Genomic DNA, 144,179 nt, shown 5'->3' on the forward strand with positions numbered 1-144,179 from the left:
GCTCAGTGGTAAGTTTTGGATAAAAGCTCCTTCTGCTTTAAGACAGAAGTGTATGAAGTGTAGTGTATATTTCTGTAAAGCTAAATTGTGATTCTTATTGGTCTGGCAAAGAAGTGCTGTGGCAGAAATATTGAATCGAATTTTGAGCAAAATATGAAACGCTACAGATCAATTGTTCTGAGAAATAGAATTAAATAATGCGGAGAAACAAACATGTAAGGATGTTATAAAATATTTCAGTAATTATCCTTCAATAATATCTTATGCATATTCAAACAGCACGTTATTTTTACTGTACATTCAAGGCACATAGTGTACAGGGTGTGTATTTGTGTGGCAGCTGAAGGGTATTTGGTTTTCAGCATTCTGGCACACAATCCTGCAGCCTTGGCTGTCCTATAAAATGTCATCTCTAAAGAGCTTAAACTCCTCTAATAATTTTTTTCTGTATTAGGGACACACTCAAAAAGTCTTTCCAGCATGACGTAAGCTCTCCTTAAACCCCTGTCAGTGGACACAAAATGAAAAGAATAGTAAGAGTAAGATTATTTGAATAATTGAAGGCAATATTTAAAAAAAAAAATTAATATTAATATTATCAGTATTAAAGACAATATTAAAAATATTTTAAAATGTTTATAAAACATTTCTTAATAATAATTACGAAAAAATAGTTTAGAGCAATTCAGGCTGCACACAATATAGTTTTGTAGAGACACTAGTCACTTGATTAGGAGCACATTTATTACAGAAGCAACAAAAGATGATGCACAGAATTGCAGTGTAAAAAGTTCCTGTGAGAAGCAGGACCAGATTTTACACAACTGCAGTGTTTCTTTTAGTTTCGTATCACTTAAAGCACATATCAGTGACAGGTAGACATGCTAAGCACATGCCTGACACACTTACCTTATAGAGCTGTAGTTCTCAGTGTTTCAAGCTTTTTAGGAGTTTTTATATTTCTGTAAAGCTCCTTGGTGACAATGTCTATTGTTAAAACTGCTATATAAATAAAATTGAATTGAACTGAATTTGATGAAATGATTTTAGACATAAAAGTCATTAAAAAAAACATCTGTGTGTGTGTGTGTGTGTGAGAGAGAGAGAGAGAGAGAGAGAGAGAGAGAGAGAGAGAATCCTACCTGGAGTGTTTACTAGCCTTACATCCAGTGTTGGGATAGGCTCAGGATCCACCATGACCCTGACCAGGATAAAGCTCTTACTGAATGTCATATAGCTCTGAATCTTTTCTAATAGGTAAATGAGGCCGATTCAACAAAAGGGGTGGGTTGGCGGGGAGTAAGGTTGCTACTGATAACCTACTTGAAAGGTTGGGCTTGAAAAATAAATTTCAGACCTTTCCTTTAACCTTTATGTTCTGTTTATGTGAACCCTGTTTTCAATACAATTATGTTTTCAACAGTGGGTAAATACACAAGAAAATAAATTTAGACCCCATATTCACATAACATTTACATTAAAATCAAAGTAATTGATCAGAGTTGAAATAATAGAAATAAAAGGTTTTGAGCAAGTCAAGAGATGGCTTGCATCTTTTACTGCTGGACAATTTTAAAAGGTGGATATAATCTTAATTTGCATGAAAACCAAACCCCCTTGTTTATGTGTATGCTTCTGAAATAAAATAAAAATATAAACAGCTTTTTTACAGTTAAATAAAATGACAAATATTATACCTTTCTGTTTGGTGGACAGCAAATAAGACACCTTCATTCTTTATGTCACACAGTGGAGGCAAGAGGAGGAAAGGCCAAGCCTCTAATGGATAACTCAATTCAGCAGACAAACTGTAGTCAGTATTCAGACAAGGGTCAATTGATCACAAAGTAGTGAACCACAATCAACAAAAATGGCCAGAAGCAAGAATTACACACGGTGTCACAGCTCATAGAAATGCACACAGGAATTCGCAAACCTTGCAAAGCAGCTTAGTATGAGAATGGTTATGTGTATAATGAACTGAAGGAGGGATTAATATGTAACAGATGCAATAAATAACCAGGTGAGTGGGAGTGATAGTGATAATGTCCGATCTGAATTCCGGCATGGCACTAAAACACATTTTACTCCCTAATCTGCCCTAAACACTGATTCAACGTTTAAAAAGTATAATAATAATAATAATAATAATAATAATAATAATAATAATAATAATAATAATAGTAGTTTTCGGAGTAGTAATAGTAATAATAGTAGTGCCAACCATGTTACATGCATATTATCAGGGTCACTGTGGACCTAGAGCCCATCCTTATAAACACAGTTGGGAGAATACCCCCAACCTCCACCCCTGAATGGGATGCTAGTTCATTACTGGGTACCAGACTGAATGGCATTTCTATGGGGCATAGTCTGTTTCTGTGTGTGTGTGTGTGTGTGTGTGTGTGCATGATTATGCCCTGCCATGGATGGGCATCTTGTCCAGAGTGTCCCCTGCCCGAGTCCCCTAGGACAGACTCTAGGTTGCCCGCAACCCTATGCAGGATAAGTTGCTACAGTAAATAGATAAATAAAGTATTCTTTATTATTCAATATTCTACCTGATCACTGACCACAGCTTTTCATTCTTCATTATCTGAATAAACCAATTTTTAAGTATTACTTGAGTCTCACACACACATCCCTAGCCAACTGCTGCTGATAGTATGATCTGTAATATGAGACAACCTGTACCCATTACTCATCACGTCGGCCTATTTTTATCTTTAATTTTGGTAATTATACGAGCAAAAATGAATCATGTTATCATTCTCTTAGTAAACATGAGTCATGTAGGGCAAAATGTTAATCTAATCCACCCTATTTTGCTAGGAGAATTTTTTAGGAGAAATATTGGGGAATCTAATCTTAGTCTGCCCTCTAATGTACACCGGGGGGTTGTCTCACCAGGAAATCCTTTCTGTTATATTGCAAATCCTCTTGTGATTCAGAACCAAAGAGTAAAGTTAACTGTATCTGCAGAACTGCTAAGAGATGTTACAAAGAATTAAATGTGCCTAATGTTGTAATTTAAAAAATGTAGAAAAATTTGGTCAAAAATATCAGTAAATGGCTTCAATCTCTCTCTGTTCTCTCTCTCTCTCTCTCTCTCTCTCTATATGTATATATATATATATATATATATACAGATACACACTACACACTATACTACACACTACACACAGAACTTTATTGACATCCCATTCTTAATCTATAGGGTTTAATAAGGAGTTTTCCCACCCTTTGCAGCTATAACAGCCTAGACTCTTCTGGAAGGCTTTCCACAAGGTTTAGGAGTGTGTTAATGGGAATTTTTGACCATTCCTCTAAAAGCACATTTGTGAGGTCAGGTACTGATGTTGGACAAGAAGGTCTCGCTCACAGTCTCCGCTCTAATTCATCCCAAAGGTGTCCTTTGGGTTGAGGTCAGGACTCTGTGCAGGCCAGTCAAGTTCCTCCACACCAAACTCTCTCATCGATCATCCATGTCTTTATGGACCTTGCTTTGTGCACTGGTGCGCAGTCATGTTGGAACAGGAAGGGACTATCCCCAACTGGAACTGAGAACAGCAAATGGAACTAATGATTTGGAGGTGTCCCAAAACTTTTGGCAATATAGTGTGTGTGTGTGCGTGTGTGTGTGTATATATATATATATATATATATATATATAAATATATATATATATAAATATATATATATAAATATATATATATATACAGTATGTAAATGGATACAAATGGCAAGGGTAATTCTGAAGGAGCAGGAGGAATCCATAGAGATACATCTGATGGGAGAAGCCGTTCACAGCTTGTACCCTCAACAAAACTGAGCGGTAGTGAGTCATAAGAAATCCCATCTGTAATGACCATGTTCGAGAGTCTGCAAACATGTGGAAGAAGAGTCTGAGGTCTGATTAATCCAAAATGGTCTTTGCAAAAAAGAGGCTTTATTTCCAGTGTGTGGTGGTAGCATCATGACGAGCATTTCCCTTAGCCTACTGGTGGCTTCTCTGACTAATGCCCTCCTTCCATAGTCACAGACTTTAGTCAATGACCTCCTAAGCACTTGCAGTTGTGGCAGTTTTATTATTATTATTTATTTATTTATTTATTTTACTTTGTAGTAATGAATTTAATGGCGCTTCATAGGCTCTTCGTCGTTTAGGATTTTGTAAAAACAATAAACAAACCCTGATTAGTAGTTAGCCTTAGACTTATTCTGAGACCTCGTGGGCTTGGTGACGCTGTTTGTTAATCATTTCCTTTATCGAATTTCAAAGGAAAAGATGCATTTATAAAGAGGTTATTATTCATCTATTTATGTGACTTCTGATGGAAACTGATTACACAGAAGTTGTTATGGGGTAAACACGCTATCGTAACTTCAGTTGATATATAATTTAACAAACTATATTGATTTCCAGCCATTTTAAAATGATGGTAGATTTTGTGTAGATTGATGACATGAAATTTAAAAAAAAAAAAAGTCCACCTCTGTTGCTGTTTGCAACACTACAGTATTGTGGAAAAGTCTTTCGTGAGTGCTCTTGACCAAAATGAAGGTAGTGTGGTGAGAACATGGCATCATCTATATAGTTATTTCACTATCAAATGTAAGATATCAGATCTGGAGGAGCAGCGAGTGTGTTTCCTTTAATGAAATACCATGAGTCATTACCGCTATGTCGCTTACAGGATATCACGTGGTGCGCCATGTAGCGCGTCTAAATTCAGATAGCTGCCCTCCTCTCTCTATATAGTGTGCCTAAATAGTGACCGAGCCGGATTAGAGCCAGAACCTTCAGCCTTCGTATAATACACAAAATACGTGGTATGCGAGTGTCCATGTCAGAAATATTTAAGCACAACAACAGACTCTTTCTCTATGTCATAGATAAGCTTTGTTATTTCTTCTGGATGACGATTATAGTTTAGGAAATGTCTTTTTAATAAGAGGTTGTACACAAAAAAAAAAAAAAAGACTCAGGGAAGGGTTCCGGGAATAAGAGTGTAATAAGATGTGTAATGCCCGGTCCTACAGCTGCTTGAGCATTGGCAGGTTTACGTCACCGCTCAGGGGGCGTGGTTTGCGCCGAAGCGTGCTTTTCGGTCTTCCTTATTCGTATCTCAAAGAATAAACTATGCGCGCTTATGAACTTGAAGAGCCATGCGTTATATCGCCGTCATCGTTTGCTGCCTGTGTGACTGGGGTGAGTGAATAATTTACTATGTCAGGGAAGGGAATCATGTCTTTATAGCACTTTAGAAAGGAAAGATTTAAGAGTGATAGCAAGCAACTCGAATATAATGTTATGGTACTGGTGGAGAGGTACAGAGGGATCCGGATAAAGAGGAACAGGGATAAGATGCGTTTTGACTATTATCAGTGTCCAAGGTTCGACTTGAGAGTCTTGTAACATTAGAATGAGAAAACATTTTGAGGGAGATTTAGGTGTAGAGCTGCGGTGTGGGGTATACATAATTGTTTGCTTGCATGCATGTTATTATTTACTTTCTTATCTCTCTCTCTCTCTCTCTCTCTCTCTCTCTCTATCTATCAAAGTGCTTTGAGACACTGTTTGTTGTAATGAAGCACTTATTTGTTTTAGTCATGCTGTAGATTATAGAGTTTACATTTTGCACTGGTTCTTCCATTTAATGTTTCCTTTTCCTTTCCTTTTTTTTAACTTAATGTTGAGTTTTGCAGACTAGTTATCAAGCACATGCCCTGTATATTTTTGCACTGGTTCACTCACTAATGTACAGTTAATGTTTCATCTGCATGTAATGCGTTTGTAATAAAGTGTTTGTACTGGTTGACTTTTATACACTAATATGCTGCACTGTTATACAGGTAAAGTTTCATTGTGTTTCAATTTCTTAGATTATCTTTTAGATTTTTATGTTTATTCTTTCAGTTTTTCATAGGTTCTTTATGTTTATGTTTTTTTGCATTACACTACTATGCACCAATGCACCAAGGCATAGTCACGTAAATGGGGGTGTGATAGCTTAGTGATTAAGGCGTTGGACTACAGCTTAGAAGCTTGTGAGTTCAAGTCCCAGGTCCACCAAGCTGCCCCTGCTGGGCCTTTGAGTGAGACCCTCAATGCTCAGTTGTACTAAACGAGATAAAATGTAAGTTGCTCTAGATAAGGGTGTCTGCCAAATGCCAGAAATGTAAGGTAACCAAGGCAAATTCCTTGTACATGTAAAACTCACTGTACTTGGGCAATAAAGCTGATTTCTGTTTTTTTCACACTCATCACACAAACTGTACTTGCACATTATGTACTGTTCTGCTGCATTATTATTCTACACCAGGGCGCTGAGGAAATGGGTGTAGTTATATCAAGGAATGACAGTAAAACCTGACTTGAAACTATGAGTGCAAGCAGCACAGAATGAATATAAATATATATATTATATTTATATAAATGTTTTACTAAACTTAAAAAATCTGTGTTTTTGTGAACAATCTGGGCTTTTGTTAACAGGAAGCTTTACCAAGATCCCTTCAATGAGTCATGTAGAGCGGTATGATGTAGTGAGACCTCAGCGACTCAGTGAGAGCAAGAAGAGCACGAAACAGGTCAGTAATGAAGTCATGGTTTTAAGTGGAATTGGGGTTTACATAGAAATGGACAAACTGTACTATGCATGACCTGTGTTTTGTGTCACTCAGAGATTTAATTTGAAACATGAGCTGCCACACATCTGCTCTCTATCCATGTTTCTACAATCTTATATATAAATGAAAAATATTTGATCTCCTAGGCTTTGGAATCAAACAATCATGAAAAGCATCCAGAGAAACTTCTTTTTCAGCTGTTCTTTAATGGAAAAAATCATACAGTTCACTTGCAAAAGAACAGGTAAAACAAACAAACAAACAAACATGATGCATTATGCATTATTAATGCTCTAGGTATTCCAGTTATATAACCTTAAACTCCTAGTACAAAGCAAACATAAATTTATGAAGTAGTCTTGTAACTACTTATAACCTTTCATATTAGTTTCATCAGTCACTGAATGATTTATTGAATGAATTGCTTTCAGATTAGTAATGTGGACATTTATGGGATTAAACAATAAATACATAAATAGTACATAATAGTATTTAAATAAAATGTCAAATGTATTGAAATGGTTTTAAATTATTCATAGACTTCTCATTGGACGTAATTACACTGAAATACACTATGAACCAGATGGATCGACTGTGATCACATCTCCAAAGCTTGAGGTTGGTTTAATTCTTTCTATTGAACCTAAATCTGATCTAAGGCATATTAATGCTACAATTCTATACATTCCTGTGCAATCATCTGAATGTGGAATATTTTTTGTGGATTATTTTGCAGGATCACTGTTATTATCACGGCCATATTGATGGAATGGAGGATTCATCAGTGAGTGTTGGAGTCTGCTCTGGCATAAGGTATGGTAGCTTTATAGCCAATACATGAGAAAGGGGATATGTTAGACATAAAGACATAAATATGACATTTGACTATTTTTTATCTGTCTAATTTTTCCTCTGTAGAGGTTTTGTGAGGGCTAAGGAGCAGATGTATCTGATCGAGCCCTTAAGTAATAGCACCGAAGGAGACCACGCCTTCTATAAGCAGGAATACCTGAGGAGGAAGAGGAGTGCTTATGGAGACTCTGGTATCATAGAACACCGAACAGGAGCCATATTCAAACGCAGCAATTGGGTATGTGTTTATAAATTTACTCCTAACATCACATGGATTATATTATGCACAAAAATCCGACAGTAATACCACAATGTCTAAAGCTTCTACTCATCATTTTAGAAGATGAAGACGGTATTTAAGACTCAGAGATATGTGGAGCTGTTCCTTGTAGCTGACAATACTGAAGTAAGAGCTTTATTGAGACACATAAAAAGGCTCTTTTCTTTGGAATTAGTCAGTCACATTTGATGATTTATATCTGCCTCTTGCAGTACAAAAGATTCAAGTCAAATGTACGAGCAAGGATGTTGGAAGCCATTAATCATGTTGATAAGGTATTATTCTTTTACTGTTTATGTCTGATGTAATGGTGGAACGCAATGCTGCTATCTGTCACTATCAGTACCTGTATCTGTATGCGGTTATACAACAAAAGTGGGTATTGTTTAGGCCAGAGGACCTGACCACGATGCCCACAGAATCGGTAAAAAACACTGAAATAAACCACAGGCATGCAGAGAAAAGAAGTAACTTTGTAACCAAAGTAAATTGCAGAACATAACTTCCCCAAACTGGCCTGAGCTGTATGGAGCAGTAGCTCTAAAAATAAAACCATATTTCTTTTAGGATTGGTTTGAACAGAAATAGGAGAGAGATATGGTTTTATCTTTTTGAGCCCAGCAAGACAGTTTGTAGATGGAACCACAGGAGCAAAGCACTGAATAAAAGACCAGAAAACACACAATATGGAGCTTCCCATACATTAGAAGAAGAAGAAGACAAAAGAAAGAAAGAAAGAAAGAAAGAAAGAAAGAAAGAAAGAAAGAAAGAAAGAAAGAAAGAAAGGAGTGAAATAACACTACTCATATCCTCATCTGTATTTGTATCCATTTAGAACACATTATCAGTCTTGAAGAAAATCTTCATATACATTTCCCTTCCTTACTAACATTTCTCCTGCAAGCTTCAAATGAAAACAAAAGACTCCTATTCACACACTTTTTTGTGACCCGGTTCCGGGCCCCCATTCCCGACACCACATTTGCGTTTATAGTATTTGCAGATGATTTAAATTTATCTCATTTATTGCAGCTGTTTAGCGTTTTGCTCAAAGGCTCAGCAGTGGCAGGTTGGCAGCGCTGCCATTTAAACTCATGACATCCAATCAGTTGTCCACTGAGCTACCACTGCCCTCAGGTTTAATGTCTCAACCTGTTTAAATAAAAGCCCACAAAAACGCACAGATCCTTTTCTTATTCTGTAAATGTATTTGTCTTATCTGTAAATGTATTTGTTTAAACCACATCATCAGTTCAGTCATTTATTTGCATGTAAAAACCATTTGCTTAAATCCAGCATGTTTTTTGATGCATATTTCATATCTCATAACTAAGAATATCCCTTTCTCAGTTCTATCATCGACACAATATCCGTGTGCTGCTGGTAGGTTTGGAGGTGTGGAATGTAGAAGATCAGATCCTGGTCAGTGCGAATGATAGCATCACGCTCACAAGATTTATTCAGTGGCGTCAGAAGCGACTTCCCAATATGGTCAAGCACGACAATGCACAACTTGTAACGTAAGTATGACACCAAGGAGTCTGGTCCATAGTAATGATTGTAATACATAAGTCCTGTTTATTCATTGCTTGTCTACATTTGTTTTATGCAGCGGTATTGATTTTTTTGACAAGACAGTGGGGCTGGCAAACAAATTTGCAATGTGCACTAAAGCCTCTGGAGGAGTAAATCAGGTACTCCCAGGCCAGTTAGGTCTCCACTATTAAATTAATTTTATTATATATATATATATATATATATATATATATATATATATATATATATATATATATATATATATATATATATATATATATATAATAGAATAAGGATGAATAGAAATAGATAATAGAAAATAGATAATAGAAAAGGATGAATTCTGTACTCTGTTGTTCCTCAGGATCATAGCATGAGTCTGCTGGGCTTGGCTGCGACCATCGCACACGAGATGGGCCACAACATGGGTATGTCGCATGATGAGAGGGGCTGCACTTGTGGCCTTTCTGACTGCATCATGACAGAAGTTGTGAAGTAAGTGGTGATCTTTCATTCATGCCAATCCATAATGAGCTGCTTAAATGATGAAGAACAGTTCTGCTCTCTAAGTGTTATCTTGTGTGTGTGTGTACATTCTTGCATGCAAACTTGTCTCTGTTTTGTTTATCACAGCTCAGATGCCTCAGTCTTCCCAGAGCTGTTCAGTGATTGCAGTCTGGATCAGCTGAGTAAATTTCTGGAGAATGTCAACCCCAGCTGCCTGCTGGACCGCCCCAGCTCAGACAAAATTTATGGTGGACCTGTCTGTGGCAACGCTTTCCTCGACCCTGGGGAGGAATGTGACTGCGGGACAGTAGAAGTGAGCTGACTCTTTTTATTTTCATTCCAGTGTATATAAAACCCGCAGCATATGAGTCAGCTGATATGGTCCAATATGGCTGAATTCTGTTTACATTCTTGTGCTAGTTTTGTATATATAATGCATTCTTGCGATAAAAACAATTCTTGATGACTCACATTGTGTAATATCTTGTTCCTCTTGTAGGAGTGTAACAACGCATGCTGCAATGCCAAAACCTGCAAATTTACAGAAGGATCTCGGTGTGCACAGGGAGAGTGCTGTGAAAACTGTCAGGTACTCTACAGTGTGATCTGCATCTCACATGAAAATGAGCCAAAATTCACTCACATGCTGAAGTGCATCCAGAGTCTATACCAGAGGGAAACCTGGGCATGAGGTGTGAATATATCCTGGATGGGAAGCCAGATTATCAAACACACACACACACACATATAAGTGCAATTTATCTTTGTCATTCAACCTACTGGCATGTTTTTGGTAGGTTGAAGGAAACCGAAAAAAAAAAAAAACTGTGCAGCTGTGTGTTTTTCTGGACATTAGGAGGTATTGTATTGAGTTAATCGATAGCTATTCTGTCAACCCCTTCTACTTCCTTATCTTAAACACCTACTGTGTTTGTAGATTTGAAAAAAAGGAAATTGTATTTTATGACATATCAGTGAAGCAATGTTTGTCGTTTGTCAGTGACAAAAAACAGGAAACACGGGGTGGGACGACTATTAAAAGACTAACAGGATTGTCAAAAATGCAGAAATTACACAAGCAATAAGTAGTAATCATCCAAATGATGTCTTCTTTACTACAAAAATGACATCACACAGTGTGACAGAAAGCACAGATGTATAAATGTTTAGCTATTGGTTCTGTTTCCTTATAACATGTCCTCTGATGATTTGTTTCCTCTCTAGATAAAAGCAGCTGGCAGTGTGTGTAGAGCATCTGTGAATGAGTGTGATCTGGATGAGTACTGCACAGGAAGGTCAGAAAAGTGTCCAGATGACAGCTTTAAAATGAATGGGATACCTTGCAGTTATGGAGACAGTTACTGTTACAACGGGCAGTGTCCAACTCTTCTCCAGCACTGCCAGAGGCTGTGGGGAAAAGGTACTTATCCATATAACTTCTTATACTTGTTTACTGGTTGCCCTTGGACGCAAATGCTACTTGAAATTAATTCTTTATTAAAGAATTCTTTATTGAAATAAACCATATAAAACCATAGTTTGAACCCTAGTCCAATCTTTTTGCCCTGTATGGAAAATATGACTCTTAATTACCCCTGACTGTGAATACACATGTTCTATATGCCCTGCAATGAACTGCCATCCCATCCAGGATGTACTCTTACCTCACACCCAGTGTGTTCCTGCACCACCCTGAGCAGTATAAAGCAGATACTGAAGATGAATCAGTGATGAATAAATAAATAAAATAGAGAATGGTCAGAAGCATTTCTCACAAATTGACCCCTTCCTGAAAAAGTCAGAGGATGTGGAACATGTTTATATGCTTGCATTACAATATGGCAGTATATAAAGTTTGGACTGTGCAAAATACCATAATTCTGACATTTTACACAAAGTTTGCAGATTAGATATGCAAATGAGCAGCATTGTGAATCTTGTTCATCTGAATAAAAGCTTGAAAGCTATACATGCATATTGCCTGCACATGTAGCTTCCCAGTTTCAAGACTATTTTGTGAAGTACACATTTGTAACTTTCCTGATTTAATCTTTATAATCTTTTCTTTTTGTAGATGCCAAAGTGGCTGAAGGTGTGTGCTTTTTTAGGAATACATTTGGGGAATATGATTCCAACTGCGGAAAGAGCAAAGATGGATACAAACGCTGTGCAGAACAGTAGGTTGAGACTACCTCTATCAGCTTTAGATCTAAATAAAGATCTATTAGCTTTAGATTTAAAATTTTGTAAAAATGTAGTTGAGATGCAGTCAATATTTTATTTGAGACAAACCTGTAGTTTTTAAAACTGTATATAGTAAAAATGTCAACATTTCACTGTGTGAAAGGTTTTCCCAGGTTGCCACACATGTTAGAAATCTCTGCGTTCTTTCACTGCTTTCCATCGTGAAGCGTGTAAACTTTTCTTCCTTACAGAGATATGTACTGTGGAAATATATTTTGCACTGGGGGTAATAACTCTCCCATTACTGGACTCAAAGCTCGATTGATGACGAAGACTGGAGCCATATGCAACTTAGCCGGGGAAAGATCTGAGGAAGAGAACCTAAGCATGGTGCCTACAGGAACAAAATGTGGCCAGAACAAAGTAAATGTTCCGTAATGTTGTGTCTCTGCTACATTTTCTGTTTCTGGTATCACGTTTGTAATAGTTTTGTCCTGCTTTTCTTCAGGTCTGCTTTGACAACATGTGCCAGGATGTGAAAGTGTATGGTGTGAGTGAAGACTGCTCACAGAAATGTAGCGGACATGGGGTGAGAGTTTTAACTCTTAGGCCAAAAAATGGAATTTGCCCCTGTTTTGTTGTCTCCATGTTCGGCATTGAACGTCTTTGTCATGACACACTCCACAGTGGTGGTTAATATGAAGCTCAAATGACAGTACACATTTGGATTCCAGGATTTGTAGTTTTTCATGAGTATTTCTGTTTTTATCTAGCCTTGTAAGGGCTATTTACATAAAAGTTATGGGAAAAAAATTTGAAGGCATTATCTTCCACCACTAAAATTTTGTTTAAGGTTATCCATAAAGAGATAAAGGCAACAGTGTCCTAACTAATTTTATATCAGACTTGTGGTCATAATTTAGTTGAAAATGTCCCATAAGTCGATTTTGAACACTGGTGTACTGTAGAAAGTCTTATTGTGTTTGCAGACGTGTGATTAAAAGCAGAATGTGATTGTTGGGTTAAATAAATAAAACTCTGTACACACTGATAGGTTTGTGATCATCGACAACAGTGTCACTGTGAGCCTGGATGGGCTCCACCACACTGCAATGTCAAATATGCAGACCTGCCTTCAGGTAAACCAACTTAGGATTAATTTTCTCTTATCCAATTTGCGCATCAAATTGTCTTACTGAATACTGCTTATATTTGGATGACAGTAAACAATACGACAATCATCAGCATCTCAGTTGTAGCTGGAGTCTTACTACTGCTGGCAGCTGGATTTGGAAGCTGGATTTATTGTAAAAAGAAAAAGGGCACTGTCTCCAGGCGTAAAAGGTGAGTTTTTTTCTTATCAGTGCACAGTGAAGTGCTTGTGATTGCAGTTAGTTAGTTAACACATGACACATCTGTATAATTGTTTGCTTTTTCTTTCTAGAAAAGCTGACCCAGAACACTCAAATCCTCTTTTTGAGAATCGTGGAGCAAAACCAGTGCTTTTAAAGGATCGTCTTGAAATCAGCGAGCCTACTTTTATAAGTACGACCATGACCAAGTCTGGTGTCTTACACACAGTCATGCCGGTGCGGACAGCACCACAAGTGAGTTCTTGACCAGTCAGTTTGCTTCAGCTGCACCATGCAATTACAGTGTATATAGTGTTCAATACCTGATGCCAAACTTAAGAACAATTCATTTTTATTAACAGCCTCCTCATAAAAATTCGGACCCAGGGCCACCTCAGACAGCTTCACCCAGTTTACCCACACAGATGAAGCCTGTGCCCCTTTTAAAGCCTCAACGTCCTGCTGATGTGAAACAGGTGAGCTGTCATATGGTGCACTATAGTGAACATACACATGGGTAAACCATCCCTTAATGGCTTCTCAAGCACTCAAGGATTGCCCAGGGTGGCAATACTTTAACAATACAGGTATATTTTTTGAAAAATTAAAAATAAAAACGTCTCAATGTCTTAAGTGCTGTAAGAAGAAAGGGATTAATATGTTGTCCAAAGACTGCAAATTTGAATTCCAAGCAATTCCACATACACACAGGGCTGAGGCAGGAATCAAACCCTCAACCCTGAAGCTGCAGGCTAAATGCACTAACCACTAAGCCAAAGAGAACAAAACCCTTAGCCTTGTTCTGTGAGTGGGAGACATAACTCTCTCCCCATCAATCACAACAACACTAGTTCACCTCTGAACTCCTTTATCAGGAAGATGGTAGATAGAATTTTCAAGTATGTTACACTGCTTTGAAAAGTTACTACACATGTCTCAGCTAAAGCATGTATTATAGCCTTAACTTTTCTAGTTGGTGATGTAGTTGTATGATATGGGCTGAGAGCCGAGACCTGGCTTGGATGGGAATTACCTAAAAAAACCCCAAAATGCATTGTAGTTGAATCTTAAATACGAATTTGCACTTTGCATAAGGAAAATATCCTCTTGCAATACGCATGAGGGCATTCAGCTCTGAGCATCAACTTACAGAAACATAATATAATGCAAAATTTTGTAAATCATTACTGTTTGAACTCGCTGAAATAAGTAAGGAATTCACAGTTACAGTTGCCACAATAGCCCACAATATGAATGAATTGATGGTTTTTATTTATTATATTGTTCAGTTTCTAATGAACGTTCTATATTCTGTGTTACAGGTGAGCAGACCGCCCCGTCCTCCTGTGGCTCCAACCCTAGGCTCTGTATCCTAGAAAAAATAAATCTATAATGACATCTGCAATACCGAGAGAATTACTACTGTCTGGTTTAAAAAGCATTCCGAATGTAGACATAATTTAATGTCATGGGAAACAAATGACCCATGTTGTACATCCTAATGTGAATTATAGACTGTGCATTATTCCTGAATGCTTTTATACTGTCTTTTGGTCATCAGTTCTTTAAACTGACTGTTGAATTAAAAGCAGTATGTTTTAAAGACTGAAAGAAAGGAAGTGAACAATGCACAGAAGCCTCTGACCGCTTCAAGGTGATGACTAGGAAAGGAATCATCACGTAGATAAATAATGGATTTTCAGTCTGTTGGGTGAACTGTATGCGTGACTAAGTACACATCTGCACAGTGGTGACACATCAGAACTGTGTCTCTCTGCGGTCGTGTCCATTTTCTGTGCTTGTCCTTCAGTGTGCACAGGAACGTAACCCTGTATTACGCTGGGCATAAGTTTGTCATACTCAAGTGAACTTAAATTTTATGTATATTACAAATATGCTTTTAAAAATCCGTCCTCCATATTGTAATGGAATGACTGTCTTTATAGCCAGGGATCCACTGTCAAGACCAAACGTGTACTTTTATTTTTAAGTATTAAGTATTTAGACACAGGAGTATAAAACATACAGTATTTTTATATTTATATAAAGCACTGAAAGCGTTTCTATGATTGCAAAGTCCTGGAGGGACTGATTCTTTTGTTTTAGTCTGGATTTTGGACACTCTAGAGTGAATGGAAGTTTTGTATAATCTTAGACATTATTATCTTATATAAATCGTTCTTATGTTATTTATTATTTCTAAGCATTTCATTCTTAGAATAAAAAATACCCTTCTTCACATGGAGTGTCCAGTATATATAGTTTCTACTGTATATTTTTGTTTACATTGTAATTATCTTTATAATTGTTTATAGTAAACAGAGTCTGCTGACTCTAAAATACTGCTTCAAGGATCTTTATTTGTCACATATATATTACATCAAATGTTTTTCTTCTTTTTTTTTGCCCCACAACAAACAATAGAAAAAATAGTATACAATAAAATATAGAAAAAGTATACAGTATAATAAATTGTGATAGGCATAGACATACCGTATAATAATGTATTTACATTTATGGTGTTTGGCAAAGTCAATTAATAAAATTAATAAGAATACCACAAATACAGTACAACATATGTCAAAATATAGTTATGTATTGAGGATGTAAGCAGGATAAATAGAATTTAATGGAATGTATGCGATGTAAACAGAATGATGTGAAAATGTAGTCCTTCATATATGAATTCTTATATCTTCATCTGTAACTTCATTCATTCATTACTAATTATCTTGGTAGAGTCATGATCTTTTTCTTGGTTAGATCTTATCCAGGAGGGATATTGGGAACACACTATTAAGGTTCAAGGTTCATTCAAGTTTTTTCCCCTTAGTTCCTCATCCTACAGTCCAACAACAGACAGAAAATATACATGCATAATAAAAATAGAATACAACAAACATAGAATAAAATGTAGTATACTATTAGTGTACACTTTGGTCTATTCGCTGAACATACACTGTATGATGATGGTATTCTTTCTTTAAATACATTTTTCTTTTACTGCAAACCGTGTGAATCTGTGTGTAAGGTAAGAAAAGGCAGAATCTCTCTAAAATGGCTTTGTTCTGCTTGCCTGAGTGTAGAAACTCCTCCTAAATCTCTCCGAAATCCTAGCTGTGCACTGGCCATGAAGTTAATACAGTAAAATGTATACAGCATCTTCATCAAAAATGAGATCTGATGAAAAAAGATTAAACAGATAGAGATAACATTTTAAAACTAAAGATGAAAAATAGATTAAATCAGAACAATGTTTCTAAGAGCATTAGTTTCGACTTGTCATTTAATCACATAATAACTCCTAATGGTATTAGTAATGCATGCAGGAACAATCTGTCAGAGCTTGTCAAGCATGTTTAGGAGAATAATGGGAGGACAACCTACGGCTAACAAACAATAAAGGTACAGTCCATATCAGTGTGTGAGTGATTTGGGATATAAATAACTTCATATAATCAGACGTGAATGCTCATTTGGGTATATGAACAACACCAAAATCTGACACAGTCTGCTCTAATAGAAAAAGAGATGAGTATGCTCCTATTAATATAACAGCAAACACAGTATTTCACAGTTCACGGGTTTGGGAGCTGAACACAAGTTCATTGTTCTGTTGAACATGATTCATGTTGATTCAGATAAAATAACATGATTCACCGGAGTGAAGGAAAGAATTACCCCTAAAGGAACTCAAACACAATGTGAAACGACTGCTCCTGTTAAACTACCGAGTTTATCATTATATGTTTATGACATACTTTTTAAAAATGACTAACACGAGAGCAGTCATGCAGGCACTCGAACCGTCTGCAGGATCAAAGGAGATGGGAATGATTAAATGCAATCATGTAAATGGTGGAAACCTTTGGAGCAATTCAGAGGAAAATTAGAGATATCCATTATGTGATTTAATGCAAAAATAATGGTAACAAATGAAAGGGAAAAAAACCTGCTTTGGTTAGGTGTTTGGGCCATTTTCAGCTAATAATAGCTTCAGTGTGCCCTTTTACAGGTCTCTGGAGATGTACTGAAGGGATGAGCACATTCTTATGAAAGATTTTGTTTTGGCGATTAGCAAAAAAATTTCACCAAAAACAAATACAAATGTGAGATACAGTATAAACATCTTTTGGTTATAGTAAAGCCTCACTACAAAGCATAAAACAATGGTCAGGGTTACATGGAATTGGCAGTGGACTACATGACCCCTGAATATCATGGCGTTTGTTTGATTTTGCTGTCCATAGCCTAGTTTATAGTCTATAGGCTTTTGCTATTTCCATTAGTTCACTGTTTGGTTGGGGTTTTTTTTTTTTTTTGGACCTTATAAATAAATATCTGCATCCATTTCTGCTCCAACCATGACAACAATTAAGACAAAGTCTAAAGTATTTTATTTTGTAATGAATGAATGAAACCAAAGGGGTAGTACAAAGTCTATCAAAAAACATTTTTTGAAACAAATAATTTCACAAAAATGGTTAACTATTATATTATTAGCCTTATAAAAGGCCCAGTAAAAATGATTTTAAAATAAATAAATAAATAAAATAAAAAACAGCTTGATGAATGAAAAATTGTGCTAGTACCAGGTGCCGAACAGGTCACTCTGTCCTGCCAGGTTTTTGCTTCCATCTGGTGGCCACATGAATGATGCGGTGAGACTTAGAGACAATAATCAAAAATATAAAGTTTAACCAACACACTATGATTTTCTTTGATTTCTCTTCCCTAATTGCAGCCCACACACTGTTTTTGCGTGTTCATTGCAGTATTGCAGTTAACACACACACGAACATATAGTATATATACACACCGATCATAACATAATGACCACTTGCCTAATATTTTGTTGGTTCCCCTTTTGTATGGCGTCAAACCCGAATGTATAGCTGAAATGTATAGCTTTAAAGTAATGTAATTCACTTTTTTTATTTTTGGAAAACGTCCTGTTTAAAACAACGTTTTTCACTGCTCACAAATCCCCCATGGAGTGATAAGGTGGCTAAGTTAGCTGACATGTGACTAACGGATGAAAATGTCCGTCAAACACTGAACATGTTTCACTGCACACAAACAGCCCATGGGGAAATAAAAGTAGCTAAATTATCTTACAGGTGTGTGTCTGTTTTCTGTTTTCTGTTGTCTCTTTGTGCAATCTTTGTGTGCAGGTCTGATTCCTATGCAGATTTTCTAGCCTGCCCTGTTTCCACCTCGATGGCATCACCACCCAGTGCTCCTATTTAAGGAAGAAGAAGGGCCGCATTTCTTTTTATATATGTTCATATGCAAATAAAAGTAAATAAATAAAATAAAAACATTTTTTAAGGAAAAAGAAGAAGAAGAAGCGCAGTGTTGGAAGTGGTGTGGGGTTCTAGTAGATTTGTTGTAATAGTGATTATTGTGTTGAGTTCTGTTCTGGTTTTGACTTGTGTCTGTTTTCCCCTGACTCTGAGCTTGGCTTTTCCCATTTGGACTTTCCCATTTAGCTGTGTGTGTTCACTCTCTGTATATATTGTTCACTGTATATTCTGTTCACTTGTTCATTGGCTGTAGGGGTGTGGCTGGCATTTTATTTCGGAGTAGGTTATTTACCTCTGTTTGTGTGTAGGGAGTTAGGTAAGCCACTGTATTTTTCTTTTGCTTTAATTTCAGGTAAGGAAGTTGTAAACTATCAGATTCTTTTGTTTATTATTTTGGCCTCGGTCCACCATGATGATGAAGCCATTGTACAGCTGTGTATATATGTGTGTATATATATAGTACTTATTCACAATATACCAGCACTTCTTGTGGCAATCCTCTGTGTGTCTGTCTTCCCTACCCCTCCAGTAAAAGTATCACTTCACTGAATCCTGAGCTGTGTGGCCTAACCTAGACTTGGTAGTAACAGCTGACTAACATAAAAATGTCTGTGAAATTGGTTAAAAGATGTTGCACTTCTCAAACACAGCCATGGAGTGATAAGGTAGTTAAGTTAGCTAACGGGAAGCTAAAGTTAAATGCACACAGGTCGCTGCTTCTCACCAGATTCAGTACAACAGTCATACCCTCTCTCTTCCAAAGAGGCGTGGTCATAACAAAAATTTACTATTTTTAAGCCAATTAACTTCTTTACAAATTGCATTACTATCAAATGCAATTATATTGTACAAATATTGTACAGATTAGTAAAATATACTTAGATTTGATAATACTACAATCAAATCTTTGTGTACATTGTGATCAGAGTTTGAAATAAATTACTTTTCATAAATTAGAACCACTTGTAGACAATGGCACCATCTTTGAGCTGTTGTTGCAGCGGTCAGTTTTGCTCTTGAGTCTCCATCATTGAACATTTGAAGGCTTCGGCAGGAAGGAATTAGTGTTATATCGATAACGAATTTAGAAATTATGCTGACCTATAAGTTACTCCTGGTTACACAACTCCACTTGACTATACAAAGCTGTAGAGGAGACATTGTTTATAATCCCACTCTAAGGTGTTTATAATGATTTATAATCCCACTCTCTGGTGTTGATAATGATTTATAATCCCATTCTCTGGTGTTGATAATGATTTATAATCCCACTCTAAGGTGTTTATAATGATTTATAATCCCACTGTAAGGTGTTGATAATGATTTATAATCCCACTCTCTGGTGTTGATAATGATTTATAATCCCACTCTCTGGTGTTGATAATGATTTATAATCCCACTCTCTGGTGTTGATAATGATTTATAATCCCACTCTCTGGTGTTGATAATGATTTATAATCCCACTCTCTGGTGTTGATAATGATTTATAATCCCACTCTCTGGTGTTGATAATGATTTATAATCCCACTCTCTGGTGTTGATAATGATTTATAATCCCACTCTCTGGTGTTGATAATGATTTATAATCCCACTCTCTGGTGTTGATAATGATTTATAATCCCATTCTCTGGTGTTGATAATGATTTATAATCCCATTCTCTGGTGTTGATAATGATTTATAATCCCACTCTCTGGTGTTGATAATGATTTATAATCCCACTCTCTGGTGTTGATAATGATTTATAATCCCACTCTCTGGTGTTGATAATGATTTATAATCCCACTCTCTGGTGTTGATAATGATTTATAATCCCACTCTCTGGTGTTGATAATGATTTATAATCCCACTCTCTGGTGTTGATAATGATTTATAATCCCACTCTCTGGTGTTGATAATGATTTATAATCCCATTCTCTGGTGTTGATAAAGATTTATAATCCCATTCTCTGGTGTTGATAATGATTTATAATCCCACTCTCTGGTGTTGATAATGATTTATAATCCCACTCTCTGGTGTTGATAATGATTTATAATCCCACTCTCTGGTGTTGATAATGATTTATAATCCCATTCTCTGGTGTTGATAATGATTTATAATCCCACTCTAAGGTGTTTATAATGATTTATAATCCCACTCTCTGGTGTTGATAATGATTTATAATCCCACTCTAAAGTGTTTATAATGATTTATAATCCCACTCTCTGGTGTTGATAATGATTTATAATCCCATTCTCTGGTGTTGATAATGATTTATAATCCCACTCTAAGGTGTTTATAATGATTTATAATCCCACTCTAAGGTGTTTATAATGATTTATAATCCCACTCTCTGGTGTTTATAATGATTTATAATCCCATTCTCTGGTGTTGATAATGATTTATAGTCCCACTCTCTGGTGTTTATAATGATTTATAATCCCATTCTCTGGTGTTGATAATGATTTATAATCCCACTCTAAGGTGTTTATAATGATTTATAATCCCACTCTCTGGTGTTTATAATGATTTATAATCCCATTCTCTGGTGTTGATAATGATTTATAATCCCACTCTAAGGTGTTTATAATGATTTATAATCCCACTCTCTGGTGTTTATAATGATTTATAATCCCATTCTCTGGTGTTGATAATGATTTATAATCCCACTCTAAGGTGTTTATAATGATTTATAATCCCACTCTCTGGTGTTGATAATGATTTATAATCCCATTCTCTGGTGTTGATAATGATTTATAATCCCACTCTAAGGTGTTTATAATGATTTATAATCCCACTCCTGGTGTTTTTCATTATTTATATTCCCACTCTCTGGTGTTTATAATGATTTATAATCCCATTCTCTGGTGTTGATAATGATTTATAATCCCACTCTAAGGTGTTTATAATGATTTATAATCCCACTCTAAGGTGTTTATAATGATTTATAATCCCACTCTAAGGTGTTTTTCATTATTTATAATCCCATTCTCTGGTGTTGATAATGATTTATAATCCCACTCTCTGGTGTTTATAATGATTTATAATCCCATTCTCTGGTGTTGATAATGATTTATAATCCCACTCTAAGGTGTTTATAATGATTTATAATCCCACTCCTGGTGTTTTTCATTATTTATATTCCCACTCTCTGGTGTTTATAATTATTTATAAGCCCACTCCTGGTGTTTAATGTATAATGATTTATAAGCCCACTTTCTGGTGTCACTCAAATGAGGATGAGTTTCTTCACATTTCTTCCTCACATTGTTTCAGGGAGTTTTTCCTTGCCACTGTCACCTCAGGCTTGCTCATTAGGGATAAATGTTAGAGATGAAGAATGACTTCATTTTAAACTTTAACATTTTAATTCTGTTTCTGAACTTCTGGAAAGCAGCTTTGAGACATTGTCCATTGTTTAAAGTGCTTTACAAATAAATTAAATTGAAGTAAAACTGGAGAAATTAACCCTGGTTTCTTGGGTTTCGGGTAGAGGAGTAACGTTTCACATGTGTAATGTAGAGGTTATGAAATCCTCTGTTGAAGCTTTTGCAGTGTTAAACACCGTACAGTGTAAAATGTGTGGGGCTGAATGTTATGGCTGGTTGCTTAGCAAAAGACACCCATTAGTTAGATATCAACGAAACCTGATCAAATACATGACTACCTTAAAAGATGAAAAAAATATTACAAAGCTGTGAAAGATTTGAAAGATGTGAAAGATAATACCTGCTCTAGTGCAGAACAAAAGATCTGAATTTTTTTCCTCACTCATGTAAAAGCACGAGAAAAGCTGTTATTTAATGTGCTTTATTACAATGAGGGCATTGCATTGTGCTGCTGCTATGTGATTGGCTGATTAGATTACTGTATAAATGAGCAGGAGAACACATTTTCATAATAAAGTAGAATAAAGTTTCATAATAAAGGTGACTCTATATACACACTTTATAAATATTCACAATAAATACACAATAAATACACGGTTCTGTTTTATTCATTTATTTGTTTCTTTGTTTGTTTTTAGTGTATTGTTGGGTGTGGATGGAGGTATTTTTGTTTCTTTCTTTTTCTGTTGTAACACCAGATTATGGGGTGGTTTTAGGGTTGATGCAGCTGGTGAAGGTCTTGGAGATGTTGGAGAAGAACCTGCCCAGCGTCCTGCGAGCGCTCTTGAAGACCGACCGTAAGGTCTTTGATTCAATCTCTGAAGCTGAAAATGAGAAGAAGCAGAGTTACAGCAAAACAACAAAACCTGCTGTAGGTCCTGCAGGACCAGATAAAACCTAAAACTCCTACACATGATCATCACGCTCTTTAAAAATCATCAAATAATATCATAATATCTAATATCACCGTTAGCATCATTTGTTCCTACTTAAAGTACAAGATACAGAGTAATGATAAAGGATAAAAGTAGTGTAATACACTAAAAAGATAAGTAGTGTAAACATGGTAAATTATTGCAGATTCCTTTTGTTTTATAGACTTACTCTCATGGAGATTTGCGGAGGTGGAGATGCTTGGCTGGTCAGCCTGTGGCAGAGGAACCCTGCGCTGCCTTTTCTGCTTCCTGGGACGCTAAAAATGAAGGTAAAATAGACAAATCAGGAAGCAGAACTGGACATGTAAGATAACTAATAACCATAAAGAACGTAATTAATGCTGTAAATGGAGTGACTGATGTTTAATAAACCGTGCAATTATCACTAATTACAAATAAAATCTCAGAGCCAGGAGAAAACATTCAGGGGAAGAAGTCCTGCATACCTTAACGACGATGCACCTTTGAGTTTTCACAATGAAGCGAACTCTAGGCCTCTTTTTCTTCTGCTGATCCTCAGCTGTGTGAGTAGAGCACCCTTCGCTTTCCTCACTGGACCTGGCGTTTAGAATGTTCTGCAATAAAGCCTTACTAGCCTCCTGTACAAATGTGTAAATGAGCTCAGAAGGAAACTGCATGGAGAGTAACACGCTGTTCCTTCTCTCCAGAACAGAGTCTGATATACTCCGGCCAACTTCCAGCTCATGAACCGAGCCATCCCTACTGATGTGGATGGGAACGACACGATCCTCAACGCTCTCTGAGTGTACTGACATGTCTATACCTTTCTCATCATCAGCAGCACTTTTAGAGAAGGACTTGAAGAAAGACCTCAACTGATCATGGATCACAGTGAAAAGGTGCAGTGGAACGTACAGACTGTTCTGGCTTGAGGGCAGAGGATTATTCTCTTCATCTATAACACTTTCTGAGGGTCCAGAAGGACTTGAGGAAAATTCTGAGGAGCTCTCTCTGAGGAGCTCTGATCTGTTTTCCACATCAGATATTCCAGTCTCCAAAGGTACGTCACTGATCACCTTTTCTACGCTACCAGAAGCGGCTTGATCCGGATATACTGCTGTGCTGAAACCCGAGCCTGTCATGCTGATTAATCCTGTGGAAATATGTGAACTTAACCTACTTACCAGGATCTCGCTTGTAACCTGGGTAGCTTTATCTAGGACCTCTACAGCAGAGACAGATTTCTGGACGCCGTCTGAGCTGATGTCGAGCTCAGCATCAGTTTCAGTACAGGCGTCCAAGAGCGTCTTGCTTTTATCTGAAGCGGCTTGCTGCTGTTCACATACGAATGTTAACACCTGCTTGTGGATGTCTGTGTGGATCTTTTGAGCAAATGAGAGGAACTTCTCGTGCTCTGGTATAGACTGGTCAGCATCGCTACAATGGTGAAGCAAATAATATAATCTGTGCAGAATTTCCGTGGCTGTGCTTTTGGCCAGCTCCTTCAGTTCTGTCTCCCTGGAGGCGGGGACGGAGGTTTGGGACGACACTGAGGTTTGCGCCGTCTTCAAAAGCACTTCAGTGATCAGTTGTGTAGCTGTGCTCAAAAACTGATCACTGAAAGGGCTCTCAGCTTGAGGAGGTGATGAAACACTATCAGGACTTATCACCTCAGTCTTTGTGGAGACCAAGTCAGGGGTTGTAGATTCAGTAATCCACGAAGAGGACCTGCTGACAGAGACAACTTCTTCCAAGCCCATCATTATATTATGGACCTTCAGGAGGGATGTTAGGGACATTACTAAACCCCCTTCTTCTGAAAGTCTATTGAACTCTTCAGAGTGATACAGGTCCAAGATCTTATCACAGATCTCATTGGTGCATGCCCTGCTGAGATCATCGAGCTTTGTGATCGGATCTTCAGCAGGTGAGGAAGCACTTGCTTCCGATGCCATACTCCGAATTGCCACCAACATCGCACCTTTAATCTCTGTGACAACTTTTTGAGCGAGATGACAGATGAAATCAGACACCTCCATAGGGGATCTTTATACACACACAGGAAAGAGAGAACATAAGCAAGAATAAATACCCACTTGACCTAAAATAAATAAATGCATGTAAAATAGGACAATAAGTGTTAAATTCATGATCTCTTTTTAAACAGCCAATTGTTAAAAGACAGAAAACCCATGTAATTGGTCATTCAACTACTGTGCTGCTGAATCCTGGATTCTGACTGGTCAGGAGGTGTTGATTAAACTGCAGTAAAGTTGATCATCGGGAATATTAGGACTGAAATCCGAGCAATAGGTCTGTAAAATTTACCTTTGAGCTGAGGCGTCTGAGGCAGAGCACTTGCCCGATTCTGACTCCATTTTCTTCAGTTTCTCATTTGCCTCGTGAATCACTTTGATCCCAAAGCTTCTGCTGAGAGGCTTCAGTAAACGGCGAACGATAGCAGACGACACCTCTGCCACGATTTTAGTGCACACAGCCACAAACTCCACCCTCGTGACCTTATGAAATAAAAGAAAGAAAGTCAGCTTGTTGATTACGAAACATGATCAGTGACATTACAACATGTTCCACCAAATGAAACCAGTTGCTGAATTCTGCTGTGGTTCAAACCCAGTTTTAAACCATCCATGAGCCACATGATGTGATGATTACATCAGCATCAGTTAACTCTTCACATAACAGTGAATAACACTAATTATAAATAACTGTACAGATCTACAAATATGACTGAATCTAGCTGACATCAATAAAGTGAATAGAATATTACAGAACATACTGATTTATCTCTTCATTAACCAGAACAATTACCTGAAATATTTACATCTTATTCATTATTTGTTATTCTCACACTCTTACCTCCTTCTTCATGCCCCTGCTCACAGCCTTCCATTCCCTTTAAACACAGCGAGAGAGAGAGAGAGAGAGAGAGAGAGAGAGAGAGAGAGAGAGAGTAAATCAGCATCTAATCATTTATTCAGGTGTAAATGAATTGAATAAAATGTTAGTGAAAGTCAAAGGTCGAGCATACTCATCGCTCAGATGAAGAACGAGGTCCATAATATCCCTGAAACACTTCGGTCTCTGGTCAGATGCGGTGCTCCGAGTGGACACTCCAAATTTTCCACCCTGGCTCCTTCTCTGCTTCTCAATCATCTGGAGAGAGACAAAGAGTTCAGCAGATGCAGTGCTTTAACTGAGAGTCTTTAATAACTACAATAGCTAGGATAAATATTAGCACTCGTGCTGTTTCAGAATCAAATGAAAGTCCTGTTTACGCTGAAACTGATTCACATGGACCTGACTCACCTTTAAATCACGTGTGTAGAAATTCTCCATTTCTTTTCAGATTGCTTTATCTACAAAAACACAAACAAATCGCTGTTAAAGTAGAATCTCTTTAAAAAATCAGCTGTAAGAAATGATAAGAGGCAGAATAACTAACAGCACTGTGTAAAATGAACAGTGGGTGGATTTGTGTTCAGAACTGATTCATCAGTGACTCTTTTCAACATAGTGAACTAAAAGACTCGAGTCAGTGGTGTAAAGTTTAGTCTTTAGGCCTACAGGAATGTGATGAGAATAAAATCAGGGTTTGAGATCGGCTTCATTAACGAGCCATGTTTAAAGTCAGACCTGAACTCGTCTCATCTCATCATTTACATCTTTCACACCAACAAGTGTGGCTTCTTAATAACCACAATTTCGCATCTTTTGATCAAATAAAAAGAAAACATTGCCATCTGATGGATAGCTTCCTTATAATAATAATAATTATAATAATAATAACAATAATAATAATAATAATAAGGAGGAGGAGGAGGATTTTAGGAGCTTACCTTTCAAGTGATCTGTAAAATGCAGTAACTGATCTGGTAGAAGTAGACGTCAGAATTAGAATTAGAAATGGAATTAGACGTCACTTCCCCCGTGACGTCACTGTACCCTACGCTTACAGGTCTACTCTCCCAAACCTGCCTGGGCACGTCGGAGGCGGGCACAGTGTCAATCATTTGTCGCGGGAGCCAATCGCGTCACGGCCAGTCAGCCAATCACCTAACAGCTCCAGGTTGTTCTCTGTAGCTCAGTGCTGCTGGAGAGAGAGAGAGAGAGACGGTTTATCGTCATGATGCTCTGAGGTGAAGCTGCAGGAACCCTGTTAGCACCGCACTATGTTCACTTTCGATTAAAATCACTTCACAAAACCTCACTTTCATAGACTTTTACAGTAAAAATCAATCATGGCGTCAAGGGGTAAGACTAGTCAGGGTTTGCTAATTAATGTTGCTGGTTTGAAGGAAGTCCGTAGCAAGGATCCTGTTTTGTTTTGTTTTTTAAGGAAGGGTAAAATTTGAGGAAAATGAATTAGCACGTAAATATTATTTCAGCGCTGTTGTGTAAAGACACCAGAATGTATGAAAGTGTGTTAGTTGGATGTTTTTTAATTGCCATTTCTCTCAGATTTTTCCTAAAAGAACACTGGCCATCAGTACATAAACTACTGACTATCAATAATAAAATACTATTAAAATGAGTCTCTGGAATGATGGTTACGGTTCACTGCCGCAGCACAGTGTATACAATCCTGCAGATACAGACCAAAAGCTTCAGTTAATGTTCACATCAGACTGAAGAAAAACTCTCTGACTTTAACCAGGACATGATTGTTGGTGTCAGATGGGCTGGTTTGAGTATTTCTATAACTGCTGATCTCCCCTATAGCGTCAAACCCGCGCCATAACTATCGTGCTCGTAAAATAAAAATAAAACACGTGAATCACAAGGATGCTAGCTTGTTGTTTCCAGCATGCTAGTGTTTGTTATTCCAAAAATCACGCGTAGAGTTTTATGCAGATTAGGGGGCGGGATAAAAGTCCCCATTGGTCCACTGCTTCTCAACCTATTATCCTTCTCTAGCCAATCAGTAAAGTGACGTCACTGACGCGCGACCTTGCCGGTTAGCGCTTGAACCTGTCTTAAGCACGTGAGAAAATGGGCGATTACACACTACTACATGTAATCGATATCAGTGTATACGTTAGTTAGATGCCTTAATTGTTCAAGGAATCAGGTGTAATATGTCTAAAATGGTTCTTAAATGTTCCAGTTTGTGTAGGTGTGGAGGACATTGCTTTCTTCCTAGAGGAGCAGAGTACTGGGGTTGTGCTTACAGAGACTGAGTGGATGCTGTGACCACAGGCACAGTTTAGGACACACACCGACCCAAACTCCCCATCCTGAGACTTTGGAGGACATCTGTATTTATTAGATTTAAACTATGTGCAGCAAATTGTGGAATAAACGTGTTTTAATTACATTTGTAGCATCATTTTGCAATGCATTTAACCTTAAATCCTTCTGCAGCTTTTATGGTGGCGTGCACCTCCATAATGGTCAACACACAGACATAAAGAGTCTAGAAATAAATTCTAATTTAAAGACTTATTTTGAGCTTGACTCTCAATTTTGACATCTCGCTCTCTGGCCTTAATATAAAACAGTAACAGTAACACTCACTGCTTTAATAAAACTTTATTTTGTTTCTTTCTTTTTTTTTTTCTCAACATAGGACAGAACTAGCAGTAACAGCCCTTGACACAGAAGTGCAGAGTCAAATACTTTAAAAATATTATACCAAAAAAAAAACAACAATTGTATTTTATATATCAAACAAGTACATCTTGTATAAGCAAGAACACTACTGTAACGGCAGCCCTGAACATTTAAACTAAAGCTTTTGTTATCTTTCCTGGTTTCCAGAACAGTGTTTATTCTTCTTTTTCCACAGGCAGGCTGCCTCCTGAAAATATCGGGGAAAGAGCAAAAAATGTGATAAAGAGAAATGCAGCAGACTTTCATATCCTCATATAAAACTGAATATCTAGCTTTTCTTAACGGTCATCTTGAAAACATTGCATGGGGAATCTATGCTTCATTACAGCACCAGCATGGACTTGGCCATTTCCTGATCAGTGCATGTGTCCGACTCTGATCCTGCTGACCCTGACCCTTTATCTGTCTGACCTGAGCCTAGTATCTGACCCTGTATCTGACTGACCTGAGTCTAGTATCTGACCCTGTATCTGACCCTGTATCTGACTGACCTGAGCCTGTATCTGACCCTGTATCTGACTGACCTGGGCCTGTGAACGCGGTGATACAGGACTCTGATTAAGAGTGTGGGTTAATACAGAGATAAGAGTAAACACAAAGTGAATTACTTTAAACATTATACATATACATAATACTTAAACTATACATTTCATCATGATGAAACTGAACACATGAGCTTAGCACTGTTAGCGCACTACTCTACTGTTTCAGCAACAATAACGCTATGTTATAATGCTAATGATTGTACAATGATACACTTGTCCAGTTCATTAAAATACTCTTTAGCATAATAACAGGAGGTTTGACACGATACTACAATAGACACACATTTAAGAAACCTTAAACGTATTAATTACATCATCACACTTTCTTAAGACAGGTTCAAACACTAACCGTCGCGCGTCAGTGACGTCACTTTACTGATTGGCTAGAGAAGGGCAGCAGGTTGAGAAGCAGTGGACCAATGGGCATACGCGTAATTTTTGGAATAACAAACACTAGCATGCTGGAAACAACAAACTAGCATCCTTGTGATTCACGTGTTTTATTTATTTTTATGAGGACGATATTTTATTACGAGTACGATACTTATGGTGCGGATTTGATGCCATAATCTCCTGCTGGGATTTTTTACACACAGCAGTCTTTAGAGTTTACACAGAATGGTGCAATAAATGAAAATCATCCATAAACAGCAGTCCAGTAGAGAACGCTTTCTATGCACGTTGTGGGCCTTTATATTTATATGTGGACCTTTCTATGCACTTTAATGCCTCAGCCTGTTTCAGTATCATTACTGAGCATGTGCATGCCTTCATGGCTACTTCCAGCATTATAATGCACCGTATTACAAAACAAAGCCACCTCAAAAATTGGTGTTATGAACATGATAAGTTCAGTGTTCTTCCCAGTCACTGGTTCTGAATCTGTAGAACAGCTTTGGGATGCAGTAGAACAGGAGATTCACAGTGTGAAAGTGTTACAAATAATCTGCAGGGATTGCACAATGCGATCATCTCAACAAGGATCCCAAAGGAATGTTTCTAACATCTTGTGTATATTTATATTTTTTATATTAAAAATGTGCAGTCTGAGCTGAAATACACTCGGGTGTGTGTCGAGGGACTGAAGGTGAAGTCTGGTCATGTTCTAGTATATTTCATTTATTTACTTAAATATTTATTTATTACATCTTCTTTATTTGATTGCATGAAATTAATGGTATCATTATGAGTTACCAATTAATAATTAAGTTACATTTCTACAATTATAATTTTATCAAAACCTAGGGTTTATTTAATCTTTATACTGATGTATTGAGTACTTTTTTTAGCCAGGCAGTGGTGTATAGAAGCATAGTGCTGACGTTATAAATAAAGCGTGTTGATGTTCTGCTCTGTGCAGGTGGATGCGGTTCCCAGCCATCCTTACAGTCCTACAGCTCGTGTGGTGTGAACAGTAGCAGCAGTCAGTCTCTTCAGGAAGCAGTATACAGTCAGCAGTCCTCCTCCTACTCGGTTATACATCAGCAGCAGTCGCCTCTGGGCGCAGCTTCAAGGTGTTTAAAAATAAGTCACATCATATTCAATGCTGTATCTTGTGGCCATGGCTCTTTAAACTTTCCCTGATCTCACTCCTGATCAGAGCAGAAATCTGATTTTGAATCTTATTATTTTTCATTTGGAATTGAGTTTTATGATCCTGTAACCCCTAGAGAAATAAAGGCTACCAATATACTTTAATTTCACGTCCCATTAAAGGGGGTGCTTTGAGTCTAAATAGAGTAGAATCTCTAATTGCCAGCACTTTCCTCTACTTGCAATTATCTTCCTGTGAATGTCAGCGTATACACGCTTTTGAAAGTCGGTATGAAACTATGAAATAGACATAAAATCCCTTAAATTTACATTTCTATTAAGTTGTCTTTTATGAGAACACCAGCTGAAAGGGAGGAACTGAGGTACGTTTTATATTACTCTAACCCAGAGTTTGGTGCTAGCCGTCATGTTATGTCCACATCGAGCCGTCCACAGCAGCAGTGAGCACCACCAGGAGACAAGACTCCAACCAAAGATAAGGCATCAGGATGGATTAGGCAGGTCCAGAGAGAAGAAGTGGTCATGCTGTGGACTGCGCAGAGAGAGAGAGAGAGAGAGAGAGAGAAACTAGAATATTAGGTCTGCTTATTGTTATGTAATGGTACCTACATTGTGTGCAGAGGGTTCATGGGTACAGAATGTTTGGTGAACTGGGATGTAATTACCTTCAATAAAACTATTAATGTGCTAACATTTATAACCCTATAAATAAATAGAGAATGAAATGAAGTGGTTTGAAATCTATTTAAAATTTGACAGCACTTTTCTGTCAATGACATGACATAATTTATATTGGTATATATAATGGCATATATTTGTTTAAATATGGACATAGAGTATGTAGATCTCATCTAAAAAAAAATGTATTCTACAAAATATAACCATTCACAGAAACATCTGAAATATATAACATCCTAGCATTACGTTTTTATTTGCTGAGATTCATTCTGTTCCAGGACTTTGTTGTCTGACAGACACGATGATAAGAAGTTAAACAAATATCAGCCGCTTTGTGTAGCCTAAAAGCTAGCAGAGATGCCTTCAGGCTGAAATGAAAGCACCATGTTTAAAATTCAATTTAAAGGGAGAAGATGCATCAATTTCATAATCATTTGGCTTGTGCTCTTTATTTAATAAAGGTTTTTATAGTAATACACACTTAGTTTTTTTAACCCCCAGTGTATCTTGTTCCTATCTCCATAATAATCGATTTTAAGCAATGGAAATGGAAATTAAAATCAGAAGCTATTCACATGCTCAGATTCTCCTGTATGTGCAGGTAAAATATAGGATTTAAATTGGGACAGTGACATTATTTGACTTAATTTACTTTTTTGCACTTTTATTAACTATTTTAATTTGTTTTTCATGGAACAGAAGTGTGGAATATGTAAAGCTAATGGCCTAAACCCTTTTCTCTGTCTGAACTGAGACACACCCCGAGGTTAAACAAAAGCACAGTAAAAGTCCTCGATGCCATCAGTGCCCCTGGTCATTGAGGCTCTCAGGTAAAACAGAGGATCCAATTTCTCTTCCTTTGGAAATAAACAGATAAAGAGGTGGATAGAGTGCAGCTGGCCATGGGCAAAGATCAGCAGATGAATAAAGGCTTGTTTAAGTGAATTTTTCCAGTGAGGACCAAATATAAATACAGCTGTGTAGAGAAAGAGAAGAGGAAAGGATGGAGAGAGAGAACATACAAGAGAAAGCAGTAGCTGCAATGGCTGCTTTTTACCAAGGGTTCGATCCTGAAGCGTACCTGAAGTACAATTACACACCACCACGAGCGGACTTCAGCCGAAGTGACAGCATCGTACCATGGAAGCTAAACTGCCTTCATAAAGCTTTCAGTGAGGGTAAGATGTTGTCTTCTACTAACATTAAATATTTGATATCTGAAAGGATCATGATTTTTTCTTCTTCTATAAATTCATTACTGTATTGCTAAAAAATCATCTTAAGTCATCTTAAGTATTTTACTTATATTATAGACACTGACAGCTCTTTCCTCAGTATGAAATGAGACTTGCCAAAGCTAGATATGATGTAAAGCTGTGTAAAATAATAGTTTGTGTATTCCACACTCCACAGATGCCATTAAAGGTGACATTCTGGTGGACGTTGGTTCTGGTCCAACTCTTTATCAGGTGATGAGCGGTTGTGAGCATTTTAATCGAGTCATATTATCTGATTTTTTGGAAGTGAATCGGAACGAATTAAACAAATGGCTCAAGGATGGACAGAGCAACTTTGATTGGACCCCTTACCTGAAACATGTGTGTGAGCTGGAGGGACGCAGGTGAGACATTCACATCATCTGTGTGTTTTATTCACGTCTGCAGGTTCTTTTACACTGTCTCATCATTTCTACTTCTGGCATGTTCAGTAAGCTTAACTGTCTCATATTGATCGTCACTATTCAAAAAAAACCCCAGAATTTAAAATTGTCTTTATATTGTTTGAAAATTAGAAGTTGACAAAAATATATATTTTGTATGAATCAATTATATACATGTCACAGTAAATACAGTGTATTTTTTTGTGATCTTAACTGAATTTGGATTACGGAGAAGAATTTTCTTTTAAAAACATCTATAAAACACATAAAAACATCATACATATTTTTATTTTTATGTAAATTCAGTCAAAAGTGACATGACTGGGATTCCCAGAAAATCGTTTTTATTTTATGTTCTACTGAAAACTTTGTATTTCTACAGTGATGTTAAAAACCACACGATTCCCAGTCTCTCTAATTTTATATCTATTTAGTCTTTCTAGTTGTTCTGTTATTTTAACACCGATGCACATTACTTATATTATTAATTTCATAGACACGAGAGGGAGAGATGACAGTGATCTGAAAAAGCTTGAGTTTGGCCACTCAATAAGAACTTAATGTTTATCATTCAAACATATGGAATTCATATTCAAATATTTCAGAAAACCATCCATCCAAATGTTTAGCTGCTTTTTGTCCCTAAAACATACAGGGGCTGGACAATGAAATAGAAAAACTTGGATTTAGACCACAATAATGTATTTGTAGGGTGTAGGGCCTATGTCCCATGGTTTTTAACCTCCTCTATGTAGTCTGGCTCATCATTATCAGAGATCAGGCCCATCACAAGAGTGTTGTCAGAAATCTTGAAAATAGTGATGGAGCTGGAATCGGCCACACAGTTGTAGGTGCACAGTCATCAGGGGCTCAAAACACAACCTGTCCTCTTTTGAACTCTCCAATTATGTTGTGTGGATTGCTGTATTTTATGTATAACTGTGTGATTAGTCTGCTAATTCAACCTTCACACTCTGCTCTTACATATGGAATGTGAAATCGGTGAAGATTGGCCACCAGGCTGCACAGATATAGGCGTGAAAGCTCTAACACTATACTTACCAGTGTTTACGTTTGTTTGTCCAACCCCTGTGAAGACTGTAAAGGCTTTATGAGTGAATATTTCAAAATGTACACTAACATGAATGAACCTAATGTTTTAACACAGTTCCTCAGCATGGCGGGAGAAAGCAAAGAGGCTTCGTTCAGTGGTGACTGACATTTTTCCTGTTAACGTTCACCACCTGTTCCCATTTCCACCTGGATCTTTGCCTGCTTCCGGCGCTGACTGCATCGTGTCCTGTTTCTGCCTTGAAAGTGTCAGCCCTGACGTTTCCTCGTTCACTCAAGCACTACACAATCTGTCCAGCCTCCTGCGTAACGGCGGTCACCTTCTGCTCATTGGAGCTTTGGGGGAGAGCTTTTACATGGCAGCTCCAGATGTTCGGATCCCTGTGGTGCCGCTGGATGAGGCTCAAGTCTGTGCGAGTCTGAGTGCCAGTGGCTTCGAGCTCCTGCAGCTCAGTGTGTATCGATTAACAGCAGACATGCTGGTTGGAGTGGATGATGTTAAAGGTGTGTTCTTTGCAAAAGCTAGAAAACTATAAAATCAGTATCTATAACTAAGCGTTGACTAGCGAAACAAGATATTTTATATAAAGTTCCTGTTTAATAAATAAACCTAAGCTTTTATTTGAATTGTCTGACCAAAACAAAAGCTGCATTCAGTAAGGCAGGTTTGATCAGAGAAGCTAGTTTCTGTACATTGGGTTTTTTTCTGTGACCGTGAATAAATGTAACCTTTTGCCAAAAATGTTGTTGTGCATGTAGTCTTTGCCTCCTTTTCCTTTTAAGCTGATCCTATATCATACCTTTATTTATATATACTCCGATCAGGCATAACATTTTAAGCACTGACAGGTGACGTGAATAACACTGATGATCTCCTCATCATGGCACCGGTTAGTGGGTAACACATCAACTTTGAGGACAAAATGTTCACTTGCTGCCTAATATATCCCACCCACTAACAGGTGCCATGATGAGGAGATCATCAGTGTTATTCACTTCACCTCTCAGTGATCATAATAAGGTGGCCTTATTATTTTTTAGGAAAGAGCTGTGTGGTATTTCATAAAATGTGCATGCAAACTTTTCTAGTGTCTACATCTTACATCTCAACTAAACATAGGAATGGCAGTGAACAGCAATCTGAGGGGTCCAAATACTCCTCACTAATTGAACACCCAGTGGCAAGTTCTTGCCAAGAAACATACAGTTAATTAACATACACATGAAGTTATCTGTTATATCTTTAGCACCACATCTTATGACCACACCTAAACCATCCTCAGTACATTGTACTGAACTATCTTTCAAGTTAAATCTGCACACATTTGATCATAACTTACAGCTGCTTGTTGTCTAACACCACAAAAAAAACAGATCCATAGGACTAGTATTATGCAAATGCTTGCAAATTTAATTGGGCATGTAACCAATGGCACTTTTTTTAAGAGTTTGAGCAAACAAATTCACCTGCAAGGAATCTTTGTCACTGTACACCTCAGTTCCCAAGATATATGCTTGTTTTTGTGTGCATAAACATGAAATGCTCCAGTAGGTAAGTGTCCCTGTACACGGTGTGTTGGAGTGTCCTGCTTATGGGGTTTCCACCAGTGGTGGGCCTTTGCTGGTGGAAACGAAATATATAAGTATATATATAAATATATAAGTGGCAATGAAATTGTTACATTAACCAATCAGATTTCGAGTTGGCATCACTGGGCCATCTAGCAGGCATACGATTATGTCAGCAATTTCCCGTCCTTTGATTGGATAATTGGAGTAGTCAGAGGCAGCGAACCGCACAAACTAAATAATATATATATATTAATTCACAATGGCTGACAGAGGAGAAGAAATCGATTTGGTCTCAGACATCCTTATAAATTAAAATTGACTATTCCTTGTGAGGTGTGAAATACTGTAGCCTAATTTCTTTTTTACTTTGCTGTTTAACGATTTGCTATTTTGATTAGTATCTATTGCCATGGCGTCATAATGATGGTAGGTGGATTAATTCAGGAAGGACACCAATGAAGGCCTAGGTGTGAAATGCACGACCCGCCACTGGTTTCCACCACATGAGATTCACTCAGTAAAGTTGGGAAGAGTTTAGAAAACTATTGTTTATTATTGTCTTACTTCAAAGTGTTTAGGCAAACCCTGTACGAACCTTCAGTTACATTTTGTTAATCTATTTTATACGTTTCGTGTGAATCTATGCAAGAACCCATTAGTTACAACAGGCTCTATTTAAACCTGATGGACTCTTATTAATTAATGAATTAATTTACTTTAATCATTATTGAGGTCTACACACTGCTGTAAGTACTGTGACACCAAATATGTCAATATAATACCACAATATTTGAAAGAACCCAAGGAATCCGTGGGGGAAAAAAGAATTTTGTTAGTAGGACTCATGGTACATGAAACCAAATTTCATATCTTTAGGATTTACTGTTTGATCTCAGATTGAGAAAGTGTGCTTTCATCATTTCGATCGATTTCTGTAGTAAATATTTAGATTTTTTTTTTTAAATATAAAGCTAAAACCATTTTTAAACATTCGAAACTTTTATTTTGAAGGGAATAAACCGGATCTGAAAGGTCACACGAGACTGTACTTCCACTAAGGGTTGCGATTGTTTCCAGAAGTATTTTTTTTGCAAGCTCGTTAGAAAAGTATTTTCTCTATACTGTTTCCCCTTTCATGGAAAATAGTGTTTATTTGAGTGTCTTCAGAGAAAACTGTAGTTAAAAAGTGTAGGTCATGTCGCAGTGTGTTGCGTTACAGGCGCGCTTAGCCTCGGTGTTGCAGGCTTTAATTCACACAGTCGTGGCGGAAATGTGCAAACTGCTCCAGGAAAGATCCGAGTTTATTTTAAACCTCCGGCTTTCTCAGGAACAGAGTGAAAAAGTGAAGTTAAAAGAACTGATCCAGACGGAAACCGAGCAGAAGATGGTATGTTCACGTTTTGCTTGTGATGACGCATGTGGATGTTAAGTTAAGCAGCCCAAAAAAAATGGCTGCTTATCGGATGAACCGATTCATTGAACCGACTCGCATGCACGTGCGTAGACAGTATCGATTCTCCAAATGCTTCGGTACCAAAACTCTTTGGTACAAATCATCTTAGCTGTGAATTGTGGCACGTTTTACTTTATAAATAGTGGAATAAGGATGACTATAAGTCATATTCTATAAACAAATTAAAAATATCTAACATCGTAAACTGTTTATATAAAAAAATATAATAATTTCATATATTTTTAAACTGCTTCTGTCATTTCGGATTAATAGTGTGACACAGTCCATTGTGTATCAGGTAATAATCGATATTTGATCAATAGTTTACCGATGAATCCACTATGATACGATGCATCTGCTTGTTCTCTAATCATGACAGGTTTTGAACGGAATCTGGGGGGAAGTCTATAGTTTATTCATGAATGATGATGTAGAGGTGGACTATTAAGAAAAGCAATTAAAAATAATTTACTCATCAGTCCTTTTCTGATAATAATATGATTGTTTCATCAATACCTTTCAGTTAAACTGTTACACCCCTAATGTGACCACCGCCCATGTCAGTACTGGATTGTTCATAAAACCAGCATTCTGTGAGACTGAGTGTTTTTAACAGAATTGCCTATTCTTTTTTTTCTTCGAAGAAACAGTTTGCGTCAGTCATGGAAGTGCTAGGGAACGAGGCTCTGGGTAAAATCATCAAGGCTGTAGATGAGAAGAAGTTATTGTTGGACCTGGAGTGCAAAACCTTCTCAGGGGATAAAACCGAACATCCAGGAAGCATTCTGAACATTCTCTCAGCCGGAGGCCCGGGTATGTATTTACTGCTGCACATATTACATTACACACACACTGCGTTTCACACACATGCTGGGCTTTACTCTGCATACAGCACTGTGGAGAAAGACTTGAAGACTGGAAGACCTTCAGAGTTCATGGTTTTCAGCCCAGGTCTTGGCTATTTAGTTCTGTTCAGAGTTTCTTAAACACAGACTCCTTTAACTTTAAAATATATTCCCCTGACTCCTTCAGGACCAATTTATTTTATAAACATTGTCAAAGTTTAAGTTCTCCCATTCTAAAAAGCAATAAATTATATATTTTGATTAGCTGCTACTGGTAATCAGAAGAATAAGGATATTCTGTAAATATTTATGTAAATTTATGAATTGTTGTGTAGGTCAAAAAGGAAAAAAATCCTATAGAAGTAATAAACAGTTTAAAACAAAAACAATCATTGCATCACAGTTGTATTGCGTGCACAGCATAAATACTTGTTCATTTGTGTTTATGACAGGGACAGGGACGTCCAACGGGCCGGATGTGGCCCGCGGGCTGTAAAATGCCCAGGTCTGCCTTAGAACAAAGTTACTGTTATTTATTGAGATAGTCCAAATAACAACAAACCAGCTAATGATAACTGAGCAACTAATTATGTAGGTGTATTTTATTTTATTTTTTGCGTAGTTTATTGCAAATAGCTGTCATGAAAGTGGAACCTTTCACTATATAATCTCCATTTCGTTCAGAGTGAGTGTTCTAGCACATGTTCGGTTTCCTCTAGGGGGAAAAAAGGTTAAATTCTAATTTATGTCCCATTTTGTATGTATTTATTTAACTGGTGTAAGATTTTCGATGATGTACATTATCATTATTATAGTATATTATTACCCTTTTAAAATCTGAGCCATGCTCCCCATTACAGACACACACACACACACACACACACACCTGTGACTATTTCACAATAACATTCTGAATTAATAAAACCTTCACACTCCAGCTGCTGTCCTGTTCATAAACTGCTCTCATCTGTGTTTATGTTGCTTAGCTTAGAAGGCTGACTTGGAAGACTGGGTGGTGGAATAGTTGTCGATAATCAGTGTTTATCATATTTTTTTTCTGGAAAAGTAATAATTATGATAAAATCGCAGTGGCTAATTAGCTTTATTTCATATTTTAAGTCCCCTTGATATGGATTCCTTGCTGTGATTCGATTCGGTATGTTGAACAAACAGGAAGTCACAGTGACAGCTTGTTTACACAGCAGCCGATAGCGGTGGACTTGTGCTCTGTCAGTCCCCTGCCCAGTATAAACAAAGTGCCCCAGTTAATTCAGAGAACAGCGACGAGTTTAACGAGTCTGTTACCGACTCTTACTGATGGAGACAATGTATAAAGATGGAATTCCTCATCAGTATGAGGTAGGGTCAGTTCTACCATTGAACAGAGTTCAGGTAAAACGTTCTAAAACTGACGACTCACTCAAACCCAGAATAAATGGGCAGGGGTTCCACATGAATAAACTCCGCCCATTTATTCTACACTAAGCGATGGAAAAGGGAATAGTGTGTGAAGACACATGAACTGCTATTGTAGAGCAACTACATTATAGAGAGCATTTCATTGGAGGAACACAAAGTCTAGATGTTTTAATCTAGATAAGGGATGCACCTTTTGCCAAAAATGTGGTTGTATGCATGTAGTCTTTGTCTCCTTTTCCTCCTTTTCCTTTTAAGCTGATCCTATATCATACCTTTTATTTATATATAAACCGATCAGGCATAACATTATGAGCAGTGACAAGTGAAGTGAATAACTCTGATGATCTCCTCATCATGGCACCTGTTAGTGGGTGGGATATATTTGGCAGCAAGTGAACATTTTGTCCTCAAAGTTGATGTGTTAGAAGCAGGACAAATGGGCAAGAGTAAGGATTTCAGTGAGTTTGACGAAGGGCCAAATTGTGATGGCTAGACCACTGGATCAGTGTGTCTCCAAAACTGCAGCTCTTGTGGGGTGTTCCCGGTCAGCAAGTGGTCAGTATCTATCAAAAGTGGTCCAAGGAAGGAACAGTGATGAACCGGTGACAGGGTCATGGATGGCCAAGTCTCACTGTTTCACGTGGGGACCGAAGGCTGGCCCGTGTGATCCGATCCAACAGACGAGCTACTGTTGCTCAAATGCAAAAGGAATGCAAAGAAACTGTGAAACAATTAATTTATTTCAGTGGCTCTTTAAAGATGGTGGACTGTGACTGAGTATCAGGCTGTAGGACTTAAAAAGCAAAAACCCAAGAGAGTTCAACAGGAATGATCCCTGACTCATTATTCCCTGCTCAAATGCATTATGGGTAATCTGTACCTACTGTAGAGCACTTCATTGTTCAGATTTGAGCTCAGTTTCCCTCTGGTCCATATTTCTGATCAGCATCATTTAATTTCATCAAAATAATTAAAAAAAATATTTCTGTTGTCTGAATTTCAGAAGAGGAACATTCTTACGATGGCTGTGGGAGAAACTCTGAGGCACGAGCAAGACATGAGGTAGGCGACATTTTAAGCAGATATGAAGACATTTCTTCTGGTGTGTAAATGGTTGTGTAAGCCAAAGGGAACTAATGTCTTCCTGCAGATTTAAAAACGCTGATTTTCTTCATACTTTTGTGCAGATGTTGGTTTTGTAAAGTGCAGCGCGTAATCCTGACACGTGCATTCAGTAAGGCCCTCAGAATAAGAGATCAGGGTAAAGGCTGAAAGACAAAAGTGGGAATATAAAACTGTTTAATAATCTTAATACGCCCTCTGAGGTGTTTGTTTACAGCTTAGAATCTGCAGAGACAGACAGACAGACACTGTCAGATTATGATTTTAATCATAACTGAATGATTGTTTTATTTCTCGTAATTTATGGTTATGTGTCAATTTGTTTTCTTTATTTTCATATTCTTTAATGAAAGCCAATAAAATAAAGCGACTGGTTTTCGCTAAATGTTTTGGACAAGTCTCTTATTCTAGGGGGAGGTTGTAGCTCGGTGGTAAAGGTGTTGGATTGCTGATCGGAAGGTTGTGAGTTTGAATCCCAGGTCCACCAAGCTGCTGCTGTTGGCACCTTGAGCAAGGCCTTTAACGCTCAGTTGCTCAGTGTATGTTATTCCCTGACTGAGTGAACCAGCAAAGTGTTTCTGATTGAGACTCTACAGTTCTTCTGTATGTTTCTCTGACCTAAACGCTGCATCAAAACATAAACAACTCAAACTCCACAGTATCTTCCTAATATAGCAGTGCAGTAATCCATGCAGTTTCTATGATCTGAATTCCATCAGGTCGAAGTTTGACTGCTATATGACTGACTCTCTTTATCTGGGAATTAGGTGTGTATTTGACTGTAATTATTTGTCTCAGGCTGCAGAAACGGTGGAATTTCAGAGTCCCGAATCTCCTCTCACGCTTGCTGTGACGATTAAAGACGAACTCGGAAACATCGACCTGAGATCCCTTATCGCAGGTGAGACTTCTGTCTGAGTTTATCACCCAAATTATAGCTAATTTTCTCACTCCTCGAGAACAATAAATCACTAATGGGTCTTTTATGCCTATACAATTATTTTAATTGTAATGATAATAAGAAGAAGAAGAAGAATGGAAAAAATACTAATAATTTATGCTGTACTTTTTTATTCTTTTAGTAGCTCAAAATGCTGTAGAGTTAAGTTCAAAACAAGCGCAAGGAGAAAAAAAATCACAAATATAGAATTTAATTAAAAAAATTATTTAAAAAATTGACAAACATAATAGACAGAGATAATGAAAAATAAATTAAAAGAAACTATAACTGCTAAAACAAGTATTTTCAATTAAATACCATTATTAAAAAAAGATCTATTTTAAAAGCATTGGTTCATTGAGCTATCAGAGGATTTTGGTGAATTTTCATAGCTGAGCATCTTTTTTGACCACTCACTTTTTTTTCTCATTACAGATCACCTGTACGTGCCGTCAGAGGAAGTGAGGACACAAGCGGAGGACAGTGAGAGTCATCAGGAAGATGTTAGCTTTGGGGGAAATTCTTTTATTTGTTCTGAGTGTGGGAGGACGTTTTTGTCTGTGATCGGCCTCAGGTCACATCAACAGATTCACAGTGGAGAGAAAGCGTTCAGCTGCACACTCTGTGGAAAAGCCTTCGCTCACAAGCAGAGCCTCGTAGATCACCATCGTGTTCACACAGCCGAAAAATCCTTCAGCTGCAAAGACTGTGGCAAATGCTTCGGGAAGGCCGCGCACCTCAGGACACACGCGGCTGTCCACAGCGGAGAGAAGCCCTTCGTCTGTGATGTGTGTGGCAAAAAGTTCAGCATCTCGCAGAACCTGACGCGGCACCAACACACCCACACCGGCCAGAAAAACTTCCCGTGTTCCGTCTGCGGCAAGAGCTTCACCCGAGCGAAGACGCTGATCACGCACCAGCTCATCCACACAGGACAGAAACCGCACTCCTGCATGGAATGCGGACGGGCCTTCAGACACCTAGTGAACCTGCGCAACCACGAGCGCATCCACACCGACTTACGGCCATACTCCTGCGACCTGTGCGGGAAGACGTTCCGCCACACCGTGAACCTGAAGATCCATAAACGCATTCACACCGGGGAAAAGCCGTTCACGTGCAAAGAGTGTGGCAAGAGCTTCAGCCAGCAGAGCAGCCTCGTCTCTCACAGCCGCACGCATTCGGACCTGAAACCCTTTGGTTGTAGCTACTGCAGCAAGCGCTTCAACAACACCAACAGCCTGAAGCTGCACGAGCGCACTCACACGGGCGAGAAGCCATATGGCTGCGAGTTCTGTGGCAAATGCTTCAGTCAGGGCAGTCACCTCCGCACGCACAAACGCCACATCCACGGAGGAGGCAAACAGTACATATGTGACAAGTGTGGAAAACGCTACTCAGACCCACGCAATCTCAAAATGCACAAGTGTGTGTACGCCTCAGCATAGTGCCACAGATTCAACTTTTTTTGTTAAATATCACCAAGTTAGATAAATGTTAAATAAAATTCATTGTTTATTAAACAGGTATGAAAATAAAAATGCCATTGTGTTTTACAAAACCTTGTAAAGAATCTGGAGATGCTGATTTATATTTGTGGCATTTTCACACACATACTGTTTTTTTTTAGAATACATAAATAAGTAAATAAATGAGAAGATTGTCTAAAATGGTGTTTTTGTGTAACCGGTACAGCATGTGATTATCAACACTGATATTCACCTGAAACACCAGATTATTAGATTAGATCAGATTTGAAGGTCTTTTTCCCCAATCCCTTGAACGGACATGTGAAAGTGTGAGTATTTCAGCAGACTGATAAAAGATCTTAATAAATACTGTAGAGCTAATGAACTCGAATACATTTCTTACCTTCTTATAGGCCAGCAGCTGACGTGCCGCTTATGCTGCTTAACATGAACACAAATTAAATAAGGTACAAATCAGGACAAAATTCAGCTCTGTGATTCACGTGTTCTGCACTCACCAGAGACACCAGCGATGATATCTGCTAATTCCATCCAAACTTTATTTTTTATTTGTAATGTCTCTAGTCACTGATCACCATCATTCCCAAACACTACACACTCTTGCTCAAGGGCCCAAAGGCGGCAGCTAGGCAGGGCTGGGGCCTGAGCCCCAGAGCCTTAACTACTTGAGCTACTATCGTCCCCAAAAGCATTAGGTATCTCCCCGTCGGGGAATCAAACCCCGGTCTTCCGCGTGACAGGCGGAGATACTGTCCACTATACTAACAAGGAGGACAGAGAATGGAGGAGCCTGATGGCCAAACTCTGATCACCATCATTCCCAAACACCAATCACTGATCTCCATCATTCCCAAAGACTTGTCGCTGATCACCAAACACCAATTACAGATCACCAACATTCCCAAACACCAATCACTGTTCTCCATCATTCCCAAACACTTGTCACTGATCACCAGACACCAATTACAGATCACCACTGTTTCCAAACACCAATCACTGATCACCATCATTCCCAAACGCTAATCAATGATCACCATCATTCCCAAACACTAACCACTGATCACCAAAAACCAATTACAGATCACCAACATTCCCGAACACCAATCACTGATCACCATCATTTCCCAAACACCAATCACTGATCTCCATCATTCCCAAACACTTGTCACTGATCACCAGACACCAATTACAGATCACCATTGTTTCCAAACACCAATCACTTATCACCATCATTCCTAAACGCTAATCACTGATCACCATCATTCCCAAACACTAACCACTGATCAGCATCATTCCCAAACATTTGTCACTGATCACCAAACACCAATTACAGATCACCACCGTTTCCAAACACCAATTACTGAATGCCATCATTCCCAAACCCCAATCACTGATCTCCATAATTCCCAAACACTTTTCACTGATCACCAAACACCAATTACAGATCACCAACATTCCCAAACAACAATCCCTGATCACCATCATTTCTGAAACACCAATCACTGATCTCCATCATTCCCAAACACTAACCACTGATCAGCATCATTCCCAAACACTTGTCACTGATCACCATCATTCCCAAACGCTAATCACTGATCAACATCATTCCCAAACACTTGTCACTGATCACCAAACACCAATTAAAGATCACCAACATTCCCAAACACCAATGTGTGGAGCCCCAGCCGGAGAGTGACGGGTGTCTTGCTCAAGGGCCCAAAGGTGGTGCTGGAGCCTGAGCCCCAGAGCCTTAACTACTTGAGCTACTATCGTCCCCAAAAGTATCAGGCGTCTCCCCGTCGGGGAATCGAACCCCGGTCTTCCGCGTGACAGGCGGAGATACTGTCCACTATACTAACGAGGAGGACAGTGAACCAAGGTGCCTGATGGCCAATCTCTGATCACCATCATTTCCAAACACTGATCACTGATCTCCATCATTCCCAAACACTTGTCACTGATCACCAGACACCAATTACAGATCACCATCATTCCCAAACACTAACCACTGATCAGCATCATCCCCAAACACTTGTCACTGATCACCAAACACCAATTACAGATCACCACCGTTTCCAAACACCAATTTCTGAATGCCATCATTCCCAAACACCAATCACTGATCTCCATCATTCCCAAACACTTGTCACTGATCACCAGACACCAATTACAGATCACCATTGTTTCCAAACCCCAATCACTGATCTCCATCATTCCCAAAGACTTGTTACTGATCACCAATCACCATCATTCCCAAACACCAATCACTGATCACCATCATTCCCAAACACCAATCACTGATCACCATCATTCCCAAACACCAATCACTGTTCTCCATCATTCCCAAACACTTGTCACTGATCACCAGACACCAATTACAGATCACCACTGTTTCCAAACACTAACCACTTATCAGCATCATTCCCAAACACCAATTACAGATCACCATTGTTTCCAAACCCCAATCACTGATCACCATCATTTCCCAAACAGCAATCACTGATCACTGATGTGAGTCCACCTGTGTTCTGGATTTTAAACTCTTCTTGGTAAAATTTACAGTAATAAAACTGAGTCTTTTCCTTCTGTAAGCATTGTCTCTGTGTTTGTTTCCCAGATCCTTTTCTTGTATGTTAAACATCACTACTTTGCAACAAATATGCAAGCTACAGTCACACACACGTCAACCCACAGGGTCAAAGCAAGCAGAGATCGTTCGTTTTCAGCGAGAGCTGGCAACTTCTGGCATGACATGAGCAAAAGTTTAACTTTATTCAAATATAGAGCAACTTCATGCAGTGTCTATCAATTAGGGTGAAGAGAGTAGAGCACACACTGCTTCTCCTTCATCTTGTATGACATGGTGCAGATATACAACTAACTTTAGAATTGTTTACACAAACGCCAAATCTCCCTCCAGAATATTTCATTTTTAAGGAAACTTATTGAGAGCATATCAATTTGTAACAGGACTAAAGAGTCACAGTACAAATTCTTACATCGTCTTCAAATTACTCCATCGCGTAGACACAAATTTAACCCAAATAACTGTCCGTTGTGTATGAAATGTAAGATAGAGAAGGGTGACTTTGTTCATTGCACATGGAAATGTATACACATGTATACAAGCTTACTGGGCACAAATTCATAGGAGATTAAATTTAATATCTAATACAGAATGTGACTTCAATCCACTTTATTTCTTGCTGGGTACTGTTGATAACAGTATAAAAAGTGCCTCAAACAGAAAGTTATTTAATCTACTTACTTATGCTGCCCGTAAGAGTATTCTCCTTAAATGGATTTCTGATAAACCACCGACAGTCTTAGAGTGGCATAAAGTGACATTTGATTTTCTCTCACTGGAAAATATTACTTATTGGTCAAAAGGGAAAATAGATATGTTTTTATCAGATATGGACTCCTTTTTTTGAGTATATAGGTCCCAGGATTTCACACATTTTTTTTGCAAATCTTGGTAGGTCAGCATGAACCTTAGTCTGTCTAATTGTGGCTGTATATTTCATTTTTGTATCTGTGGCCTATGTTGTGGTCTGCTTGATTTGTGATCTGTGGTCATTGTTCTATTGTTCTAAAATAAAAAAAAATAATGAAAAAAAAAACTTATTGAGAGTAAGTGTAATGATAGCTTAATTATAAATATACTTAATTATAATAATAACTAGTTGCGCCACCCACTAGTTACACTATATTGCCAAAAGTGTTCGCTCACCTGCCTTGACTCGCATATGAACTTAAGTGACATCCCATTCCTAATCCATAGGGTTCAATATGACGTCGGTCCACCCTTTGCAGCTATAACAGCTTCAACTCTTCTGGGAAGGCTGTCCACAAGGTTTAGGAGTGTGTTTATGGGAATTTTTGACCATTCTTCCAGAAGCGCATTTGTGAGGTCACACACTGATGTTGGACGAGAAGACCTGGCTCTCAGTCTCCTCTCTAATTCATCCTAAAGGTGTTCTATCGGGTTGAGGTCAGGACTCTGTGCAGGCCAGTCAAGTTCATCCACACCAGACTCTGTCATCCATGTCTTTATGGACCTTGCTTTGGTCACTGGTGCACAGTCATGTTGGAAGAGGAAGGGGCCAGCTCCAAACTGTTCCCACAAAGTTGGGAGCATGGAATTGTCCAAAATGTCTTGGTATGCTGAAGCATTCAGAGTTCCTTTCACTGGAACTAAGGGGCCAAGCCCAGCTCCTGAAAAACAACCCCACACCATAATCCCCCCTCCACCAAACTTTACACTTGGCACAATGCAGTCAGACAAGTACCGTTCTCCTGGCGACTGCCAAACCCAGACTCGTCCATCAGATTGCCAGATGGAGAAGCGCGATTCGTCACTCCAGAGAACGCGTCTCCACTGCTCTAGAGTCCAGTGGCGGCGTGCTTTACACCACTGCATCCGACGCTTTGCATTGCACTTGGTGATGTATGGCTTGGATGCAGCTGCTCGGCCATGGAAACCCATTCCATGAAGCTCTCTGCGCACTGTTCTTGAGCTCATCTGAAGGCCACATGAAGTTTGGAGGTCTGTAGCGATTGACTCTGCAGAAAGTTGGCGACCTCTTCGCACTATGCGCCTCAGCATCCGCTGACCCCGCTCCGTCAGTTTACGTGGCCTACCACTTCGTGGCTGAGTTGCTGTCGTTCCCAAACACTTCCACGTTCTTATAATACAGCTGACAGTTGACTGTGGAATATTTAGGAGCGAGGAAATTTCACGACTGGATTTGTTGCACAGGTGGCATCCTATCACAGTTCCACGCTGGAATTCACTGAGCTCCTGAGAGCGACCCATTCTTTCACAAATGTTTGTAAAAACAGTCTGCATGCCTAGGTGCTTGATTTTATACACCTGTGGCCATGGAAGTGATTGGAACACCTGATTCTGATTATTTGGATTGGTGAGCGAATACTTTTGGCAATATAGTGTATATAGGAGCGTTGTGTGTGTTGAATGCAGCACTGCTCCTGTTTCAGTGTCATTACTCAGAGCTGTGTTAGGGGGCGCTGTGGAGCTCAAGCCGGAGAGTGACGTCAGCATCAGCTGTGCTCTGATTCAGGGGGAAAAAAATCACTCCTCAGTCACACGACCGCAGCTCCAGTACACACACACACACCCGTTATAGAATAGGAAAATGTTTATTTATAATTTATATGTAATGCCGTAGTAATATATCCACTAACGCTCGTATAGCGACTGAAGGCCGGCTTTGTACAGGAAGTCCCAGCGCATCAGTGTGTTTATTTTCCGTCGAGTCACCCTGTGGAGTGCGTTCACATTCAGCGCAGAAGGTAAGACAGGAGAAGAAACATGTCTGCCGTTATAACTGTCTTATCTCCACCGCTCATAAAGCATGACACTCCGCAGGACTTTGCGGTGTTATCGTGTGTATTCGAGCTGATCTGGACTTGTGTTTACACTCGGACAGAAGCTAGCGTCATACATAAGCTAGGAGAATTAGCATCATTAGCACGATGCACCTTCACAGAGCTCTACCCGTCCTAATACTTAATTAGCACTTTATTAGCACTCTATTGCAGGCTATAATGTCTTAATTTCTGGTTACTGTTTTTGACATGCCAGTGAAACAGTGATTATGGGTTTGAGGTGAAAATAATAATTGCTGTGTCACATCTTCGGGGCTGAATGTTGCTGCTGCTGTACTGGGAATCAGTAGCAAACGCACGCTCACAAAGTGCATAGAAGTCCCCCGGTGACGTCACAGACTCATTTACATATTCATGGCATCTTGATGGTTATTTGCTTATTTATCAAAAAATGAAAACTAGAATACAAGTGAATAGAAAATAGAAAGTATGTAACGTAGAAAACACCCTCGAGGTTGATTTACTATTATTATTATTATTATTATTATTATTATTATTATTATATTTTTCTTAACAGTACATCATGAAGTGTTTTATTCCTCCTACACCGCAGTAGTTTACCAACGATTGCAGTGTCGAGTTAATTATTAATTAATGATTATTCTATTTTTTTGCCCGAGACTCAGTGGCACCACACTGCTCGGTTCTTCGTCTGTGAAGCTTTTCCAGGTTGGTCTCGCAGTTTCTTTCAGTTGTAGTGTTTCAGTGGTGTTTATACCCTCTCCTCTTTCGGAGGAATCGGGCTCAGTTGTGTTCAGGTCTGCTGATTGACTCGTCCAGTCTTTCCTCCTGATGAAGTCCTGTGTTTTGTGTTTCAGATGGTTGTCTTGTGCCTTTATAATGTTCCTACTGATTAAATTGGACACATTTCTCAGTAGACATCTGAATTCAAACCATCGTGAGCTCCATCATCAGTAAAGATTATTGAGAATGTTCCAGAAGCAGACATGCAAGACCTTCATTGTTGTATTGTCTATGCTCAGTGTTTGTCTCTTTTCTCAGCTTCAACATGTTTTACTTTTCTCCCATAGACAGCTCTCTGGTCTTCATGTTGGTTTTTCCTTTTTAACAACAAACACAGTCTTCAGAGTGAAACCCAGGATCTCAGAGCCTGAGTAGATGTTCAGAGCTATTAACTGTTCAAACAATTGGTCTAACAGGTCACACCTGAACACCAACAAACGCCTGTCACTCACATGTCCCGGTATTTTTGATCACTTGAGAAATATGTGGGTTCGATAAACATCTCCTCACAAAATATCAACAATTATTTCTTAATCAGTTTATGTAGGTTGTCTTTCCACCCTGTGAATGAACTGTTACTATAGAAACAATAACATATTAGGATGAGCACATTAATATAAAATTAATATAAAGCTGCTGTTACAAGCCCTAATTGGATTGGATCTGTTTATCATGGGGACGTTGGTAATATATTTTTTTATTACTCACATCTGGACAGCAATAAAATGACTACAGGAGGAGGAGGAGTGAGGTTCTAGTGATTCGGAACCGAAGTTCCAGCAACCATTTGCAAATACACTCCTACAGTTATCACAAAATACATGTTGTTCATTGGAAAATCTGACCAAACTCAGCAAGCAGCATGATCTCAGTCATCTTTTACTCCACCATGAGGCAGTGACCTGAAAATTTTTATATTTTGATGATACTGATGAATCCCACGAGCTTCATCTGACCTTGATGCTGATGATATTGGAACAGATCACACATTCTTTCTGAAAAAGGAGGCATGGTTTTATTATAACATCAATCATACCACTGTGTGTGTGTGTGCGTGTGTGTACGTGTGTACTGGTCAGCTTGTGTAAGTGCTGGAGAGGAGATGAGCAGGATGAGGAGTTGTGGTCCTGTGATGTTCATGATGCTGTGTGTGGAGATGGGAGTGATAATGTGAAGCCCAGCTCCTGCACAATGCGTGTATTGTGTTACAGAGGTTACAACGGTGCTAGTAGAGATCGCTCGGTTATCACACTGGAGCTGAAGGAAGTCCTTCTGCAGCGTCCATCTTAATGACAGCTTCGTTTCATCTGTCCAGATGGATAGTAACAGAAACTAGACTAAACTTTATATGTGATACACAAAGTGATCCAGTCAACATTATCTGGCTTTTGTTTTTATTATATGTAAATATTTATTTTATTTGCCACATAAGTGAATTTAACGCTGGAGTTTTGTTGAAGTCATGGTTTTAGCCGTGTTTTTTCTCCTGTGTCCTTTTAGTACAGTGGTTAAGTTATATAAATTTTTTTTTTTTTAAAGTGTAAATTATGGGTCAGGTGTCTGTATCAGCTGATACTCAAAATACGATTATCAAACCTTACATTCATGAAAAATCTATAAATTCCACCACAGATGAAGTGTTAATGAAGTGAATCCGTAACACCCCTGTGTCTGTTACAGTGCCTCAGCGTCTCAGGTGAAGGTGACTGGGGTCAGTGGTGAAATCTTACCCTCTCAGCTCTGACAGCAGACTGCCTGCTGCTCTAACACAGCCACTGGGTGGAAAAGGGAGTTGATCCAGATGTTAGCAGATGCCAGATGACTGGTTGGTGGTTTTGAGACAGAATTTAGACTCTGGATCTCAGGCTTCTACACGATACGATGCGATTAATATTCACAAGACTAAGTCTGATGTGATATGATGCATGTCAGTATCCTCTGATCAGAATTCGACCAGCCTTGTTCAGGTTTTAGGCTAGGCCTAGAATTATTGTCTACTTAAAGTTATGAATGATTTTTTTAAACACGAGATTTTCTCCTTTTTTTTAAAAAAAATGCTGACCGATTTATGTAATGATAATGTTTTTTTCCGCCTCATTTTTATTGTTCTACACTGATCAGGCATAACATTATGACCACCTGCCTAATATTGTGTTGGTCCCCCTTTTGCTGCCAAAACAGCCCTGACCCGCCAAGGAATGGACTCCACTACATCTCTGAAGGTGTGCTGTGGTATCTGGCACCAAGATTTTAGCAGCAGATCATTTAACTCCTGGAAGTTGCAAGGTGAGGCCCACAGGACTTACAGGATACTTACAGGACTTAAAGGATACTTTTGATAGATACTGACCACTGCAGACCGGGAACACCCCAAAAGAGCTGCAGTTTTGGAGATGCTCTGATCCAGTCGTCTAGCCATCACAATCTGGCCCTTTGTCAAACTCGCTCAAATCCTTACACTTGTCCATTTTTCCTACTTCTAACACATCAACTTTGAGGACAAAATGTTCACTTGCTGTCTAATATATCCCACCCACTAACAGGTGCCATGATGAGGAGATAATCAGTGTTATTCACTTTACCTGTCAGGGGTCATAATGTTGTGCCTGATTGGTGTATATTATTCAGCTGATTTAGGATTCTAAAAAATCAGCTGTTTGTTTACAGCTTAAATGTGAATTCTGTACACTGGCACATTCCCATTTTTGCACACACTTATACAACTAGTTTAGTGTATATTTTTAACTTTTTTTCCCCAAAACTGATTTTTATTGTTTTTAATTGAAAGGTCTTTAATATATTGCTTGCAGTTTCACGGTAAAGGTGGCCTAAATCTTGCCTTCTTTTTTAACACAGCAAAACCCTGCTATTTAAAGAGATACATGAACATGGCATTACACACACACACACACACACACACACACACACATTATATATATATATAATGTATGTATGTATGTATATGCGTATATGTAAATAGCTTTAATAACATATCTTTAAATAGCAGGGTTTTGTTTTGCTGTGTTAAAAATGAAAGCAAGATAAATCATGACAGATCATGTATGTATGTATGTATGTATGTATGTATGGCCACACCCCCTTCTTTTCCTTTCTACCAGCAGTCTACACCCCTCTCCAAAGCAGTGAAAGGTGATACTGTCATCAGGAGGCATATTGCACATCATCTCACAATCCTAACTCTCCTCCTCAACCAATCAGAGCACTGCAGAGAAACATGCCATGCTGTTAGTCCATCAGTCCATCAGTACGCCACACCCTGCACGCCACTCTTACCCATAATCCTCCTCCTCTGAAAGTCAAAGCAAGTGCTCAGATACAAACGCTCCATTAAATAATCAACTTTCCCCAAAGGCACAGGCTTGGACCGTTCTGATGGGACAGTGCGTCTCCTTGTCAAATCTAACCACCGGAGAAAAGAATTAAGACTTTCTAGACCAAGCAGATGGTTTTGAGGTTGTGTCGAGCCACATTAAGATGATCCGAGCAAGCGTAACAGTTTTTAAGCAGAATTTACTAATGGTCAATGAAATCTCCTGCAGTTTCAGCTTCAGCTCACAGACCTACTGTAAAATTAGACTTGAAAAGGAAATGGGAATGTAGTGCTGTGATCGTTAGCATAATTAATGCCATAATGCCAGTGTACGCTAAATTATGGGTGGATCTGGAGTCAAGTCATGGCAGTTACGGGTATAGAGATCAGCAGTGTTTAAGTGTTAGCAGCGTTAGAGTCATTAAAGAATCGGCTTCAATTCCATTACGTTTGCAGAGATTTGTATTGCATTAGTGTCTTAATCCTGTCATTAGTGTCTGTTAATCACAGGACTATCATCATCATCATTATCATCATCATCACAGTCACATAGAACATCTTTCTCCTGTCAGCTTTCTCTCTCCACCAGAAACTCCTGCTGCTTTCACTCTGTGTCTGTGTATGTGTGTGTTTGTGTGAGACTGGTCTGTTGTGAGTTGTTTGGTTATAAAGGTGTGTCTGTGGTTTTACTCCAGTGACAAACAGCAGAGCACACCCAGGAAAGAGCACACCTTAGTCAAATGAGCATAGACAGGGCACAGGTGTGTCGCTGTTCTCTATACAACCGTGCAGTAAACTCATCTGTCCTCAAGACACACTCTGCACACCCGTTTTAGGACAGAGAAGGTTAGTACTTCGTTATTTTTCTCTGGAAATGTAGGCGTCCTTTTCTGTAATACTACATTTATTAGGTTGGATTTCAGAAAAGGTTTCACCATTCGTTAGAGTGAACTCAGAAATTGTGCACCTCTTCATGAACACATAAATATTTCACTGAGAATCTGACCCGGTTGATGTTATTTCTCGCGGACGGTTACGTGACCCCGTTCTTGATATTTTAATGGTTACACAATTAGACTTTGTTGTGTTATAGTTAAAATACTCTGTAAAATAATTTACGCTAATAAGGATCTATTCCTGCTCACTCCTGCTCACTCCTGTCAATATTCTCGCATCTGTGCACGGATGTTAAAGTAGGTCTCAGTCAGTTCCCTGAGGCGCTCATGATATGTGGTTTGAGATGTCCTAATGTGTTGCCATAGAGATGAGTGATGTACATTAAATAGTATTAAAGTCATATTTTTGCTTGATGGTTTCCCCGGCTATTGAAATACAGCTTAACAAAGGTGATGTGGTTTCCTTCTTTCTGTAAAGCTGTGTAAATCCCTTTTTGTCAGATACAAGAGCTCTGAAATGAGTCACGCTTTGATCTTTGTAATGGGGATTCGTGCGAAGCAGCAGTGATGGTTTGGTAAAGGCTGTCGTAGCTTTGTCCTGATACACAGAGTGAACTCTGCACCACTTTCAGAATATCACCCTTGCACTACGACTCACACTGCACCACTTGAATCACTTGCGATCAGGTGTTTTCGAGACGTACTGTACATGCTACACATCCCTCACACTGAGGCTCACACACTACAGCATTTCCACTTGAAGAGATCCATGCTGAAATACACCTGATCCCCACATCTATCTTTCTGCACCATCAATTCAGTTTTATTTGTATAGAGCTTTGGACATGATCACAAAGAAGCTTTACAGTATAGATATAGAATTTTAATTTATCCCTAAGGACCAAGCCAGAGGTGACGGTCAAGGAAAAACTCCCTGAAGAAACCTTGAGAGGAACCAGACTGTGTGATGATAAATAATTTCTTTTTCTATATTTCTATTGTAAAGTCAAACAGGGCTAATTGTGGTGAAAAGAACTTCATGGAAAATCATTAGAGTTTTAACTTTCTACTGTATTAAGATTTTAATGTAAACTCTTCTTGGCTCTTCATGGAAATACATCTTCAGACATCTTTAGTGTGTCAGTGTAGAAGCATCCACAGTAAACCCATGATGAGCTGTAGGCTGTCTATACAGGGCCATCTTCAGCAGCAGTGGTGATTTTCAGGTGAACTAGGCTCCTAGCAGAAGTAGAGCTTAAGGATGCATCAAGCAGCTCTGGAGAGCGGAAGGATGTCAGGATCAGAGAGAGACAGAGACAGAATATTAGGTGAGCTTGTGATCATGTAGCGGTTAAGGACAAGTGCAATGTGCAGGGAATCTAACAAGACTAGCTATAACAGCATAACTAAAAGAGAGAGCCAGAAGATGACAGACATGAGGGCTTCCTGAGACGTAAAGTTCCAGCCACTCCACCATCAACAAACCTGAGTGACCTTGTCAGATTGGGGAGGCAACAGCATCCAAACATCCCAGTTCCCCAAAATACTCTCATCACCATGAACCCTCCAGATCTACTCCTTTATCCAAACAAAATTTTTTTTATGAAAAGCTTGACTAAACAAAGTTATTGTCAGCCTGTGTCTGAGTCCCGAGCACTAATGGCTGTTCCACAATTGCAGGACTTTGTAAGAGAAAGCTCTGCCCCTGCTCTAGTCTTATTCTAGGTACTAATGAAGAGCCTGTATCTTTTATTTGAAGTAGACGTGGCGGATCATAAAAAACAAAAGATCGCTCAGCTACTGTGGCGCGAGACCGTTCAGTGCTTTATAGGTCAGTAATAGTATTTTATAATCAATATGATGGGAACCAATGCAGTGTGGATAAGATAGGAGTGATGTGTTCATATCATCTGGTTCTACTAAGGACTCTAGCTGCTGCTAGAGCTTGTTTATGCTCCTACTGAAACATCCAGACAGTAAGGTATTACAGTAATCCAACCTAGAGGTAACAAAAGCATGAACTAGTTTCTCTGCATCATGTAGTGTCAGCATAATTCTTATCTTAGCAACATTTTTGAAATGCAAGAAGGCTACGCTAGTGATATTATCTACATGAGCTTCAAAAGAGAGACTGAAGTCAATAATCACACCCAGGTCTTTTACTTCTCCACCTAATGAAACAGAAAAACCATTCAGAGTTACTCTGTAGTCAGAAAGCTTACTTCTGGCTGCATGTGGTCCTAATACAAGCTCCTCTGTGTTGCCAGAATTAAGCAGGTGGAAGTTGGTAAGCATCTACTGTCTGATGTCCTTCACACATTCTTCGATCTTATTAAGCCGGTGTCTCTCATCTATCTTTGCTGAAACATGTAACTGTGTGTCATCAGTATAACAGTGGAAGCTAATACCATGTTTATGAATATTTGTACTAAGAGGTAGCATATGTAAGAAGAAAAGCAGTGGGCCTAAAACAGAACCTTGTGGAACACCGAACTTTACCTTTATTATGCTTAGAGAAATCACCATCTCCATCTACAAACTGATAACGATCAGTCAAATAAGACCTGAGCCAGGAGAGGGCTGTTCCCTTAACTCTGTCAACATGTTCTAGCCTATCAAGTAGAATAGTATGATCAGTGGTATGTAGCTGCACTAAGATCAAGCAACACCAGCAAAGAGGAACAGTCCTGATTAGAGGCCATATTACATGAATGTTGTTCCTATGTAGTTATGAACATAACTTCTGTGCTACAACCTTTTTAAGGACCGTGGTGATAAAGGTGTGATATTGGCTTATAGCAGATGGGAGTAAAGGTCAAGTATTTTAGAGGTCAGGGAGGAATAGATTATTTTAATAGAGGTCCAATAATTTCAAATTTAATTAGTCACACACAATCATACACCATATGACATACAGTCAACTGTCCTTATCATAAAAATTAAAAGTAAAATAGAAACATTTATTAGTGGAATTTTGTAAACTGAGCTGTGCAAAAGTCCAGGTTAAGGTAGTGGGTGTTATGAGACAAGCCCAGAAAAGTCCAAGCATGAGGAGTTCTCCTGGTTTAATTTAAATGTCCTGCAAGAAAAAGTTTCTCCTCATTCACTATGTGTTTATTCTCAAGGAGCAGAAGCACTTCCCTGACTGTAACAGAGAGAAGAGAACATTGCTTGGATGGTTATAGCTTCTGCTATTATCTCTTTTGAGAAATGTGTAGGTGAAGGATTTAGTACACAAGATTTTGAAGAGGATTTGAGTGAAACTTTGTGAAGTTTTTTCTCTTAAAGGGGAGTAACGTTTTTATTTTTATTATTTTTTATTTATTTATTATTATTTATTATTTTTTATTATTTTTTTTATTTTTAATATTATTTATTTTTATTTTTTATTTTTATTTAATCCATCTAATTATTGATCTTGTCTGATTCATATATAATTTAGATCTTAGAAAATAGAGTAATATAGTATTGTTTATCGGTCATTCATTTCACACACACACACAGAGAGCGACACACTCTGACACACTGAGAAGAGGATTATGGGTAGTAGCTGAAGATTCCATTTATATCTCCATTGACCCACTGCAACACAGCTCACATGGCAGTATTTTTTTTATAAACTGTCCTTCGGCTTTTAACTGCAGCTATGACTAAAGTAGAAGAATGTAAACAGATCCAGTCTCCTTGCCCACCGTTACCCACCAGGTCATTCTGCTCTGCTGCCCCCTCCAAGCCCTTAGACAGTGTTTAAATTTTATGTTGATTCAAGTAGAGATAATTGGAAAGTGAATTTCATATATTTTATTACTCTGACTTTGTTTGGTGTTTATATAGCTCTCTCTCTCTCAATCTACATTAATTACTAATATGTTAACAGCTAATATTGTGAAATGTCATGACCCCCAGTCTAGAACCCCTGATCTGTCCACACTCTGATGCTCTGAATCCTGTGGCATTCTGCAATAGCTTAATTTGCATTTGTGTCAATGCCATAAACCTGGACACAGCCCCAGATGTGGACAAATCAGTAGCCTGGATAGCTAGAGCAAAAGGATGAAGTATCTGTGCTTGGCTTTGGCTGTGAATTTAGTAGAATTGTATTATGGTTGTGAGCTTCTTGTCTTTAATATATTTTCTAATAATCATAGAAAGAACAAATATACAAAATTGAGGCAGTTGATTTTTATAACTGATCCAAACAGATTTAGGTCCTACCTAAAAATCTTAATCAGTTCATCTGCTGCTTATAATGGTAATTTTATAAACATTCGACTATGAGTTCTTGCAATATCGTGTTAACAAGAATCATGGATAGATGCACTGACAGTCATAAAATTATCTTGTTACAGTAGTTACTTATTTTCTCTATCCTCCAGTCTTCTTTAGTTGTATGAGCTTCAAACGATGATCCATTATCATTGGTGCATCTGTAGCTTCCAGCAGTAATCAGTTCCAAGCCATAGTCACGGGATGAGTGTTCAGTTTTTGCACTGAATGAGGGTCTTGTTAAATTTTGCAAACCACCATAGATACACTATATTGCCAAAAGTATTCGCTCACCTGCCTTGACTCGCATATGAACTTAAGTGACATCCCATTCCTAATCCATAGGGTTCAATATGACGTCGGTCCGCCCTTTGCAGCTATAACAGCTTCAACTCTTCTGGGAAGGCTGTCCACAAGGTTTAGGAGTGTGTTTATGGGAATGTTTGACCATTCTTCCAGAAGCGCATTTGTGAGGTCACACACTGATGTTGGACGAGAAGGCCTGGCTCTCAGTCTCCTCTCTAATTCATCCCAAAGGTGTTCTATCAGGTTGAGGTCAGGACTCTGTGCAGGCCAGTCAAGTTCATCCACACCAGACTCTGTCATCCATGTCTTTATGGACCTTGCTTTGTGCACTGGTGCACAGTCATGTTGGAAGAGGAAGGGGCCAGCTCCAAACTGTTCCCACAAAGTTGGGAGCATGGAATTGTCCAAAATGTCTTGGTATGCTGAAGCATTCAGAGTTCCTTTCACTGGAACTAAGGGGCCAAGCCCAGCTCCTGAAAAACAACCCCACACCATAATCCCCCCTCCACCAAACTTTACACTTGGCACAATGCAGTCAGACAAGTACCGTTCTCCTGGCAACCGCCAAACCCAGACTCGTCCATCAGATTGCCAGATGGAGAAGCGCGATTCGTCACTCCAGAGAACGCGTGTCCACTGCTCTAGAGTCCAGTGGCGGCGTGCTTTACACCACTGCATCCGACGCTTTGCATTGCACTTGGTGATGTATGGCTTGGATGCAGCTGCTCGGCCATGGAAACCCATTCCATGAAGCTCTCTGCGCACTGTTCTTGAGCTAATCTGAAGGCCACATGAAGTTTGGAGGTCTGTAGCGATTGACTCTGCAGAAAGTTGGCGACCTCTTCGCACTATGCGCCTCAGCATCCGCTGACCCCGCTCCGTCAGTTTACGTGGCCTACCACTTCGTGGCTGAGTTGCTGTCGTTCCCAAACACTTCCACGTTCTTATAATACAGCTGACAGTTGACTGTGGAATATTTAGGAGCGAGGAAATTTCACGACTGGATTTGTTGCACAGGTGGCATCCTATCACAGTTCCACGCTGGAATTCACTGAGCTCCTGAGAGCGACCCATTCTTTCACAAATGTTTGTAAAAACAGTCTGCCTGCCTAGGTGCTTGATTTTATACACCTGTGGCCATGGAAGTGATTGGAACACCTGATTCTGATTATTTGGATGGGTGAGCGAATACTTTTGGCAATATAGTGTACCTTCACTTATTGAGACCTTTCACCAAAGCCAGAAAATAGTGTACATATGTCACAATATTTACAACAGATATCTCTGTATACAGACATCTTTTCATATCTTCTTCTCGCCTTTGACCTATTGAACCATATGTACAAGATATGCAGCTCTCATGTACAAAGTAGCAGCTTGGGACTGCACTTGAAATTGTCTTAGTGCTGTTATGCTCATCTTTTACCGCATTGTTCACCAGGTATCTCCTAACATGCTGTATTGTTGCTTAATAAATTGCACTCATTACTCATGCATCACACCTGGGTTCTCCCTCTGCATTTTTTGCTTGGAGTCTCTCCTGTCATTCAGGTATTTAGTGAACCTGTGGCTACATGCTGATATTACTGTTAAATAGTTTTCTCTTGTCATACTACTCACTGTTTGGTGGTGAATCTGCTAGACTTTCTCTAACATACAGCCCTAAAGCTGGGGTTGGGTTTCCCTTCACACACTCCTTGTTATTTATTTACTTGGGTCAGATATCTCCAACTTTTCATGACACAGTGTGGTTAGCCATGCTCTAAGATTGAAAGCTACTGCAGCTGGTGTCTGAATGTCATAGCAGCCAAAGACAGGCACCAGTTATATGTACACTGTCTATCTTAAGACTTATATGGCATACTCAGTTGTCTGAATCTGTCCTAAGCACCATAGCCTAAACAGCTGCCTGAGTGAGACTGTAGTGCTATAGAGCCCAGAGCTCTGAACTCGCACAGTATTGTTAATATTATAGAATATTGTTGAGAGGTGTAAGCGCAGATATGCCAGATAAGCTCCATGACAATATGTGTTTAACTAGAACAACCATTCCAGTCTACAGACGTTAGACAAGCCTTAGGCACACCATCAGGCTTGTGGTAGATTCATATCATGGGTTACTAAAGAGTAACACCACTACCAAAGAGTCCCACAGACCACATGAATTAAAGGCTGGTGATGGAACAGTATTACAGGTAAAAACTCACCAAGGCTCATGGTCTTCTTTACATTAAAACCTAATAAAGCTGTTGCTCAGAGACAGAGTTCAAGTAGTAAACTGAAAGAGAGCCCTTGAGATGGAGATGTATTCTTATTCTGAAATTCTTAATTCTATAAGATGTATTTGCTGCCTGATGCATCTAACTCTCTCTCTCTTTTGTTTTACCCCTAGCTCGGACCCTGTGCTCACACCCATGGTGGGGGAAGTAGTCAATGGAGGACACCACCCTCAAGCAGCCTACTATGGTTTCCAGACTACCAAAATTTGGCTCTCGTGCTACACCTGCCGCTGGTCCCTTAACCAATGGCTCAACCCATAATGTTTCAACTGGATGGGCTAAAGGACCTGTACCTGTAGGAAAGCAGAACGGCATGATTAGTGTCTCTGCTCCTTTGAAGGGGAGGAAGGGGAGGGACGACTTTGGAGAGAAGGTTTCAGATTCTAGAGAAGAGGCTCGAGCTGTTGTCCGTTCTCAGCAGCAGCCACGCTCTATGGTTAGGCAAATTAGGAAGCCCTCAGCTACCCCAGTGGGTAAAACCCAACGTTCCATCCCCACTGTACCAAGTACCATTCCTAGGACGATTACTCAGCCCATAAAAACAAACCCACGTAATACTGTCCCCAAACAGCCCTCACCCATCCAGCCACTATGCAACAGGGTTGGTGTGAATGCAGCCGCTGCTAGCCAGGGCTCTTCCCCCACTTCCCAGGGAAGTCTTCAGAGCAGCCTTTCTCACTCCAGTGACAGCCTCAAGTCCGTCTCTGTGGAGAATGTTGTACGCTCTCAAAGCTTCTCCTATTTAAAGAGACCTGAAGCCACCATTAACCCACCTCTGACACGTTCCTTATCATTTAACCGGGCAACAGAATTAGCAAAAGAGCTGCCCAGGCCACTGGCACAGTCTCCGATAGCCAGATCTCCTGTCACTCAGGCCTCCATGGTATTAGATCCTGTATCAAAGCCTACAATACCAACATGTACCATCTCCTCAGTACCACCATCAACGCTGAAGAAATCTCTTCTGCCTAATTGCACTGATGGCAAGCCATCAACACTTAGCTATAAGCTAATGCGGTCATCACTTATCAAGCAACCCCGCACAGTTGTACCAGTTAAAGCTCATGGGAAGATGGAATTTACAGAGAGGGATGGAGATTCCCGGGATAAATCTACACCCATTTCTGAACCATCCAGCACCACACACAGTGCTGGAACAACTCCTGAGGAACCCTTTTCCATCAAGGAGGCAAATGACAGCCAAGCTCAGTCTCTGGAGATCTTGGAGGACATGTCTTTATCGTCCACATCATCTCTGGAACGTAATGATGTGAGCGAAGAATACATAGATGACTTTGATGACTTAGGAAACGGAAGCGGAATTCTGCTCATGCCTGTTAATGAGGGAAAAAATGACCGAATAGGGCTCTTCAATGAGGATCACCTGCTTGCCGTTCATTGTCAGGAAGGGTCATCAATGACTAGTCTGCACAGCTTTGTGTCAGAGGCAGTAGACTGGGCTGATATCGGCCTCACAGGTAAGCGTAGATACACCTTTCTCCTGAGAGGGTCCTGTGCACATTACCAAAACCAACAGCTAGCTCACATTAGACATAATGTGCAATATCATCTATAGGTCATCTATAGGACACCTAAGGTGATCTATAGGGCATTATAAATACATATCCTATTTTTCTTCATCATAGAAATACTATAATATGAAGAAAACTTTTTGTAACACTGCATAAATAATCCTAATTCATTTCATGTGCTGTGATTAACACCATAGTAATTCTTAACGTGATTCAAATGTATAAAGTCCTGCAAAAACGAAAGCAGCAACGTTTTCTAACAGTGTCCTTTTTTAAGCAGCGTACCATTTTGTTATTGATGGCAGAAAATTCATCGGATCTTCAGTTTTAATGCAATAGAAAAGAAATCGAAAAGTGTCAGTTCTGACCTTTTGTTGTGCTGTTTGTTCTGGGCAGGCAATCTCCCATGCGATGCCTCACTTCGCTGTGGTGCTCGAGCACTGTCTGCAGAGAGAGATTTACCACATGGCTCCTCCCTGGAGCTTTCCCCTTCAGACAGCTCTGGAGGAACCTACATGTGGGACGAGGAGGTTCTGGAGCCGATTGGACAGACCACACAACTCTGTGGAAGCTTCGACTCCAACCTTAACAGCATGGTAAGCTGCGCTCCATAGACTGTGGGTATGTAAGTGTAGACCAGTAACAAGTTGCAACAGTTGATGGTGTACAGTAAAGAGTAGAACAGCATTTATCAAAATGGATACAAACAGTTTTTGTTTTTCACTAATCAGTGTTTAATGTAGCATTCAAGAAAGTTCATGAAAATCAGGTTAGTTGTGAAAATCAGGTCTTTGTGTAAATATGCTGTAAGAGAACTCACTCTGTGAACTTCTTGAGATCTTAATTATTAATGAGAATACGTTGTAATACAGTCAAGTTCCTAAGTATTTGGACAGTTGACTAAATACTTGTCATATTGCCACTGTACACCACCACAATGTCCATCCACCGCCCATCCCCATAATACAGCCTCCAACATATTTGACAGATGTTGTAGTAAGCCCTTCCTTTCCTTCACTGTTCACTGACTATTGTAAACCTGGACTTTTATGGGTGTGGCTAAATCAACATCAGCTGTGCCGTGAATGTATTTGGTCATTTACAACTTAAAAATTTTTAGTTTCAGTTTGGCCCAGAAAATATGTACCAACAACTTTAATAAAATGTGTTGTATATATAAAATGATTGACACAGATTTATAATTTTACATTATGAGATTAAAAGATTTTCGCACCTTTATAAATGTTCTTTAAGGACATAAAAACTCAAACCTCCAGTGTGACTAATTCTGCATTAATAAAGCTATAAAATAATTTTATGTAACTGTACAGTAGATTCCATTTGATCTCAGGAAAGGCCTAGACAGATCGCTAACTCCAAAACAAACACTAGCCAACGAGCTACACTATATTGCCAAAAGTTTTGGGACACTCCTCCAAATCATTGAATTCAGGGGTTGGGCTTGGTCCCTTAGTTCCAGTGAAAGGAACTCTTAATGCTTCAGTATACCAAGACTTTTTGGACAATTTCATTCTCCCAACTTTGTGGGAACAGTTTGGAGATGACCCCTTCCTGTTCACACCAGTACACAAAGCATGGTCCATAAAGACATGGATGAGCGAGTTTGGTGTGGAGGAAGTTGACTGTCCTGCACAGAGTCCTGACCTCAACCTGACAGAACACCTTTGGGATAAAATCACAAATTAAATCACACCTAATTTGAATTAATGTTCAATTCAAACACATTTTTATTTCTATGTCACAAATTGTCCAAAATGTTTTGGTACACTGAATCATTAAGAGTTCCTTTCACTGGAGCTAAGGGGCCGAGCCCAACCCCTGAAAAACAACACCTGAACTGAGTGATTTGGAAGGGTGTCCCAAAACTTTTGGCAATATAGAGTAGCAAGCTCTGCTTTTTGCTAACAAGAGTATTCTTGTTATTCGATAGGTGTTTTCTGTGTGTTTTGTACACAAAATCTGTGTGTAAGAATCCTGAAAATCAGGCTGTTCCCATTAACATGAACACAAACAAACACAGACTGGACTTGCAGCGAGGCTTTTGTTAAGGTTACACTGATTTTGCTCACTTATTGATTTTGTTATATTTTTCAATATCGTGTTAAAGCTAGTTAGAATCGCAAACCTTTGTTGGAAGGCTCTTCCTGGAAGGACTGCCTTCAGACAGTGTGTGTGTTGTGTGAGAGCCCTCTTGTGGTGTTTAACAGTATTGTAAGAAATGTTGAACTACTTACCAGTTCAGTGTTGGTGGTTCTAATAAAGAAAATCTCTTTACAGGAAGTGTGAAATGTTTGATGTGAATTGAAGATTAGGCATCAAACATTACACTATTTTATACTTTTTACTCAAGAGATAAAATACTGCATAATAGACCAAAAATACAATATATTATAATGTTCAGTTGGACAACAATGGACATTGTCACAAAGCAGCCTTACCAGAAAAATCTAAAATTTTACATTTATAAATTTATCCCTAACGAGAGAGTCAAAGGTGACGGTGGTGAGGAAAAACTCCCTGAGGCAATATGAGGAAGAAACCCCGAGTGGAACCAGACTGTATTATACTAACTGTCTACTTTATGGTCAACTAACCAGTGAAACCAGGAGATTTCTGCTAGTTTTAACATAAAGTCTAACTTGTTGAAGTTATAATCCATAATCCAATTCAACCTAGAGGTAACAAAAGCATGACCTGGTATTTCTGCATCATATAGTGACATTATATTTATTATTATAGCAACATCCATCCATCCATCCATCCATCCATTGTCTATACCCGCTTTTATTCCTAATTAGGGTCTGCTAGAGCCTATCCCAGTGCACATTGGGTGAAAGGCAGGGGTACACCCTGGACAGGTCACCAGTCCATCGCAGGGCCACATATAGACAGACAACCACACACACTCACACTTATTATAGCAACATTTCTGAGATAAAAGAAGGCCACCCTAGTGATAATATCTACATGAGCTTCAAAAGTTGGTGTGACTTAATGAAACAGAAAGACCATTCAGAGTTACTCTGTAGTCAGAAAGCTTACTTCTGGCTGCAAGTGGTCCTAGTACAAGCTCTTCAGAATTAAGCAGGTGGAAGTTGGTAAGCTTTCACTGTCTCACTGCTTCAGTCTTATTAAGCCGGTGTCTCTCATCTGACTTTGCTGAAACGTGTAACTGTGTGTCATCTGTATAACAGTGGAAGCTAATACCATGTTAACAAATAATTTTATATCGAGGTCAGGTCAAGGGTTTGGCAACTGCCTATTTAAAGGCGTTAGATTTTATTATTTGTTTTAGAAGAGATTCAAATCCTTTATCTGTTTAAAGAAACACATAGGTAAGGGATCTCACATACATATAATATTGCCTGAGGTTTTTAATTTTGCCCTAGAAATAATTCAGTAAATTAATGTTGCTCCACTATTAAATAAGATTATCTTAGGGTAGAGAGCTGCATTTATTTAGTATCCCAGTCACAGAGGGAGATTATTGATAAAACCGTCTGGTAGCTGACGTGAATGTACGCTCGACGTGATAACATACATATATCATGATTGACACATTTAAAATGAGCTGAGATAATGGTCTGAAATAGCTTCAGGCTGTAGAAATGAGACAATATTTTCTATATTTAATATTATACGGTATATTTGACTATCAAGTGACTATCACACTCAGCATAGTCTGTTTAGTGTGCGTGTGTGCAAGGATACAAAACCTGTTAAAGCAAGTAAAATGGCAGCGTGAGTAATTATTTATATTATAAAATATTCTGTGATCACCTTTAGGGGGCAGTGTTGTCCTGACCACTAATATAAGTGCACACGCACATAACACACAATCGCATTGAAAAGTGAAGTGTTGGAGTTCGAACGATGATGCTTTGTTTTTTCCTGACTTTCCCTTACTCTGATGGCGAGTTTGGTCCAAGCTCATAAAAAAAACAAAAAACAAAACCCTGAAGTCCAGCTGAGTCTGATGTCTAGACCTGCTGGCTGCTGCTGATGATAATTACATTAATCATTACACTCGCATAGATTACCAAGTATTAGCATATATTACTGTATTATTTTAATCAGCATAATATTCCGTGGTCAAAATATTTTCCTTAGTGGACTGTTTTCATACACAGACTCTTTTTTTCTATTAGATACCTGCTGTCACAAATCTCACATTTCTATCTGGAACACGGTGAAAGCTGCAGTGTAAGCATTCTGCAGAACTCCTCAGAGGAAACCGTGAAGTAAACTTTTTAGTTTAATGTAGATTTGACAAAGATGAGGCAGTAAAGCATGTTCAGTGAGAAATGAGATCAGTTCACACTGAAAGCATTGCTGAAGTCTGTATCAAAATATAAATCTGTAATCACATATAACCAGTGATCCTCTATAATGTCGCGTGATGCAGAGTTCATTTTAGTCAGGCATTCAACTGTAACCTTCTAAAGACTGATGAATTTAAAAGTAATTAAGCCTGTGTTCCTTTGATTATCCGCCTTCCTAGATGTTACATAATCATGCTGTAGTACGCTCAATGGCCCATTTATCTCCATAGAGGTGTTGTAGTAGTAATAATAATGATGATAATAAGGTGGTCAAAAATGGAATTTGCAACAAGCACTAATAGAGGCACATTGGGGCAGGAATCATTCAGCCCCATGCTCAAACAGGACAGTTAATCTCATTGAATATTAATTTAACTTCTGTAAAAAAAAAAAACTCTGAGTGCAGACAGTGTGTGTATGAAGCACAAAATCATTTCTATTGTCAGTCCTGTTGTAAAGATTGTCAGAAAGGGGATTGTTAAGTGGATAATCTCTGTACATCAGAAATGTGTGCACCAGTGTGACCTTGCTTTCCCACACAATGATGGGGGAACAAAAGCAAAATGTCTCTTTTACAATGCCTTTTCAATGTTTTGAGCTGTGCTTGAGGAGGAAATTTTGCTGAAACTTTGCTGAAATGATTTATAATATTAACTCATCTGTGTGCGTCTCGCTCGTGACACGAAACACACCCACTGTATGGAACAAAGGTTCGTCTCAAAAGGCTCATATCAAACTGCTAGACTGTGTGAAGCTATGTGCTGGATGATGATCTTGAAACTAGTAATTTTGTTAACGCTGAGAAATAAAGACCACATCTCCCTGCAGAGCTTATGTAGATCAACACAGATGTCTTTTTTTTTTTTCCCCCTTAAAGCAGATTTTTAAAATATTAGCAAATATAGTATTCTGTTTGCATGACTTGTGCAGAGAACCAATAAGAATTGGCCAGCAAAGAAAACACCTCCAAGGTCCTGACCAATAAAAGAACACGTTGAAAGAACACTTGAAAATTGAACGGAAAGCAAAAGATAATGTCACAAGAAACGTGAGCCCTGGCGCCGATTTAGCAAACAAATTAGCTGTGAAAACACTCAAGGAAGTGTTTAGTCTCACTCACAAGCAGGTATTTGTCCTCACATAACAGGTGAGGACATGTCACTAGTATCTTCACGCTTATGACGCTTATTAGACAACACTACGCATTCTCGTTGATGTGTAGGAAACCTCTCTGACGTGTCTGTGTTTTAGGTGTGTGAGATATCAGAGTGAGTGAAGACTTGTTGATGATCACAGCATGACCCACTAGGGGGCAGTGTAGCTTCACAGTGATGGTGGTGAGAAGATTCTACATTGTGCAAAACATGACCAGGGAGAGAGCTACAGCACCACACCATGGGTTCCTTTTATCTCTCTTTTCTTCCTCTGTCTTTTCTCTTTCTCTTGTCTCTCACCTTCCATCAGTCATCCATACTCAAACTCCTTCAGCTCCATCTAAATCACTACATAATATCCCTGTCAGATCTGGGGATCTATTCATCTGAGGTCAATGTTACTGTTAGCCTAAATTTCTCTTATCCTGAGTTCACTGTTATCCTGGGGTCACAGTTACCTTGAGATTATTGTGACCCTGAGGTCACCGTCAGCCTGAGCACCCTATTATCCTGAAGTCCCTGTAACCCTGGGGTCACCTCTGTTACCCAGAGGTTATTGGAACCCTAAGCATCCTGCCACTCGGAGCTCCCTGTTACACTGAGGTCACTGTTACCCAGAACTTCCTGTTACACTGAGGTCACTGTTACCCAGAACTTCCTGTTACTCTGAGGTCAATGTTAACCTGGAAGTCACTGCAACTCTGTGGACACTGGTACCCTGAGGTCACTGGTACCTTTAGTTGAATTAAATTCAATTTTATTTGTATATCGCTTTTAACAATGGACATTGTCGCGAAGCAGCTTTACAAAAATATAAAAATACAGAATAAAAATGACAAAGGTTAAAATTAAATTAATATTTATCCCTTATGAGCAAGCCTGAGGCAACAGTGGCAAGGAAAAACTCCCTGAGATAATGTGAGGACGAACCCTTGAGAGGAACCAGACTCAAAAGGAAACCCATTCTCATTTGGGTGACACCAGAGGGTGGGATTTTAAATAATGTCCTTTCTGCAAACTGTTTATAGTCAAGTGGAATTGTGCAGCCTCGAGCAACTTAAAGATCAGCGTAAATTCTGAGTTCATTATAGATTCAACACAAATTGCTCACTGAAAAAGACCTGAGCGCAAAACCGACGGCCGCAACAGCCGGTCGAAGATGGTGCCATAGTTTACAAGTGGTTCTATCCACAGCAGTCCAATGGATCTCCGGGCTGTCCGCATGAAGTCATATCCACAGCAGCATTGAGCACCACCAAGCGACGAGACTCCAATTAGAGATAGGGAATCAGGATGGAACAGACAGGTCCAGAGAGAAGAAGCAGTCACACTGGGAGCTCGGGAGTAGCATGTGTAGCTCCACAGATAGCAAGACTAATTGTGACAGCATAACAAAAAGGGAGAGTCAGAAGGTCACACAGACATGAAGGCTTCAGGGGACATAACGCTTCAGACACTCCACCATCAGCAAACCTGAGTGAACATGCGAGAGTAGTAAGATGACAGCAAACATCCCAGTTCACCAAACACTCTGTACCCATGAACCCTCTAGATTTGCTCCTTTACCTAAGAAAAAATATTCATAAAAAGCTTGACTAACGAAGTCCGTATTCAGCCTGGACTTAAACCCTGAGACTGTATCTGAGTCCTGAACACTAATTGGAAGGCTGTTCAATGACTGTGGGGCTTTGTAAGAAAAAGCTCAGCCCCCTCCTGTAGGCTTTACTATTTGAGGTTCTACCAAATAGCCTGCACCCTTTGATCGAAGTAGGTTTGGCGGATTGTAAAAAAAAAAAAAAAAAAAAAGTTGCCTCAGGTAATGTCACACGAGACCATTCAGTGCTTTATAGGTTAGTAGTTGTATTTTATAATCAACCCTGAACCCCCTAATACACTGGGTACCCTAAACTCCCTGTTATCCTGAGGTCATTAGTACCCTGAGCTCCCAGTTGCCCTCAGGTCACTGGTACCCTAAATTCCCTGTTACCTTGAGGTTTTTGGTATTCTGAGATTGGTGTTACCCTGAACTTCCTGTTACTCTGAGGTCACTGGTACGCTAAATTCCCTGTTACCTTGAACTACCTATTAACCTGAGGTCACAGTTAACCTGAGGTAACTGGTACCCTGAGCTCCCTGTTACACTGAAGTCACTGTTACCCTAAGCATCCTGTTACATTGAGGCCATCATTACCCCTGATGTCACTGTTGTCCTGGGCTTCCTGTGTCCCTGAGGTCATTATAACCTTGAGCTCCCGTTCTTGCCGAGTTTCACTGCAGTGCAACGCATATGGGATTAGTTTTCCAGTCATGGCTACAACTCAGTCTTTATCAACATGTCACTCGACACAGGATTTATATTACCTGGAATTATTTTTACTGCTTATTTAATAGAAAGTAAAATATGTTGTAACCTTCTATGCATAGTCTGTATAAGCTATTGACAGATTCTGATTAAACCCTGAGAAATAGTCTGGGAATAATAACATTATACACCTCCACACGGAAATTAATAAGGCTTAAGTCAACACAGTGAGTAACGGAAAACAAATGTCAACACTTTCAGACACATTCTTCAATGCCTGCTTGTGCTGTTTCAGCACCTGACTGTGATCATTTACATTTAACAAACACGTCTATCACAACCAACAGGATGTGAGTTTGGCGTTTTTATCAGTTGCGTTGAGAAAATAGACACAATGACATAGACACGGTCATGAGCAAATATTTACTGCATCATTTATTCATTTGACAAGCAGGTTTCTTGCATACACTGGCAGTTTGCACCCTTAAAGAAGCTTTTAGCCATATTGTGGAACTGTTGATAAAGTGTGATGTGTTTACATCGGTTGACTTTTTGACTGCATCGTTGCAATGAAATGTTGATTTAGGCCACAATGTAATACCAAACACAACACTGCACTGGACGCATTTATCATCATGCCAAATGATAAATGACTCTTATAATACAAAAAAATGATAATAATAAATGAATAACTGGTGTTTAGTGGATGATCACATACAGTGGAACCTCGGCATAGGAATTTAATTCGTTCTGGAGGCGATACAAATTTTTCTATAAGAAATAATGTAAATGCAGATAATCTGTTCCAGCCACCCAAAATATGACCAGTATTACGGATACGAAGCGTATGTAAACTGTATGGCTGCTTACAAAGAACTGACCCAAGCCACACATTTCACATTAAGGGTCCTCACAGGAAGTCGTGCCGCTAAGTTTGGGCTAAAAATAGAACAGATCACCACCAATCTGTCAACAGAAAACGCCTGAAAAATCACCTAGCTTTTGAACGCATGCCGAAGACAACGTTGGTATCGTGGGTTGACTCTTTCCAAACAGCTTTTGCTGACTGAAAATTTTTTGTAAAATTCGTAAACTCGCTTCAGATGGTTTCGCTTGGCTTTCCACTTTAAACAGCTCCCAACATACACGCAACTTAGCCGGCATTCGGTTCAGTTCGTTCGTATGCTGAAAATGCCTCTTATGCCGATGCAAATTTCTTGCAAAATTTCAACTGTTAAGGTGAAAATTTGTAAGGCAGAGGTTCCACTGTATAGAACACTGTGAATGTGAACACTGAACATGCTAAACGTTACAGCTACAGTTTATTACTGACAGCTGGCTATTGTGTAAGCTTTATATCAACATTAAAGTACCAGGTAAAGTCTGGTTCAAAATTATTGGCACCCTTACTCGCCTTAAAAAAGTCACTAATAATCTCTTAGTGGTTAAGTATTTTAAATCCATTGGAATAAGGATTTCTTTATTATATATATATAATATATAAAATATATATATTTTATATATATATATATATAATATAAAACTTATATATATATAAGTTTATTTGCTTTCAGTTTCAATCAAAAGTCAAAAGTGTTAATGTGAAGCATCAAAGATTAAGATGTTGCTTATTACCAGCATGGGGAAGATTAGAGATCTCTACTGAATGATGACACACTTTTGTCTCATTTCATTTATCAGGCTAATTAGAGCTACATGTCTGAACAAAGGCCAAATTCACTTGTTAGGGCAGTAATTAAGATGTTTAAATCCACTTTCCCTGAAGAGCACATGAGTGTATTTTACACCCACACACTGTGAGAAGGATGATAAATAGGCAAATATTTCTTCATGGATCATGCATAGAGTGCAAAATGTTTGTGCATTTTGGGTTCACCAAGTCATTTTTTCTACTATTAGTCACCACCTGCATGAAAACAAACTATTTCTAAGGCAGAAGTGAAAAAAAAAATTTCTCTTTCATTTAACCATAAATAAAAGGGTCTGGATGACACGTGCTCAAAATATGTTTGGCATAAAAAGAAGGAAGGTTCTACCCAATCCCTGGTGTTGAGCATGGTGAAGCATTAGAGCTGTTGTAGAGCTCTTTGTCTTCCAAAGTCCCTGAGAACCTTGTTAGGATATGTGGCATCATGGACTCCATAAGTTGGCAGGAAATGTGCCGTGAATTTACAGCCGGGTCCAAGTTTATATCTCGCAGCATGATGATGCATCTACATCCCCACAAACATGGTGCAGTTGGTATAGAGTTAAGCTTCTGACATGAACATCACAATTTTCTGCCATAAACCTCTTTTTAGGTTTGAAAAAGCAGAGTAGATGAATGACGGGTATTTTTTTATGTTTATCGGCTGTTTTTTGCTTTGATCTGATGAAATACTTTGCTAACTCCACAACCAGGCCCTGATTCATCGTCACTCCTGCTGTTCCCTGCACTTCACTCGACCTTGGACAGTGTCATGATGGTTACTTTTCAAGCATCATTCTTGTCAGTGTCATGTGAAGCAGATGTCCTCAGTGGCTTTGTTTTTCCATATGTTCTCTCTCTCTCTCTCTCTCTCTCTCTCTCTCTCCCTCTCTCTCTCTCACTCTTCACTCTGACTAACTCCTAGCAAGCTGTGTGTGAGCACGAAGGTTCTGCTGGTGTGTAGTAGGTGCTCTGTCGCATGTCCGCGGTGAGACGATCCTCCTGAAATATTGATTCTTCCTCTATTTCTGCCTCTGTGTACCAGCTCCAACTGTCAGAAAGATCAACATTTCCCCTTCGCTCCTTCGAGCTCTTCAAACAGCTTGCTTATATTTTCTGGCCTGTTGCACTTTATTGAAGAACTTCAGGAAACTAAAATCAACAGTAGGGCTTGAAACGTGATTCTGTGCAAGTCCTGCTTTAGTCCTGATGGGTTGCATATATAACACAAAATTAGCCAAGTATTCTTCTCTGTTCATACACACACACACACACACACACACCAGTCCATGTCTCCTGTCTTAAAGTTTGTGTGTGAGTGTTTGAGTGAGAACATGTGTGTGAGTGCATGTGCATGTGTGTGTTCGTGTGTGTGTGTGTGTGTGTGTGAATAGAGAAGAATACTTGGCTGATTTTTTTTGTCATAGAAGGTTTCTATTTATAGATTAAATGAGAGACAGGGTGTTGTTGCATTAGTAGAAAGAGCAGTGTGCGTATGTGATAAACAGGAGACGAGGCTGCAAGGTTCACTGAAGCACAGGAGATAAACGGGATAAAGTCTCAGTATCGATCGAGTAGATGATGACGAGGTCATGCTTAGAGCAGACAAAACTGTTCACAAAAACCTATTCATAATCAGCAACAAGGTCTCTCTGTCTCTCTCTCTCATTTCTCTTTTTCTATTGTCTCTCTATGTATTTTTCTCTCAGACTCTGTCTCTCTCTCTCTCTGTCTCTCTCTCTCTGTCTCTCTCTCTCTCCCCCCATTATTTTGTCTCTTTTGCCTCTCTATGTATTTTTCTTCTCTCTCTCTCTCTCTCTCTCTCTCCCTCCCCATTTCATTTTCTCTTTTGTATGTCCCAGTATTTTTCTCTAAGGCATTCTCTCTCTCTCTGTCTGTCTGTCTCTCTCTCTCTCTCTCTCTCTCTCTCTCCCCATTGTTTTGTTTCTTTTGTCTCTCTATGTATTTTTCTTTTCTCTCTCTCTCTCTCTCTCTCTCTCTCTCTCTCTCTCTCCCCCCCCATTTCCTTTTCTCTTTTGTATGTCCCTGTATTTTTCTCTAAGGCATTCTCTCTCTCTCTCTCTCTCTCTCTCTCTCTCTCAGTTTATTGGCATGACTGTTTTAACAGTGTTGCCAAAGCAAATTAATAGACAAACAATAACATCAAATAAAGGAAAAGAAAAACAACTAAGAATAAAAACAAACACAAAACATACATAGATGCTAATTAAATTAACATATGTACTGCAAAAGATATGTAGAGTTAAATGAATTTAAATAAATTACATGGATGTTGCTGCTCCACCCCATGGCCATGTGCTCCTCTGCTGTCCACAACAGAGGGGGTGTTGAAGTGGCGCTGTCCCTTCAGCACCCAGTCCGGAGTCGTGCGAGGAGCGATGTCATTACACTTGTATGTGTAACTGTGCAAAAAAAAATTTGACACGTGTGAAAAATGCTTATTTTTAAAATTATTTTTTGTTAATTAACAAAATGGAAATTAAATGAAGAGAAGAGAAATCCAAATCAAATGAATCTTTGGTGTGATCAGTCTTTGCCTGCAAAACAGCATGAGTTCTTCTATATACACATGCACACAGTTTTTGAAGGAACTCGGCAGGTAGGTTGTTCCAAACATCTTGGAGAACTAACAACAGATTTGTGGATATATGCCTCTCTCTGACAACCCCCCCCCACCCTCTCTGACTCTTTCTGCCCCCCTCTGCCCCTCCCTCTCTCTCTGCCCCCTGCCTCTCACTGCCCCCCCGTCCCCTCCTGTCTGTACCCCTGCCACCCATCTCTCTCTCTCTGTCCCCCCCCTCAATCTCTGACCCTCCCAGTGCTCCCCTGCTCTCTACCACCCTTTTCTCTCTGCTGCCCCCCTCTCTTTGCCCACCTTTCCTGTTACATTACTGCAGCTAGAAAGATGATTTGGTTAGACGTGTTTTAAGTAGTCTGCATTTTACTAAACACATTTTTCTTTCTAAACCCTCACATATATGTCACGAGTTCAAGTTTTTTTTTCTATTTCTTGCCAACAAATGTTTTCTGTGTGACAAAAACTGAGATAATGATTACAGCAAACTAATCATTAAATACATCTCTCTTGATAAACAAATCCATTGCTGTAGCTAATAATAGTGTGTCTAAATAAATATAAATAGTGTTTGTAAAGTCAGTTATTTTTTTTGTAAAAATGCCAGAGTTAGATAGCTGTTCTCTGTTTTGATTGTTGTTATCCACAACTTTCGTAATAATTTTATTTTAATTGTGTATTTTTTACCATCTCTGAGTGTATCTGTTGGACACTACCTTGTGAGAAATTAGGAAAAATCTGGCTTTATGACTGTATTGTTTTAGGGAGCAGGGAGCAGTGGGAAGTTCAGAGAAATCAGTTAAGATTATAAATCTCCATTTCTACTATAAAAAAAAAATAAATACGAAGGCAAACGGTGCTTCCAGGACAACAAAATATTAGTTTTTTTTTTTGCCCTTATACATGGTCACGTCTCTCCTGTGGTTACTAACAGCTCCAATCTTGTCAGGTGAAGATTCTACCTGAGTCACTGTCTGTCCTTCAGATACAGTTCTGTGTTTGTGTTTCAGCTGCTGTTCCTCCACTTTAGCCTATTATTTGTTAAACTGTCAACATATCGACAAATTTGTGTCCAAACAAACTGTCCAAAATGTCATCATAATGACACTTTCAGTACTCTGTCTCTGATGGCATGTAATACTCAAATCTTCAACTGTTCTGTCCCTAAACGTTCAATACTACCATCTACTTAAATACAGACATTACAGCGCTGTGGCTTTAAGGGTTAACGGTTCAGTCTGTTTGCCATCGAAATGCTGTTTTCCTGATATTCAGTGTACAGTAGGTTTGTGCAATTAAACTGTTTTAATAATTTCTACCCTGCCATGAATTCAGTGACATTTACTCTGATTATACTGTTTTCCTGATTTAGTGTAGTCGCTCATCTTAGTATGAGGTCTCGCTCAAACATACCAGATACATAATACAAATTTTATTTGTCACACACTAGTTAAAAGCTTTAAAATGGCAGTTCTTGACTGCACTTAACAAATACTGTCTTACACTTAACAAATACTGTTAAATGTGAATATAATGAATTAACTAGACAGTTATTTAATACATTACTTTTTCAATAATAAATATACACATTCAAAAATGAAAAGTGTCAACTACACCGATCAGGCATAACATTATGAGCAGTCACAGGTGAAGTGAATAACACTGATGATCTCCTCATCATGGCACCTGTTAGTGGGTGGGATATATTTGGCAGCAAGTGAACATTTTGTTCTGAAGGTTGATGTGTTAGAAGCAGGAAAAAGAGTAAGGATTTGAGTGAGTTTGACAAGGGCCAAATTGTGATGGCTAGACCACTGGATCAGAGCATCTCCAAAACTGCAGCTCTTGTGGGGTGTATCCATCAAAAGTGGTACAAGGAAGGAACAGTGGTGAACCGGCGACCGTCTCATTGATGCACATGGGGAGTGAAGGCTGGCCCGTTATGTTATGCCTGATCTGTGTGTGTGGACATTAAGACAACCAATTTGTAAAATGATTATTTAGAATTATTATCTAATACATTTTTTCAAAGAAATCACAAGCAGGGAAAAATTGTACAGTATCTTACACACCTACTGTACAGCCCCATTCTTTGTTGAAGTGAAAATACAGACAGGAAGTTCAGAGTGTATGCCCACAAATGTACACCAGCTGTGAGTGTAAACCTTCTGAAATCGCTGACCCTCAGTCATGTACACATCTTTCTTCCTCTGAAGATTCCTCTGCTTTCCTCTGTGTGTGGAGCAGAAGTTACTCATGAGGAAAAGTCATTTCTCAGAGCTGTTCAGTTGGGACTAAGCTCTCTCAGGGAGGAGAGAAGGCAGTTCTCGGCTCCATGCATTACTGCACTTCAGTCAAACGTACACTGGTGTCTCCACACGGCACCAGTCCTCGCGTTCTCCAGGGCTAAACGTGTTCCTTAAACATCTGCCACTTAAACTCTGTGTAATCTTCAGCCTGGGGATATATGATGTGCAGGTATTAGTCTATCTCTGTGGAACTTAATTCAGATGAGATAGCTATGATGTTTTTATGGATAGATGGAACAGGGAGATGTTGTATCACTCAGGGTTTGTATGGTTTGATTGTTGACCTGTGTTTCATGTGTTTCCAGGTCATGTAAATGTTGTGGATATCTTACAGCTAAACAAGATGGCCTCAGTATCGATTTAGAAGCTTTGCATCATGTCAATATGAACGATCTTGCCTGCCTTTCCTGTCTTTGTTGATTAATCCCAGAACACGCGCATATACAGCGTTACAGATTTACTGACACTCTAAAGCTTTGGTTTAAGTTTAAAGATTATTTCTCATCTGCACAAAACGTCTGTGACAGTTGTACATTCAAGTGCTTGTTGTGGGTCACAGATACTCTAGATATAATATAGAGGAAAGAGGGGAAAGAGATTATTTACAACGAGCACACCGAGCAAGATCTATCTCCATTCAGGACTCAGGATCTTCTTCTTCTCTTACTGTAGGATTGTTTTTAAAAAAAAATGTTTTTCACTCTCTGTTTTCTGTTTTTGTTCACAAGGACATTCTCAATAACTTGGACAACTTGGACTCTTGTGATCTGGAGGACGATGACCTCATGCTGGATGTGGATCTGCCTGAAGACGTCTCTCTCCACAGTGGTACGTTCCGTCACTCGTCTGTTCGCAGATGCACTGTAAGAACAGCAGCATCACTTTATCAGCCTAACATTAAAGCAGTTCAGACACGTCACACAGATCCTGTGTTGTGTTGTACCTGTGAATTATCACAGAATCACAGAATGGCTCACAGAGAATGAAGCACACTTAGGAAGTTATATTTCACTTTCATTTAATATTGCAGTATAATATTTCGGATTTGTTTTCATTTATTTATCAACAGCAATGTTTTCTTGTCTCTGATCTAAGCAAAATCTGTCATTAAATTGGGCCAATTTCTTAATTTATTTCCTAATGGCTGTGTTTCCTCCCTAGATAGCATGTAGGCCACAACAGTGCCCTACATGCTTAGCATAGAAATACTTTTTTTTTTTGTTACCTAATGGCTGTGTTTCCTCCCTAGATAGTGCCCTACATGCTTAGCATTTTTTGTTACTTTATGTATATTTGTTGCATTTTATCATCTTAGCACCTCCTTACATTTTTACTGACTCTTTGCTTCACTGCTATTTCCAGTTTCATGTTTCCAATCTCATTTTAAAACCAAACACATGGACCAATCAGGGCTCTGTGACTCTGTGATACTCGTTACCGAAAATTGCCAAGGTCACAGTTGTTATATCAATCAGTACGAGCCATGAAGTATTAGAGCATGGAAGTGAAATTTTCAGATAAATATTTCTGACTGGAAAGCTCTTACCTGAAACTGGGAGAAAAAGAAGTAATTCAGTAACATAACAATAATGTAAAACCCCTTTAACAGCAATAAGTTGAAGTAAACATTGGGCTGAAAACGAGCTGAAATCCTGAGCTCGAGAGGAGGGTGTACTTTCTTTTTTATCATGGCTGTATATCACTTTATTTTAGTAATTTATCAGGGTTTTTTATGCTAAGCAAGAACACTTGAGACAGGATATAGGCCATTTCATGAATGTGAAAAATAATAAACCTGTTCGAATGCTACTGCATATTTCTGTTGGTGCCATTTTTAAATCATAGATCTGTCAAAACAAAATGACAAGCAGGTGCTTTATAAGTTCGAACTGAAAGGTTAAGGTATGTACAAAAACAAAAAATAAACGATCAGTTGGAATCACTGGACCCTCTAAATTAGACAAGTTTTCAGTGAAAACCTAAACCTTTTATTTCAAGTGAAACGGAGTGCGTCTATATGAGAGAAGCTGTAAAAGCTGATCATAGTCTGGATGCTATTTTCTAAGCAGAAAATCTGGGAAAATCTGCTCATACAGTGTGGAAGACATTTGTGTTGTCTGGGTTCATCTCTAAGGAGACTGGTGACGTTCTTAGTGGACATTACACTTGCAGCGCTGGTCAGTCTGTAAATCTGTTCAAATAATCAATGACATTATTAACCGTAAGTATGTCAGTAAAATAATTGTGCCATTTTTCCTAATTAATAATTCTTATGCTCTGAAATGTCAACAAGTTTGTTCCCATGTTGCTGCGATCCTCGTTGTTGTGGAACTGTGTGTGTGTGTGTGTGTGTGTGTGTGAGAGAGAGAGAGAGGGTTTAAATGCTCCATCTGTGACATCTGAGACTTGCGCTTGGTCGCAATAAACAAGAAGGTGCCTGCAATCCAGTGTCTTTAATTTTTGAAATTCTAATGCATAAACTTGTGTTGCTGCTTTTAGATAAAAATATATACAATATATATAAAAGTAAAAATAGATTAGTACATATATAATGCCAATTTGTTTTGTCAGACAAAAGAGTGGTTGAGAGTCACACTAGTCTCACCAAACAAGCTTTTAGGTCCTATGTGTGTTTCATGGATAGTAATATACATAGATATAAGCACACATGTATACACCGATCAGGCATAACATTATGACCACCCACCTAATATTGTGTTGGTTCCCCTTTTGCTGCCAAAACAGCCCTGACCTGTCGAGACATGGAGTCCTGAAGGTGTGCTGTGGGATCTGGCACCAAGATGTTAGCAGCAGATTCTTTAAATCCTGTAAGTTGCAAGGTGTGGCCTCCATGGGCCCTACCTCACAACTTAAAGGACTTAAAGGATACTTACAGGCCTTAAAGGATACTTTTGATAGATACTGACCACTGCAGACTGGGAACACCCCACAAGAGCTGCAGTTTTGGAGATGCCCTGATCCAGTCGTCTAGCCATCACAAATTTCACATTGTCAGACTCGCTCAAATCTTTACACTTGTCCATTTTTCCTGCTTCTACCACATCAGCTTTGAGGACAAAATGTTCACTTGCTGCCTAATATATCCACTAACAGGTGCCATGATGAGGAGATATGAGATAATCTGCGTTATTCACTTCACCTGTCAGGGGTCATAATGTTATGCCTTGTATTCCTTGGATCCAGCCTTCTCGCTTAACTGCTACAATCCAGGTCTCCCAGGTTGTGTTTGGTTTTTTGAAAATTGAAGCACTTAAATATCTGAAAGTAAGTTAGTTCCTGGTCTTAAAGAACATCTGACCACTAAACAACATCGTCCTAATTTAGATATTGACATTTTTAATCACATAATTAAATGAAGGATTGTATAAACAGCCTCTGGGCACAACAACTAACCAGAAACGTTCAAGGACCAAAGACATCAGTTCCATAAACCCATGTGAATGAATAGCTGTTGAAATGATCTATAACTGAGGGATTTAGGGACTTGCTAAAATGCTGGAGGAGTGGCAGCTTGGAGTGGGGTAGAATCTGAACTCACAACCCCTCGATAAGTAAACGCTCCCAGAGCTACTGAGCAAGCAAATTCCACATAATATTTTAGTGCTGGTGGCCATCACTATTCACCTGCTATCTCCTGCTGTCACTCAGCCAGGACTGTGGTGATGATCCTCCTGTGGTTTCATTTCCACTCAGATTGGGTCTGAGCAGAGAAGGGCTTTTACATGAACACAGCAGAAATCCAGTCAGGTTTCTCAGCACTATGGAGACAATGCTTTTATTTTACATTCGTTTCTAATTTAATTAACAACTTGAGTGAAAAGTGTAAATACAAAAATGTACTGAATCTTCTTTTATTCAGTAATGTGCGTGTGTGTGAGTGTGCATGTGTGTGCGTGTGTGTGTGTGCGTGAGTGAGTGAGTGAGTGTGCGTGTGTGTGCATGTGTGCGTGTGTGTGCATGTGAGTGTGCATGTGTGTGCGTGAGTGTGCATGTGTGTGCGTGTGTGAGTGAGTGCGTGTGAGTGTGCGTGTGTGTGAGTGTGCGTGTGTGTGAGTGAGTGCGTGTGAGTGTGCGTGCGTGTGAGTGTGCGTGCGTGTGAGTGTGCGTGCGTGTGAGTGTGCGTGTGTGTGTGTGCGTGTGTGAGTGAGTGCGTGTGAGTGTGCGTGTGTGTGAGTGTGCATGAGTGTGCGTGTGCGTGTGCATGTGTGTGCGTGTGTGTGTGCATGTGTGTGTGTGATTGTGTGTGTGAGAGATTTTCTCTTAATGTGAACCCCAGAGGTTTGGAGACACCAGGCTCCTATCAGATTGAGTAATGTCTTGGTATTAGTGCTCATATCTTCCCAGGCTGCAGCTCAGGGCTGTTTAAGCGTTATCACTAAAGCAGGCTGTAGTTTTACGCTCTGGATGTGAAATCTGAATCAGGCTGAGGATTCATCCCCCTGTGCACACACTCTACTTTTAGATTGCTGGGTTGCATTTTTTACAGACTGCTTTCTGTATTACAGATGTTGAGGTAGCGTCCCATTATGACCACTCAGAGAGTAATTACTGGCCATGGAGAAAGCGACAGCAGTGCAGACCGGAGCAGCTGCACTACGAGAGAAGGTAAATATCTGCGTTCAATTTCAATTGTGAATTAAGAATTTAAATTTATTTACCACAATGTTTAGAGAGTTTGATCTCAGTAATCAGCAACAGAGAGAAAAGTTCAACATGTATGCAAGGCCTGTCTGTCTGTCTGCTGTCTCTGTCTGTCTGTCTCCCTGTCTCCCTCCCTCTCTCTCTCTCTCTCTCTCTCTCTCTCTCTCGATTTCTCTCCCGCTGTCCCTTTCTCTCTGTCTCTGTCTCTCTCTCTCTCTCTCTCTCTCTCCCTCTGTCCCTTTCTCTCTCTCTCTCTCGCTCTCTCTCTCTCTCTCCCTCTGTCCCTTTCTCTCTCTCTCTCTCTCTCTCTCTCTCTCTCCCCCTCTGTCCCTATTCATGAATGCGTGTCTCTTTAAATGAATATAATACAGCAAAAAAAAAAAAGCTACGGTTAAAATGTAGTTGTTTGAGCTCAATGCTTAAGTTGGGGCTTTAGCGTTGTCTGCTGCTGGCATCTAATTCATAAAGCTACTGCTGTGGAAATTACTGTTTTCTTGCCAATTACACCTTACAGTGTACAAAACATGAGACAGTTATTAAAATTGGATTCATGTAGTTTGCCTAATGATTTCTCTTAAATATCAATTTTTATCCGAGGAAAATTAGACGGCTGAGGAAGTGCACGTCTTAGCTGAATAATGTTAACACTGGAAAGCAGAACAGTCCCACAGTCGATCTGTTCTATCAGACTATCTGTCCCTACACCTTTACACAATTGAGTGGTCTGATACTAAAGTTGTAAATCTCAGGAAACTGAAGCTGAAGTTCTGATCTATCGTCCCATATTTGATCTCGAATCTAAACGTCTTCAGTGTAAAGAACAAACAAAAGATCTGGCCTTGCTGATCAATACTTTCAGAGGAGGCTGTATTTATTCACATTCTCCATCCTAATCAATCATCTAGCTTCAGGAAATGTTCATTTTAAACTCATTTTAAATAAAGCAGAATGTGGAAACAAACTCCGCGATCTCGCTGACTTGGACCGTGTAATGGTGCTTGGTGCCATTTTGGGGTTTTTTTTTTAAGAAACTGCTTGGATTTTCACAAACAACAGTCTTCACAATTGACACAGAATGATGTAGAAAACAAAATGCGTCCAGTTATGCATTATAGATGAATGATTTCTGAAGCAAATGGCCAAACTGGTTTGAACTGGAAGAAAGGCTAACTTAACGTCTCTTTACAACCATAGTAAGAAAAAAAAACATCTTGGAAAACCCCTCCTTAAGGCTGATCATTCCATTCAACCATGAACAGGAATCTGAGGCTACACTGGACACGCGCTCACCCGAACTGGACAAGCCACTGGACAAGTCATTGAGATCATTGTATCATTTTCTACCATTTTGTACATTGCACTGCGCCACATGATTGGCAGATAGTTGCATGAATAAGCCGGTGTTCCTGCTCTGTCACTCCCTTCAGCAGTCTTTGGGTCTGTTCTGTTTCAGTAAGGAAATAAATTCTGTTTTCTGTCACTGCACATGTCTCCAACAAAGTCAGTGAGATCTGCCTGAGCAGCACAGGAAAGTTTCCAGTCTTTCACCTACACACCACCTCCACCTCTCACACACAGTCACACAGAAGATCGTCTCCTGCTTGTTCCTGTCACATAACACTGCTGTCTTGCTGTGTGTGTTTGTGTTTGTGTGTGTCTCTCTTTCTCTCTCTCTCTTTATATATATATATATATATGTATAGAGAGAGAGAGAGAGAGATAGATAGATAGATAGATAGATAGATAGATAGATAGATAGATATGATGTAAAACATTAGAATTGCATATTGTTCCAGAGAGAAACCCTATCATGTCTGTGAAGTTTATTATACAGGCCGTCATTCTAACTTGGCCAAGAATTAATCTGATTTCTGACTGTCTGCATTGCTTGTGTTTCACCTTCTGTATCTGTGATCTGTAGAGACGGAGTTCTGCAGTCATTTGATAATGGTCACACACCCGGTTCCAGCAGGAGAGGATCAGGACAGTCGTCTCTGGATGAGCTGATGCTGAAGCACATGGCCCAGGACTGCATGTCTGTTAAAGAACAGCTGTTTCATCTGAAAACACTGCTGCAGGTCTGTCTCTCTCTCTCTCTCTCTCTCTCTCTCTTTCTCTCTCTCTCTCACATACACACACACACACACATTCTGAATTCTGAATGGTAAGAAGGTGTTGATTAATTCTCTATAGCAGCAGCTTTGATAGTAGAACAGGTTCTAATACCTTATTGTTTCTATAGTAACAGCTCATTCACAGAGACGTGTACAGAGGACACTTTACATAGCCCTATGATTAATTTAACATGTCTGGAAGGAGTCTCAGTGCTTTGTAACAGTCAGAGGTAAAGCTGGAACTTTACATTTCCCCACATCTTCAGGACAGAGGAGAAAAAGATTTTATTTTCTCTTTTAGTCAAGAAGGCGGCAGTCACTGATGCGTTCATGTGACAGAGTGATGTGTGATGATGGTGGTGATGATAATAATAATAACACAGATAAGTCAGAGCTGTTTTAGTGGCACAGCAGGAACCTACACAAAATTAGACTGGTGATTTTAATGTCATGGCTGATCGGTGTAAACATATATGCATGGACTCCACAAGACTTCAAAAGGTGTGCTTCAGCACCAAGATGCTTGCAGCAGATCCTTTAAGTCATGTGCTGGAGCCAGCACATCCCACAGATTGGATTAAGATTACTTTACATTTACGGCATGATACCTTTATCCAGAGTGACTTACAATTTATCTCATTTTATACAACGGAAGGTTAAGGGCCTTGCTTAGGGGCCCAGCAGTGGCAGCTTGATGGACCTGGGATTTGAACTGACAACCGTCTGATCAGTAGGCCAACACCTTAACCACTAAGCTACCACATACCAGATCTGATTTGGAGGTCAAGTCAACACCTTGAACTGTCCTCAAACGATTCTTGAAGATTCATCAAACCAGGCCAGCTTTTTCATCGTCCAGTTCTGATGCTTTCATGCCCAATGTAGAATCTATCAGTGGTGTACAAGGGATAACTCTGGCCACTCTGCAGCTATGTAGCTCCCACGTACGTCACTGAGCTTTGATGACACCAGTACACCAGCTTCATTTGGTAGGTACAAACCCCTTTATACCAGGAACACAAGCTCCTTTCCACTCGTCTAGACATCACAGTTTGCCCCTTTGTCAAAGTCGTGGAGATTCTTACACTTGCCTGTTTATCTTGCTTCCAACACATCAACTTTAAGAACACTGAACCAAGATAATCAGTGTTCAACTAGTATATATAGAGACTACACTGAACTGTCTAATTACTATCTATACTGTTTCAGGTTTTTCTGTGTATCTGAATCACAAGAATATTCTGATATTTAATATTCTCCCTAAGAGTGAGAGAATATTGTAACAACAGTGCACAAATACACTATACATAAGACGAATGCATTTCTGCTCTGCCTCTCAGGAGCCAATAACATTGCTTCTAGAATAAATAATTTGTCATCAGGTGCACTTCTGAGGGGAACAGACTGTGTGTAATGATGAAAACGTAATGTGGAATTAATGATCTTAATTAATTTTTTGTTGTTTATGTCTCATAAAAATAGTCAGTTTCCTCAGGCTTACTTCTGACAGCTGAGATTCTCTTCATATCTTAATTACACACATCAGCTTTTGGCCAATCACATGATCGAACAGAAACGAGAACAAACAGGATTTTACACGTCACGCACGCCACTTCGGGTTTTTTTTTTTATGAGATTCTACTCTAAACTTCTGCCGTTCTATCATAGCTGACCATTGACTGGAAAACTTCTTCTCCCCCTTGATCTTTAGTCGTGAATGGTGTTGAAACGCTTGTTCTCTGCTTCGCCGTTCTTGTATTGCACGCGTCTTTCGGAGCCGAAATGAGCTTTTTCCAGATCTGTTACCTCGTCTTTCTTACATGTCTTCAGAGTACAATGAGGCTTTTCAGGATGGGTGAGGCCGTGTAAAACTATCATTCCCTGCGCTCGGTCAGAGACGCCGCTGCTTTTCAGCAAAGCACAAATCATATTGACACTCCACGCCGGATAAAAGCTTGGCAATCATGGGGACAATTTTCAAAGGTACACAATAACACATCATCCTCCGGTCCTATCGCAGAAAAAAAGTCGATATCTGTGTCTGAAGATACCGATTTCCTTAAAGAGCCGAGACGCTGTGTGCAGAGAGACGACATGCTAATGTCTCTTTGCTGTAGACAGAAGTTCTAGACGTTATGTAATTACAGAGACAATATTGCTTTAGCCGTGCTTTGTTTACTCTGTGGTATAATATGCATGTCTTTTGAAAAATGTGTCTTTTTCTTTTGCATGGTTTTCTTTTTCATTCAACATTTTGAAGTGAAAGGGGAGAAAAATTAAAGCATTTAAAGATTTCTTTTGAATTCCACCGAGCGATGAAGTGCACTGACCGCTACATTATTAAGCTAATCTACAGAAAGATAGTCATCAAGTTTATTATAGGGAAGTCTTCTCTTCTCTTCTCTTCTCTTCTCTTCTCTTCTCTTCTCTTCTCTTCTCTTCTCTTCTCTTCTCTTCTCTTCTCTTCTCTTCTCTTCTCTTCTCTTCTCATTTGTGTACTGAAACATGTTAAAACTACGTGGTCTGTACAAAGTGTATAAGCGCTCCTTTCTTCATGACGACGATGATGATGATGACGACATTCTGACAGCCACTATCTGATTACAGGCTGGACTGATCAGGATTATGTCTGTTTCACTACGACATGTAGATCTACTGCCACTCACTCCAAGCATGATCTTCACTGTGTGAGGAAATCACACATAGCTAGTGAAGCTTTAGATGGTTTTTAGACTGTTTCTTGAACTAGAGGTGTCAAAATATGCCAGACAAAAATTTGATCAAAACTACACTACCGCTCAAAAGTTCAGGATCGCTTGCATATTTCAGCTTGATTTCAGCTACGGAGGAAGACTCCCATCAAGCCAATCCATCTTGTGGGAGATGCTCCAGGAAGCATGGGGTGAAATCTCATCAGATTATCTTGAAAAATTGACAGCTAGAATGCCCAGGCTGTAATTGCTGCAAAAAAGTCTTTTTTTTTTTTTTTTTTTTTTTTTTTGATGAAGGCAAAGTTTGAAGAAAACATTCATCATTTCCATCAAAATCATTATTTCTAACTCTGACATGTCAGCATGCCCTGTTCTTTTGCTGTAGTTTCTATTCAGACTAATTTCGTGTGCGTTTCCTTGGAAAACCATTAAATATTTGTAGTGCGGTAGTGTATATTTACATTTGTTTTGGTTGTTTGCCAGAATTCAGCCTCAGCAACATTCAAGCACGCTTCCACAGCTGGTGGTTAAATCCTGATATAACAACTGCTCATTTGTGAGCTCACTGTTGTTTCCTTTTCTTTATATTAACCCACACTAAAGAGAGTTCCCCGTATGGGCCACAACTCTGTAACAACTCGCTCCTGAGAGGCACTGGTCACATTAGTCTTGGCTCGAATCATGTGGTGGAGAGCAAAGAATCAACACAAACAATCCAGCAAAAATCCACCAAGTGTTTATATCAAACCCGACTCTCTCACAGTCTCTCTAGCTGTGATAAAGTCCGCTTTTGTAAAACATATACAAAGATTACAGTCTTACAGGATCGACCTTACCGATATCTCTGTCCCGTGGTGTAAAATCCTATGGGTCGAATAATCCTGCTGGTGAATGCCTCCGAGAATGAAGAGGAGAAATAATCCCACCAGTATTGTGCCTGGCTAAGCGTGACTGTAATCCAGAAGCAATTTGTTATGAGAAGAAGAAGCCTTTATTTGTCAAATATACATTACCACACAGTGAAATTGGTTTTTTTTTTTTTTTTTAATATTTCAGCTTGTTAAGAAGCTGAGATCAGATCGCAAGGTCAGCCATGATATAGTGGTTTAACACTGGTAGCTTGGTGGTATTAGGACTTGAACCCCTGACCTTCTGTTGAGTCACCACAGCTGACTTTATTCCCATAAATAACCACACCATACCTCTCATACCTCTTAAAAACATGTCAGTAGGTGGATTGGTGACTAAATTGCCCCAGGTGTGAATTTTGTAGGGTATATTCCAGGGTGTATTCCTGTTTTATGAACAGTATTCCCAGGATACACTCCATGACTCTAAACAGGATAAAGCACTAAGTGTAAATGAATAAACAGGACCTCAGTGATTATATTTGCAAGGCTAAGACTCTTTCTTGAACTTGAGGTGTCAAAATATGTCAAACAAAACAATGTAAAAAAAAAAATTTTTTTTTGAATGTTTGCCAAAATTTTGTTGTGTAGGCACATCCTGGATGTATTCCTGACTTCCTGATGCACTCCATGGCTCTGAACAGGATACAGCACTAAGTGTAAATGAATAGGGTTAGGGTTTAGGAGACCTCAGTGATTATATCTGTCAATGTGTGGTGTAGAGGGACTTCTGAAAGCAGGTCTCGTCGAGAAGCGGGCGAATATTTCAGCTCAGTGTTGCTTTTATATCAGCCATGTTCTACCACACATCTACCACATTGCCTCTCGATCTAACAGAGAAGCTGTTACATGCAGAATGATCAGATGACTGGAAATTAAGACAACAATTTTTTTTTGTTCTGCTCATCAAGCACTTTTTATCATCGTTAACAGTTTCAGTGTTCAGTATTGGCTTTAGCATCATATCAGGAGATGTGTCAGGAGGAGATATCAACTCGACCCCTAACTGGTTTACACAAAACAAAATGCGATTATTAGATCATTATCCTCTAATCACATCGACATCCCAGTTTATCAAATCACTCGAATCTCAGATCTGCTCTTTTACCTAAGAAAAAAAAAACTATTCATAAAAAGGCTTGACTAAACAAATGTGTTTTCAGCCTTGACTTAAACACTGAGACTGTGTCTGAGTCTCGAACACTAATTGGAAGGCTGTTCTGTAACTGCTGGGCTTTGTAAGAAAAAGCTCTGCCCCCTGCTGTAGTCTTCATTATACAAGTCTTCCAACAAAGAGCACCTTTGGATTGAAGCAGGTGTGCTGAATCATAAAAGTTTGCTCAGCTACTTGAAGTGCAAGACCAATGCTTTAGAAGCTTTTCTAACGATATAACTCGGTTATATCCACGATTAAGGAAAGAACACCATCAAAGGAGACTTTTACCACTCTAACCAGTGCTGAGGCCTAAATCCTGTCCATGAATTTTTTTTTAATATAGAAGTATGAGCACAATTGCTGTGCTGCAACCTTGGAGATAAAGAGGAGGTTTGAATACTGGCCTATAGTTAGACAGCTGACCCGGCTCGAGGTCAGGTTTTTAATCAGGTTTTTTTTTTTAAAGGATCCCAGTGTTAAATGATTATTTTCAGAAGAGATTTCACTCGTCAATATGAACACAGTTTTCATGTTGGATTAAAAAAAAAAACGCCATTCAGGATCGTTGAGATGGAATTAAAAAAAGCCTCCCCGATTACCTTATCAACATTCTGCACAGGCAGCTGCTTTCTCGAACACTGAGCTCTCGGGTCATTTTGTTATTGTGTGTCATGATGGATATGATTAGGACTCGAGACTTCACGAAGACCAGAATACTGATTTGGGCAGCAATGCGTGAGCTTGTTGACGTTCCGCTCTCCTGGCCAGATTAATTCCTTCGTTAAACTGGGTGAAGAGTCGACTGTTTATTTGCTTGTCATAATTAAGGCAGTAGCTTTGCTGCATTGTTCCCTGCACCGTTCATTTCCATTTTGTTGTTTGGTTCCTTTATGGTACCATAAACAAGAGCTGGAGAAGGTTTAATTACATCCCAGTTGAGACTTGGTGCAGGTGAGAATGGAAGTGGTTAGTGCTAAGGGTTGTGCAGAATTAGGCTCATTGTGTGTGTGTCTGTGTTCTTGTCTAGTTGGAAGAGGATGGATCTGTTGATGAATCTGAGCAGTTAACGTCCAGCCCATCTTCTGAAGAGCCAAACTATCAAGTAAGTTTTTTTTTTTTTTTTTTAAGCAAAAGTTCTCTTTCTGAATATTTAAAATTGCAAGTGTTTTTTTTTTTTTACTCTTAGTTATTTGCACAATAATAAACATACACAGATCAGCCATAACATTGTGAGCAGTGACAGGTGCAGTGAATAACACTTATTATCTCCTCATCATGGCACCTGTTAGTGGGTGGGATATATTAGGCAGATTTTGTCCTTCAAGTTGATGTGTTAGAAGCAGGAAAAATGGACAAGCGTAAGGATTTGAGCGAGTTTGACAAAGGGCCAAATTGTGATGGCTAGACGACTGGATCAGAGCATCTCCAAAACTGCAGCTCTTGTGGGGTGTTCCCGGTCTGCAGTGGTCAGTATCTATCAAAAGTAGTCCAAGGAAGGAACAGTGGTGAGCCGGTGACAGGGTCATGGGTGGCCAAGGGTCATTGATGCGCGTGGGGAACGAAGGCTGTTTTGGCAGCATAAGGGGGACAAACACAATATTAGGCAGGTGGTCATAATGTTATGCCTGATCGGTGTATGCATATCTTATGTACATGCAGAAGATTTTAAACCAAATTCAAACTGTAAAATGTATAAGCAATTTTATGCACAACAAAACTGAAGAGCTCAGTGTCTCATAAAACTCTTAAAACTTCTCAGTTGGAAAAAGGAATTAGTGTGTGTGAAGACACATGGCCAAAAACACACCAATGCACCTAACGAGCTGCTACTGTAGAGCTAGACATGACCACTCAGGGGGCTGGGGAAATACAAACTACATTTGTAGCATTTAACAGAAGACTAAAGTAGGATGAATCTTTAAAAAAAAATACCCAGAAGTGATTAACTATAAAATTACAAAATGAGGTATTTCGATTTCAATAGCTCTTTAAACACAGTTATGATCACGATCACCTTTTTCAGGTCATTTCTCTAGAACTTTTCCTCCTCCAGGAGAACACAGACTGACGCTCTGCAACTCAGGCAGAAAATATGATTACAGTCCCACTCGCATGAAGGCAATCAGGTCCAATCCACTTTATTCCCCTGCGTGTCACCAATTCATCTTCCTTTGCATTTTTCCTCATCAGTTAATAAAGTCCCTTTCATTAGCACTGGCCTGCTTATCACACTGTTTGCCCTTGGGTTTTTATTGTATTATCTTCACACAGCGCTCTGGAGAATACTGAGACAGATAAAACTGCATCATACAGTTAGACCTCACCTTCTTCTGAAGCGGCTTTACCACAAAAACATTCTCCACAGCCCAGATTTCACCGCCTCCCTGTACATCTCACTGCGCTCAACTTACTCAGCACATGCTATTACACGCTAACACGTGCTAACACATGATTAAACACACTAACACACACTGAAATGTACTAACATGCTAATGCACACTAATACATGCTAACACACACTAATACACATTAACACGTTAAAACACACCAACATACGCTAATACATGCTAACATATTCGACTACATGCTATCCTAAAACACACTATAATGCATGCCACTACATGCTAACACATGCTAATACACACTAACACATTAAAACGCACTATAACGCATGCTAACACACGCTAAGACACGCTAACACATGCTAATACACTAAAACGCACTATAATGCATGCTACTACATGCTAACACGTGCTAGCACACACTAACACATGCTACTACATGCTAACACATTAAAACACACTATGACGCATGCTAACACACGCTAAGACACACTAACACATGCTACTACATGCTAACACATCCTAAAACACGCTAACACATGCTAATACACTAAAACACACTATAATGCATGCCACTACATGCTAACACATGCTAATACACACTAACACATTAAAACGCACTATAACGCATGCTAACACATGCTAATACACTAAAACGCCCTATAATGCATGCTACTACATGCTAACACGTGCTAGCACACACTAACACATGCTACTACATGCTAACATATTAAAACACACTGTAATGCATGCTACTTCGTGGTAACACATGCTAATACACACTATCACATTAAAACACACTATGACGCATGCTAACACACGCTAAGACACACTAACACATGCTACTACATGCTAACACATCCTAAAACACGCTAACACATGCTAATACACTAAAACGCACTATAATGCATGCTACTACTTGCTAACACATGTTACCAAATGCTAACACATTAAAACACACTACAATGCATGCTTCTACATGCTCACACATGCTACCACACACCAACACATCGTAAAACACACTAGCACATGCTACTACATGCTAACCCATGCTACTTCACGCTAACACATTCTAAAACGTGCTAAACCATGCTAACACACGCTAAAACACACTAACACATGCTACTACGCGCGAACACATCCTAAAACACAGTAACACATGCTAAAACACACATGCCAACACATTAAAACACAGTAACACGCTAAAACACACATGCTTGCACATTAAAGCACAGTAACACGCATGCTAACACTTTAAAGCACACTAACACGCTAATCCACACTAAACTAGCACTATGGAAGGGAATCTTTCTATTTTCCATTTTGTTCTGCTCCTCTCTCGTTCCTCTTCTTTCCCCCGCAGTGTGTATTCCTCCTGCTCTCGTGTCTGCAGCTCAGTGTTGAATGTTTGACGCAGTGACACAGTCAGGGAAGTGAGATTAGAGGAAAAAGTTGGAGTATCACATGATTGTAGTGGCTTCAGAGTGAAATGCATTCAGCAGAGTCCTCAACGAATGCTGCTGATGAAGAGCGGAGCTGGAATGTAGAAGAACTGTGTCACATCACCTCCATCTCACCGCACACTTCACTACCACGCCGAGTTACTGCTACATCTGCAGCAAACAACATTTTTTTGTGTTTTATTATTATTATTATTATTATATTAATTCTTCATTACTACACATCTGATTATTTTAGATTACTGTGTTAGCGAGTGCACAGAACGGTGTGATGATGATGATGATGATGAAAGGAGTGACCTCTTTCTCTCCCAGACTGGAGATTCATGCAGCCAATCAGTGACGTTATAGTGGTCATGTGATCACAGAGTCAAATGTGCCTGATTTGCGCTGATATCTTTCACACAGGCGATATCAGTGAAGGTGCAGATGAAACACAGTCCTGGATGTAATGACTGTGAAGGTGGATTATTGTTTTTTATTCTCAAAAATATCACTGGAAGACGAGAGAGAGTGAGAGAGAGAGAGAGAGAGAAAACGTTACATTTTTATCTCATTTTATGCAACTTAGGGTTAAGGGCCTTGCTCAGGGGCCCAGCTGTGGCTGCTTGATGGACCTGGGATTTGAACTCAACAACGTTCTGACCAGTAGTTCCAACACCTTAACCACTAGGATACCACATCGCATCTCACAACTCATCTCCACTCATCAGACTCGGATTACAGTACAAGTTACACAAGCTGGCAGAGTTTTTTGGTGTGAATAAAAACATCACAGCTTCAAACACCGACTGCGCTTTCACACCTGTTAGTCAGCGACTCGCCTGAATCAGAGTATGAGTAAATTTAATTCTTTTGATTTATTTGCTTTTGGGTTTGGTCTCACATTGCACATAATTAAACAATAAAGCAAAATAAATATTACCTGAGGTGTGTTTAAGACTAAAAATGTAAAAAATAATATAGAGGTCTCCAACCTTTTTCCCCTCTGAGAGCTGTTTGACAAAATGAAGGTGCTCTTACTATATTATTGCACGGGGGTCAGCACTGGGCACCCTGACTGGTCTGCGGCTGTGCAGCCCCATACATGACAAACTGTGATGCACTGTGTATTCTGACACCTTTCTATCAGAACCAACATTAACCTCTTCAGCAATTTGAGCAACAGTAGCTTGTCTGTTGGATCGGATCACACGGGCCAGCCTTTACTCCCCACATGTATCAGTGAGCCTTGGCCGCCTATGACCCTGTCACTGTTCCTTCCTTGGACCACTTTTTAGATAGATACTGACCACTGCAGACCAGGAACACCCCAAAATAGCTGCAGTTTTGGAGATGCTCTGATCCAGTTGTCTAGCCATCACAATCTGGCCCTTGTAAAACTTGCTCAATCCTTACTCTTGTCCATTTTTCCTGCTTCTAACACATCAACTTTGAGGACAAAATGTTCACTTGCTGCCTAATATATCCCACCCACTAACAGATGCCATGATGAGGAGATCATCAGTGTTATTCACTTCACCTGTCACTGCTCATAATGTTATGGCTGATCGGTGTACAGTGTGATTGATTGGGATGAAATTTAAACAGGTTTATTGAGTTAATTTGATTTGATCAATTTTGTACAAATTCTATGAAACATTAGGCGAGCTACTCAGAAGTGGGTCATACTGGTAGCATGCGAGCGATGTGTTGGAGACCCCTGTCATAATACAACTCTTTCATTCCTTGCTGTACAGAGATGGGAGAAGTTAAAAAAAACTAATCCAGAGTTAAGTTCAGCACACCACGTGTTTGATTCATTTCCTGCAGTGAGTCGATTCAGAACAGAGTCACTTTCTCACTAACACTGGTTGACTCAGTATTAAACCATTTCTGATCAATGCACACTGGTACAGGAGGAGATCTGTTTGTGTGTGTGTGTGTGTGTTCTGATCATCTCATTGATGTTCCAGGTGGATGAGCTGTTGAAAGAGGTACAGAAGTTAAGAGAAGAACTTCGAGGGAAAGACGTCCTGATTTCTAAACTCACTCAACAGCTGGTACTTAGCTTCATTTCTCACAATTCCAATGAACGAGCAAACTCCTAAACATGAGTTATTTACTTCATTGTGTACTTAAGTGCGTATTTCTGACATGAGGATAATGCAGGTGCAGCACAATGTGCATGGTTCAACCTCCTGATGATGATAATTCATTTCACTGAAACACATGAGATCTGACTGTACTGCATGTGAGTGTACAGATGAGGGGGTGAGAGAGGACAAAGTAAAGGACTAAAGTGCCGCTGCATCACTCTGTAGCCAGAGATAAAGTAAGGGCTAAATCCCTCTGCAACACTATCAGCACGGCTTTGTGGGTAAAGAAGAAAATCGTTAACTGAAGTGAACGTGAAGGAAGATGTGTGTGTGTGTGTGTGTGTTGGGGAATTGGGGGGTGTGAGGGTGTGTGTGTGGGGGCGTTTGTTTAACCCCCAATGTCTCTTTCTCTCTCTCTCTCTCTCTCTCTCTCTCTCTCTCTCTCTCTCCCTCCCTTGCCCACCTCCCCTGAGCATGTCTGTGATGATCTCTCTGTTCACTGCATCCCCACCGTTTCTGCTCGACTGCTGCTGTTTTTCATGTTAGGGTTAATTTGTCTTCTTGAACTGCTGTTATTTTTTGGGAAATAAGTGTGTGTTCTCCAAAATCCTCACTGCTGCTGCCAGCTATTAGAGCAGCATGTATACACACACACACACACACACTCAAATCTCCATGTGTAACTATAACATGTCCCCAAGTCTTTTATTCGTCCTACAGCTATTAGCCAACAGTTACAATTTTTTATAGATATATTTATGATCATGTTTCCTATCCATTTGTAGTTAGATTTAAATTGAAGTTTGTTTTTAATGTTTAAATGTTTATAGCATTACCTATGACTGTTGCAATGTGCTGACACTGGAGACTCCTTCCCTCAGTGTTTTCTTTATCTGGTTGAACAGTCAGCTCCTGTTGAGGTGACACCGTGCATCTGCCAGCAGGGGGAGCTACAGAGACCAGAGCGTCAGGACAAGAGCACTCAGACCCCATGGAGAGCACAGACTGTGAGTACACTATTCATAAACCCTCCTCACTTCCCTCAGGGAGACATTTCAATCTGCACATGGAATATGAAACATTTTGGTCAGTCGTTTTTCATATTTGCTTCTATAACTATATTTCTTTTTTCTCATTTTCTTCAATTTATCTTTCTTAAAAATCTGTGTGTATTTTTAAAATTCTTAATATATATTCAAAACCAAATATCTGAGTTTGTAGATGAGCTGCTTCATGACATTTGGCCTGATTTAAAGGACAAATTGTTGATTATATGTTTCATAACAGCACATGATGAAGTTCAGTTCAATACATTTTAAATGTAAATTTATATTTAAGTCAGAGATGATGTTGAGGAAAATCTCCCTGAGATAATATGAAGAAGGAACCTTGAGAGGACAGTCGGACATCGGTGCTGGACTTCCGCACTTTAAATCAAATCACTGAAGAAACATGCTTTTAAGCTTTAAGAGCAGATTTGTTTTTGAGACATGTCCCAGTTTTAGAAGAAAAAAAAAAAAACATTCCACAAACATTTCCATTCTTCGTGTTCTTCTTATCTAGACGCTTGGTGGAGTCTGGAGTTTTTATTATCACCTGATACTCTTCTAATAATTCTCTTGTGTCTGAGAGCCCCATCTCCTTCTCCTCTTAAAGACGGTTCTGCACTGTGTCAGTATCAGATAAAGAACTCATCTCAGCAATAACACAGAAAGGTGATTTGAGGACACAGTTGTCCATCGGTGTGTTCTGAGACTGCAGCGCTGAAGATGAGCGATCTGCTCTGTGTCTCAGAGCAGACAAGTGGTGTTTAATCACAGAATTACACAGCAACATCAAGGCCAGGTTTCTCTCTCTCTCTCTCACTGTTCTATATATTCATCTTCTGCTGCAGAAGAAGAAAGGCATTATGCTAGGCTGAGGTGAGAGAGTGGGTGAAATTGCTTTTTTTTTTTACATCCCACTGTTTATCCTCAGCTATATGAGCTAATAATGGAGAGAGAGAGAGAGAGAGAGAGAGATGAAGAGCGAGTCTAAAGCTACTAAAGGAGGTAATTGCCAACTACATCAACGAAAATGTACAGCAAAATAAATACCGAACTCGATATGTGTTCTATAAACAGTAGCTCCCAGTGTTTCTGAGATAGACTCCAGATCCACCTTGATCCAGGATAAAGCGCTTACTGGAGATTTTACTGGATTAAATACAGTGAAAATCAACTGCATTACACATTTATTGTAAAACTAAATTATAAGTTAAGCTGCATGTTTTCTTTAGTTAACGATTTCCTTCATTACCCACATCTCATCTGTACACTCTGATCACACACATCATCCTTCACATCTCCAAAACTCCACATCTCAAAATCTCCAAATCTCCAAAACTTCACATCTCCAATACTTCACATCTCTAAATCTCTAAATCTACACATCTCCAACTCTACACATCACCAAATCCACACATTTCCAAATCTCAAACTTTCCCAAATCTCCACATCTCCACAACTACACATCTCCTAGACTCCACATCTCCAAATCTCCACATCTTCTAAACTCCACATCTCCTAAACACTACATTTCCAAATCTCCACATCCTCCAGCAACCAGCACATTAGCACCAGAATCACTTGACCACATCACACACATGCAGATTTTATGTCTTTCAGTTTGTACACCCTGATAATTAGGGCTCCACAATTAACTGCTATTTTTAAATGCTCTTCTTTTTGGAAGCTTCGATTCTGCACTAAAATCCCAACTTGGAAGAATTTCTCACAGGTGCAGCATCAACAGCCGTCACACAACATGACCCAAATTAAACACCTGCATGATGAGAGATCGTGAGTGAGGACCAAGCGATCAATATCACTGAGCTAACGGGCCATTTCACACACACATACACACACACACACAGGAGAGGATTAATAAAGGCAATTGAACAGATTGGTCTTTCAGGTCACATGAAAACACTGGCACTAAAATAAATCTACTCCACTGCCTGAACTCTGCCGGTGTGTCAGACTGAGTATTGAGATGGAGCTGAAATACAGCACTGTGTATAGATATTCACCCACCTTGAACTTTTCCACATTTTATATAGTGTTTACAACCTGAACTGGAATCTGCTTCATTTAATATTTTTAAAAAATATAATGCAAACAATAATTCATCAAGACATTTGTTGCTTCCATAATATACACTATGTTGCCAAACGTTTTGGGACACTTGGGTTTTTCAGGGTTTGGTCCCTTAGTTCCAGTGAAAGGAACTCTTAATGCTTCAGCATACCAAGACATTTTGGACAATTTTATGCTCCCAACTTTGTGGGAACAGTTTGGAGATGGGAACATTCCTGTTCCAACATGACTGCACACCAGTACACAAAGCAAGGTCCATAAAGACATGGATGAGAGAGTTTGGGGTGGGGGAACTTGACTGTCCTGATTTCAACCTGATAGAACACCTTTGGGATGAATTAGAGTGGACAATGCCAGTCAGACCAAAACTAGGACATCTGCTTTTACATGGACATGAATGTAATATGGAGTTGTCCCACCCTTTGCAGCTATAACAGCTTCAGCTCTTCTGGGAAGGCTTTTTCATAAGGTTTAGGAGTGTGTTTATGCGAATTTTTGACCATTGCTCTAGAAGTGCATTTGTGAGGTCAGACACCGATGCTGGACGAGAAGGTCTAGCGCACAGTCTCCACTCTAATTCATCCCAAAGGTTGAGGTCAGGACTCTGTGAAGTTCCTCCACACCAGACTCTGTCATCCATGTCTTTATGGACCTTGCTTTGTCCACTGGTGTACAGTCATATTGGAACAGGAAGGGGTCATCCCCAAACTGTTCCCACAAAGTTGGGAGCATGAAATTGTCCAAAATGTCTTGGTACGCTGAAGCATCAAAGGAAAACTGAAAAACAACACCTGAATTCAATGATTTGGAGGGGTGTCCCAAAACTTTTGGCAATATTGTGTAGTAAAAGGTTCATTTTGGTGTCATTTGAGCAGATAACCTTTCTCCATGTTCTCCACTCTTTCATATGAATTATTATTATTATTAAGTAATGCCTTCTTTTTAGTCACTGTAGAGAAAGTTCAGGCCCATGGAAAATGAACCATAACTAATTTGGGGAATCTTATGGAAGTGTTACGTTCTAAGAATGAGTTATAGTTTGTTATAGTTTCTATAGTAACAGCTAATTCACAGGGACTCATACAGCAGAAATTCCACATAAACGTGTGTGATTGTTAATATGATTGTTCTAAAAGGAGATGTTTATTTATTTAAGATGTGTGGAAGGTGTCAGTGCTTAGTATCAGTCAGAGGTAAAGCTGGAACTTAGTTTTCCCACATCTTCAGCACAGAGGAGTTTACACTTCTTTGCGGTTTCTCAGGAACATGACAAGCTGAGATTTTTTTTTTGTCTTAAGTTATATAAGAGAGAGAATAAAGAAAGACTGGTGAGGGAAACACTGTTTATAGCTGCTATAACCGAAGTGACAACAGGAAGTAATACATTTGACTGGAGAAAGCAGACCCTGTGAGAGGTGTGTGTGTGTGTGTGTGTGTGTGAAAGAGAGAGATAGACAGAGATAGAGAGAGAGAGAGATAGTGGGTCAGTAGGTATCTCTCTGTATCTTTGTACAGGATATTCTTCCTCTTCCTCCTCCTCCCCCTCTCTCTCCAAGGCGGATGCAGCAGGGGACTGGCCGTGTGTGTGTCCCGCTCCACCACAAACGGAGTGAGTCTGTCTCAAACCCTCTCACCAAACTGCCCCTGCATCTGCCCCGTTCCTAAAATACCCCCCCCACATGCCTGCGTCACCCTGTGGATCATCCTGTGTCCACTCGCACACACGACCACGCCTGCCTGCTCCCTCTCTTCCTCTCATGCCTTTCCACCTTTCCGTGTATCTCTTGGTGTGTCATGGTCTCAGCTCCGTGTGAGGACACACACATCTGATTATACTGCAGTGATGATGATTTTACTTTTATTTTATTCTCATGCTCACTGAGACACATTACCTCCTCCTCTCTAGCTTCTCTTCTCTACCTCTCTCTCTCTCTCTCCCTCTCTCTCCCTCACAATTACACAGCTGGATCAGTCCTAAACCTTTCATTATCACCTGTGATCAGACCTGATTTGTCAGGAAATAAGCAAATCTTTTATCATCTCTCACCAGATTTTACTGGCAAAAATGCCAGCCATGACAGCTTTTATAAAATACTGATTGGAGAAATGAATAAAATCTCACATCCTCCTCCTCTGTCCAATACTAGATTAAAGATTAACATGCTGTGAGACAGAAGGAGCTGATACACACACACACACACACACACACACACAGATTTATTATAAATTGTGTGTGTCTTCATGTGTAAGAGACAGACAGCAGTAGCATGGACACACATTAAAATGATTTCAAGACGTGTACGATTCTTACTGTGAGGATTGAACAGTGTTCCCTATGGCCAAATACACTCTCACACACACACATGCTGTTGCATACACACATTATCTCAGTGTGCTAGATCTTCCCACACACTCCATTGGAGCTCTGAGGTGATGTAAGCGGCTGGTTAAACTCGGCCTCTTTCTCTCCATCTGTTTTGATGCTTGTTTGTGTTTTACGCGCTGGCATGAAGTGCATGAAGCCTCTGGCTCTGTGAGCGATGCTGAGCCCTGCTAAATACTAAGGTTTTGATGTGTGTGTGCGTGTGTGTGTGTGTGCGTGTGTGTGTGTGTGTGTGTGCGTGTGTGTGCGTGCGTGTGTGTGTGTGAGACTGACGGAGTTTTCCTCTCCTTGTCTCTCCCTCTGCCTCTCCCACATTGCCCCTGGCTCAGGAGTGGAGGAGTTAGTGCATTACTTCACAGATACAGCGTGGTACAGTACTTTACTCTAAAATACCCACTCCCTCATCCCACTTATCTGTCTCTCTCTCTATCTGTCTGTCAATTTGTCTGTCTCTCTTTCCTAGTCTCAATGTCTGTTTCTCTTTCCCAGTCTCAATGTCTGTCTCTCTCTCCCAGTCTCAATGTCTGTCTCTCTCTCCCAGTCTCAATGTCTGTCTCTCTTTCTCAGTCTCAATGTCTGTCTCTCTTTCTCAGTCTCAATGTCTGTCTCTCTCTCCCAGTCTCAATGTCTGTCTCTCTCTCCCAGTCTCAATGTCTGTCTCTCTCTCTCTCTCTCTCGCTCATTCTCTCTCAGTCTGTGCCTTGTCTTTCTTGTACTCTCACGTTTTTTAATCCTGACACCAACACTCTAACACTAATGCTCCGAGTATCAGGAGATGGTGAGATTTGTGTATTAATATTGATTCTTGATATCTAAGAGCTAAAAATATCCATGATAATTGCAAAGAGTAAAACTGCAATTTCTCTGGAAGTTCCCTTTTAACCCACACTAAGCAGGATTGTCTGGGCGAATTTTATTAATTTCATGTCCTGTTCACACGCATTATATTATTATCTAGGGTTATTCAAGTGAAGTGTATTGTAACAATGGTCAGCGAAGAGATGTTCAGATCTAACGCTTGTTAGAGAGTTAATGGTTCTACCTGAGAGACGTTCTGTTCTCACCCCAGTGCCCTCATGTCATTTCTCTGTGTATTAACGATGAGGGCAGTGTGATAAGCTCTGTGTCTCATGCATGACCTCGACGGAACATGACCGTCACGTTAAAATCCTTTCTGCTCAAGCTTTATTCATGCATCAGTGCCTCGGTCCAGACGTGAACAGGGACTCGATGCTGCGTTTGTATTCTTATTCTAATTATTATTTAAATTGTGAGTGGAAATTTCCAGAGAGACTGTGCTTCATTATTCAGATGTTTTCACAGTCAGTTTGTATAGCATTGAATTAAATGGAGATTCGGAGGCAGTCACCCTGCGTGCCTGTCAGGTGGGTGTGGCTCTGAATATCCCCGATGGATGATTTGTTATATTTGGAGTTCTGGATATTGAGGCAGGTCGAATGTTGTCTTTTTGAATACTCGCTTCCTTCTATGTGCCGTTTCCCCTTTTATGGCTTTTTTGTGCATCCTTCCAAGTTGTCTTCATGCTTTTATGTCATCTCTCTCTCACTCTCTCTCTCTCTCTCTCTCTCTCTCTCACTCTCTCTTTCTCTCTCGTGTGTGTCACAGTTTGTCCACTTCTGGGTCCTAAACCCTGACAATACATCATAAATTATTTACAAAGTGCCACTATGAGGTCGTTGCCTCTTCTTTGCCTCTTCTTTCCTCAAAGTGAAAGCTTTCTGTGAAGAGTCTCACTGTGGGTCACACTGTGCCGTGTGGACAACCGCTTTCGTCCCTCTCTGACTTTTTGAATTTGTGGCTATAAATAGAAATGTATTTTGTAAGGTCCTAGCCTTAGTCCAGAGGCAAATATTGACAGGTGGAGAGGGAGGTGAGAGCAATCGATGCAGCGTGCATCCTGAAAGTACTACCATGTTGATTATCATGAAGAAAAAAGGAGGCAATACCAGCAGGTGGTGCTGTGAGCCAGAAAATTTCACTTCTCGTTGTTAGTGAGCTCAGTCTGCTCCGTCTGGCCTCCTGCAACTTGGGAGCTTGAAGCCAGAAACCTCAGCCTGACTTGTCCACCAGTCCAGTAAGATCTCAATATGATAACATTCAGCTCAGTTCCATTTCATGCTCTAATATCTCCCAGTGTAGTCGAGAGTGAAACGGGGTCAGTTTGGACATCAAGCGGATCTTAAAGAAAGGCTGTGTGAAAGCAGAACCCACATCAAAAGCTCCACTCCACAATAGCACCCAGAGAGCCGTCCACTACCGACGAGAGCATCACACAGAATAATTCTCTTTGAGGCACTCATGACAGACGGACTCATGCCAGTGTATGTGGTCTGCTCCTGACTACTGCTTGTGTAATCCTTGTATAAGTGGCTCTGTTCATGGCACCAGCCTTCTTTCTGGCTTTCTCTCACCCCTCTGTTGATTTGCTCGGTCTGTGAACCTGTCAAAATTGAAACTCGCTGCCTTATTCTTAACGTGCCAGCTGAAGAGGTGGGCTGATGTGCTGAACGCTGCGTGCAGAGCTTTGATTGTGACCTCGTAGCCTTGTGTGGAAGCCACATCACTACTAATAATTGCAGCGCTGTTGAGTTTTCCTCAGCCCTGCCAACATCGCTCAAGGGAAGTCATTTTGTGGACGGTTCTTCTTCTTAAAAGTTTCACTGAAGTTGAAAGTAGCATTTTAGAGCTTTTTGTTTGAGCCTCTTGGTGCTGTAGGCACAAATAATTTGTTGTTTCATATTTGGGGACAAACGTCGCAACAAACGTCCCACAGCCCAGGAGCAATCTGAGGTGTGGTGCCTCAGGCTAGGCTAGCGTAACAAACATGCCAGAGTTATGCTTCTTACTTAACCTCTTTGCTAAGGTAATGTTTAGATTAGACTCGGGTGGGGTTTATCTTTATCTTTGGAAAATAGATTCTTTCACCACACATTCTGTCTTAAAGATACAGGGACTTAAACATAAAAACACCTTTTTTTGTTTTTATATCCTGGAATATGCAGTGGCACAATTGACCTGTTAGAAAATCACTTATTTATAATAATTGTTTTTTTTTTTTGGTTTTTTTTTTTTTTTACCTCTTTTAGCCTCAGATACTACAGCCTTCCCAGCCCTCAGCCAGCGAGCACAACAAGTTGGAAAGAGCATCACGCCCAGCCCGCTCAGAGGCCCGCAGTGACCGCATGGACGGCCAGCCTGGTGATGGTCCACTGAAGCCCCAGGCCTGCACTGTAGTTTTCCCCGTTTCTGCCACCAGTAATGCCACGCTTCCCTCATCTGTGTCCACGGCTGCGCCTGCTGTTAGTGCCGCTGCTGCCTCTTTATCCTCCAGCACTCTGAACTCAGATAATCTAATCCTCCTCCTAAATACCCGTCTCCGAATGGATGAGTCACGCAGCCCCAGGGCTCACGTCAGTAACTACGTCCAGCTGAGGAGGACGAATCAAGAACCCGGTGACCATCACACATTCAGCAGAGACAGGAAAGCACCTGTTCCCATGAAATCCAGAGGAGGCGAGCAGGTCGGCTTAGGACGAGGAGTGCGAGGTGCATTTGGTGCTCACCTGGGTTTCAGTGGTCCGTCCAGGACCAGACATCTGCCCCCTCCATCCCGTGGCCTACCCTGCATCAGCTTAGCATCACAGTCCAGTCTAATCCCATCAACACTCAGCTCGGGCATCCGAACGATCTCGGCTCCTAGAGACGAGGAGATCAGCTCCATCCGTTCTCAAGATGCGTCCAACGCCTGTAACTCTCGCCTCCCTAAGCCAAAGAGCCATTAACCCTTCCCCATTGCTCCGCTCTGCTTCTCCTCCTCTGTCTTCTTGTTCTCCTCCTCTTCCTCTACAGCGCTGCTCAGGGCATCAGGCTCCACACTCCACGTGCTCCCCTCAGCCAGGTTACCAGCTCTGAAAGGCTGCTGATCTCTGAGCTTGTATTTATTTTATCAAACAGTACCCGAAGTGTTTGATCTGCCCAGGCTTTAAACTTAAAACACACAGTTCAGGGCAGATCTCTGTGTTCTCAGTGCATTAGCAGTTCACCAGAAAAAACTACTGATGTAAAGTAAAAAAATAATAATAATAAATATAAAAGTCACTAACAGAGAGATCAAAAATTCAAATCCCGGTGATGTGGAGAGTGTAAATGGCTGTGCTGTGTGAATAGGAGGGGCTTTTACTCTATCACCTGCCAATCACAATAACACTATCATCTGTATTGTGCTGTAGTGAGCTGATGTAGGGCAGATAGCACTTTCCTCTGAGTGATGAAACAGATTCCCCCCCCAAAAAAAAGCCTGTTCAGTCCCATTGTCTGTCCCCGGTGAAATCTGAACACACTCTTACAAGCCTTGGGTAAAAATCCTCTCTATTCAGTGCATTATATTTTTGAAAGGCTATCGACAATCCCTTCATTGCCTTTAAATCCTCACAATGCTAATAAATTTAAATTGGAGTGAACATTTGACCTGAGCGCTCCATTCTGACCATCAGAAACAAGATAATAACGACAATCTATAAGAGCTTAATATTTTCCATATTACTAAACACTAAAAGCGTCGTCATAAACCTGCTGACCGATCGAACAGCTGGTAGTTTGATGGGCTTTTTTTTTGTCTATTTCTTTTAATTAAACTGACAGTGAGCTCCTTGTGTAGTTGTGTAGATGTCCGTTCTGTTAGAGCTGTGTGAACTCGTCCCATGTTGCCCTTTAAAAAGAACAGCATACGTTTTTCCTGTTTTGATCACATGCGCCCGTTCCTCCGAGGCGAGGAGGACAGAGACACGCTGCGATCTGTTACTGTAATAAGTACCTGATAAGTAAATCAGCGCAGTACTTTTCTAGTCCCCCGACAGTGATGTTCACTCTTTTTCGGTTTCGAGTGAGTGTGTTCACTCTCTGTTGCTTTTCAATCTACTCAGTGGTGCACATGATCTACCCCAACATGTCCACCGTCTTCATCAAAACACGACAAAGTTTCCCCTGATCTGCAGGAGAGATTATTCCAAATGGAAAGAGTTGATGTCAGTAGAGCTGAGTAACACAAAGTGGACACAAAGTCCTGCTATTTTCTGAGCTTCCTAAAGATCCTCCCTCATTGTGTGAGAGGGTGTGTGTGAGAGGGTGAGGGTAAGTGTGTATGTTAGAGGGTAAGTGTGTGTGTTAGAGGGTGAGTGTGTATGTGAGAGGGTGAGTGTGTATGTGAGAGGGTGTGTGTGAGAGGGTGAGGGTAAGTGTGTATGTTAGAGGGTAAGTGTGTATGTTAGAGGGTGAGTGTGTATGTGAGAGGGTGAGTGTGTGTGTGTAAGGGCGAGTGTGTATGTGAGAGGGTGAGTGTGTGTGTGAGCGTGGTTGAGTGTGTGTAAGGGCGAGTGTGTATGTGAGAGGATGAGTGTGTATGTGAGAGGGTGAGTGTGTGTGTAAGGGCGAGTGTGTATGTGGGAGGGTGAGTGTGTATGTGAGAGGGTGAGTGTGTGTGTAAGAGCGAGTGTGTATGTGAGAGGGTGAGTGTGTGTGTAAGGGTGAGTGTGTGTGAGAGTGGTTGAGTGTGTAAGGGCGAGTGTGTGTGTAAGGGCGAGTGTGTGTGAGAGGGTGAGTGTGTGTGTAAGGGTGAGTGTGTGTGTGAGGGTGAGTGTGTGTGTAAGGGCGAGTGTGTATGTGGGAGGGTGAGTGTGTATGTGTAAGGGCGAGTGTGTATGTGGGAGGGTGAGTGTGTGTGTGAGGGTGAGTGTGTATGTGAGAGGGTGAGTGTGTGTGTGAGGGTGAGTGTGTATGTGGGAGGGTGAGTGTGTGTGTGAGGGTGAGTGTGTATGTGGGAGGGTGAGTGTGTATGTGAGAGGGTGAGTGTGTGTGTAAGAGCGAGTGTGTATGTGAGAGGGTGAGTGTGTATGTGAGAGGGTGAGTGTGTGTGTGAGGGTGAGTGTGTATGTGTAAGGGCGAGTGTGTATGTGGGAGGGTGAGTGTGTATGTGGGAGGGTGAGTGTGTATGTGGGAGGGTGAGTGTGTATGTGTAAGGGCGAGTGTGTATGTGGGAGGGTGAGTGTGTGTGTGAGGGTGAGTGTGTATGTGAGAGGGTGAGTGTGTGTGTGAGGGTGAGTGTGTATGTGGGAGGGTGAGTGTGTGTGTGAGGGTGAGTGTGTATGTGGGAGGGTGAGTGTGTATGTGAGAGGGTGAGTGTGTGTGTAAGGGCGAGTGTGTATGTGAGAGGGTGAGTGTGAGTGTGAGGGTGAGTGTGTATGTGTAAGGGCGAGTGTGTATGTGGGAGGGTGAGTGTGTATGTGTAAGGGCGAGTGTGTATGTGGGAGGGCGAGTGTGTATGTGTAAGGGCGAGTGTGTATGTGGGAGGGTGAGTGTGTGTGTGAGGGTGAGTGTGTATGTGAGAGGGTGAGTGTGTGTGTGAGGGTGAGTGTGTATGTGGGAGGGTGAGTGTGTGTGTGAGGGTGAGTGTGTATGTGGGAGGGTGAGTGTGTATGTGAGAGGGTGAGTGTGTGTGTAAGGGCGAGTGTGTATGTGGGAGGGTGAGTGTGTGTGTGAGGGTGAGTGTGTATGTGTAAGGGTGAGTGTGTATGTGAGAGGGTGAGTGTGTGTGTAAGGGCGAGTGTGTATGTGGGAGGGTGAGTGTGTATGTGAGAGGGTGAGTGTGTGTGTAAGGGCGAGTGTGTATGTGGGAGGGTGAGTGTGTATGTGTAAGGGTGAGTGTGTATGTGAGAGGGTGAGTGTGTGTGTAAGGGCGAGTGTGTATGTGGGAGGGTGAGTGTGTATGTGTAAGGGCGAGTGTGTATGTGGGAGGGTGAGTGTGTATGTGAGAGGGTGAGTGTGTGTGTAAGAGCGAGTGTGTATGTGGGAGGGTGAGTGTGTGTGTGAGGGTGAGTGTGTATGTGTAAGGGCGAGTGTGTATGTGAGAGGGCGAGTGTGTATGTGGGAGGGCGAGTGTGTATGTGGGAGGGTGAGTGTGTATGTGGGAGGGTGAGTGTGTATGTGGGAGGGTGAGTGTGTGTGTAAGGGCGAGTGTGTATGTGGGAGGGTGAGTGTGTGTGTGAGGGTGAGTGTGTATGTGTAAGGGTGAGTGTGTATGTGGGAGGGTGAGTGTGTGTGTGTAAGGGCGGGTATGTATGTGGGGGGGTGAGTGTGTATGTTAGAAGGTGACTGTGTGAGAGTGGGTGAGTGTGTATGTGAGAGGATGAGTGTATCTGAGGGTGAGTGTGTGTGTGAGGGTGAGTGTGTGTGTGTATGTGGGAGGGCGAGTGTGTATGTGGGAGGGTGAGTGTGTATGTGGGAGGGTGAGTGTGTGTGTAAGGGCGAGTGTGTATGTGGGAGCGTGAGTGTGTGTGTGAGGGTGAGTGTGTATGTGTAAGGGTGAGTGTGTGTGTGAGGGTGAGTGTGTATGTGGGAGGGTGTGTGTGTGTGTTAGAAGGTGACTGTGTGAGAGTGGGTGAGTGTGTATGTGAGAGGATGAGTGTATCTGAGGGTGAGTGTGTGTGTGAGGGTAAGGGTAAGTGTGTGAGGTTGTGTGTGTGTGTGTGTGTGTGTGAGATGGTGTTGCAGTCAGTCAGTCAAACCCTGAGGGTCAGCCTGGAATAGACCACACCCAGGATTATAGCTAAGTTTCATCATGAATAAGACTATATTCTGACTGGATTATGAATAAGAGCTGCAGGAGTGATGTGCAGTGACGCTTACACAAAGCCGTGCTCGCAAAAAATGAATTACTATCCCTTCATCTTTACAAGCTTTATATAATACACTAAACATATAATCTGCTCCTGTAGCTCAGTGACGTTAGTGTAATGATTCATTTATTAGAAAATGTCTTACACATGCAACACACACACACACATAATACACACAACTACCAAGCGTTCTATGCAAGATTTTATTTAGTTGAGCTTCCTGGAGTACTTCACAATGTTATGAGTGTGTTATTTATACACCACAGCAACACACACACACACACAGCTTATTCATTAATGTAACTATAACAGATAAAAAAGTGTTCTTTGACAAATTGTGATCTGATTCTATGACATGGCTTTTCATTTCTTCTCTCACTTAAAAACGCTTCTGTAGTAGATGAGAGTCTGAATCCGGCGTCTGACCTCCAACATCTGAGGACGAAACGCAGTTCAGATGAACACCAGCTGTGGTGTGTGTTAGCTCAGTGAGGAGCACTCATGATTTTTTTCTAATGACTGAAACTCAGGAGTACAGAGACGCCTCTCAGTGTGCTTCAGCGAGCGCAGATTAAATCCTCTCATCCTGCTGTGGGAGAACCCCACGTCCAAAACACTGCACTACACTGCTGTCCCCCACACACACACACACACACACACACACACACACACTCAGAATCTCCTTCCAGAGCGAGGACTTGACGTTCTACTCTATCTTAATGAGGTGAAGTGGCCTGAAGTGTGTGTAGATGGTGTATGCTGATCTAAGTGGAAGAAAATGAGCTCCCCGTGAGAACACACGTTAAAACGCACACACACACACACACGATAAACATAAACACAACAAACAAACAAGCGTAACTGCTTTATGGAAGCACTTCAGCACTGAAAGGGAAGAGCTTTCTTGAACTGAATCGAATGAATGTTGATTTATAATTTTTTTTAAACTGCTGTGTAGTGTTTGTTAGGCTTCGGTACTCAGATTAGATCCTGGTTTGCCATTCTGTGGTTGTGAAATAATTTTTCACTTTCCTCACACCATGCTGCTGTTTAATTCTCGATTCGGAAGGTGTCGATGCATTTTCTCGGAATTTATCTTAATGCACTTGTTGTAAAACGTCATGGTCGTCATAGTAACGGCTCATCCGCAGGGACGTCTACAGCGCACACTCCACCGAGGAGAAAAAGCGTGACGTCGTCGATATTTTAATGGTCCAGACGTCTCTGCGTGTTAGGAGTCACTTTGTATCGGTCAGAGGTGAAGCTGGAACTTTTAAGTTCTTCCGGAGGAGTTTACACTTCTTTGTAACGGTTTCTCAGTAACATGAGATTCATTTCGTCTTATTAAGTTGAAAGAGAGAGAATAAAGAGAGACTGCTGAGGGAAACACTGTTTATAGCTGCTATCACAGAAGCGACATTTTGCCGACTTTCCAGAACATGAAATGTACCTACAAATGGATATAAAAAAAAGAGAGCGTATTTTGTGTTATTTAATAAATTCAAAACATTTGCCTTGGTATAAGAGGAATAAAGCACTAAGCAATGTGTGTTTTTTTTTTTTTTTTTTTTACACATGCTTTTCCTGGTTTGACATTTTCATGATTTAGGGAAAAAAAAAATCTTTACCACTCGACTGATCGCTTAACTGGTGATGTTTTGTTTCGGCTTCTGCTTTAGACGGTTTCCTGTAATTAAAACCGTTGCTCGGGAACTTTTCTAACGCTGTTCCTGTTTAGACTCTGTGTTTCACAGCTAACCCATGAGGTTTTATTAGTCTCTAATTTATTATTTGCAGCTTAATATCTTTATTCTACACCCACAATGGAGCTATGTTGGCTATAGTATCTATAGTAGCTACAGCTATGCTATAGACATGTGGGTGGAGCCTTAAGTTTGGTGTGTGTGTGTATGTATGTATGTATATATATATATATATATATATATATATATATATATATATATATATATATATATATATATATATATATATATATATATATATATATATATATATGTATGTATGTATGTATGTATGTATGTATGTATGTATACACACACGTACAGAGGCGACCACAGGTGAGCTGCATTTCCTCAGATGCATAATAAAAACCCCCAGAACATATCCCGTACTCTCCGTGTCTCCTCGTGTCTGATGTAAATGCTTACAGACGTGAGAGCGGCAGTAAGGACCTTGCTGTAGAACCTCGTAGTCTCACGTCGGATTAACCTTCATAATACTGCATCTATCACTCGCTATATAACGTGACCTTATGGTATACGTGACTGTATTGTCTGATGTCATTCACTAATAACTACAAATATCAGCAAATCACACAAATAAACAAAAAAAAAAAAACAATAACTACAAAAAGATCTGTCAGTATTTATGTTCTCTGTTCTGGTCTGTTCTCTAACAGCATGTAATGGACCCATCGTTCTTCTGTGCGACACGTAGCAGGATGCTGTAAGATTTCGGAGCCGCTTTTATTAAAGGCTCCAATGAAAGATTCGTAAAGTTTAAGAGATCGTGAGAGTCGTAGAAGCTGCATGTTTTTCATTTCTGGCTCGAAATCTGCTTTTTTTTCTTCTTCTTCTTCTCCTGGCTGCAATCTCTTCACCTCATGTGACTGTTAATGTTTGTTCTTAAAAAGCTCAGTGGTCAATATTTCATCATCAGCAACAAGTCCCCTTTTCAAGTGTATTGATTTGCTTTACTTTAATTGAATCTTTCTTTTTTTTTTTTTTCTGTTTACACACTGGAACTTAAATTTGTGCAATAAGAGAACAGATCATGCAAACGATAAATATTTGCACTGTAATGTAAGATGTGTAATTTTGCTTAATTTATTAAATGTTAATTATGACTCCGTGTCAGTGTACGGATTGAGGGAAGATCTGGGAAGAGAGCGGTACTTTATGTACTCACGCACAGGGAGATGGAAGAGAAACAAAGCTGTTTTTTGTTTTTGTTTTTTTGTTTTTTGCCTCTGTCCTGATCCCTGCTCTTCAATAAAGACAGAACCGAAACATACAGCTTCAGTCTGGCTCTTATTTGTGCACACACCTGCAAGAGCGTGTGTATGTGTGTGTGTGCATGAGTGAGTGCGTGTGATTGTGTATGAGTGTGTGTGTGGGTGTGTGTGAGTGCGTTTGTGATTGTGTGTATGTGTGTGATTGTGTATGTGTGTGCAAGTGTGTGACAGTGTGTGTGATTGTGCATGAGTGCAAGCGTGCGTGTGTGTGTGTGTGACTCCACACTGCTGATCCTGTTTGTGCTGCAGGTTCAGGTTTCTAATGAAAGGATCACCTGCATGAGTTCCCTCCATCCACATAAACCCATTAACGCCCATTTAGATGGTTGCTATTGGTAACCGAGTATTTCTTCCTTTTTCCATCGAAATTAACAGGCAAATTCATTTCCTTCCTCTTTCTAAAGTGTTTTGTCAGTGATATGGCCTGTCCACCGTGGGCTTGCAGGATCAGTGTGACACTGTAGAGGAGCAAAGAACCGGACGGCTGGACGCTGTAATTGGATGCTGCTAGAATTTAATCTCTGCTTCTGATTTAGCTTTAAGGATGAAACATTTTCTCCTGTTTTCACTTACATTTTTTTTTAAGTATTCATTTAGTGAAAGATGCACATCTCCAGCTAAAGTCTCATGAAGGATTGGAACAATTAAGTCTGGCAACAAAACACTTAAGTGTATTGGGTCATTCCACTGTGACTTTTTTAAATGTCAGTTTTGTTGAACATTTGAAGATTGGGAAAATCCTAGGTATATTATAACACCGAAGAAACGCCAGTGGCATGGGACTCACATGGAAAACCTTCTCATGAGTCACAAAGTCACCACAGAATAATATAAAAGTAGGATATTTGACAGAAATACTGCTGTCATACAGCCAACGTTTCTCTAGAAACCTCTCCCCAGGTTCTTGTTAGACGTGCACTCGTTGTAAATGGCAGGATATCGTGGAGGTTATCAGCCACTGTTAAAAAGATACCTTCGGTGTCTGGTGTGGTCAGCAGTCCTAAAGTGGAGTTAGTACCTCACACGGCAACCCCTTGTGGCATTAGACAGCAGCTGAAGGGTTAAATGAGTGTGTCTTCAGAAGGCAAACCTCAAGACCTCTATGAAGATTAGAACTTGTAAAGTAATTTGGCTCTCAAGAGCAGGAACCAAATGTAGAATCAGTCAGATACTGTCCATTTCTGATCAAGAAAATATGATGGGAAGATTTTGATCTGTGGATCTGAAAGCAGCAATTTTGTAAGGATCTGACATTGATGAGGTCAGCCCTGAGAAGGCTGTATCTCTGTAATACTGTCATCAGGATGCAGCGATTTAATGTAGTTGCTGCTCAGTAGAATTGTTTTTGGCTGTAAAGCATTCAAAACCAATCTGGTGGGGTGACTGGTAGCTCAGTGGTTAAGGTGTTAGACTTTTGATCAGAAGGTTGTGAGCTGGTCCCCTGAACAAGGTCCTTAACCCTTAAATGCTAATTTATATATACACCGATCAGGCATAACATTATGAGCAGTGACAGGTGAAGTGAATAACACTGATGCTCTTCTCATCATGGCACCTGTTAGTGGGTGGGATATATTAGGCAGCAAGTGAACATTTTGTCCTCAAAGCTGATGTGTTAGAAGCAGGAATAAAAGGGCAAGTGTAAGGATTTGAGCGAGTTTGACGAAGGGCCAGATTGTGATGGCTAGACGACTGGATCAGAGCATCTACAAAACTGCAGCTCTTGTGCGGTGTTCCTGGTCTGCAGTGGTCAGTATCTATCAAAAGTGGTCCAAGGAAGGAACAGTGGTGAACTGGCGACAGGGTCATGGGTGGCCAAGGGTCACTGATGCATGTGGGGAACGAAGGCTGGCCCGTGTGATCCGATCCAACAGACGAGCTACTGTTGCTCACATTGCTGAAGAAGTTAATGCTGGTTCTGATAGAATGGTGTCAGAATACACAGTGCATAGCAGCTTGTTGCGTTTTGGCAGCAAAAGGGGGACCAACACAATATTAGGCATAATTTGGTCATAATGTTATGCCTGGTCAGTGTATATATAAAAAAAAAAAAAAAGAGAGAGATAAACACGCTCTGGATAAGGATGCCAAATGCCATAAATGTAAATAAGACACTCTTTCAGGCAAGTCCCTACTAGAACCTTCGTAGTTCTGTGCTCAGGTGCTGCACATACACTGTTATTAAAAGTGTTAAGGGCAATCATGTGACCACAGCAAATGCTCATGATCTAAAATGCTACCTAAAGCTTGTGCCACAAAGCCCAGGTATGATATAAGCATTAATCCAAAGCCTCCTTTTAAGCTTTTGATAAAATCTTTGTACCGTGGTACAGGGAATTCTCTCATGAAACAACCTCCTGGAACCAAATCTGCCAGCTAGTGCGCCATGTGGTCATCCCTGTGGACAGAACAAGGAATGTCTGCTTTATAAGACAGTCAGTGCCATGACATCAAACATAGTGATCATTCCTGGGGACTCTTCATGAGTGTGTCTTGCTGTACGGCTTGTTAGCTGAAGCTGGATATTAGCTGAAGCAGCTAAACTGAGAGCAGGGAAACTACTTTAGCAGTATGCAACCACTGGCCATTGCACTGTTCAGCATGTGGCATGTGAAGCTTTAGAGGTGAAAACATGCTGGGATATCTGTATCACAAGGATGATAAAAGCTGTAGGCTGTAGCTTGGAGATATTTGCAGTCTGGATGGGAATGATGCTTAACAGTGCTAGCAAGCTCCTGAGGATCCCCACTCATACTGGTAGATAGAGTTCTGAATGGATTTCAAAATAGGGCACACATATACAGCAGAGATGATAAGAGCACCTGCAGGAGTGTTTAAGGGAGAAACCTGACAAAAAAGCAGAAACACACATGGACTATTAGAGAACATGAAACACCACACGTTACATGTGTTTCACATCTGCACTACTACGTTTAATTTAACATAAGAATTTAGCTCATGGGAACAATAATATCTATCTATCTATCTATCTATCTATCTATCTATCTATCTATCTATCTATCTATCTATCTATCTATCTATCTATCTATCTATCTATCTATCTATCTATCTATCTATCAATCACCTGGGGAACCCTGGAGCTGTGAGGAGACAACCCTTTTACAGCAAAAAATGTTTTCAAGGGAAACAAACATGACCATAGTTTCAGTGGGGGTCCTATAAATTACAGGAAGCATGTTTTCCTACATAACCTTCAAGTAATTCACAGTACACTCTCCTGTCTTACCACATTCTCTTACCTCGGACCTGGAGGAAGAGACAGGAGATTCGAACCCCAGTCAACCATTGATGAACTATCCTAAATGGCACCAGCAGCACAGAGACCTGTGCAATTCTCCACCAGGTAACACACACTAGGCTACAGCAGTGTAAGCAGTAGCACCTGTCCTGAGTACCTATAGTATGTGAAGTCAATCCACTGGTTCCTAAAACACCCCTTTACACTTTGCTGAGTTTCAAGAAAAACCATGCTAAAATGATTAAACATCTGATATCAATCAATAAAATGCATGAAATCCACAGTATAATGGAGGTACGCAAATTATCACTTCAGATCTTATCATTGCTTGTGTTTTCTTTTACATAATTTCTATACTTCTGCTTTTATGTCTGTACTTTAATTCTTCTCAAAACTCAATAGCCTCGAGCTCAATACATCCACTTCCTGTACGTGAGTAAATGCACCTACTTCAGCACTTCTGAAAGTCTGGACTCTGGATCGGATCCGGACCCAGAGAGTATTCAATCTGGACCCGCCTCCATTTTGTATTTCCAGAGCACTAATTGTGTGTAAGGGATTAAAAGTTGTTGATTTCCTACTTTGATAAACGCATGTTAAACTTGTAAATCAATTTTTTTCTGCCTTTATGGAGATGGTCCGAAATAAAAGCGAAGGCGAGATATTATAAGTTTTTCTGCGTGACGTTGTAGTCATGACATCCAGTGAGCGTATGATGTTTGAGGTAATCGGGCGACACGTGCTTGGATGGGTGAGGATGCCAGTTTCCAGGAAGAGAAAATTTGATGAAGAAAATAGAGTTTTCAAAGATGACTGGGCAGAGAGGTATGTGTTCATTTCGCCCCAATCCAGCATGAAGCCGATCTTTTGATTTGTAACGAGACAGTTGGAGTTGTGAAGAGTGGAAATTTCAAATGCCACTATGAAACAAAACACAGGCATTTTTCAAAGGCAATATCCAGAAAATACAGAGGTAGGGACAGCAACACTATGACAGCTAAAGTCTTTGTTTGAATCAACAAATAAGTTCACACAACAAGAAACAGCTACAGAAGCAGCTTTCTGAGTGGCCTGGGTACTAGGCAAAAACAAGAAGCCTTTCTCTGATGCAGAGATAGTTAAGGAGAGTTTAGTGGAGATAGCAGAGGCTTTGTTTGAGGGAAAGGAGATGGCAGAAAAATTCCACTATTCAATGACACTTGAACCAGGAGGACAGAGGTATTTGCCCATGACTTAGTTAAGCAGTTAACTGATGATATCAAAGCCACTTTTGTACTTGTTATTAATGTATTTTAAATGAAAAAGGCACTTTATGTTTTCAAAAAACCTATAACCAGTTGTTCAAGACCTTTGACACTGATGAAAATTCAGATTTGGACCTTTAAATGTAGACCCCTGACCTGCTTCCTCCACAGGAAATCCCTTAAAATGTGGCCCTTTCTTGTCTTTTCCTTATCAGACCAAATTTTAATCTTAAATAAAGGTCGGGTTCTGGGGAACTGGGGGTTGTCCATGTGTCATGTTGAAATATTTATTAATTGATTTAACTAAAAGTAACCTAAATGCTGAAATATGTCACGTGACATTTCCCTAGATATTTGTTGAAAAGGTGGCACATTGTAAGGAACAATTCACTGCCAAACCTCCTGGTGGTCCAGCGGCAGGATCCCGCGCTCTCATTGCCGCAGCCCGGGTTCGATTCATAGGCAGGGCGCTAACCCAGCCACTGAAGAGTTAACTCTCAGTGCTGCTCCCAAGCCTGGATTAAATTGGAGGGTTGCGCCAGGAAGGGCATCCGTGTGAAACCTGTGCTAAATTGAAACCTGTGGACCAAATGGTCTGCTGTGGTGACTCCCACAGGGAGCAGCTAAAAGAAGACAATTCTTTGAGAAAATTCACTGCCAGACCACCAGAGGAGGTGCTGGCAGGTGGATTGCTACTCCTTGCTTAGCGTTATGTTCCCTGTTCTTAATTATCCCTAATGTATTGCCTTATTTATACCTGCCCTTTGTGTCTGTCCTTGTCAAGGTATTGTTTACTATCGCATCTGGTTCCTTGTGTTTCTGTCTCACCTTTGTCGTACCATTTTCATTAAATAAAACAAGGAAGGCTTTTAATCCTGCGCATGGGTCTGATTCATTACAGCTTTCAAACCGTGACACACATTAAAGCAAGGGGTTGTTTGACAAGATCCTTTTGTCACTCTTTTTGTGTGTTATATGCAGCTCAAGCTGTCTCACGCCTTAACAAGCCTCTATAAGGCTCAAGATATGAAGTCAGTATACGCCAGTAGCCCTGAGGAGCTCTTCACTCCAGCCTGCCTGTAACACCCTTATACCCTTATTACACCCCTTCCTCCCTCCCTCCCAATTATCAATCCCTGCCACGGCTCTGCATCCACTCTTATAGCTCTAATGCCTTCTCTGCTGCTGGTTGACAGATTTTGAGTTTGCGCGAGTGTCTTCTTTCTCATCTTTTGAGTGAAGAAGAACAAGAGATGGACAGAGCAACATCCAGCTGATCTGCTGCTCATACACATTGCATTTTGTGAGTATTGGACCCCAAAAAGTGAGGGCTCTTATGTAAAAGAGGTGTCATGCTCAGAGAAACTTACAAGTGGGTTTTCTTTCACTTGTGACTCGAAATGTGTGTCCAAACCTATATCACCAGTCACATTTAATTGTTATACATTAAAGAAGGAAATATCACACGAGTTCATTATATTTTGCACATTTCACTCTGCTTATATGAATCGGTGTGTGTGAGAGTGTGCGAATTCCCTGGGTCTAATGAGAAGACTGTGACATGAGTCACACTGCAGTGTATCAAAGCAGACAGATGTATTTGAACTCCATCTCATCTCCACACTGAACTGACTTAAATAACTAGCAAAAGGCTGGATTTATTAAGGTTCACATAGCAAGCGTGTGTCGAGGCATGAGATGTTCATTTCTGGTTTAGCAAAACAAAGCCTTTAAATATACGACAATAAATAGCTATAAATATTACAAATCATGCATTCGTGCTAAATATGATCAGTTCATTCAGTGAGTTACAAATTAAATACATCGCCTGAATAGAGTACAATCTAGCTAGAACCCTTGACTGAGAAAACATTTAATTTAATTTCAGATATCTGCTCTGTATGCCATCAGTGTCCGGTGGAAAGGTCAATGTGATTAACGTGAATGTGTTGAGTTCAGCGCTGCTGTGGTCATGGGTAAAAAACTGAATGACATTTTAATAACAGTAATAATAATAATATTAATAATAAAAGATTATGTACACTGGACTACATTAATAAATAAAAATCTCTTCTGACCCCACTGTTATTCCTGCCTTAAGATCTGTAAGAAAATCCTAATCAGCATGCTTGGTTGATGATTAGTGGCAGTGGATTCGCCGTGCTTACAGATAGCAGGACAGAGCATTGAAGCAGAAAATATTTCAGCTTCACAGTTTACTTGAATGATTTAATTTCAAAGCTGCTTAATGATTCAAAACAACACAAAACAAGACAATTTTTCATGAGCTGCTGCTAATCATGACAAATGTGCATGCTTCAAATATATAACACCTTTGTAAACTCTTTACAAAAAGAGGGAAAAAAAATTATTACTCTTTTATTTTAGATAAAATACCTCCCATGACACACACACACGTAAACATTTGCAGATGTCGAGCCTATTAACATTTGTACATCCTGTATTCCGGCTTTAACATGGATGACTGGATCAGCCGCTGCATGTCACTGAAGACTCCAGGGTTTGCCATTTACTGCTGTACGGAGATAAGAGACACACTGATGGGTAAATTCTCCAGGATGTTGTCCAACAGGGTGGACACTGACTGGGAAATGCTGAGATTAATGATTGCAAAGCTGCAGGTATCCACTATTCCCTTCTTTTCTTCTCTGAAAGCGTGACTGAATTGGGATTTGTGTGATGTGTTTGAGGAGGATGATAAAGTATTCCAGCATGTTCACGTTTCTCATGCGGCTCTGCAAGCTGTCATTGAAGTAATAATCTGTTTAATAAAATGTGCAATTCATTTGGATTTTACTCTCTATATTTGGCTCAGAGAATCAGTCCACATGGAGACAAAAACTGGTATGGTTGTGGTGATTGTTCCAACTGGAGACAGCTGGAGATGTTTGGGCTAAAATCTAATATCTATCAACATCTGCTGGTGTTCAACAAAGCATTATATCACAAGGGTGGAAACACACACACAAGACAGATCAGCAGTTACTAACTTCCCATTTACAGCATCTTATTTTGTACAAATGTGCGATTGAGGGTTACGAGCCTTGCTTAGTGAACTGGGATTCAAACTCACAACCTTCTGATTAAGAGTCCAGCACCTTAGAGGCTGAGCTACCACCTCCTCACGACCCCAGCTCTTCTTATCTGACATTAGATAGTTGTTTAGTGGTTTAAAAGCTAAAGAGGGCGGTGTGGAATGCTGCAGCAGGAACTGCAAACTATCAGCTTTGTTCAAGCCGAACCACTGAAGAAAAATAAATCATATCTGATGCCTGACTTGACTGAATGTCTTGCCGATGGTGAGTCGGCAGGCTGCTGATGGCGAGCCGTCAGTAAACACTGTGCTGTTGCTGAGCTTCTTCATCTAATCTGAGGTGCACTGTTCCATGAACCCACTCAACCCATTCTCGAGTTCAGTCATGCAGCAGGTTCAGCTGCCTCTTCAACGAGCATTCAATCAATCTAGACCTGCTTCACTGATGAATCCATCATGTAGCACACTGTTACCTCAGCTGGATCTTTCACATCACCTGAAGCAGCTGCTTGTGTCTTGTCACTTACACCACTTACACTGAAGAACAAGAATAAAACTGCAGCAGATGATCCTGGACTAACAGCATGAAGAATACGGTGTGAGCTGCAATCCAAAGCAGTTCAATTTACACAGTTTGTTTCCTTAACTCATTGTCATTGTTACTAGGATTGCCGGACAGTAAGGTAACTTTCGGGCGGCTAACAGAAGCCATTTTAATGTCATGACATTTTCAGGACGGAAAAATATTCTTTTGCAGTGGACCTCTGATAAAGCCCCCTCTGTGAAGGGCTGGAATAAAGTGCTAATGGAGCTATTACCGCTGGAATGCCTTACATGTATAATTCATTCTAAGACAGACCTTTTCTACAAAGAATGGGAACCATTTCTAAATTATTTGGACCCTGGGATTGCCAATATTACACTGCTGGGATTTCATAGGTGACAACTTCTATACTTCTGTACGATGAGAACTTCGACTAATATGTTGAAATTTGGACTTTTGAGCTGTTTTCTTTCTTTCTTTCTTTCTTTCTTTCTTTCTTTCTTTCTCTCTCTCTCTCTCTCTCTACTTCATGTGTTCTTGTTCTTTCTTTTCTTAAGCTTCCAATTAATGGATGTTCTTGATGTGTTTGTCTATTGTGATTTGTGTAAAAAAAAACACATAAAAAACATGACAATTCATGAACACACACACACACACACACACACACTGACAAAATAAATTTGGTTAAATCTGGTTATTCTAATTTATCATAAGTAAATGAATAAATAGTGAATAAATAATGCTTTAAATGAACTTTTAAGGATGAAAATAAAGACAATAAAGACCATCACACATACATATGTGTTTGTTCCCTAAACTGTTCCCACAAAGTCTGAAGCACACACAGAATGTCTCTGTGTTGTACCTTTACATTTTCCCTTCACTGGAGCTAAGAGTCCAAACCCTGTTCATGCATGACAACGTCCCTGTGTACAAAGCAGCTCCATGAATACATCAAGTCATTTCAAGCGTATATAACTGACACAGTACATAGTGAAATGAAACAAGGTTTCTCCAGGACCCTGGTGCTACATAAAACATCACAGAGCTAACAGTAAGTTGTCCTAGCCACATGGTGTGAAGGTTAAGGTTGGAGTGGAAGACGTCCTGCACAGAGCTCTGACTCTGATTTAACCCAATAGAACACCTTTAGGATGAACTGGATATCCCAACATCAGTGTCTGATCTCGCTAATGCTGAATGAACACTAATCCCTGCAGCCACAATCCAACATCTAGAAAAGCTTCCAGCTGATTATAATAGGAAAAGGGAGTTAATATGCTTTAATGCCCAAGGTTTTGGAACAAGGTCTCGTAATGGTGTAATGGTCAGGGGTATACATATTTTTGGTAATATAGTTTATCTGAAATCACCCTAATTACATTATTCTCCTTGTCTGATATTGAAGTGTATATATATATATATATATATATATATATATATATATATATATATATATATATATATATATATATATATACACTTCACTGGATATCATGGTTCAAAAATATTTGAATCATAAAATGTATAAATATTTAGAAGCATTAAGCAGTATAATTGACGTTTTTGGAAAGATCTGCATATAAATGATAGTGAGTCTCTTCTTTCTCTCAGTGAAGTCCTATGATTTATGTGTTCAGTGTCCTCGGAAATATCTCTCCTGGAACAGTAATTAATTTTATTGTCCTTGACAATAGATTTATCCTTATTTTAAAAGCACTCTTATTTGGCTTTTTATAAACCTCTAGGCAAAAATGGTACACAGCATTCTTATGTGTCTATAAACCAGAATGAACAATTACATTCAGCTCTTTATTTATTCATAAGAAACACGACAGAGTGACTGTGCTACTTTCACTATATATTACTGTAAATATTTATTAAAATGTAAATGCAGGGATGTGCTGGAATCCCAGAGGGAATCAGTGAGGGAAGAGTATCTTCTAACACAAGGTAAAGGTTGTTTTATTCTCAGTAAAACCCTGATGATGTCCAAACAACTACATGTGTTTTTTAGAGGTGGTTTGCTTGAAAAGCTTATTTATGTATATTTATTATTTATAGTATAAAACATATATAGCTGATATAACAGGGTGGATGATATATGGACAAACCTCCACTGCAGGGAACCCAGTAGAAGATGCCTGTATCTTCTTTCCTTCCCTTCATCTCCTGCTCCTCTCAATGCTCTCTAGGCCCATGTATAGTGTCCTATTGCTTTGTCTGATAGTGGCATCTTGATGCTTCATCTTTCTGGAGCAAATCACTTCAAGGTGTGTATTGTTGAAAATGGCTCAGGTGGAGTTGAGGCAGTATAAAGGCAGATAATTGATAGAATAATTATCCATCTTGCAGGATAAAGACACACAGCTATGCGGTGTAAAAAATGAGACTAGTCGTCCAGATCCATGAAATAAAAGTGCAATAGCAATCAAAGTCATGGTTGTAGCACATAAACTTCAACACAGCGCCAAAATTACTGTGGCTAATGATGCGAATGATGGCGACTCCATCTATGTTCATATATTAATACAGAGCTAGCCTTTTTAAAATTCATTCTCATTCATCATGTGGATCCTCTGAGGACCTGGGCATAATTAAGCACTAAAAATGTCCCAATTAGACACATTTTAGTGTCCATTTTTGAGCTTTTGACTGTAGCTCCTTTAACTCGTACAGCAGAACAGATTCATTACCCACACACTTGTCACACAGAGTCTGTGGCGTTCAGTGAAGGCATTGTGTTCCACCCTGACTTTCAATCCTGCTGGAAATGTTCAGTCCTCATTTGTAGCTACAATACAGAACTGATCTGACAATTTCAGAGTGGGACTGGTCATCCAATCTGACATGAATAATTCCTGTTCTCTGTAGCTGCAGGAACATCAATCAGGAGGTCAAAGGGTTGTGCCAAGTGTAAAATTGGAACATTTCTTCATCACCAACATTCAGCCTTTCCAACAAGCAGAACATGTAGTAAAAAAGTGACAAAACGTCTAGTTCAAAAGGCAAGCAGTTACTTCAACGAGCAGAAATCCCACATGCTTGCTAAAAATGATTCTTCAGCTTGAAGAGAAAGGTCAGCTTTTGATTGAAGTGAGTGGAAGAATAACACCTTATACCCGTGAAAGAGTGCAGCCGGTGGCGTGTTCTCCAAACTCTGTATAACTGAGAAAACACTATAGACTACTATAGACGCTGTAGCTTGGTCGTCTTAGTGAAGCTTAGAAAGCTTAGTGTTGTGAAAAACAGTGTGAAGAAATTTCAGTTAAACTCACAGGAAAGTGAAGAAAACTGTGGATTGTTTAGTAGTTCTCAAAAAGCCTTAGACTATGACTTCATTTGCATATTCACTGCATCATCATTTGTTGATATTTGCATATCAAAACAGAGGATTTTTGAAAGATCCATTTCATCCGGTCTTTGGCTAAAATTGACATGAATTTCCACCTTCTTCTACAGACTCTCAACAGCATACGTCAGGGGAAAAAAAGTACATGTTATTTCTCACAGCTGATTGGTCGTGCGCTGAAACGTAAATTTCTTTGCTAATAATTTATATCAGATACACAGAGTTTCCTCAGAAGGAATATCTTGTTAACACGGTGCCACTGAGCTGGAAAACCCAAACAAACATACGGTTCGAGCAGATAGTGTCACCTTTCCTCAGCTAGAATATGCTCTGTGTCGCACTGGATCACTGAACATCAGGCCGATATTGTCAGTAGAGATTATTCATCCTGTCTCTCACACTTCTACAGATTTCACTCATCTGTCCATTACACTCAGGAATGCGAGCAGTTTATCGAACAGTTTTATTTTAAAGCCGGAAAACATGAACAAATGAACGTCATAAGCGACTGGTCTGTTTGTTGAGTGCACAAAGATTCTCACAATGTGCGCCCTTTAAATACTCAAACAACGGGAAAGAAAGAAGGTAAGAGTGTTAGTAAGGAAGACGGAAAGAAAAGATGGAGAGTAAGTGAGGAAATAAAAGAAAGGAAGGAATAATGGAGGAAAAATTCTGAAGAAAAGAAGAAAAAAAAAGGAAAGAAAGGAATAAAAATGAAAGGATAAAGGATTTAAGATTAAATGTTGATTATTTATTTATTTATTTATTTATTTTTATCTATCTATCTATCTATCTATCTATCTATCTATCTATCTATCTATCTATCTATCTATCTATCTATCTATCTATCTATCTATCTATCTTCAATTAGGAGTGTCACTGCTTGAGCTCCAGTAATAAAGACAATTCATGCCAGTTTGACAGTTTAAGCCACTTTACGCTACACTCCATCAGTTAGTGTATTAAACATTGCCCTGATTAGAAAGCTCAGTATTGAATGTGTAGTCTTCATTTAAATGCAAGTTCATTTCTCAATACTCGACTTCTCATCATGATCTCCTTCATCGTCACTTTATTAAGTGTGTTTTAGATGTCGGTTAATCTCAGCCTGATCGTCTAAAGATATTGTCATTATGTGTCATGAGACTATTTAATCCCTGCTGCATTCGTTGGATTTAAGTCGATACTTTGTGGGATTTTGGGATAAATCTGCAGCAGTTAAAGGGAAAATATACACCGATCAGGCATAACATTATGACCACCTGTCTAGTATTGTGTTGATCCCCCTATTGCTGCCAAAACAGCCCTGACCCGTCGAGGCATGGACACCACTAGATTCCTGAAGGTGTGCTGTGGTATCTGGCGCCAAGATGTTATCAGCAGATCCTTTAAGTCCTGTAAATCCTCCATGGATCGGACTTTTGTCTTTTTCTGGACAGTTTGTCCAGAACATCCCACGGATGCTCGATTGGATTGAGATCTGGGGAATTTGGAGGCAAAGTCAACGACTCACACTCACCGCTTGGCACATTATCCTGCTGAAAGAGGCCAAGGCCACCAGGGAATACCGCTTCCATGAAAGGGTGTACATGGTCTGCAACAATGCTTAGGTAGGTGGTACGTATCAAAGTAACATCCACATGGATGGCAGGACCCCAGGTTTCCTAGCAGAACATTGCCCAAAGCATGACACTGTCTCTGCCGGCTTGCCTTCTTCACATAGTGCATTCTGGTGCCATGTGTTTCCATTGCTCTCTGGTCCAGTTCTGATTCTCGCGTGGCCATTGTTGGTGCTTTCGGTGGTGCACAGGGGTCAGCATGGGCAACCTGACTGGTCTGTGGCTATGCAGCCCCATACACAACAAACTGTGATGCACTGTGTATTCTGACACCTTTCTATAAGCAAGTTTTTGGCAGCAAAAGGGGGACCGACACAATATTAGGCAGGTGGTCATAATATTATGCCTGATTGGTATATACACACAGTATATATGATATGTACAGTATATTTTTGTAATAAAGTCAAGCTCTTGGTGTTTGGTGGATATTTCTTTCTAGTAATGGTGAAACTCTTCATGTACATTATCCTTTCTGTCTAATACAAAAACAGTTGGTGGTACTTCGTGATCGTGTTTGTGACAGTAACACAGGACTGTTTGTGTTGCCTCGAGGGAAAACGCCGCCGCTAATAGCTAATAGCTAATAGGTCCTCTCAGTGGCACAAAGCATGGAGTTCACTGGCAGAGCATGAAACGTGTGGATGACATCTGCAAAGGAGCGTTCTATCCCCTCCAAGCCCATCTGCAAGTCTAATCAAGTTATTCCACAGTTCGGCTCAATAGGACTAAAAACAGCTCTGCTGATGACACGCAGTACTCTGTGAAATGGAAAGTGTGCTGGAGATGAGGACGCTCTTTCACACAAGCACTTACTCTGATAATGTTATTTTGTTCCTACAGGAGATTCCGAGAATTTGAAAGGTTTTATACCTAAAATCACACACATTAATGAATCATTAGTGTATTAATAAGATGCCTTAGATTATTAGGGCTAAGATAGATGATTCACAGCCAAGGCAATAATACAAGCACAATAATCCTTTAAATATAGATATATAAAGGGACGTCAGCTGTTCTCATGACCTCAGGAACAAAAGTCTTGCTAAGAAGTTAATGATGTCTAGATTCATTGTTCTTTCACCGTCACCAGTTGATCTGCTTTTGCTGCTTGTGTCATGATCACAAACATAAGGGTCTCATTACGTGCTTCCATAGACTCTATTATTTCATCTTTTAAAGGCAGCTCACCGAAACAGGAGTGTGAGATTTTTAATTGGTGTGAGAGCTGCTGTAACCTCCTCGGCTCCTCTCACACTACTGCTGGAACAGTAATAAAACCACATTTCATTTACCTTCTCTCATCTCCTGACCGCTTGACTCAGTCAGGTCAGGTGCATGAAACAGCTGCGTGATGTTCCAGGAAAGCTCAGCCACATCCAGAGTTCTAGTGAGGAGCAAAGTGAATGTAGTGCTGTTGATTAGTACGATGTAATAATACTGAACAGACAGCAGGCCACGTGAGCGCAGAAGATGACGTGTTTGTCACGACTCTAACAGGGTTTGCTCATCTGGGATGTTTTCATCAGTATTAAAGATCTGACTCATTTGGGTGAAAGTGCTATACAAATAAAATGAATTAAAGTGCAGGGCATTAGAACTTGGGGAAGTGAGCTGTGTTTATTCTCATGACGTGAGACAGGAGAACACAGAACAAAGAGAAGCCACAGAAGACAGAAAAACAACTACGTAACATCTGTACAGTTCCACACATCTGTACAGTTTCAATCACACACACACCTGTACAGTTCCACACACACATCTGTACAGTTCCACACAAACATCTGTACACTTCCACACACACACACACACACACACCTGTACAGTTCCACACACACATCTGTACAGTTCCACACAAACATCTGTACACTTCCACACACACACACACACACCTGTACAGTTCCACACACAAATATGTACAGTTCCACACACATCTGTACAGTTCACACACATCTGTACAGTTTAACACACACACACCTGTACAGTTCCACACACAAATATGTACAGTTCCACACACATCTGTACAGTTCAACACACACACCTGTACAGTTGCACACAAACATCTGTACAGTTCCACACATCTGTACAGTTCCACACACACATCTATACAGTTCCACACACATCTGTACAGTTCCACACACACATCTGTACAGTTCCACACACACATCTGTACAGTTCCACACAAACATCTGTACAGTTCCACACACACATCTGTACAGTTCCACACACACACACACCTGTACAGTTCCACACAAACATCTGTACAGTTCCACGCACACATATGTACAGTTCCACACACACACCTGTACAGTTCCACACACATATGTACAGTTCCACACACACACCTGTACAGTTCCACACACATATGTACAGTTCCACACACACCTGTACAGTTCCACACACATATGTACAGTTCCACACACACCTGTACAGTTCCACACACATATGTACAGTTCCACACACACACACACCTGTACAGTTCCACACACACCTGTACAGTTCCACACAAACATCTGTACAGTTCCACACACACATATGTACAGTTCCACACACATATGTACAGTTCCACACACACCTGTACAGTTCCACACACATATGTACAGTTCCACACACACCTGTACAGTTCCACACACATATGTACAGTTCCACACACACCTGTACAGTTCCACACACATATGTACAGTTCCACACACACACACACCTGTACAGTTCCACACACACCTGTACAGTTCCACACAAACATCTGTACAGTTCCACACACACATATGTACAGTTCCACACACATATGTACAGTTCCACACACACACCTGTACAGTTCCACACACATATGTACAGTTCCACACACACCTGTACAGTTCCACACACATCTGTACAGTTCCACACACATATGTACAATTCCACACACACCTGTACAGTTCCACACAAACATCTGTACACTTTCACACACACATCTGTACAGTTCCACACAAACATATGTACACTTCCACACACACACACACACCTGTACAGTTCCACACACAAATATGTACAGTTCCACACACATCTGTACAGTTCACACACATCTGTACAGTTTAACACACACACACCTGTACAGTTCCACACACAAATATGTACAGTTCCACACACATCTGTACAGTTTAACACACACACCTGTACAGTTGCACACAAACATCTGTACAGTTCCACACATCTGTACAGTTCCACACACATCTGTACAGTTCCACACACACATCTATACAGTTCCACACACATCTGTACAGTTCCACACACACACATCTGTACAGTTCCACACAAACATCTGTACAGTTCCACACACACATATGTACAGTTCCACACACATCTGTACAGTTCCACACACACACACACCTGTACAGTTCCACACAAACATCTGTACAGTTCCACGCACACATATGTACAGTTCCACACACATATGTACAGTTCCACACACACCTGTACAGTTCCACACACATCTGTACAGTTCCACGCACACATCTGTACAGTTCCACACACACATATGTACAGTTCCACACACATATGTACAGTTCCACACACACCTGTACAGTTCCACACACATCTGTACAGTTCCACGCACACATATGTACAGTTCCACACACACACCTGTACAGTTCCACACACATATGTACAGTTCCACACACACCTGTACAGTTCCACACAAACATCTGTACAGTTCCACACACACATATGTACAGTTCCACACACATATGTACAGTTCCACACACACACCTGTACAGTTCCACACACATATGTACAATTCCACACACACCTGTACAGTTCCACACACACCTGTACAGTTCCACACACATCTGTACAGTTCCACACACATATGTACAGTTCCACACACATATGTACAGTTCCACACACACACCTGTACAGTTCCACACACATATGTACAGTTCCACACACATATGTACAGTTCCACACACACACCTGTACAGTTCCACACACATATGTACAATTCCACACACACCTGTACAGTTCCACACAAACATCTGTACAGTTCCACACACACATATGTACAGTTCCACACACACACCTGTACAGTTCCACACAAACATCTGTACAGTTCCACACACATACCTGTACAGTTCCACACACACACCTGTACAGTTCCACACACACACACCTATACAGTTCCACACACACCTGTACAGTTCCGCACACATCTGTACAGTTCCACACACACACCTGTACAGTTCCACACAAACATCTATACAGTTCCACACACACCTGTACAGTTCCACACACATCTGTACAGTTCCACACACACATATGTACAGTTCCACACACATACACTATATTGCCAAAAGTATTCGCTCACCCATCCAAATAATCAGAATCAGGTGTTCCAATCACTTCCATGGCCACAGGTGTATAAAATCAAGCACCTAGGCATGCAGACTGTTTTTACAAACATTTGTGAAAGAATGGGTCGCTCTCAGGAGCTCAGTGAATTCCAGCGTGGAACTGTGATAGGATGCCACCTGTGCAACAAATCCAGTCGTGAAATTTCCTCGCTCCTAAATATTCCACAGTCAACTGTCAGCTGTATTATAAGAACGTGGAAGTGTTTGGGAATGACAGCAACTCAGCCACGAAGTGGTAGGCCACGTAAACTGACGGAGCGGGGTCAGCGGATGCTGAGGCGCATAGTGCGAAGAGGTCGCCAACTTTCTGCAGAGTCAATCGCTACAGACCTCCAAACTTCATGTGGCCTTCAGATTAGCTCAAGAACAGTGCGCAGAGAGCTTCATGGAATGGGTTTCCATGGCCGAGCAGCTGCATCCAAGCCATACATCACCAAGTGCAATGCAAAGCGTCGGATGCAGTGGTGTAAAGCACGCCGCCACTGGACTCTAGAGCAGTGGAGACGCGTTCTCTGGAGTGACGAATCGCGCTTCTCCATCTGGCAATCTGATGGACGAGTCTGGGTTTGGCGGTTGCCAGGAGAACGGTACTTGTCTGACTGCATTGTGCCAAGTACACACCTGTACAGTTCCACACAAACATCTGTACAGTTCCACACACACATATGTACAATTCCACACACACATCTGTACAGTTCCACACACACATCTGTACAGTTCCACACACACATATGTACAATTCCACACACACATCTGTACAATTCCACACACACATCTGTACAGTTCCACACACACATCTGTACAGTTCCACACACACATATGTACAATTCCACACACATATCTACAGTTCCACACACCAGTGGACACACAGGATATCACACTGAGTTCTGCACTCTGATTGGTCAGAAGGTGTTGATGAATTCTCTATAGTAGCAGCTCTGACTGTAGTGCAGGATTATATTAATGCACTCGCTCTGATCCCTTATCGTTTCTATAGTAACAGCTTTAATAACAGATAGATGGCTTCAAATAGTCTGTTCTCATCAGGTATAAAACCACATGGTGAGGGAATTAAAGCTCTTTTCTTTAATGGGAGCGAGCTGGAATGTTTTTTTTTTTATAACCATAAAACTCTAAAATGATACTAGCATTTATACAACAATCCATCATTAATATGAAGAGTTCTGAAATATTGTTTCTTCTTTATAAGAGTCAGCAGTAGAATTTTAATCTGAAAAGACAGAATGTTTAAAAAAAGCCGTGGCTTCTCCTTTACATCTCTAAGCTCATCTCCTGATGGAGGAACAGCATCACAGCTGAATTAGTCAAAGTCAAAGTCAAAGAAGCTTTATTGTCACTTCAACCATATATAGCTGATGCAGTACACAGTGAAGTGAAACAACGTTCCTCCTAGACCAGAGGTGCTACACATAACACAAACAAAGTACAGTGACGCAGACAAACATAGAGCTAAACATAGAGATAAAGACTAAACTATACTTAAGGAGCAATAAATAAACTAGACATACAACAGAAGCGCACAGGATGACAAGACAAGACAGTGCAGACAAACAACATATAGACCGACTTTTCTGCAGATAGCAGTGTATACAGTGAGTGCAGATATGAAATTGACATTTTGTGCAAAGAACAGTGTATACAGTGAATGCAAATATTAAAGTGACACATGTAAACAGGATTAATATAAAAAAAATGTAAAGTGAAATGTAAAGTGACGTGCGTGCAAACAGGACAATTTAGTGTGTGTGTGTGTGTGTGTCTGTGTCCAGCACAGTTCAGTTCTTCTTGCAACACAGTTCTCAGCTTTTGTGCATGTGTGTTATGTATGTGTGTGTGAGTACGTGTCCAGCACAATTCAGTTCTCCTGTTGAGATCAGATCTTGGTTGTACGTGTGTGCGTGTGTGTGTGTGTGTGTGTGATCAGTTCAGCTCAGTTCTCTGTTGAGATACCTGATTGCCTGAGGGAAGAAACTGTTTAACAGTCTGGTTGTGCGGGTCCGAATGCTCTGGTACCTCTTTCTGGATGGCAGAAGGGTGAAGAGTGTGTGTGAGGGGTGTGTGGGATCATCCACAATGCTGTTAGCTCTGCAGATGCAGTGTCTGGAGTAAATGTCTGTGATAGAGGGAAGAGAGACTCTGATGATCCTCTCAGCTGTCCTCACTATCCGCTGAAGGGTCTGCAGAATGATGAAGTTTACAGCAGGAAATGTGTTCTCACTGTGACTCTCAGCTTCATCCACATCAGTCTCTGTCTCATGACCTGAAGCAAAAGTCACTGGTTTTACACAATCATCGTCTCTTCACTCCTCTGATCTCTGTTCACACTAATATCACTAATCTCTCATTCACTCACTCTCTTCTCTTCACTTCACTTCTCTTCTCTCCTCTCCTGTCCTCTCTTCTCTTCTCTCCTCTCGTCTCATTTCTTCTCTTCTCTCCTCCTGTCTCTTCTCTTCTCTTCTCTTCTCTTCTCTTCTCTTCTCTTCTCTTCTCTTCTTTTAATGTCTCTTCTCTTCTCTTCTCTTCTCTTCTTTTAACTTCTCTTCTCGTTTCTTCTCTTCTCTTCTTTTCTTTTAAATTCTCTTCTCTTCTCGTTTCTTTTCTTCTCTTCTCTTCTCTTCTCTTCTCTTCTCTTCTCTTCTCTTCTCTTCTTTTAACGTCTCTTCTCTTCTCTTCTTTTAACTTCTCTTCTCTTCTTTTCTTTTAACTTCTCTTTTCTTCTTTTGTCTTCTCCTCTCTTCGCTTTTCTTCTCTCTCTCTCTCTCTCTCTCTCTCTCTCTCTCTCTCACAAACACACACACACACACTGTAACATGGAGATGGTAGTTTAGGTTATGATTCCTGCATATCTGATTGGAGGAATTTGTGAGCTGTTTACAGAACAGTGAATATTTTTTTGTTCCTCTTAAACCACCGATCTCTTTACTAAGAGTAATTTCACACAAGTCTCTACACGACATGATTCCTAAATTATTCAAGAATCTTGAAGACAGTCTGCTGTCAGTCACTGAGTTCGCCTCACACCTTAAAGATCATCCTACACAAACTGTATGAAACTCTGCGTTACACACATGATGAACTACATGATCTGTGATCAGTGTCACTTCTCAGACATATTGCAAGAGTATCATTTTTGAAGTGTTGCCCTTTTGCTTTTTATTCAGCACCTGTCCTGATCACCATCGTGTCTAATACACATCATGACTGAAATCCGCAGTGATGTATCTGTCATTTAATCTGGTTACATGCTCATATTTGGTTAGCTACCAGTTTTTTATTTATATCCTGATTATCTACATAATTCAGCTGAGGAAATATGTTTACTAACCACATTAACATGTGAAGTGATAAATGTTTCTGTCACATGAGCGGTTTTCTGATGGCGATGGCTTACTGTGATCCTGCTGGTCAGAAGGTGACAGCTTATTTGTAACATGGACCTCTGCTGGAGTTATTAAAGAGGTCCGCTTACAGTGTGGCAGTGTGATGTGAGAGGTCCAGGTGTTCACACAGTCAGAGTCCACAGTGACGGACTGGTGGCCTTCAGTCAAGCGTCTGTTCCCCCTGCTCCTCCTGTTCGTCCTGTCCTCCTGCTCTTCCTCTTTCTCCTCTTTTACCTGTACCTCCTGTTCTTCCTCTTTCTCCTGTTCTTCCTGTTTCTCCTCTTTTTCCTGTTATTCCTATTCCTTCTTATTTTCCTCCTGCTCCATTTCTTCCTGCTCCTTTTGTTTCTCCTGCTCCTTCTTTTCCTCTTGTTCCTCCTGCTCCTTTTGTTTCTCCTGCTCCTTCTTTTCCTCTTGTTCCTCCTGCTCCTCCTTTTCCTCCTGCTCCTTCTTTTCCTCTTGTTCCTCCTGCTCCTCCTTTTCCTCCTGCTCCTTCTTTTCCTCTTGTTCCTCCTGCTCCTTCTTTTCCTCCTGCTCCTTCTTTTCCTCTTGGTCCTCCTGCTCCTCCTTTTCCTCCTGCTCCTTCTTTTCCTCTTGTTCCTCCTGCTCCTTCTTTTCCTCCTGCTCCTTCTTTTCCTCTTGGTCCTCCTGCTCCTCCTTTTCCTCCTGCTCCTTCTTTTCCTCTTGGTCCTCCTGCTCCTCCTTTTCCTTCTGCTCCTTCTTTTCCTCTTGGTCCTCCTGCTCCTCCTTTTCCTCCTGCTCCTTCTTTTCCTCTTGTTCCTCCTGCTCCTTCTTTTCCTCTTGGTCCTCCTGCTCCTCCTTTTCCTCCTGCTCCTTCTTTTCCTCTTGTTCCTCCTGCTCCTTCTTTTCCTCTTGTTCCTCCTGCTCCTTCTTTTCCTCCTACTCCTTCTTTTCCTCTTGTTCCTCCTGCTCCTCCTTTTCCTCCTGCTCCTTCTTTTCCTCCTGCTTCTCCTTTTCCTCCTGCTCAACCTGCTCCTTCTTTTTTACCTTTTCCTCCTGTTCATTCTGTTCCTCCTGCTCCTTCATTTCCTGCTGTTTCTCCTGCTCCTCTGTTCCTCCTGCTCCTCCTTTTCCTTTTGTTCCTCCTGTTCCTCCTTTTTCTCTTGTTCTTCCAATTCCTCCTTTTCCTCTTGTTCCTCCTCTTCCTCCTTTTCCTTTTGTTCTTCCTGTTCGTACTTTTCCTCTTGTTCCGCCTGTTCCTCCCTTTCCTCTTGTCCCTCCTGCTCCTCTTCACCAGCTTAGTCAGTTTTGGAGAGGGCTTAATCATGGCTGGCCAGCTCACACACACTGTCCCTGTGTTAATGAGGATTGTAACGCAACACAACAGAAGCTTCAACTCAGAAACAGAGCTCTGTGGGCGTGATGGAGCTTCTGATCAGGAATTACACCTCTGGACTTCGTTAAAGGTGTTTAGGAAGCTGTCACAATAATTATGAAGGTCAGCAGAGTTAGTGACCAGTGCAGGTTAGCACGCTGAATTCAGTCTACTGATTGGTCAGTGATCAAGTGGCACAGGTTTATATTAATACCAGTTAACATAATAATACCTTATCGTTTCTATAGCAACAGCTCATTCACAGTTCGTGTACGTGCGAGATACAGTGAAGTCTTCAGACCTTTCCCCCCCATCAGGTCCACTTCCCTGTTTTTCAAGAGTTTGCATCACCCAAAAACAAAAATAATCCTGTCAATACTCAAACAACTGCAGCAGATAAACGTATAAATAAACAAGTCACCAGCTTTAGCCGAGGCAGCGTCGCAGAAGAAAATGTCCCGCTGATCTGCAGCATCTATCCACCTTCCAGCACAGATATGTTGCATCTCCACGTGTTAAACGTTCACTCTAATGAAGCAGAGTTTAGCCACGCCCACTTCTTCCTGTGTGAAGAATATGTAAAATAATTTCACATGAACTTTATGTTCTTCTAGACATATGACTAGATCAGGATTGTGAAACATCTCCTCTTCTCTGCAAACACAGTCACACGGTATGTAAACGCAGGTACTTGCAAATCTCAGAAAGTCTCTGTTTTCTTAACAGCTGAAAAAATTCACAGCCTAAAAACCTGCATTTTGCTAATACTAGCATTAACGTATTGAAACAGCATGAAACTTGAAGCCTGATAGTGCAAAGATGTGAAAAAATAGATGAGCTGTAAATCGATAAAAGGTATGGCACAAAATAAAATAAACAAAATAATAATTGGAATTGTCAACAAAAGCTGTAGTGTAAGAGGAATAATCCACATGGGGCTGTGCTGTTAGAAGAAAGTAATCATTTAATTAAGAGCATGACAGAGTGTTTTATTCATTACTTGTCCAGGTTTGTGTGTGTGGGTGTGTGGGTGTGTGTGTGTACATGTCTGTGAATAAAATAACCTAACGTACATAAAGCACCAGCAGGCCTGAGACGTGCATATAGAACGATGCTAAATGTGACTCAGGCCAGATGGTGCACCATAAAGCTAGCGCTACATTAGCATTTCACACCTCTGATCTCCTCCCCGCTGTGTTAAACCTGCACCTCCTAAGCACCTGTTTACTTTTTTTGTCCTTTACAGAACGCGAGACTCACTTTCTTTAAAGTCATGTATTCTGATCTGTATATTAACAGATAATACACTCAGTCTGATCTGAGTCTGATTTCTGATCTCAGTGTCTGTGTATAATCTGTTCTGTAGGGTTCATTATCATAGACAAACACACACACACACACACACACAGAATATAATTCAATCATAGTACTTTTACCTGAGGGTTTTTAGCTTTGCTGTGTTTCTTATTTGTATCTTAAAGAAGATTAAAAGACAGACTGTTTAACTTTGGCAAAATATTAGCTAATGCTATTTATATTCTGCAAGCCGAAGCCTGTGTAGATAGAGATGTGTATTTCAGAGCTCAACATCCAGCCCGCAGAGACGTGTACAGTGAATGAGCTAGACTAGCTAACCAGAGCTGATTTACTTCACTCTCTGAGAGGAAAACTTCCATTCTGAACCTAAAAAAGATACGATAGCTTTTCACTGCGGCAGAAATATTTGTTCCTGTGGGGATGGAGTATCTTGTGTATCTATCTTGGGAGAATGTCACTGTTAGGCGGATACACAGGATGTGAGGGAGAAGTGTGAGAGGTGACGTGTGAAATATGTGTGAAAAGAGACCTGAACGTGTCGATTGCAAGTGAATGTTAATTAAACGATTTAACATTACACATTTTACAAGTGCTGCTAGTGTGAAGACTTATCTTGTTGACAGCTGACTATGTAGCTAGAAACATGCGCTAGCTCGAAAGCTACTGAAACTACCAAGCTACAATGAGCTAGCCAGCTAACGTTAGCGATTTTCCTTTTGCTTTTGATGAAGGAATTGGTGTTCATCATTGTGTTAATTAACATAAAACACCAGTGAAAGAACAGCTTTGGAGTTAGCTTGAATATAGTATCTATCTATCTATCTATCTATCTATCTATCTATCTATCTATCTATCTATCTATCTATCTATCTATCTATCTATCTATCTATCTATCTATCTATCTATCTATCTATCTATCTATCTATCTATCTATCTATCTATCTGATGAAGACATGTTGTTACCCAGATGGATTAACGCAACAGTCCTGTTTCTCGTCTCTTTGTATTTTTACTCTTCACACCACTGCAGCTTGAATTAACTTCTTCTTTTTGTGTGTGTGTGTGTGTGTGTTGGCTTTATACTGTGAAATATAAAGCTAATAAAGCTGAATTCAATGGAATTGGTTTAGAAGTGTCTAGTTTCTGACCTCTTCAGTGTTCTGAAAGCAGAAGATTAATAACGCTGATTTCACCAAAGCCAACTAAAGTGTGTTTATGACAGCTAGGGGCTGTATTCTAACTCTCTATATAGATGTTTTTAGACTTGTATCTTGTTGTTAATACAAAATAATGAATGTTATTCAGTAGTGTGTGTGTGTGTGTGTGTGTGTGTGTGTGGGCCAAGACGAGCAGGTGCTGTGTGTCTTTGTGTTGAATTGTGACTCTTCTCCAACTGGACACGTTTATTGGCTTTTGTTTAGAAGCAAATTATTTATCTATTAGATAACAGACCTTCCTTGAGCATATTATGTTGCAATGAAAGGACAGTAATGATGATAATATAATAATAATAGTGCATAAATCTGCACCTTTGGCTTTGGTGCAGTTGATAAAAATAATTTGGATCCATAATTGATAATTAAAGCAAGAAAAAGAGGAAGATAATAACGGAAGAGAAACCTAATGATGTAAACACACTGCTGCACTGCTCTGCCTGCTCTGTGTGTAGGGTTTGTGTGGAGATTAATAATGAGTGACAGGAGTGATATTGAAGCTGGAAGGCGTTTAACTTCACCTTATTTGTAGTCTCATGTATCAGCTATTTGCTTTAAAGACAGCAATCTGTGCTCAGATGAAGTGCCTCGACCTTTCGCTGGGTGAGAGTTATGAAAGCTGAGTGAAAATAAATGGCAGGTGATTAGACCGCTGTGTCAGACATACGTCAGTGAGACACCGGGGTGAGAAGAAATGAATTCTGGGTAACAATCTGATGAAGGTTAGGACAAACAAAAAATAAAATTGGCAAAAATGCCTGAAAGTTTTTGGAAGATTTGAGGCAGATGAGCCAATTGACACTGAATGTGGAAGGACTAGGCAGATGTTATGAAGTCTCTGATCTTTACAGACCCGTTCTTAGCCCCGCCCCCTCCCCAACCTCACATTAGTAACGTTTCGGCTCTGCTCTCGTCTTTACTGCTTGAACGATTTACTGATGCGGTGCCCTCGCTTTCAGTCATGGTAAGTGGAAACCCTTTTAAATGGAGACTTTATTAATATGAAATCAGTGTGTTGTTTGGCTTAGTACAAACACACACACACACACACACACACACATACACACAGTCCCCAGTTCTTTAATTTGTGCTCTACACTGAAGAGAAATTTGGGTTTGATAGAACAGACCTTCAGCTTTCAACTGATATTTACATCTATATATATGTATTTTTTTAAACACCTGAGAACATGGCACCTTTAATTTAACTCCCCAGAAAAATTCAGGAGCCTGTGTGTGACAGGTGTATGTTGGTGTGTCTAGGTGTGTCCTTTTAGAGTGCAGGTGCCCCACAGGAACAAATATCAGACCCAAACACTGGGATAGAAGGCAGACGGGACTTTTATTAATAAAATAACTAAGCTAACAGACATAGGAAAATACTAGGAGTAAAACTAAGGCAACAAAACAGCAACCAAAAAACAGGAACAAAAATGGGGTAACAAGAGGTAAGGACTCAGCTACAACAAACACAAAACAGCAGGTATATGTAAGGGAGGTAATTAGACATAAGGCACAAGGAACAGGTTTGTAGAGGTGGAATGGGATAAGGATTGGGCGGGGCAAACACACATAAGAAACCCAGAACCTCCATAAAAGGACATAGCACAGGACATTACATAAACAAACCCTGCCAGAACACCCTCTGGTCTTGTGGCAGAGAACTGTCCAAGCTCTCCATGACACCTGTTATATAGAGTGGTAGCTTAATGGTTAAGGTGCTGGACTATTGATTGGAAGGTTGTGAGTTTGCCACTGCTAGGTCCTCGAGCAAAGTCCCTTAACCCTCAATTGTATAAAATGTAAGTTGCTTTAAATAAGGGTGTCTACCAAATGTACATGTTATAATAATTGTTTAAACAGTTAAAAGCTCTGGGTCTGAGTTCCTGGGTTTCACTCTGAAGACTGCATTTGTTGTTAAAAAGGAAAAACCTACATGAAGACCAGAGAGCTGTCTATGGAAAAAAATGAAACCATGTTGAAGCTGAGAAAAGAACCCGAGGTGCTGATTTCTCCCCTGCTGTCAGTCCACCTGTATAAATGCCTGTGTGATTATAATCACACTTTATCAATCAAAGTGTTTCTTCTGCTGTTTTTGGGGGTCTGATTTAAAAGAGAGATCATACACACAGATCATCGTAAGGTATCTTTGGCAATCTTGATTTGGCATCTTTTTTTTTTTTTACCTTAGCAGCATGCCAGTGCGTAATGGCACAATTATGGTGAACAGAGCGAGACTCCAGCCCTGAGCTTGAAGTCTCTATTCAGAAGTGGTCATTAGTAAGGAGAGGATCCTTGGCCTCAGGGTCTAGACACAGAGGAACCCGCTAACACACACTCTCCTCCACACAGCACACAAGTCCAATTCTTCTAAGCGTTGTGTGCTGTTGCTAAGCAACCTCAATGACTAACATCAGATGCCTGTTACGTGAGAGAAAGAACCAAGTGGATGTTTATGAGTTTTAGGAGGATGGGGATTAGGAGGAAGATCCCAGGTTTGGAGTTGAAGCTTCACTGACAATGTAACAAGGTTTATTTTAGAATCTCAGAAGCCTCCCATAACATCACACAGCTTGGGCAAAATGTTCTTGATTTTCTGTAACAGAACCTCTGACAGTAGTGCAGCTGAAAAAATCCCAGGTTTATATTAAAGTGCTCACTGCAATACGTTTTGTTTTCTAGAAGGAGATGTGACATTTATGGAAGAAGTCTCCAGTGTCAGTGCTTTGTAACAGTCAGAGGAAAGCCTGAGACTAGAGACGTCACGTTTATTGACGTCATCAGGACAGTTATACTGGAGTTTCTACATAACATGACAAAGTGCATGTTTCTGTCTTTAGGAGAGAGAGTGACTGTGTACTCTCTATAAAAACATTAGACTGTAATGTGCATGAGAACAGGAACTTAAAAGGGGGAGGAGTTAAAACACTGATTAGATACAGTATGTCAACAGCTTATTCTGAATGCCAAAGTGAAATTGATGCACTTTGGGTCAGATATTTTGTGAAGCAGTTAACTGTGTTCAACTGTGTAATCTTGGTAACTTATCGATTCTGAAGGCAGTGACTCGATGTTTGAGGATACGACTGACTCTGCCAAATCATTACATCATTACACACGTACCTTGCAACTAATAGAAGACAAAAGTAATCCTAGAATCTTATTTAATAAAGCTAACTAGAAACAGAAGTGAAGTGAAAGACAATCACTGGTGCAGATCAACACACGTGTGCTGAAGGTTTATGTGAGGAAGGTGCTGTTACTGCAAAGACATGCTTTATCATTCGCTCTTTCTCCTGAAGTCGTACCTCTCTCTGTCTGAAGGTCTCTTTGTTTTGATTACAGAGGAACTGGGGTTGCTGTGGTAACCGACCTGCGACTGGACGACAAGGCTTAATTCTCTGAACTAATTACAAAAGCAGTGACATTTGCTAATCCCTCTAAAGGTCTGTGATATGGATATCTGAACAATGCAGACTCACTAGGGGGAGCTGGAGGGCCACACAGAGTGAGTGTGAGGAGTGAGTGAATGAGTGAGGAAGGAAGGAAGGAAAGAAAGAAAGAAGGAAAAAAAGGAAGGAAGAATACCCCCCCCCAAAAAAAAAACAAAAACAAAAAAAAAACACACCCTACAAGAGCAGCTACCATGGTAACTGTTAAAATGGCAATCAATAAATTTATGGATATATCGTTTCAATTTGTTGAGCGATGTCCATCTGGAAATTTAGGGGAAAAAAATGGAATACGCGTTTTCTCACACACTATTTCTCTCAAGTTTTTCTCTGTGTCTCAGATCATGGGGGTGATGAATCCATTCAGAGATCAGTCTGTCTGCATCTTAATACCTTCATCTGAATTCCCTGCATTCCCGAGTTTGGTCGGTTGGTGAACAGTGAGCGCTGGTTCGAGATCGTGAGTGGTCCAGATTGCTGGTTCTGTTAACAATAGTGGTTTGATCAACAGAAGCGTAGTGAGGTCTGCATCAGGTCCACATTCAGCACCGCATACTGAACATTGTGACAGGTTCAAAATGCCACCTTATTTCCTGTTTCTACTTTCTCGATGCCAGAAAAAGATTTTGTTATCTTTATTGATGAATAAAACAAAACCTCCACATGACCAGAGCTCTGTAATTAGCTCGGCTTTGTGGTGCGAGTGCTTGCATTGAAAACATCAGCAAAAATACACATCTCACCCCGACTGCATGGATAAAAATCTTTCGTCAGGTGATGTGATCTATCTGCAGATATTCCATCATGATAGTGGTCTTCACCACAGCAATAAGATGAATCTATGGCAAGGCTAATCATTTTTTTTAAACCTGCACATAAAAAGTGATATAATGGAATTACACAAATGATCCAGAAGGAATTGTTTACTTAGAACAAAGCTGTGATTATAAGCCCTGCATCACACGCCCAGAATCCATCCCGAGTGCTGAAAATGCATTATACCCTACATCTCCATTCTGCACTTCTACCTCCATGGCTGTTTGGTCTTTAGCCAGTTTGTTTCAGCATGTACATCCACTGTTATCACTGGAATTTCCATCTCCCAGAAATACACAATAAATAATTGAAAAAGATTTCAAATTTGGTTGACAGCAGCAGATCTTTTGCATTGTGCATTTTCAGGAACTTGTATATTTCAACGAAAATGTTCAAGGGCAGGAACAACAGCTCCAGGGTTCCTGGTTCAATGCTCAGCTCGGGTCTGAGCGGAGTTTCAAATGGTTTCCTCTCACTTGGTCAGGTTCAATCCCAGTCAGGTTCGATCCCAGGAGCCCTGGTTGTGTGCCAGGAATGCAGCTTGGATGAGAGTTGGCGCACACCGTCACTCACAAATGGAGGGGGTTTAGAGTCGCCGGTTTTTGTGAGGTGAGAGGTGAACCCAGAGTAAACCTACACACATGGGAATAACATGAAAAACTGCATAGATACAGTAACCCGAGCTCAGGACTGAACTGGAAACCAGCAAATCCCAGCTAGTGTCTATCCAGACCGGCATTCCTGGGAGATCCATAGGCACCCTGACCAGGATAAAGAGCTTAAGAAGACAAAGTAAAAGCCTTTATTTTTGTCACATATACAACACAGCACAGTAAAATTCTTTCTTTGCATATCCCAGCTTACAAAGCTGGTGTCAGAGTGCAGGACCAGCCATGAAACAGCACCCTGGAGCCTTGCTCAGGGGCCCAAAAGTGAGGGTCGGTGGTGCTGCGGCTGGAACCCTGACCATCATCCATTCAACAACCCAGAGCCATTTGAGACACTGCCTTTACACAAAACCAGTGAGAAAATGACAGAAAGGCAACAACAGATATGTTTCTTCAAAAAACAGAGAACTTTTTTGAAGTGTTTGAAACCTGTCAACCAGAACTATAAAATAATTTTAATAATAAAAAAAAAAAAACTCATTTATTTTGTATATAGTGCATTTATCACTCCAGAGTGCATTAAAAAAGTAAATAAGAAAGCTGAAAGAAAGTGAAGCTGAGAGAAAAGGTTTATTGTCAGTTGAGAGTTGAAAGAGACACAAAGCTGAAGAGTCACAAGGGATTTATGCGAGCGATTGATGATCTTCACACATAGGACACTCTGCTCTGAGGTTGTGAAAAGATGAATCAGGATTTCAGCATCTTTGAAACTAAGTAGGGCTTGAAGTCTCGTAACGTTGTGAAGAAAAATATTTTAGTGACCAACTAGATTAAAAAGTGATCCTTGGAGATGATCTGATGTGAGCACCTACAGTGGCAGTGAAATGTTCACAAGAGGTTTAGAAGGTTTTGAAACCCAGTTTCTTTCATTGTTTTAAACCAGTAGTACATGATGTTAATGGTGTAAGAGGTTGATTACGAGGACTGAGGTTGTGAGCGTTATCTGCACTGTTGTCTTCTTTCTCTCTGATGTGAAGTGTACTGGTCTGGAGGAGGTGGGACGTATCACCAGCATCATCTATCCTTCCTCTGCAATCTTCACTGTCTACTGTGATGAAATTTATGGTTCCACATGGGTATCATACGGTGGACAAGTAGTGCAAAACAAAACAACAAATCCAAGAACACAAGGACAGTTCAGACAAACCGGAAAAGGTAGGTATTGTTTGTGAATGGAATTCTTACTGCTGATTGGACGAGACATCTGTCACTCAAGATATACAAGCAGTAGGAAATTGTGTATCTAACTTCATTTCTTGTACATGTGTGGAGTTCTGCGTTAACTTTAAACCATCGATAGCTTTAGATCTTTTAAAGAATATAAGAAACATATATATTGATATTTATTCATTCAAAGGTACTTTGAGGAAGGAGGTTCATATGCTGTGATTTTGAATATACTGATAGTGTATCATGGCATAAAGATGAGTTTGTGATGTCTAAAAACACATAAAGAATACAGGCATGTTTTGAAGACAAAACTATTTCAGATTAAACAATGTAAGCGCTATAAGAGCAGAGCCTTGTTCATATTCACACCAATCCACTTTCTACTGCTGCAGCCTGCTGTACTTCCTGTTTATCTTGAATGACAGATGTTTCCTCCAATCAGCGGTAAGAATTCCATTCGCAAACTACACCTACCTTTTCTGTTTTGTTTTCTGAATTGTTATAGTGTTTCCTGACTTGTTATTTCGTTTTGCACATCTTGGCCACCATAAGATCACTTCCCCAAAGCAGTTCCTAATTCCTAATGATATAGATATTCCTCATCTGCAATCTATAGATTTGTAGCTGCTGAACATCCTTTAAAGCCCTTCAGCACTACTTTACTCTTCTACACGTGTATACTATTCTGATCTATAATCCCACTATCAGGCGTCTCTAGAAAAGAACTGGCTCCCTTTGGAGTAAATATTTTTCCTCGTGTTATCGTGGCTTGTTCAATAGGGATCTAAGTATACATCTGGATTTCTGCTCTTCTTTCAGAGACGATATCTCTACAAATGCATTTGAATTGACGACTTGTTGAACTTTCTGATCAAGAAGGAGAGATTGTGCTCTGAAGAAGATGAGAGACCTGAGGCCTGATCTTTGACAGGCACAATAGAGTTCGAAAAGCATGATCAGTGCCGTAAATACCAAGAGAAAATCAGTGTATCAGGTTTATCTTTAACGTGAAGGCCACCAGAGTCAGCAGAGAAAAATCATTACAAACTGTAGTGACAAGTAAAACCCTGAGGCAGGAGATGGAGCAACAGGTCAGTTAGAACTTCACTTGATTAACTGTAATTTTTAAACATGCAGGTAAATTTATATTTTTCAGTGTTTTTTGTTTTATTTTAAGAGCGATATTAAGTGCGTAATGTGTAATATTTAGAATGAAGTCTAAGAGCTATCCGAATCCCCGGCTGATGACCCCACCCTTTCATTACTTATCTAATCTAGACACTGTAGTATGTGTTATAACGGTTTATAACTCATCTGTTACACATCAAATGTAGACTCTAGTAAAGTCTGCAAGCTGGAAAGAGCAATAGTTTACTTTCTTTCTCTCTCGTCTAAAATATGTACAGTAATTAATAATTCAGTGTGCATTTTCTAGTGTTTACATCCTGACTTTGGATTTAAACAGGGATTGAACGAGGTCTCAGCGTGAAACACGATGCTGCATGCGATGGTGTGAATTGACCTCAAGACAGAAACCAGTATGAAATGCTTCACAGAGCATGTTAGTGGTGAGGTAGTACCCTAATTACGCTTCAGAGATTTGATTTCAGAAGTGTGTATGAAAAGCAGGATTAGTCGAGGCCTATTATTAGAAGGCTGAGTGGGATCAAAGCCAGGATTCTTCGGAATTAGTGTAAATGCAGTGGTTTTTCCAGAGCTCAAGCAGACTCAAGGGATCTCACAGACAGTGTCCTGTTCGAGCGCTTTGTCCCAGAGAGCTAGCAGGTGTGTGAACAGGTTTATTTTGGATTTTAAGACCTATAAAAGCTTGTGCTCAGAGCTGCAGCACACCTACGCTTCCATATGGAGCTTGTTACCCAAAACAGCGTGAACACAGCCACCCAGAGCCGAGCGCTTTATCTCAACAGTTAGAGAGAGGAATTACAGTAATGCTGACTGACTTTATGATGCTCTCACTGCTAAAACTCTTTTGGGAAATAAAGAATATACAGATAATTGGAGTTTTATTCTGCAGCAGTGATCATTTATTTTATGAAATTTTTAGCAGTGTGCCAAAGGAAAAATCATTTCCTCCTCGTTTTTTCCTGTTCTATAGAAAGAGTCTGATCCATTATTGTGTGTGTGTGTGTGTGTGTGTGGGTCAGCCTGGGAAAACTGGGAAGACATTTTATACTTTATATAGTTCTGGAAACTGTTAAAAGCTTGCTCCTTTGAATCGTTTTCTATCAGAAGTAAAGCGTTTTGAAGTAAAAAACAAAACAAAAAACAGAGCAACATTAATGCATTGAAAGCTTTAAAGATTCCATTTCCACCGAAAGCCGTGGCTTCTCCTTTACATCTCTAAGCTCATCTCCTGATAGAGGAACAGCATCACAGCTGAATTATGCAGAATGATAAGTTTACAGCAGGAAATGTGTTCTCACTGTGACTCAGCTTCATCCACATCAGTCTCTGTCTCATCACCTGAGGTAAAAGTGACTGGTTTAAACACCAGCCTCATCATCGTCTCTTCACTCTTCTGATTGTCTTCTGATCCTCTGTTCATGCTAACATCACTGGGGAAATAATCTCTCACTCACTCACTCACTCACTCACTCACTCACTCACTCACTCTCTTCTCATCTCTTCTTCTATACTTTTTATTTGCTCAGATGTAAACATGTTAAAACTCTATGGTCTGTACAGAGTGTATAAGCGCTCTTCTCTGTTTTGATGATGATAATGATGATGTGAGGGAGCAGGAGCACGGAGGACATTTTGACAGCCACTATCTGATTACAGACTCGACTGATCAGGATTATGTCTGTTTCTCTGTCTGTATCTCGCTCCAAGCCTGATGTTCACTGTGTGAGGAAATCACACATTAAACGTTTTTTTTTTTTTTTCAGACAAAGACAAAAGACAAAGAAAGATTTTGAAGACTGACTTCTTATAGTATACATTATTTTTTACAGGAAGACACAGGTTAGAAATGAGTTAAAATGTAAACATTGCTATATCCAAGGAAAAATATCATTTAAAAATTCATAGAGTTAATCTAAGCTCAGTAGCTATCCTGCATTCACCCCCTCATGTCACCGGGCTGGTCAGAGGCCTGGGAAGAGTTCACACACAGCGTTTTCTTCATCTCAGAATTAAAAGTGACCTTTACGTTTTTTTCAGTCAGCTGAATGAACAGAGAAGGAAGACAGGATTTCATTTGGATGCAATTATAATATAAATGCGGCAGGTCGACCTGAGCGAGGGCTTTGAGCTGGCCTTGCTTTCTAATTCATCCTGACTGCATGAGAAAACCGTGATTAGAGTTTTAGTATCAACACAGATGTGTGCTGACATTTTGGCTTGACTCTAGCTCACCATCCTCTCCGTCTTTCTTAAAAAAACCGCATTACTCTGAGTTTACATGATAAGAGGCTTTCTGAGTGTCGTCCTGTTGGGAAATGCTGCTGCTGGTTTTGTTCGGTTCGGTTGGTTGGATCTTTTCTCCATCAGTAATATTTATGGTGTTTTAAAATAGTGTTTCATTTTGACACTCGCCCTCTAGCAGTTATTAAAATCAATTTTGCATAGCACTTTTAAC

At 40.1% G+C, this 144,179-nt stretch overlaps 6 protein-coding genes and 1 non-coding gene across 11 annotated transcripts; 4 read left to right on the forward strand and 3 right to left on the reverse strand.

Annotated features, from left to right (window-relative positions):
- The first annotated feature begins 5,056 nt into the window (after positions 1-5,056).
- adam8b (ADAM metallopeptidase domain 8b) lies at positions 5,057-15,644 on the forward strand. Its single transcript, XM_058407293.1, has 22 exons — positions 5,057-5,212; positions 6,500-6,594; positions 6,780-6,877; positions 7,173-7,251; positions 7,370-7,446; positions 7,552-7,723; positions 7,826-7,891; positions 7,978-8,040; positions 9,116-9,285; positions 9,378-9,459; positions 9,666-9,796; positions 9,935-10,121; positions 10,308-10,397; positions 11,033-11,228; positions 11,883-11,985; positions 12,244-12,415; positions 12,501-12,581; positions 13,047-13,131; positions 13,216-13,336; positions 13,437-13,599; positions 13,707-13,820; positions 14,667-15,644. Exons 1-22 carry the CDS (start codon positions 5,170-5,172, stop codon positions 14,718-14,720), a joined length of 2,442 nt encoding a protein of 813 aa, XP_058263276.1. The 5' UTR covers positions 5,057-5,169; the 3' UTR covers positions 14,721-15,644.
- Positions 15,645-22,649: 7,005 nt separating this feature from the next.
- Positions 22,650-27,749, reverse strand: LOC131363346 (uncharacterized). Its single transcript, XM_058405769.1, has 8 exons — positions 26,771-27,749; positions 26,241-26,290; positions 25,963-26,087; positions 25,791-25,827; positions 25,242-25,432; positions 23,399-24,959; positions 23,122-23,209; positions 22,650-22,841 (listed from the first exon to the last, which is right to left on the reverse strand). Exons 2-8 carry the CDS (start codon positions 26,268-26,270, stop codon positions 22,717-22,719), a joined length of 2,157 nt encoding a protein of 718 aa, XP_058261752.1. The 5' UTR covers positions 26,271-26,290; positions 26,771-27,749; the 3' UTR covers positions 22,650-22,716.
- On the forward strand, positions 27,173-34,783 carry LOC131363636 (phenylethanolamine N-methyltransferase). The gene is made up of 5 exons (XM_058406369.1): positions 27,173-27,185; positions 30,450-30,562; positions 32,298-32,499; positions 32,735-32,942; positions 34,150-34,783. Exons 1-5 carry the CDS (start codon positions 27,173-27,175, stop codon positions 34,586-34,588), a joined length of 975 nt encoding a protein of 324 aa, XP_058262352.1. The 3' UTR covers positions 34,589-34,783.
- Positions 34,784-36,649: 1,866 nt separating this feature from the next.
- Positions 36,650-43,271, forward strand: si:ch211-207i20.2 (uncharacterized protein LOC568537 homolog). 2 transcript variants are annotated; one of them, XM_058405507.1, is made up of 5 exons: positions 36,650-37,011; positions 37,728-37,890; positions 40,345-40,403; positions 41,262-41,364; positions 41,839-43,271. In XM_058405507.1, exons 1-5 carry the CDS (start codon positions 36,820-36,822, stop codon positions 42,849-42,851), a joined length of 1,530 nt encoding a protein of 509 aa, XP_058261490.1. In that variant the 5' UTR covers positions 36,650-36,819; the 3' UTR covers positions 42,852-43,271. The 2 variants fall into 2 exon arrangements, with proteins under 2 accessions (XP_058261490.1, XP_058261489.1); XM_058405506.1 differs by having other exon boundaries at positions 37,722-37,890; positions 41,839-43,261.
- A 1,414-nt stretch (positions 43,272-44,685) lies between these two features.
- trnad-guc (transfer RNA aspartic acid (anticodon GUC)) lies at positions 44,686-44,757 on the reverse strand. Its single transcript has one exon. It is a non-coding gene; the product is annotated as a tRNA-Asp (tRNA).
- Positions 44,758-47,955: 3,198 nt separating this feature from the next.
- Positions 47,956-109,746, forward strand: ccser2b (coiled-coil serine-rich protein 2b). Of its 4 annotated transcripts, XM_058406089.1 has the most exons (12): positions 47,956-48,209; positions 60,241-61,605; positions 62,056-62,255; positions 76,800-76,899; positions 80,598-80,697; positions 82,655-82,811; positions 88,650-88,724; positions 93,380-93,466; positions 94,408-94,509; positions 98,155-98,248; positions 99,352-99,391; positions 102,130-102,402. In XM_058406089.1, the coding sequence occupies exons 2-12, from the start codon at positions 60,282-60,284 to the stop codon at positions 102,254-102,256; spliced, it is 2,406 nt and encodes an 801-aa protein (XP_058262072.1). In that variant the 5' UTR covers positions 47,956-48,209; positions 60,241-60,281; the 3' UTR covers positions 102,257-102,402. The 4 variants fall into 4 exon arrangements, with proteins under 4 accessions (XP_058262072.1, XP_058262073.1, XP_058262070.1 ...); XM_058406090.1 differs by lacking the exon at positions 99,352-99,391 and having other exon boundaries at positions 102,130-102,360; XM_058406087.1 differs by lacking the exons at positions 98,155-98,248; positions 99,352-99,391 and having other exon boundaries at positions 47,957-48,209; positions 102,130-109,746.
- A 20,125-nt stretch (positions 109,747-129,871) lies between these two features.
- Positions 129,872-131,653, reverse strand: LOC131363637 (cilia- and flagella-associated protein 251-like). Its single transcript, XM_058406370.1, has 2 exons — positions 131,615-131,653; positions 129,872-131,482 (listed from the first exon to the last, which is right to left on the reverse strand). The coding sequence occupies exons 1-2, from the start codon at positions 131,651-131,653 to the stop codon at positions 130,904-130,906; spliced, it is 618 nt and encodes a 205-aa protein (XP_058262353.1). The 3' UTR covers positions 129,872-130,903.
- Positions 131,654-144,179: the final 12,526 nt, after the last annotated feature.

Source organism: Hemibagrus wyckioides, linkage group LG13, assembly GCF_019097595.1.
Source record: "Hemibagrus wyckioides isolate EC202008001 linkage group LG13, SWU_Hwy_1.0, whole genome shotgun sequence".
Classification (NCBI taxonomy): domain Eukaryota; kingdom Metazoa; phylum Chordata; class Actinopteri; order Siluriformes; family Bagridae; genus Hemibagrus; species Hemibagrus wyckioides.

What these genes read in the sequence shown, in the direction of transcription:
- adam8b (XM_058407293.1), top strand. Translation starts at nt 5,170, where the DNA reads ATGCGTTATATCGCCGTCATCGTTTGCTGCCTGTGTGACTGGG. An exon ending in AGTGCTGTGAAAACTGTCAG is followed by an intron (nt 10,398 to 11,032) that starts GTACTCTACAGT and finishes TTTCCTCTCTAG; the next exon opens with ATAAAAGCAGCTGGCAGTGT. An exon ending in ACTGTCTCCAGGCGTAAAAG is followed by an intron (nt 13,337 to 13,436) that starts GTGAGTTTTTTT and finishes TTTTCTTTCTAG; the next exon opens with AAAAGCTGACCCAGAACACT.
- LOC131363346 (XM_058405769.1), bottom strand. Translation starts at nt 26,270, where the DNA reads ATGGAGAATTTCTACACACGTGATTTAAAG. An exon ending in TCTACACACGTGATTTAAAG is followed by an intron (nt 26,088 to 26,240) that starts GTGAGTCAGGTC and finishes GTCTCTCTCCAG; the next exon opens with ATGATTGAGAAGCAGAGAAG. An exon ending in GTTCTTCATCTGAGCGATGA is followed by an intron (nt 25,828 to 25,962) that starts GTATGCTCGACC and finishes CTGTGTTTAAAG; the next exon opens with GGAATGGAAGGCTGTGAGCA.
- LOC131363636 (XM_058406369.1), top strand. An exon ending in TCATAAAGCTTTCAGTGAGG is followed by an intron (nt 32,500 to 32,734) that starts GTAAGATGTTGT and finishes CACACTCCACAG; the next exon opens with ATGCCATTAAAGGTGACATT. An exon ending in TGTGAGCTGGAGGGACGCAG is followed by an intron (nt 32,943 to 34,149) that starts GTGAGACATTCA and finishes GTTTTAACACAG; the next exon opens with TTCCTCAGCATGGCGGGAGA.
- si:ch211-207i20.2 (XM_058405506.1), top strand. Translation starts at nt 36,820, where the DNA reads ATGTCGCAGTGTGTTGCGTTACAGGCGCGCTTAGCCTCGGTGTTGCAG. An exon ending in AGGCACGAGCAAGACATGAG is followed by an intron (nt 40,404 to 41,261) that starts GTAGGCGACATT and finishes TATTTGTCTCAG; the next exon opens with GCTGCAGAAACGGTGGAATT. An exon ending in CCTGAGATCCCTTATCGCAG is followed by an intron (nt 41,365 to 41,838) that starts GTGAGACTTCTG and finishes TTCTCATTACAG; the next exon opens with ATCACCTGTACGTGCCGTCA.
- ccser2b (XM_058406087.1), top strand. Translation starts at nt 60,282, where the DNA reads ATGGAGGACACCACCCTCAAGCAGCCTACTATGGTTTCCAGACTACCA. An exon ending in ACTCCAACCTTAACAGCATG is followed by an intron (nt 62,256 to 76,799) that starts GTAAGCTGCGCT and finishes TTTGTTCACAAG; the next exon opens with GACATTCTCAATAACTTGGA. An exon ending in AGACGTCTCTCTCCACAGTG is followed by an intron (nt 76,900 to 80,597) that starts GTACGTTCCGTC and finishes TCTGTATTACAG; the next exon opens with ATGTTGAGGTAGCGTCCCAT.
- LOC131363637 (XM_058406370.1), bottom strand. Translation starts at nt 131,653, where the DNA reads ATGAAGGAGCAGGAGGAACAGAATGAACAGGAGGAAAAG. An exon ending in AGAATGAACAGGAGGAAAAG is followed by an intron (nt 131,483 to 131,614) that starts GTAAAAAAGAAG and finishes GAGCAGGAGGAA; the next exon opens with CAAGAGGAAAAGAAGGAGCA.